This window comes from Henckelia pumila, chromosome 4, assembly GCF_033568475.1.
Source record: "Henckelia pumila isolate YLH828 chromosome 4, ASM3356847v2, whole genome shotgun sequence".
NCBI lineage: Eukaryota > Viridiplantae > Streptophyta > Magnoliopsida > Lamiales > Gesneriaceae > Henckelia > Henckelia pumila.
This window is the reverse complement of record NC_133123.1, coordinates 82,633,131-82,769,086: the sequence shown is the minus strand read 5'-3', so window position 1 is coordinate 82,769,086 and position 135,956 is coordinate 82,633,131. Positions and strand designations below refer to the sequence as shown.

Genomic DNA, 135,956 nt, shown 5'->3' with positions numbered 1-135,956 from the left:
TGGGCTGAAAGCTTATTCTTGTTAAAATGGCTACAAAGCTATGTTGAATCAAAAATTTCGAAAGGATAACAAAGAAAATATATTATTGAAACAGATGAGAACGACTTTCAAGACTTTAGCACTTACAAATGTATAATCTCTTTTTTTGGTTGGTCGGAATATAACTCTACGAAATCATTCCGGACAGCAAGAAAACTCCAAACCCGTCGACATCGGCGTGTTCAAACTTCCAAGCTTGGGAACATGTTAGGGAGCTGGGTAGAATTATAGAAGTTCAAAATGCGCCTCTAAAAAAAGAAAAATGTGCTCCAAATTTATAATGTTATACACGCTATACTTCAGCTTCTTCAAATGACAAGTTATCTGGTAATAAGAATTCTATCCCATAATGAATATATAAACATTATCTAACTACTAAGCAGTAAATGAGATCCATATATATAATAACATTTATTTGATGGAAGCAATCCATGTTATTTTATCATACAAATGTTCAATTTGCAGAGGTAAGAGGTTAATATTTGTTCTCTTGCACTATCAAGTTCCAAAGCATGAAAATTATTATTTTAAGCTACTTCGATTAAATGACAAAGGAAATAAGTTATATATTTTTATTTTTATTTTACGTTACTTTTGAAGGAAAAAAATCTGAAATAAATAACATAAAAAATGAAAAATGTATGACAATGCGGGTATGGTAGATATAAAGGAATCTAAAAAATATGACATTTGTATAAAGATCATTTTATTAAAGGACTCGCAAACATGAAAAATTAAAGAGAAAATAGTGAATTCTATGACATTATTATACTTACAAAGAAGTTTCTCTTGAGTTGTTGCGTGAAATCTCCCAAGTACACAGGGATCGTCTGACTTATACCATAGGGTGTATTTCCCCACTAATCTTTTAGCGAGCAAAGCACAGCAGCTGCACACATTCATTTTAAAATTACTAGGCACAAACATGGACTAGAAAGTGTTTATTGCAAACATTTTTATTTTGTCTCTTTATGGGTCTCTTTGCTATCAAACAGAAAAGAGAAATTCCTAACATAAAAAGTATATGTTTCTTGGAAAAATCCTGCATGGTTAATGTAGTTCTATTTTTGTTATCTATATGTACTCTTCGCTTGCACTTCTAGATTGCACAATTTTACAAAACAAACATTTCATTCCTAATAGGAGGATCAATTATGTCTCTTAACTCTTTTGCAAGCGACGAATTACATGGCCATGAAGCCATAGGTCCAAATTATTTAACAAAATGTTGTATTGTGTCTAGTTTCAGGTTCGTGAGTTGAATCGATACATTTTTATTGATAGAACATGGAAGATCATGAAGCAACCAGGAAGTCACACAACTACAAATAACACTTTTGGTCGTGTAAGTGTCCAAGCCCGAGACGTGTCTCTAACAATAAAGCTGCACACACACGAAGAACAAAAGAGAAACAGAAAATTAAGGAACCATTATTAACTTGCCTTCATGTAAAAGTTGAAAGCTTTACAATATATTTCTTCAAATGCTTATCGAATGGACAATGGTTGCAAATGAACATAACCTGTATCAGCAAAATAGTTTGTTCCCCAAAGCATTAAAATGACGAAAACTGGACAAAGATGGGAACAACGAGAAGAAAGAAAGTATTGTATACTAGGACGGAAACAACGACGAGCAAGATGCCAACTGATGAAAATATTTCTGAAATTTTCTTTACATATCTTTTCTAAACCTGCAGGGATCACAATTCACCCCCAAAATCCACTAAATCTCTCACCCCGATGCCCGGTCTTCCACATTATTAAATTCAGACCCGATTGCGAACATTATTTGTTTACATAATCTTGAATTTGGCCAAAGCCCCATCTTTTTCTTTCTTTCAAAATCCCAGGTTTTAGGGGTCATACAAATATCAATTTCATTGAGAAATAAATTTTTTTTTTTCTAATTTTACCTTTCTTGCACTCAATTAAATCCCTATCTCAAGATAACTTATATTGGGAAAACTGAAGTATAGAGTATACTTAAAAAACAAGAATGAAAAAAAATATCAATACCAGCAAAACTGGGTAATATTAATTCAATCCTCCAGTTTCCACAATTTTCCAGTCAGCGGCTCTAGAAACTAGAATCCAAATTCCCATATTATATAAATAAATAAACAAAAAAACACCCATGAATCGAATATTATCAGTTTGCGTAACTAATCCTATAAAAAAATTTCACAAAACTCGAAATCTGGAGCTCCACCACAATTAAAGGTAATTAAAAGAAAGATTTGTCAGATCTTTTGTGAAACTCTTTGGTAGAAACAAGAGTATCGTAGTTCAAGTCCTTGATGAATCCACTGACCCCATTATCAAAGTAAACTCGATTCTAGTATACTGTGCAAAAAACTCATTTCAAGCACTAACAAGATTTGATCTTGAATATTGGACAAAACATGGTGGAAATGGAGTGCCAAATATGGGCAAGCAAATGGATCAACATAAAAACGAGGTTCGAGACAAAAAAAACGGGTAAAAAGCAGGGGCATTGAAAAAAGAACTGAAGCATTACCACGTAAAAGATTGCAATTTTGCGACAATATTCCATGCTGATTTCCAGCCGGAACCGCTAATCGACTAGAATCCAAGCTGAAACACCACTAATCGATCGGAAATAGCTCATAAACGAGAAGTGCAATCACTTGCTGCAGATCCAGTCGCGTACAGTCGGGCTCCTATATCTTCAAGGCTTAGATCGAAGCTACAGGTTATGGGCTTTGTGAAGGAGGGCCGTCTGACTCATTCCCGGTGGCGTACGGTGTCGGCCGTTGTGACTTGGAGAGGGGAGAAGGAAAGTGACGGATTGGGGTTAGGGATTGAGATTTGTCTTTCTTCACTGTTTTTTACATGTATGCATATGTATATATTTAATAGTTTGTCGGTTTTAGAAAATAGTGTCTATCAATTTTTTTAAAAAAAGACGCTCATAGACAACGGTTTTCAAACCGTTGTCTATGAGCGCGTTTTTTCCAACGACAACGGTTTTATAAAACTGTTGTCTATCACCTAAAAAACTGTTGTATTTTTTTTACAAAAAACGCTCATAGACATCGGTTTTTAAACAACCGACGTCTTTGACCAAAAACAACAACGGTTTTTAAGGAACCGTTGTTTTTTTAAAAATAAAAATTCTCATTGACAACGATTTTAGTAAAAACCGTTGTTAAATATCAAAACACAACGGTTTTTGAAACGTCCTCAGCTTCTAAATTTCTAAAATGCGGAAAATTTAAATTTTTTTTTTCTTTTAAAATAAATACTAAGTAAAATATATATACATATATGTACAACAATAAAAGAGATTTAAAATTTTATAAATAATTATGCAACATAAAAAAATAATTACTAAAACGTCTGAATCATGCAATACTTAAAATAATTCAAAACAATTTAATCAACAGTGCATGCACTAAAAAGTTGCATAAAAATAATACTTAAAACTCAACACTGAAATAAAATCTTCAAAATAAAATAGTGTTTAAAATATTCTTGCATAGAACACTAGCACGATGCAGACTACGGTCACGGGGCCACTGCAGCTTCGCTCATACGTCCTCACCACCGGTAGGGGTAACCTCCTCCTCTACGTACTCACCTGCACCATATCAGTGTAGTGAGCCTAGAGGCCCAACATGCATACTAACAAGGGTTTAAAATAATTTAACACACTTTCATACATAATACTTAACATATAAATGCATGAGCATGCTTCAAAAATAATAACATAAATGCTGCTTAAAGAAATCACTGAATCATACATAACATACATAATATCATACATACTTGAGTTGTTGAGCACTTATTTTCTTAACATCGAATGGTCCTATCCGTAAGTGTGACCCATACTTATAGTGCGACTGATCAGTCTAAGAAACCATCGTACGAGGCTGGTGGCGAACCACCCATACATAAATGGCAGAAACTGCCCATACATAAATGGCCACACTACTTCAATTTTCCACCTAAAATATTTTATTTGCTCAACCATAGAACTTCAATCATAGCATAAAAATTGATTTCATGAATGCATGTACTTAAATAAATTGTGTGTCCTTCATTTATATTTAATTTATTTTCTAATATCATATAAATATTCAAATAACTTTTCATGCATAAAATAATTAAATATAAACTCAGGGCACATGCAATTTCTCATGGTTTGATTCAACTGCTGGCCCTAGACATACAAGCCCATTAACTTAAAACTTGGCCCATTAGTGTACTTAAGCCCATTAACAACTTTTCTAGGCCCAATAAATCAACCAAAGCCCATTAAGACTAACTTAGGCCCAATAACACTATCCCTGGCCCAATGGGCCCAAAAGCCCAATAACAGGCCCAATAACTTTCATGGGCTCCCAAGCCCATAAAAATTTCTGGCCAACTTAAAAATTTAAATAAAAATTAATAAAAGCCCAAAAATAATTAAATTAACCCAAAATAATTTAATGGAGCTCAAATAAATTAAATGGTACTAATTAAATTTTTGGGAATTTAATTAGCCCATTTAACTCCTAATTAACTTAAAAACTTAAAAAATAAAAATACCCGAGCCCAATTAAAATAACCCGGACCCGGACCCAACTAACTTAACCCATATTATTTTAGACCCGACCCGGACCACATGACCCGACCCGGATCCACCAACAACCCAAAAACCCGAAACCCTATTCTTCCCTCTTCCCCCTTGCCGCGGCCGCACGAGCAGCAGGCCTTCACGGCCTGCTGCAGCCCAGCTCCGACCACCGTGGCCGGAGCCCCGCCGGCAGGACCTCCCCAGGGTCCTGCCGGTTCGAACCATGCCCTGGCCCGAACCCCATGCTGCCTCCTTCCCCAACACCGAACCCTCTTCCAAGACAACCCTAACCTGCGTGCCCATGGCTTCCCTTCTGAAACTCGATCGGCCGTGACTCCTAGCCCCAACCCAGCCAAAGCCGACCCATCTAGACACTCTAGGGACCCCTTAGGACCTAGCCAGCAGCCCCCTTCAAGCCATGGATAGTAAAAACGTGAGCATGAACATCACAAAGCCAAAACCGAGTGCATAAGAGAAAGAATTTGAAAATTTGCTGTCAAAAATGATAGATCTCGATGCTACACACCCACACACATACATACACTGATATAGGATTGAAAAGAGAAGAAAATCATGCCTTAACACCGATTTGATAGAGCTAAAACGTGCACGACGGGCTTCGGGACGACGGGACGACGACGGGATGACTTCGAGCTAGAAAAACCCACGGCTAAGGCTCTTGGATGGTGATGGCCGATGGTGAAGAGGCTGAGAAGTGAGGGTGGCGGCTGTGTGTGATTTACGTGAGGAAGAGTGTAGAATAGGTTTAGGAATTGATATAATATGATATATATTTAATTAGGGAATAAAAAGGGAATTTAAAATAAGTAAAATATAACTTAAAAACTCTTAAAAACATAATAAAACTGATGGTAAAATTTAAATCTCGAAATTAGTAAAAATAGGAATTTTAAAGGTATTAAAAAGTCCATATTTTGGCTTAAATAGGGTAAAAACGGACTCCTAAAATAATTAAAATTAAATACTGATAATTTTGGGGAATAATATCTCAAAATAATATTTTTGGGCTCTAAAAATACTCATAAAATAATTTGGGTGGAAAGTTGTCATCTCGTCCGTCCACGGTCCCGTCTACGCGATCAAAACAATTAATTAAAATACTAAAAATCATAAAAATCACTAATTATGGGTTAAATGCTTAAAAATAAATTAAATCATGCACAAATAATTCACATAATTATTTAACCCATAAATCTAAAATTTAAATAATTAAATATCCTAATTATGCATGCGGATTTACGTATTTAAAAAAATACCGGGTGTTACAATTCTCCCCCCCTTAAATTGAATTTCGTCCTCGAAATTAAAGTACTTACCCGAACAACTCCGGGTAGCGAGTCCTCATGTCTGCCTCGGTCTCCCAAGTAGCTTCCTCCTTCGAGTGATTCAGCCACTGGACTCTGACCATCGGTATGACCCGCGTCCTAAGCCTCTGCTCCTCCCTTGCCAAGATCCGTACTGGTCTCTCCTCATACACTAGATCTGGTGGCAACTGTAAGGGCTCGAAATCCAACACATGCGACGGGTTGGAGACATATCTCCGAAGCATGGATACATGGAAAACGTTGTGCACTGCCGCTAGCCCTGGAGGTAGAGCTAAACGGTAGACCAACGTGCCAACTCTCTCCAAGATCTCGAATGACCCTATATACCTCGGATTAAGCTTGCCTCTCCGGCCAAAACGCACTACTCCCTTCATAGGTGACACCTTCAGGAATACGTGATCACCTACAGCGAACTCCAAATCTCGTCGTCTGGCATCTGCATAACTCTTCTGCCGACTCTGAGCAGTCCTCATCCGATCCCGAATCTGAGTCACAATGTCAGCTGTCTGCTGCACAATCTCAGGACCCAGCAAAATCCGCTCACCAACCTCATCCCAATGCACAGGAGATCTACATCTCCTCCCATACAATGCTGCATAAGGAGCCATACCTATAGACGCCTGAAAACTGTTGTTATAGGTAAACTCCACTAGTGGCAATCTAGTCTCCCATGAGCCCTGAAAGTCAATGACGCAAACTCTCAATAGATCCTCAAGAGTCTGTATCACTCTCTCTGACTGACCATCTGTCTGGGGATGAAAGGCTGTACTGAAAAGTAGTCGAGTCCCCAAAGCTGCGTGTAAACTCCTCCAAAAAGCAGATGTGAATCTCGGATCTCTGTCTGACACAATAGACACTGGTATGCCATGTAGTCTAACAATCTCTCTGATGTAAAGCTCTGCATACTGTGTCAAAGTATAAGTAGTCCTCACCAGCAAGAAATGAGCTGACTTGGTGAGTCTATTCACAATCACCCAAATCGCTGTGCAACCTCTGGCACTCCTCGGTAAGCCAACCACAAAGTCCATCGTAATATTCTCCCATTTCCATTCCGGAATAGGAAGAGGTCTAAGAAGTCCTGCTGGACGCTGATGCTCTGCCTTGACTCTCTGACAAGTCAAGCACTCTGACACCACTCTCCCGATGTCTCTCTTCATTCCGGGCCACCAATACAAAAGCTGCAAATCTCTGTACATCTTCGTACTTCCGGGGTGAATGGAGTACGGAGATGCATGAGCCTCTGCTAAAATCTCAGCTCTCAACTGATCGACGTTCGGTACCCACATCCTACCACGGTACTGAACGATGCCATCCGCAACTGTATACAAGAGATTACCTCTAGCATCATCTCTCTGTCTCCATCGCTGCAACTCTTCATCTGTAGACTGTCCATCCCTAATCCGATCTCGCAAAACTGGCTGCACCGTCAACACTGACAAGCTCGGTGCCTAACCCCTCGGATAACACTCCAAGTCGAATCTCTGAATCTCGCTCTGTAGTGGTAACTGTACGGTCAAACACGATACCACTGACGACTTCCGACTCAAAGCATCGGCCACTACATTAGCTTTACCCGGATGGTAGCTAATGTCACAGTCATAGTCTTTCACCAACTCCAACCATCGGCGCTGTCTCATGTTCAACTCCTTCTGTGTGAAGAAGTACTTGAGACTCTTGTGGTCTGTGAAAATCTTGCACTTCTCGCCAAACAGATAGTGCCTCCAGATTTTCAACGCAAAAACCACTGCAGCAAGCTCCAAATCATGCGTCGGATAGTTCTGCTCATGAATCTTCAACTGTCTCGACGCATACGCGATAACTCTGCCACTCTGCATAAGTACTGCGCCTAAACCCAGCTTAGACGCGTCGGTGTACACCACTAACTCCTCATGTGGCACTGTCATAGCTAACACAGGTGCTGAAGTAAGTGCATCCTTCAGTTGAACAAAGCTCCTCTGACAATCTGGACTCCAAATATACTTCGCGTTCTTCTTGGTTAAGGAAGTCAAGGGTACTGCAATAGAGGAAAAACCCTTGATGAACTTCCTATAGTATCCTGCTAAACCCAAGAAGCTGCGAATCTCCGAAGCATTCTTTGGAATCCCCCAATCCCTCACTGCCTGCACCTTGGACTGATCCACTGCAATCCCATCCCTAGAAATAATGTGGCCTAGAAACGCCACCTGCTCCAACCAAAACTCACACTTACTGAACTTTGCAAACAGTCGATGCTCCCTCAAAGTCTGCAAGGCTGTATGAAAATGTTGTATATGCTCCTCAATGCTCCTCGAGTAGATCAATATGTCATCAATGAATACAATGACAAACTGATCTAGATACGGCTGGAAGACACGATGCATGAGATCCATAAAAACTGCTGGAGCATTGGTCAACCCAAAGGGCATAACCAAGAACTCATAGTGCCCATATCGTGTCCTAAAGGCAGTCTTAGACACGTCTGAATCTCTGACTCTCAGCTGATGGTAACCAGATCGCAGATCGATCTTGGAGAATACCGAAGCTCCCTGCAACTGATCGAATAAATCCTCTATCCTCGGTAGTGGATACTTATTCTTCACTGTGACTCTGTTGAGCTCTCGGTAGTCGATGCACAATCTCATGCTGCCGTCCTTCTTCTTCACAAACAACACTGAAGCTCCCCATGGAGAAAAGCTAGGACGAACAAAGCCCTTCTCCAACAACTCCTGAATCTGCTCCTTCAACTCTCTCATCTCTGTACGAGCAAGTCGATACGGTGCCTTAGAGATAGGCACAGTATCCGGCAACAACTCAATACTGAACTCCACTTCTCTCACTGGTGGAACTCCTGCAACATCGTCAGGAAAAACATCTGGATAGTCACGTACCACCTCTATATCTGATAAAGATCTGCTAGAAACGTCTGAGGTAGTGACCACACTAGCAAGAAAGCCCTAACATCCATGGCGCAATAATTTCCTCGCACGAACAAGTGATATCATCTGAGGAATACTGCTAGACTGAGATGCAAAGAAAGTAAACATCTCACCTCCTGCTGGCTTCACTGACACTGTCCTACGTCGGAAATCAATCGAAGCTCCATTAACTGATAGCCAGTCCATACCCAAAATCAAGTCAAACCCAGTCAATGGAAGAACCACTAGATCTGCTCGAATGGAGTGTCCCTGCAACTCCAATTCCAGATCCCTGATGACACTAGTGGTAGTGATAGTCTGTCCGGATGGCATGGTAACATCGTAACCACAGTCGACAACCTCCGGTGTAATGCCTATCCGTCTGATAAAATCTCGGGAGATAAACGAATGCGTGGCTCCTGAATCTAGCAACGCAAACGTGGAGTTGCCTCCAACTAGAATTCTCCCGGTGATCAAGGAGGTATCTGGGTCAGCCTCCTCTGCCTGCATCACATATACTCGCCCACTGACGTTCTGCCTCTGCGGGCAGTTGGCAATCTGATGCCCCGGCTCTTTGCAACGATAGCAGACTCCTGCTCCCATAAGACACTGCCCGGAATGCATCTTCTGACACTTCGGACATACTGGATATCTCCCTGGAGTAGGGGCCCCGCCCCTAGTCTGCTGCTGTGGCTTCCCCTGAGGCCTCTGCTGATTCGGGCCCTTAGATGGCCCTGTAAACTGCTTCTTCGCAGGAGGCTGCGAAGATGGTCGCTGATACCCCGTCTGCTGAAACTGCCTCTTACCCTGATGCTCTCTCTGGATCTCTCTCCGACCCTCCTCGGAACGCAAGGCCCTACTGACTGCAGACTCATAAGTAAGTACGTCTGCCATGCGAACATTATGCTTGATATCCGCCTTCAAACCTTCCACAAACTGCCTCAACTTCTCTGGTGGACTATCAGAAATCATAGGCACAAAGCGACAGCCCCTCTCGAACTGTCTCACATACTCGACCACTGTCTTGTCCCCCTGATGGAGACTCATAAACTCCCGGATCATGCGACTGCGCACATCCTCAGTGAAGTACTTGGCGTAGAAGATACGCCTGAACTCGGTCCACGTCAGTGTAGGTAGATGGACTCCTCTAACTGCACCCTCCCACCAAAGGGCTGCATCTCCTCTCATCATGTACGTCGCACAGCTCACCCTGTCGGTGTCTGTGATCCCCATATAATCAAAGATGGACTCAAGAGAGCGAATCCATCCCTCAGCCACCAAAGGATCGGTGGTACCAACAAACTCCTTAGGCCCCTTCTTCTGGAACCTCTCAGCAACGTCCTCCTCATGGGACAGTCTGGGACGTGCAGCCTGCTGCTCCAACAGAGCAGTAATACCCGCCATCATATTAGCATTGGCCTGCTCCAATGCTGATAAAGGATTCTGCGGAGGTGGCGGTGGAGGCGGAGGTGGAGGTGGAGGTCCCCCACGTCGGTTCACTGGTCTGGGAGGCATTCTGCACCACCACATATTACTTTACGTAAATCGCCATGCATAACTAAGTGGTTTAAAAGTAATGCTAACTTAAATTCAAAGAATTAAATCATGCTATAAACACTTAAAACTTACAGACCGGTAGCGTGGATTTCTGAGCTAGCATAGCAGTAATGACCCCTCCAAGGACCGTGCTTTGATACCAACTGAAACGTCCTCAGCTTCTAAATTTCTAAAATGCGGAAAATTTAAAATTTTTTTTTCTTTTAAAATAAATACTAAGTAAAATATATATACATATATGCCCATACATATATGTACAACAATAAAAGAGATTTAAAATTTTATAAATAATTATGCAACATAAAAAAATAATTACTAAAACGTCTGAATCATGCAATACTTAAAATAATTCAAAACAATTTAATCAACAGTGCATGCACTAAAAAGTTGCATAAAAATAATACTTAAAACTCAACACTGGAATAAAATCTTCAAAATAAAATAGTGTTTAAAATATTCTTGCATAGAACACTAGCACGATGCAGACTACGGTCACGGGGCCACTGCAGCTTCGCTCATACGTCCTCACCACCGGTAGGGGTAACCTCCTCCTCTACGTACTCACCTGCACCATATCAGTGTAGTGAGCCTAGAGGCCCAACATGCATACTAACAAGAGTTTAAAATAATTTAACACACTTTCATACATAATACTTAACATATAAATGCATGAGCATGCTTCAAAAATAATAACATAAATGCTGCTTAAAGAAATCACTGAATCATACATAACATACATAATATCATACATACTTGAGTTGTTGAACACTTATTTTCTTAACATCGAATGGTCCTATCCGTAAGTGTGACCCATACTTATAGTGCGACTGATCAGTCTAAGAAACCATCGTACGAGGCTGGTGGCGAACCACCCATACATAAATGGCAGAAACTGCCCATACATAAATGGCCACACTACTTCAATTTTCCACCTAAAATATTTTATTTGCTCAACCATAGAACTTCAATCATAGCATAAAAATTGATTTCATGAATGCATATACTTAAATAAATTGTGTGTCCTTCATTTATATTTAATTTATTTTCTAATATCATATAAATATTCAAATAACTTTTCATGCATAAAATAATTAAATATAAACTCAGGACACATGCAATTTCTCATGGTTTGATTCAACTGCTGGCCCTAGACATACAAGCCCATTAACTTAAGACTTGGCCCATTAGTGTACTTAAGCCCATTAACAACTTTTCTAGGCCCAATAAATCAACCAAAGCCCATTAAGACTAACTTAGGCCCAATAACACTGTCCCTGGCCCAATGGGCCCAAAAGCCCAATAACAGGCCCAATAACTTTCATGGGCTCCCAAGCCCATAAAAATTTCTGGCCAACTTAAAAATTTAAATAAAAATTAATAAAAGCCCAAAAATAATTAAATTAACCCAAAATAATTTAATGGAGCCCAAATAAATTAAATGGTATTAATTAATTTTTTGGGAATTTAATTAGCCCATTTAACTCCTAATTAACTTAAAAACTTAAAAAATAAAAATACCCGAGCCCAATTAAAATAACCCGGACTCGGACCCAACTAACTTAACCCATATTATTTTAGACCCGACCCGGACCACATGACCCGACCCGGATCCACCAACAACCCAAAAACCCGAAACCCTATTCTTCCCTCTTCCCCCTTGCCGCGGCCGCACGAGCAGCAGGCCTTCACGGCCTGCTGCAGCCCAGCTCCGACCACCGTGGCCGGAGCCCCACCGGCAAGACCTCCCCAGGGTCCTGCCGGTTCGAACCATGCCCTGGCCTGAACCCCATGCTGCCTCCTTCCCCAACACCGAACCCTCTTCCAAGACAACCCTAACCTGCGCGCCCATGGCTTCCCTTCTGAAACTCGATCGGCCGTGACTCCTAGCCCCAACCCAGCCAAAGCCGACCCATCTAGACACTCTAGGGACCCCGTAGACCTAGCCAGCAACCCCCTTCAAGCCATGGATAGTAAAAACGTGAGCATGAACATCACAAAGCCAAAACCGAGTGCATAAGAGAAAGAATTTGAAAACTTGCTGTCAAAAATGATAGATCTCGATGCTACACACCCACACACATACATACACTGATATAGGATTGAAAAGAGAAGAAAATCATGCCTTAACACCGATTTGATAGAGCTAAAACGTGCACGACGGGCTTCGGGACGACGGGGCGACGACGGGATGACTTCGAGCTAGAAAAACCCACGGCTAAGGCTCTTGGATGGTGATGGCCGATGGTGAAGAGGCTGAGAAGTGAGGGTGGCGGCTGTGTGTGATTTACGTGAGGAAGAGTGTAGAATAGGTTTAGGAATTGATATAATATGATATATATTTAATTAGGGAATAAAAAGAGAATTTAAAATAAGTAAAATATAACTTAAAAACTCTTAAAAACATAATAAACTGATGGTAAAATTTAAATCTCGAAATTAGTAAAAATAGGAATTTTAAAGGTATTAAAAAGTCCATATTTTGGCTTAAATAGGGTAAAAACGGACTCCTAAAATAATTAAAATTAAATACTGATAATTTTGGGGAATAATATCTCAAAATAATATTTTTGGGCTCTAAAAATACTCATAAAATAATTTGGGTGGAAAGTTGTCATCTCGTCCGTCCACGGTCCCGTCTACGCGATCAAAACAATTAATTAAAAATACTAAAAATCATAAAAATCACTAATTATGGGTTAAATGCTTAAAAATAAATTAAATCATGCACAAATAATTCACATAATTATTTAACCCATAAATCTAAAATTTAAATAATTAAATATCCTAATTATGCATGCGGATTTACGTATTTAAAAAAATACCGGGTGTTACAGTTTTTTTATAAAACCGTCGTCTTTTGTGTGATGTTAATGAGATTTTTTGTTGTAGTGTATATATATATATATATATATATATATATATATATATATATATAGAAGCCACCTTCCGTGATGGTCTAGATTTCACCTCTACACTCACTTTAACCTGAAATTTAATTTGAGCTGTTTTTTCCTTTCATTTTTCAAAATAATTTCTGTTTATATATGTATATATATGATCAGTTAGTTAGTTAATAACCTGCTTGTCTAATTCATATAGTTTCTGAATTTGCACAATCACATCTCTCTTTCGATATTCATCTTTTTTTTCCTTCGAAGCTCGGTGATTTTTCGGGTTGATCCTGATACCAGCTTGTTGGGATCATCGTCTTTACCCTTGTATCCCACTTCATGAGAAATTACGATGAATTAAAAATATATATATATGATAGAGTAGTGTCTGAAAATGAATATGAATATATATATATACTGACACAATAATCTTGCAGCTGGATGGAGAGGAGGAGATTGAGAAGGAGGATTAATGTGGTGAACAAGTGCGAGTAGAACGAGTTCATCTCCAGGGTTGAGGGACAGAGCAATTTGAGGGGTGCTTACTTCTGCCCCTCACCTGTTTGTGCAATTTCTTCAGTGGCTCAATGCTTGCACGTCCGCTAATTTGTAACAGGTATTTGGCCATCTCTGATTATTTTGTATCGTATATTTGTGCTTGGGAACGCGGTCATTGTCGTGGGAGCCCTTTCTATCTTGTGAGTTCCATTCATGTAACATCTTTAATTGCTTAGTATTTAGCCTCATTTTACTTTGTTTTCAGATGTTAACATACGTGTATCCTTTCTTGGTTCCTCGTCCAGCACAAATATTGACGGTTGGGAAACCATGGTTTTCATAAGAGTTAATGCTGCTATAAGGTAAAATATACCTATAAACATTTCACTCAGATTTATATATATAAATATATATTAACTTTCAATTTGTCAAAGCTTTCTTGGAAAGGATATGCACATGCAATTTGCTGAAATAAATACGACAAATATTGCTTCTTCATTCAGTAATGTGAATTCGACGTTTATTCGATCAAATTAGTCCAAATTTTAGTTAAGTTCATATTTTTTAATTGTTATTATAGGTTTCTATGCTCAATTATTTTGAAATAAAGTGATAGTTATGCTCTCAATATATATACTATTATTATCTTAAAAGTTGGTTCATTTCATTTTTCTGCTTAAATTAATCTAATCATATTAGGACTTTCGTGCCAATTTAATATTTTAGTTTTTTATCCATATTATGACTTGAGTGTAATTAGGGTTCAAATTTTAAGGACGTGATAGAAGAATTCAATATCGGTGTCCAAGTTGATGGCAAAAGGCATCACTTATAAGTGATGAGAAGCCATATAATATTCTTGCAATCTGTTTTTGCTTCTGTGTTCTTCATATGTAATTAATAGTGGAAAACCATTTCGATCGCCTTGCTGTATATCTTATCTATTTCAGCGTACAGGTTTCGAATGAACTCGGCATGGGACATCCAAGAGCAGCGAAATATTCGGTGCTATCAAAAAATGAGTGGTACTATCTTTAAGACAATGTCTAAAAATGAGTGTGATATCCAAGAGCAGCAAAAACCACATGGGTTGTTCATGTGGAATTCTAGAATTTAACTTGGCCGCCATTCGATTATGATGTGAAAAAATGGTGTCAATCATAGTTATGCTTCGTACTTATTGATGTTTCTACAAATGAAGAGGATGTGATCACAATCTACAGTCAAAAGAACAAATAGAGGCAAAGCTTTCTCCACAAGTACGAAGCTGCTATCAAGCGAGAAAGAGCATTGGCTTATTCACACTCATCAGGTACTCACTTTTATCTCCATCCACCAGTGATGTGTAACTTCAGGAATTTAAACTTTCTTTGACAAGGATTTTGATATATGCCCTATTCGATTTTATACTTTATTTTTAGACATTGTCTTAAAGATAGTACCACTCATTTTTTTACAAATGAATAGGTCACGAATTAAGAGAAAAGATGAAGAGCTAACAAATAATTTTTTTAACCAGGGTCATTTATAACTAATCTCGTTGCTACACCCTTTTCAAGGTGAAGAAAACACTATAAATAATGCATTTGAAACATGAAATGGAAGTACACTCTTATGTAAATGTTTTATCGCATCAGAAATTTTACAATTCTGTTTACTCGTCGACATGTGAACTGAGCAGCAAATGTGGAAGAAGTTGGCAATATCTTCAAATTTAATTTTCATGCACCATACTAATCCTCAATGGGGTTGGAGCTGATTACATGGAGGTAAGAATAAATTTTTTAAATGATTATCATGATGAGTGCGAGAGGATAAAAATGAGAGAAATTTCTTTAATTTTCATTTCCATGTGAGATAATCTATTCAAGGAAAAATACTTCTTCAGCACTTATTAGTCATGTGGAATGTCATGCATAAATTAGATTAATTTATCTTGAAAAGTGGAAGATTCTAAAAATTCCAATCTGGTTAGACCCACTACTAAAATGAGGAAATTTGCTAAGAATCGTTATTATTTTTGGCATATGGCTTTTCTTCAGTTGGGAGCAAAGGATATAGCATGGTTACCTTGAATTACTTGAGTTTGTTACTTCAAATTTTCATTTTCTACGGGTAATCTTATGTGTTTCTGTCTTTTATTTTAATTTGTGAATACATATCTGAAAATTTTCATGTTAAAATGAGTGGAGGATGTATTTATTTGAAAAGCTATTTTGATTTGGGGTTATGATTTCCTTACCAAATACCAAGTCTTCGTTTGTTTTTTATTTATAAAAACTATATTTTTTTTAAAAGCTATTTGTGTATGTAGGTGCAAATGGATGGGACGTAGCTGTCCCCTACAAACAATTTAAATAGAGGGAATCATAGACATCAACAAAATTGAGCTTCCACAATATTCATGGTGCTATTGCAGGCTGTATTTTGGTTAGTGGTGCCCAGATTAATCAGAGAGGCTAGGAGAAAATAAAGCTTATAATGACAGTTCTCTTGCTGATCTTCTTCACTGCTTTGGTGGTAAATAACTTATCAAAGCTATCACTTGTTCCTCTTTTGTTGCAGGAAAAAGTTAATGATTGGATTTTGAGAAGGCAAGAAGATGGGTTCAGAGTCACGATTGGTGATATATTCTCATATCTACAGGTTTTTTCTCTTGCATTGGTGAATTTGCCAATAATCTACGGTGTCTTTTTCCAATCATCTTCTTCATTCCCGCAAATAAACCCAAAGATTGCTCTCTCGTTTTTTTTTTCCAGGAAATGAATTTCATATTTGCATTTTAACATAATCATTGCAATTATAATAACCTGCATGCCGTTATAAAGTAATAAATTTATGTTGTGACAGAACCGAGCTCATTCTTATGTAACAAGACTTTCACAGACAAAAATATCTTTTTTCTTAAACAAAGCCGAATATATACTCCCAACACCTTTCTGAGAAATACAGTTTCAGAAATATTTGTCTTCTAGAAACATAGCCCCTATTTTATGGAGGGAATTCTCTACTTGATAAGGATGGAATTGTGACTAAGCTGGTAAAAATAGGTAAGTTTCGATCATTGTGCTGTTACAAGTGGATGGGATTTAAATCAGTTTAGTCCTCTTTGAGGACGTGTTCGATTTTAGCTTTATAAAATTCATGATTTCTGTTTCTGCTTCTCATCTTGTATGGTCAGAATCATCAGTCCGCAAAGGTACACAATGGTTCCTGCATATGTAATTTTCTAAGTTGATTTTTATATTCCTGCATGTGGCATCCCTAAGAAGTTGCTTTTATTTTCAATGATTTTTCAGGTTTTAGCAAGTTATTCTCATGAAATGTTGACCTTTTTATTAGATACTGTACTTCTTTCCAATCATGCATGAATTATTCTTGTCAACTTGTCTGTTCAATTTATTGTGAAATACAAACTACACTTACAGAGACCTTTTATTGGTATGCAACTATGTTTTAAATGGGAATTGGGCATAAATTCAAGAGATATTTTAGGGTCGTACTGATTCTTGACTTTGAGAGATTTATGTAAATTTTTTTTGTATGAATTTACTTGGAACTGTTTGAGATTGTGATCACAATTTAGTGTGATGGAACAGAGCTCAAAAGAAGGTAGCAGATATAGCTTCATGGGAGAACACCAAGAAGGCATATTTTGATGCCCAATTAAGAAAACTTGAGGTAAAAACATTCAACTTCGATTTACTTGTTTGTGTATATCTTCAAATTTGCGCGTGTTTTAATGTAAATATTTTGGCTATAAAACTATTCATGATCATCACTTTTGGTTTACATGAAATCCTAAACAAAGTTTGAAAGTTATAAATATAAAATGTTGAGCCAGGCTTGTAGATTGTAATCTACAGGAAAAACTAAAGAAAAATGAATATTATGCAGAAAGTGTGAAAAACATGTGGCATTAATACACAAGCAGGCAAAAGAGAAGATAGACATGGTTGAAGCTACACTTAAAGATGAGATATTCAAGGCAACAAAGGCGGCTAATACATGCATACCGTGCAACCAAGAAGATTCCTAAGAAATCTTTTCGATGCTTTTAAGGTGTAGTGTCTTGTGTTTAGCAAAACATGAACTGAGAAATTTCAGGATTCCCTTGTAAAGTTTGTTGCCTTGATATGATGTTTTGTAATACTGGAAAATTGTATATTAAATTTTATTTTAAAAATTTTAAATTTTGATTGATTTATAATATTGAAAATTTGTATATTAATTTTTTTTATTTTTATTTAAGAAACGACAACGGATTTTAACTGTTGCAAAACTGTTGTCGTAAGCCTCAAAAGACAACGGATTTTAACTGTTGCAAAACTGTTGTCGTACACCTACATAAGACATCGATTTTAAATGTGGTTGAATAATGTCAACATACGACAACAGATATAAAGTGTTGTAAATCTGTTGTCGTATGCCAACATAGACAACGGTTTATAACTGTCGTAAAAGGCAACTTAAGACAACGGTTATAAACCGTTGTCATATGTTGGAATCCACAACGGATATAAACCGTTGTTGTATGTTATACTTTCGACAACACCTAAAAGTACAACGGTTTTTTGACCCCTACGACAACGGATATAATCCGTTGTCGTATCCATTTTTTCTTGTAGTGCTCGATAATTTTTACAACTATGATATTACTCTTATTTGAATATAAATCAAATTAATAAACAAAATATTATACAACACGCAACGCTTGCACTGATACACTAATTATAATAAATCTCGTGGTTTTGATATAGTTCTTGTTTTTGTTGTATTGCTCTGAAATTTGATTTTTTTTTTGTTAAAGTATATTTGATATTGCGATAATGTAATCATTTTATATATTTTTAAAATATTATTAATGACTTCAGAAAAGGAAATTGTTGATGATATTGAGTTGATGAATATTGAGAAGGTAATATTTTCACGAAGATGAAAGGTTAACATATGGAAGACAATAAAGATGGACACTTATCGTGTGTGTGTTGGTGCGAATATAATATATGATGAAAGGGCATTGCTGAAAACAAGTTTCATTAATATGTATCGGGATAATTATATAATACTTCTCTATAGTTTTCTTACTTTATCAAAAATATACTAACACTTTATTCTTTCCCAATTACGTTCCTCTTTTAAAAAAATGTGTCCCTAATATGTCCTCTAAACTAAAAATTTCCTATACTACTCTTATATTAAAAATTTGTTTTAATATTTTCCTATGGCTCAAAATTTGGTATCAGAGCCTAGGTAATTTTATTCAGAGTTTATATTATTCATTAAATCATACTTTTCTTTTTTGAGAAAGAGATTTTCAACAAACCATGGATTCAATGGAAAGTTTGAACCAGAAAGATTTCATTTATATGAAATCTCATAAACAAGTGAATCTATTTAAAATAGATTTTTTACAACAAAACTTAAAAAGACTTGGGTCTTTTATATGCTCTGAAGAGAATAAGAAATATAATTTTGAATTCTCAATTTCTAGAAATTACACCAGATTCCTCTAAACTCTTCGGAGATCTTAGAGAAATTCAAAAAACGGTACAATATTACAACAATCAGCTATATGAAATACCTTGACAAATTGAAGAAATTCTTAAGAAACAAGAAGAAATTCTTGGAACTCTAAAGAATCTTCAAACAAAAATCATAAATCTAAAACACACATCTGGTTCTAGAAAAGGTAATACAGGAGGAAGGTAACCACTCTCGTTTGGTACCGAACCTTTGTTATATCAGAAAGGTAAAACCAAAATGATACAAAAACCTTTAAGTGATGATGAAATGATGATTAATTTTATAAAAGCAGTATCAAAGAAAAACACTATCTGATGACTACTTTAGAAATATTAAATCTCGAGGATCTACAAGATCTTGCAGATTCGTTTGAGAATCTTAAAGTAGTAGATCTGAAAATGAATTCCCCTGAGGGTGAACAATCCATAGAGAATCCTCCAAGATATGTGGTTAAAACAGAATAACCACATAGTGAGTTCTATGTTGGAGAAAATTCACATCCAGCAGGAACCAGGTCGAGTAAGATACCACTAAATCAAACTCCTTATGGAAAAACTGTTTTTAGATCCGATACATCCTTATGGGGTTATGTTAAACCTTGATGTTTTGGACTTTAAAAATAGAGAAGATCTCATAGAAGATTGTACGTCAACTATGAGAATAGCAGCATAAACTTTAGATCTCAATAAAGAAGGATTTATCAAACTTCTGGAAATAAGCCTAATGGGATCTGTTAAGATATCTTGTGAAATGACTATGCCAGAGACTAAAGAATTAGTCTTAGCAGGAGAATCTCTAAGCAAAATCGAAGGAAGAATGACCACCCTATTTAAGGCATAATTTATAGGAGTGTATTATTTTAATAATCAAGAAACAGAGAAGAAAAAAAGATATACTCAAGCTCCGTATGTATAGTCTCAAATTGCACGATATCTGTTTAGTTGATGAATACATTATGTTATTCACTAAATACCGATGAAATTCGGGAGTCGAGGAAAATATAGCTATTCAACTATTTTTTGTAAAGATGCCAAGTCCCTGGAGAGAAATGCTGATAAAAGAATACGTTCCAGGTAATCCATAAACATTGGCAAAGCGAGCCTCTTTTCTTAAAGAAAACTTGGCAGAATGGTGCCATATGGAAGCATTACAAAAGAACTACAAAAAGATAAGGGGTATTAATAATCACACTCCTCTATGTTGTATAGAAAATGATCTCCCTACGGTTATTGGGAATAAATCACAGGGATTTAAGAGGAAAAGATTCAGAAATAATCCCTACAATAAAAGAATGAGAAGTTCTTGGAAACCAAGAACATTTTGGTCCAAACAAAAGGCCAGATCTTATAGATAGGGAAAAATAAGTGGATCTACAAGAACATCCCCAGCAACAAACTCATCGCAAAGCAGGGAAAGAACACCATCCAGAAGAACTCATACAATAGCAAGGGAAAGTTTCAAGGATTGCAACTGCTGGACATGTGGAGCAAGATGACATATATCTACAAATTGTCCAAAAAATGAAAAAAGTGGAGTTCAACTCTTTGAAGCAACACCGGATATGGATGATGCAGTCTTCTTTCAAGATCTAGTCCAAGTATATCAGTTTGAGGATATCCCCTCAGATGAAAGCATATACGAAGAAGAGACACTGTTTAGCCAAGAAGGATCTGATGATGAATCAGAATCAGAATCAGACTAAAGAAGAAGTGTTTCGACAAAAAACACATGAGAGTTTGGCTGGATTTTTTGGTCAAACCACGATATCTCATAAAATGGTCCAAAGGATTATGATAGAAAATCCAACATTACAGAAGTACCAAAGATTTTCGGCAGGTCAAGTAGAAAGAGTCTTAGGAAACCTAGGGCTTAGACAAAGAAAACATCATTTGATTTACAAAGTATCCAGAAGGAAAATAAAAATCCATATGGAGTTGAAAAGTAATCAAATAGAGATGCAGTTAATTCCTTTTGAAGAAATAAGAGAGGAATTGCAAAAGCTAAAAAATGAGGTAGCAAAGACGATGTCTTAGATTCATATTTGAGCAATCCAAATAATGATCAAGGCAACTTTTAAAGAAAGAATAGATTCACCCATAGATATCGTAGTATGCGATAAAAGAATGAGGAATATTCAAGATGCTGTTCTGGTACTATCTCAGGAAATCTATGTGCAGGAAAAATGTAGGAGTTATTTATCCGAGAATAGCCTACAATTTAGTTGACAGAGACTTTAGTCGAGCCTTGACGTTGCATCAAAACTTCAAGAAAAAAAGATTAATGAAGGAAGGTAATAGACCATATTTTATTACATATCAAATTTCATATGCTCTTTCTAATACTCACCATTCTGAGTTATTTATTAGAAATGAGTTTATTGAAATCTCAGAGATTTTTGGAAAGGTTGCTCAAGCAATATACCCGAAAAGAATCGAGTTTCCTTTAATTCAGTAAACAAACATTCAAATTCAAGATAAGCCGGTTCTATACAGAGATCTTAAAATAGAACCCCGAAGGTTATCTTTCCAAGGTGACCGAATGAGAAGTCGAAGATGGAAAAAATCTCATATTCAAGAAATTCCACCAGAAAAAAATGAGTTTTCTATAATAGAAAAACTTAGAATTCCAGAAGGATGGAAAGAAGTCAAAAAAGTATTCTAAATTACAAGTCACAGGAACCAATTTCCTTGTAACTCAATTTACTATTTAAAACAGCAGGTAAAAGGAACTTACCAAGGATTAATAAAGGTTGGTGAATTGGAAGTTCAAATTTCGGGAATCCCGGGAAAAGAAACAGATCAACTAATTCTTGTATTAGAATTCCTGAAAGATCATAAACCATGGAAACGCCTTGAAAAAGTAATAGAGTTCATGGAAAAAGAAAAAAACTTGGAGAATTCAATAAGAATCCTACGAGATGAAAAAACAAGAGAATTGGATAATTGACAATCCCTTAATCAGATTCGAAAACTCTGTTCACAAACAGAGGAAGAAGCAACTTTTGAAATTGGTAAGTCATGAACATGATTTACTAGTACGCATTGAAGAAGTAGAAAAGAGTAACAATATTCTACCTACTGATACCTTAGAAACATTAAGGCTAAATAGTCTTAATTGAATTACCGAATTTCAAAGCAGTTTACTAAAAATAGCAGGACCATTTAGTAATCCCTTCAAGTAAAATGACAACAATCCCTTTCTCCATATACATTCCAATTGGGATGTTGTACGAACAATATAAGACTGAATACTTTGCAGCTTATATTGATTCAGGAGAAGAAATTTGTACAACAAAGAAAGGGGTTTTCCCTGAAGGACGTGGAGAAGAGTTACCAAAAATTGCTGGACGAGATTTCTCTCGAAGAATTTTAATTCTTTGCAAAGGAATCAAACAAGAAAAGATCCTTATAGGAGGAGCAGGTCAGACACCATGGTATAAGATAAAAACACCGCTAATATATTTCCATGATACAGGAGCCGATATCCTGTTGGGAAACAAATTATTACAAATTTTTAAGAAGTATACACAAGATAATGAGTTAAGATGACTTATGTTCACTACAATTTATTATCATAAAATTATAGTCCCAAAACTCAAGATTGTTTTTTATCGACAAATGCCGATAATATTCCGCAGCCAGCGTGGTGATAAATGACAACTTTTTCACCCAAAGATGAAAGATTCAAGAAGGTTTAGAGAAACCATATTGAAGATAACAACAGAACAAGAACTCCAAACAGAGGTTATGGAGCTTCTCAAGGTAACTCTAACTCACAAAGATATAGAGTTAGAAAATAAGGTATCCCTTGAAGACGTAAAAAACAGGCTCAAAAAAAGTTATAATGAGCATACTTTGGCATGGTGTGATAGAAATCAACTCAAAGTCAGTCTTACCCTGAAAGAAGGCAAAGAGTATGAATTCTTTAGATAAGCCTATTCCGCTGAACATAACAGATCAAAGGGATATGATGATGATTATCAAGGAACATTTGGACCTTGGTTTAATCAGAGAAGGAATTTAGCCATATAGCAGCCCAGGTTTTCTGGTCATAAATCATGGTGAAATAAAAAGAGAAAAACTCAGGTTAGTTATTAACTACCAAAGAATTAATAAAATCCTGGAGTTTGATGGGTACTTCATACCCAGTAGAGAACATCTAATTAGTTGTGTACGAAATGCTAGAGTATTCTCAAAATTTGATTGTAAGTCTCGATTTTACTAGGTTTGAATGAAAGAAGGCAGTAAGAAATTCACAGCCTTTTCTACACCACAAGGACATTATATCTGAGAATTTTGCCCATGGGATTGGCTTATGCACCCCAAATATTTCAAAAAAAGATGTATAATCTTTTTAAAGATTATTTAAACTTCATGTTTTTTTATATCGATGATATTCTTATAGCATCAAAAAACATAGATGAACATATTAAACATTTAGAGATTTTCTCTAAAATTTGTAAACATGAAGGACTGGTTTTATCTGAAAATAAACTAGTCATAGCAACAAGGAAAATTTCTTCAACCCGATATTATGAAAAAGTTAAATAATTTTCCAGATAAACTCAAGATGTAAAACAACTCCAAAGTTTTCTAAGAGTCGTTAATTTTGCAGGGATGTTCATAAACAACCTAGAAATGTACAGAAAGGTATTCAGTCCTTTGTTAAAAAAGGATGCAAGGTTTATATGGACCTATGAACATACTAAAGGGGTGAACCAATTAAAGGAGATATGTAAAAATCTCCCAAAAATGGCTATACCCGTAGATTAAGATGATCTGGTGTTATTTACGGATGCCAGCGACGAATGGTGGGCAACAGTCCTTTTTAAAATCACTCCGGATGGGGAAATACCATGCATATACTGTAGCGGTCTTTTTTCAGAATCTGAGGCTATCAGATGACATATCCACGAGAAGGAATTTTATGCAGTTAAAAGGGCTTTCAAAAAATGGAAATTATTTTTACTTGCTAAAAAATTCACTTTGAAGGTTGATAACACCCAGGTAAAAGCTTTCCTAAGAAATAAGATTGAATCTAAACCTGAGAAAGCTAGGTTATTAAGATGGAAAGCATTATGTCAAAATTATATTTTTGATATTGTTATTATTAAATCTCATGAAAATATTCTTGCAGATTTCTTAACAAGAGATGGAATGCAGTGACGTGGATTCTATCATGAAAATGCATAGGTATATTAGGGAACACCTTGGGTTGCTTCAAACCGAGTTCAACCAGCTTGTCATAAGTGCCGATATGGCGGGCAGGTTACAACAAGATGATCGGATCAAAGTATCCAATTGAATCACATGATGTTTGTAAGCTCAAACTCAATTATGGGTTGCTATTCAAGGGCCAATTATGCGTGCCATAGAGAAACCACTAGGTTTTCAGAAACAAGAAATGCTAAAACAATTGGTTTTACAAGAACAAGAAATACAGCCACCGGTTATAAAACAAGATTTTGAGGATTCTAATACTCAAGAAACAAGTGTTAATCTATCATCAGCTTTTGATGATCTAGATAAATCAACAATTGATGAGGATAACTCATAAAGTCAACCTTCCGCCTCTGGGGTAAAAGAGGAAGAGATCAATCTTAGGTCCAACATATACAAGGGCAAATCTAAGATTGATACTAATCCAGCTGTCATTTCTCCATTTCAGGTTTATCAACAAAGGTGAGAGAAATTAAGTACAAGAAGTGAAATCAACCCGACCACTTGCAGGGTTGATGTTGCAGGAATATATCCAAGGGTTTGGCTAAAAAACAATGTCAACCATAAGGATGTAAAGCAATGGTATGATTTTGGGGCTTTAGCCTCAGTTTATACAACTTCACCAAACTTCCAGGAGATATCACAGCTACCAAACTGGATTCAGGAAACAGTCCAAGAAACATGGGCAAATAATGATCATTTGTCCAGAGGAGATGTACTCGAGTTATACTTCTTTAGTGCAGCTCCAGAACCAATAGGGAAAAGATCACACGAGTCTTTTCATTTAATCAAGCTAAGGAGACCTAATATGAATAATCAACAATTTATCAAGGATCCTATATCTGAAAAAATACCGTTGGTGTCCACTTTCGGAGAAAATGAAATCTCAACTAGAAGGACATGGGGTATTTGGGTCTGTCTCACAGAGATGGACAAGGTCAATTTTTCGTTCAAATTTTATCAGATTTCTGTGAATGATCGTTCCTGTTAAACACAATGACAGAAAAAAAATACGGCTTTTGCGGAAGAACTCTTTGAAAATAAGAACTTTTTGTTGAACAACAAGCTGCCGGGGAGTAAAGAAACTCGCCAAAAAATTTGTAACATGACTCATATTGGAAGATGGTCAGATAATATCTGCCCAGAATGTCCAAACCAAAAAGAGCCAGAATTCGAAAGAACCTTCAGACCCCGAACGGATCGAAAATATTTTTTTGAGACAAGCAAAGGTGGACAGGGACCACCAAAAACGCATTTTCCCATGGGTCCACTGCAAAAGAAAAAGATTCCCCGACATTAATAAAGAAGACATGTGAGGAGAATAAATCCAAAAGGAAAATTCAAGCATGTGACGACTCCACTAGTAAAAGATTTCATCAATAATGACATAAAAATACTAGACAGCTGTAAGATTCCCTGAAGTTTCTCAGTGAAATGAGTGGAACTACATCTATAAATACAGGCTTTCGAGGAAGCTGAAGACATCGATCATTCCCTTCAATTTTCTTACAAATAAAAATATTGTAATATTTCTCTTTCTACGTTTGTATTAAGTTTCTATAATTTCATGTATTTCTAGAACAAGGCTATGATAAGTAGCTAAACAAGTTATCTCCTCCTCTTCAAAGGAGGTTGATTTATGTAATAATATGTTGTCTGAATAAATTACCTAAGCTCTTCCCTATCATGTTGTTTTCATTCAAAAATTAAGATTTTACTATACGCCTTAAGGTAGGAAACAAAATAAGGCCGTGCTAACTGCTGTTGAAGGAGTCTGCGTCAGGAACCATCGATTACGATCGCGTGGTTCGGTAGTGAGGAGCAATCTGTAAAACCCGGTGGACATAACTCGACAACAGTTTGGTCAAAGAGTTAATTTGCTTTAATTTACTTATGGAAGCATGATGGGATTAAGCTTTTAAATATTAAAATGGGAAATAAAGGGCAGAATATGTATTATTTAGTTTCAAGGACATATTCGAGACACCTTTTAATTAATAAGAGATATATTCAGGACTTGAAAAAAAAAGATATAATTGGGACGCTGACAAAACTTTAAGGATATATTTAAGAATTATCCCATATGTATCATATTGTTATAGTTTGTGGTAGTTACAAATACAATCATACACATTAGTTGTAAAATTTTTAAGTTTTGGTGATAAAAAATAATAAATCATTGTTATAGATCTTGATATCTTTTTATGTAAAACAGGTTATCGATTGCTTTCCTTGAAGACCACTCGCCTGATTTTTTAGAGTCACTCACCTGGTTGCACGTAACAGTCAACACTCACCTAGTCTTAAGATGTAAATATCGATTGGACACCATAAAAAGATCTATTGTCTGGTTCAGACAGGCCTCGCCCGTTCATTTTTCAAGTATATCTTTTACAACGGATTCAAGGAATGTCTTCTGATTCAAGAAACAATCGTTCAAAGATGAATTTTGTTTTTCAGTAAAAGTATATGGTCAAGACATGCACATCCAACACGAAGTCAAGAAAATCAGTTTGATTTCACTAAATGTTCACTGATGAGCTTATGATAAGATACTTGCTGCGACCGTTGCCTTCTTGATTTAGAAACAACCAAATCTCGCATTTATTAAAGCGTACTATATTTCAAGAAAGGACAATGTTAAAGATACCTTTGCATAAATGATCTTTAGATGAACATTGAGTCTCTCTATGCAAAGGATATTTGAATCTCTCACTGTGCTATTAAAAACCCTATCTGATGAATCTTAATGATATTTAGATTGCTTAAAGGGACAGGAACCACCGAAGATTTATCTTTGCAACTTGAATTTGTCACTATGCTATCAATCTTACTTGAGCACTCACGAACGCCTTATATACTTTGCTCATATCAACCCTCACTTATCTATAAAGTTATCAGATCATCAAGGATCTTTCTAGGGTTCTCAAGATCCTCGGCCGTTTTAGACAGAAAGCAGCTTGTATATGTAGATTCAAACTAAGTTGTGTTTGTTATAGTTTGATATGAACTGTAGTCTTATCTTGTGGTGTATCAGGAGTTCCAAGTTAAGCAGTTGATAAGTCTTAATTTTGGAGTGAGTGTGTTACAATATGTTGTAATAACCAAAGTCTCATAGTGAATTTCTTCTTGTGTGGAAGAATGAGAGACATAGAAGGATTCAGCCTTCGAACTTTCATATATCTTGTGTTCCTTTCTCTCATTCATTATTATTTAACTTGTTGATTCATTAGTTATTTGACTATAAGAACTTCATTGAAGGTCCTTGAACAATTTTTGCACTTTTAAGTTGTTCAATTGATTTCAAAAGTTGAGAACTTTGGTCAAGTTGGTTAACACATACTCGACGAGTCGTGCATTTAAAAGAAATTTTTAAAGAGTGTGTATTCACCTCCTTCTACACACATCTGATCCCAAAAATTTGTATCAGAAAATGGTTTTCTTGACTGCTGATATCTACACTATAATAATGACTTCATTCAAAAAGATTCATATGTTTTCTAAAGATGAATATGATGATTGAAAAATACTAATGCAGACACATCTCTCTGCACAAGATGATGACATGTAGTATGTCATCACAGATGGCCCCGTGAAAATCCTCAAAGCTAACACTGCAGTATCCATAACTAGTGGTGAGCCTCAGATGGTGTAAACACATATATCAGAATGGACCAATGAGGAGAGAAAGAAGGCAAATCTTGATAACGTTTCCAAGGATTCTTTACAAGACGCTGGACAAGAACATTTTCACAAAAATCAAGACTTTCACCACTGCAAAAAGAAATCTGGTAAAATCTCACACAAATTTATGAAGGAAATGACCAAACCAAGGAGAACAAGATCAATGTAACTATCTAGAAATTTGACAATGCAAAGAGGAAGCCAAGAGAAACAATGGCTGAGTTTGACAAACTATTTAACAGTATCATTTGTGAACTTATTACTTTAGGTAAATCATACTCTGACCATGAAATTTCTTTGAAAGTTATGCGTGCCTTTCCTAGAGAAGGAGATGTCAAGACAGTAGCCATGCAAGGGTATAAGGATCTGAACAAGCTTCAACTTCACGACCACTTCACTAATCTCAAAAACTATGAGTTTAAACTTGGAATAAGGACAGAAGATGAGCCCTCAACTTCTCACCCAACCAAAGCACTGACCACGATAATTGCATGTTTATCGGTCGAAGAGGCCTAGCAAGAATGTAATGTCTGAAAAATCCATAAATCCACTCACGAGTATTAAAAGGATATTAAATGAATTTCAAATGATTTTATTTTATTAATTTATGAATTTTTAATTAATTGATTTTATGTGATATATTAATGATTTAAAAATTATGTTTAAAAGATTTCGTGCTATGTATTTTATGAGATTTTATGTTTCATAATTGAGTTTTTAGGTGTTAAAATATATGTTTAAATGTTGTGTTACATGATTTAAGTTATGCAAATTTTTGGATGTTTAATGGTTGCAAGTTCGTTTTAATGTGTTTAAGGTATAGGTTTAATCCCGATGACGAAGGAATCGAGACTAGCCTACAAACGAGGTTTAAGAATTTTAAAGAGGTCAATGGCCATTATGCAGCTTTTGATTTAAAAGTGATGTATGTTATTTAATTTTTAAGTTAAAAGTGTTTTTAGTGAAAATTATTTAAGGTTGAGGCAATGTTGAACTGGGCACGTCCGACGACGGTGGCTGAGATCCGTAGTTTCCTGGATCTAACTGGATATTACTGTAGGTTCATTGAGAATTTCTCCCAGTTGGCCACGCCTTTGACACAACTTACCCTGAAGATTAATGTTCCTTACGAATGGTCCTCGGATCGTGAGGAATCTTTTTGCAAAATTCGTAAACGTCTTACTACTGCACCTGTTCTAGATCTAACATCTGGATTGGGAGGTTATGTTATCTAAACTAATGTCTCTAGAAAGGGGTTAGGGTGTGTCTTGACACAACACATGCATTTGATCGCCTATGCCTCTCGACAGTTAAAGACGTATGAGATGAATGTTCTTGTACATGATCTCGAGTTGCTCGTAATTATATATGCACTCAAGATTTGCACTGATCACAAGAGTTTTAAGTATATGTTGACTCAGACGTAGTTGAACATACAATAGCGATGCTGGAAGGATCTGTTGAAATACTACAATTGCGAGATCAAGTACCATCCAGGTTCCTCAAATCTTACTGTCGATGCCCCGATTCGACATGTAAGAATCTCTGCTCTTCAGACTAGTGATATCTCTAACATGATTTAGGAATGTTGCTATTTAGAATTCACATTCCAACACAATTAAGGAGTTGATGGAATTCGTGTGTATTCTGTTCTATCTATGCCAGTCATGTATTCTCAGATCAGAGTTGCTCAGATGTCTGATGCTAAGATGCAGCGATTGGCTCATCTAGCTAATGGTGAGAATACATCTTGATTCCATTACCAATGGAATGGATTAGTGTGCTTGTCCAATCGAGGGGTTGTGCCTGATGACACGGAATTGAGGAATGAGATTCTAGCTCAAGTTCACAGAAATCGACTGAAAGTTCATCCTAGAAGCATGAAGATGTATAAGTACTTGCGATCTAGATTCTGGTGGAAAAGGATGATGCGGAGTGTGTATCAATATGTTTCTAGATGTCTTGTTTGTTAGCAAGTCAAGACCGAGCATAAACGACCAGGTGGGTTATTACAGAGCTTAGAGGTTCCTGAATGGAAGTGAGACATGTGACTATGGATTTTTTCACTCATTTTCCTATGACCTCTCGGCAATGTGATGCTATATGGGTCGTTGTGGATCGTCTGACAAAGTCTGCACACTTTATTCTTTACAACAAGAATTACTCTTTTGATCGCATGTCACGGTTATACATCCAAGACATTGTGCGCTTCTATGGAGTCCCATTTAGTATAGTCAGTGAGAGGGATCCATGGTTTACCTCAGGATTTTGGGGTAGTTTTTAGCAAGACTTAGGCACCATTCTGAGCATGAGTACAACATATCATCTTAAGACTAATAGACAGTCAGAACGAAACATACGTACATTGAATGATATGCTAAAAGAATCTGTAATGGAATTTGGCTTGTCTTTGCAAGATCACTTACCTTTCGTCGAGTTTGCATATAATAATAGTTATCACCGCAGCATTGGCATGGAACCTTCGAGGCACTATATGGGCGACGATGTCGTTCTCCACTATTTTGGGATGAGGTTGGAGAGCGACAGGTCAAAGGGCCAGAGCTGGTGCAATAGGTTGCAGATAAGGAGGACTTGATCAAGCGTAGGATCAAAGCTGCCCAGGATCGACAAGAGAGTTATGCCAATACTCAACGCAGGCCATTGCAGTTTGAGCCTAGATAACATATTTTTATACTAGTATCACCTTTTCGAAAGGTGATGAGATTTGGAAAGAAAGGTAAGTTGTCGCCCAAGTACATTGGACCATTCCAGATCATGGAAAGGATAGGAAATATAGCCAATCATTTGGCGTTACTGCCATATCTCTCTAGTGTTCATGACGTATTCCACATGTCACTGCATCGACAATATATAGATGACAAGACACATGTGATACATCCGACTGATGTTCAACTAGACTTTCATACATGGAACGACCACTCTGGATCCTTGACAAGAAAGACAAAGTACTCTGGAACAAGCGCCTACCATTGGTCATGGTCCCATGGCTGCCAGGGGTACGAAGAGGCAACTTGAGAACTTGAAAGTCGTATGCGGATAGAATATCCTGAGTTGTTTGATGCATATCCTATAGATATGTATGGATATAATGTAAATATGTATGATATCATTTGATTAATAAAGAATTATTTTAAGATCTCTTGATTTGTTACACAGACTTAAATTTCGAGGACGAAATTTCTTAAGTTGGGGAGAATATAGTAACCCGTACCTTGTATTAAGTTCATTAAATATTAAACATGATTAAGAATTAATAATTAAACAAATTAATAAATTAAATGGAATTAAAATATGAATTATGGACTTTGGAACCACCGGAAATTTCGGAAGATCCGAACCATAGTTGGGAAGCACCAAACAGGACCCTTGTTAAGTTCAGAAAAAAGGCATTTTAGAAGATACAAACTGAGTTCAGAAGGTCCGAACGTGTGATTGTGATCATTAAATGAGGCCCTCGGATGACCTATCTATAGGTAGAGTTCGAAAGCTCCAAACCTAGTTCAAAAGCTCCAAACTGCGCATGCTTGCCACGTTCCAAACTGCTCTGATACAAAACTCCGATATCTACTTCGGAACTACCTAAACATGTTCAATTGTTCAAAAAATTATTGATGGATTCCCAATTGGATTTAGGAAGATGGAAATCGGATTCAGAACAATCGAAAATGGTTCCGATGGCTTCAAGTTATTGGACAGATCGGAAGCTCCGAAGAGCAGTTTGGAATCTTTGAAGAGCAGTTTGGAAGCAGCGATGTACTTTGGAGGCAGAGGGTGAGCTCATAAGCTCCTAACTCATGATCGGAAGGTCTGATCTCCTTTGGATAATAAATTATGGGTTTTCTGATTGGTGAATTTACTCGAGAGAGTTCGGAATCTCCGAACCCCAATTCGGAAGGTCCGAACACCCAGTGTGTTGTCCAATCAGGGACACACGTTCTGTGAGGACCTCGGTTTTAAACATCTAATCGAGAACAAATAATTCAAAAAGAATCAAAATCCAAGGAATAAAAAAAAAATTAAAAGAGAAGTGTCTCGCTCGAGCCGCAACAAGTTGCGCTCGAGTGAGCATAACTCTGCCCGACAAACATAAAGATGCTCGCTCGAGCGGCAACATCTTGCGCTCGAGCGAGACAAAGTCTATCTCAAAAATAACATATCACTCGCTCGAGCGGCAAGAAGTTGCGCTCGAGCGAGACCAAGTCTGTCTCAAAAACAAGAAATTAACCTCTGAACCCATTTACAACATCAAATCCAATCCACAAGAGTTTAGCTTCAAAAGTTGATACAACATCATACAATCTCGAGAACTACTCAAAATACAAGATTCTAGGATATCCAAATTGAACATAATTTCTTAGCAAGTACAAGTCTAAGCATGCTTCGATAAGTTATACAACTTATAAATATAAACGAGTTCGACACGCTATTCGACTCTAAACCGACGCCTCACGTCTATCATTCCTTCCCGAGCTAATCATGACGTGTCTGACCAGCTTCTGCCTCACTTGTTACCAAGCACACATACAAAGCAAAGCAACAGTCGGATAACTCCGGTGAGAATAAATACCAGTAAAAGCAGCATAACATGCAATAACAAATAATATATCAAAATCATGATATACATCAATAATATTTGACAATAATTAAAGATGAAATGCATGTCTTTAAAAATCGGAATTATCAAATCGGATAATCAATGGAATCGTGTTTCTTCTGTTGGGATCCCGAGGACAAGATCTCGTAACAAACCCACATGCGCTCCCAATCGGGGTGGTGTCACGTATCTCAATCTCCTAGAATTTGGTGCAACTATAAAGAGTATTCAGACGCTAAGAGTAACTCGACATCCCAGGCCACTCAAATATAGTTCCCAAAACATCTAATTCAAAACTAGGCGACTCAGCCCTCTCAAATCAAGAATATAGGTCCAATAAGAATGCAATTATGAAACAAAAAATGCATTCAACTGAAATCATGTACTTCAAGACATATAAAAATCATATAAGAGCATATAATCAATCAATTCTTCAAATTCTCATTCAGATCAAATAATCATGCAAGTATGTGATTTCAGGAAACTCGAGATTCAAATATATTCGAGTATTCATCCCTTTTCAATTCGATGTCAGCTTATACCTTTTTCTCGATCAAAGGTGCTCCAAAATCTGGTGATCAATATCAATAGACTTATATCAAAATCTATCCAATCAAAATCAAATAGTTCAAAGTAAAACTCATTACCGATCTTGATCAACTCTATATCGATTCGACTTTTGAATAATCTAAGCTCACCATCCCTAAAACAAATCTGAAAGGAGATGCATATGAACTCAAGATCAATCATTTAAACTCAATTCAATATCAAGACTCTCTCAATCTTTCAAAACTCACAATTCTCAAATCGACGGCATAACGGCTAATATACGTCCCACCGAAAATCAACAAACAACATCAAAACTATCAAATACAACTCATATCCTCTTCATAACATCAAAATCTCATCAAGAACACATCAAAATCATAAATCTCAGAATTTGACAAATTCGAATAAACTTTCAAAATTCATAACAAATTCATACGCTGATCTTTTTCCGATCCGATTAAATATACTATCCCGGCTATTCCAATCACATGGATTTGCTATTCAAATTTGTTATTTGTTGAATACACTGAAGGCCAACGTGGTTATGGATGAGCCACTAGCATCTGCCAAAGTGATGAATGGAGCATTCATCAGTGGATTCATCAAAAGTAATATTGATGATCCAACTCAACACCCAAAGAAGAGTCAAGTAGCAAAGTCTCAAACTCTAGTTGCACAACCGAAGGTTGGAACAAAGCTAAAGGGAATAGTCAAAAGAAAACTGATCATGATTGAATCCGATCAAGAATAAAATTCAGATCAAACACCATTAATCACTGCATTTTTCAAACAATGAACAACATAAAAGACTGCCGCAACTGTTGATGTCTTTGCAAAAGCTGCCGTAGTTGAATCACTAAAGCCAACTGGTGCTGAACCAGACCGCAAGAGGATTTCATCTAAAAGGCTCTAGTTGATCAAGCACATCAATGAGCCCCTTAGACCAGAACCTGCCCCTGACAGAATTTTTTATTTTTCAATTAATAAGAATTGTTGAAGAAAATGTTGTTACCATGGATTCTGGATTACCTGAACTTAAAGACAAAGGCAAAGAACCGATGGAAGCCAGTCCAAAGAGAAAAACACCAGTTCAAACTGCCATCGATCTAACTGTCTCATTGTAGACAAGGCTGTAGCAAAGAGAATGGATCTATTTGATGAGTGGGTGAAGTAAATGACTATCACTCATTTCTCTACATTCATTGAAGAAAAGTCACTCAGAAGAGTAGCCAATTTAGAAGATATAATGCTCGAGTGGGTGGAGACCCAGAGGGTATCCAAGACTCTTGTCCGACGCAGTTTCATTCTTCAACAACTTAGGGAGAGTCTACTTCGCTAAATGATTCAGAGAAAAAGAGACATTTTTGTGCCTACTGCACCAACAGCTCAAGATGATTCTGCTATCATATCTCAACTGAAATAGGATGCTCATCATATTTCAGCAGCTATCCAATTGATGAGAGACGAGTTCAAACTGCCATAATTAAAAATAGGTGAACATCTTGACTCTGTCTATGATGAAGGAGAAATTATGCTCAAAGAGAATGAAGAAGTTGTTTCTGATTCTGAGTGACACTGAATCTGATGAAGAGACACAAATGAACACTGCTGATGAGCCTAATACTTCCGTCAAGTCAACATCTCCATCCAAGGCTCCTCCAACTCCTCCATCCGTCACCATAATGTTTTACCTGAACCAATATTTTATTAACCCGCAGAAGGAAGTACATCAACTGTCGATGTCTCCTCAAAGGTTGTTGTTCCTATTTTGATCATTCCTACTGCAATCATCAAAGCTGAGATTCCTTTACCTGAAGTGCCTCTAACTTCTGTGGATGAGGTGGTCAAATAATTTAACTAATTAGAGATTCCTAATAGTCTGATTGACCACGTGGAAACTCACATGGGATCGGAAACCCTTATCCCTGAACCTAGAAGACTCTTGGCAGAAGGCTCTCCATCTATTTCAACCAAACAGACGGTCACCTCAACACTTATCCAGTGGCCAATTCTAGAAATGGAAAGGGATCCATCCCTAGTTCTCGAAAACAAAGAACCATCTCCAACTGCTCATTCTTCTCCAGAAGCTCATCAACAACAAAACCAATTAGAAGGACCTTCATCCTCTCTTCCTACAGGGCAGGAACAAGAAGTTGCGTGTGAACTTTCGTTTCCAGTATTTTCGAAGGAAGATGCCTTAGATTGTTTCACCATATAAGCTCTTTCTACCTCTTCTATGTTTTTGTACGACAGGTGGACAACACCTTATGTCCGTTAACTTAAAAACATGCTTCTACCCATGTGTCATAAATACCTGGTTCACGTCCAACAAAGAACATATGTTTTCCCTATATTGTACGAAAAAACACAAAACATTTTAATATTGTATTAATAAAAATTAATTACAGACAATTACAACTTAAAATAAAACAACTCACCATTGTGAGATATTGAGAAACTACGTTTTTAAATTTCTTTCAAAATATTCAATGAACCTTCATAAGAATCAAGATAATAATATATTCATAGTTTTAATTTAAAAAGCAAGATGATAGTATATCCATTTATCCAACGAATCCCAAGAAAATATGTCCTAGTTTTACTTCTCCATGTTGTACATTAATGAATTTTTAGCTCTTCAAACAATTTTTTAGCACACTTCAATGGTGGATCTTGGCCAGAAGCAGAAAAAATGTAGATATCCAACATGTCTGCTAAGAAAAAAAAAAAATCTTATTTTCACTGTAATGGAGAGGACAACAGAATGGGTTGATGTCCTCTTTTACTTTAATTGACTTGTCACGTACCCCTTATGAAACCACACTAATGTATTCGTGAGAAACATGTGTCGCATGTAGGGATGCAAACGAACCGAGCCAGTTCGAGAGCTCTACGTGCCCGCTCGTTAAACATTTGATTCGTATTCGAACTTATCGAACTCGAGTCGAATTCGAACATGTTCGAACTTTTTTTCGAGCCGAGCTCGAGCCAAAATTATTCTGTTCGATAGTTCGCAAGCCTTAATATTTAATTAATAATATAATTATTTAAAATATATATATACATTTCGAACCTTTTCGAACATTTCGAGCTTTTCGAACCATAATATCCAAGCAATAGTTCACGAATAGGTTCGAATGTTTCAAGCCGAACTCGAACTTCATTTCGAGCCGAGCTCGAGCCAAAATATTTGAAATTATTGAGCTTCGAATCGAGCTCGAACTTGAATATACTCTTATCGAGCCGAATTCGAGCATTAAAATTTTACCATTATTCGGCTCGATTCAATTCGTTTGCACCCCTACTCGAATGCATATGGACAAAATAATTGAGATGAAACCACCACAAAATTTCATTTAAAATTCAAAAACCCAAAATTTCGAAATAATCCTTAATTGTCCAAAACTCAGTTAGCATTTAAACACCCAAATTTTTGAAATAAGCCCTATTCTCAAAAACTCAGGAAAACTTTAAATGTGTGTCAATACCTTGGGAAAAAGCACGAAGGAGACCGATGGCCGTGGATGACGTATTGCGTCGATGCTCGGCGAAGATTTGGAGGAGGAGTAATGGTGTACAAGAATTTCGTGAGCGATATCCTTGTATGCAAGATTTTCGTGAGCGACTACTAAAACCTCCTAATGGGTTTTAGTGATTCAATTTTTTAAAATCACTAATAGTACCCACTGGTGGATTTTATTGATCGCTCACGAAATTTCTGCACACTAGATGCGTGATATTAAAACTATATATATACATATACACTCTAGTGTATGGAATTGTATGATCAAAACAATATATATATAAGCACAAATTTCAAATGTCTAAATATGATAATTGCATCAAAACCATCTATAAAAAATAAAAAAAACGAAATACATATTATATAAAATTATTAATATTTTTTACTTCGTGTTTTCAATAAATAATGAAATACTTTCCTATCAAATGTGATAAATATGTCTGAATTTTTATAACATAGGAGTGAAATTAATGTGTTTGATTTTTCAACAATAAAATATTTGTTAATTAGTCTATTAATATTTTTTATAAACTCTTTATGACGTTTAGACTTTTAACAATAGTAGTTGGTACAATTAGGCCTTAAATCCTTATGGTGTCACAGATTTTGATAAATTTTAAACATCAACGAAAAATTCATGTCTGGTGATAAATGAAATTCATGTGTCATTAATTAGATTTTTCATGGACACTAGGATTGATAATGATTGCTAACAAATGAAGTACACTCACGAAATTATCATATCACATATAAAAATAATATATATACATAAAATTTTTTAAAATTTGAATTAATTAAAAAAATCTTATAAAAATAATTCTTAAAGAAGTTAATTTTGAAATAATCCCTAAATATTTTTACACCACCAAAAATATAGATAGAAAAAAGAACTAATTTACACGGAGACGGCATTAGCAGCATATGCACGTCTCTTACGTTTTAAATGATAACGGCCATTTTCTATAATTCAAAGCTAAGCAAAAAGCGAATAGTATACGTCAAGTAACAACAATTGTCATTTTATATAATCCATTTCGGACAAGGATAAGTACATTCAAATTGTTAAAAATTCAGTCACTATCTCTTAATTACTTAGGGATTAGGTGGCCAGCAAAATGGGTTAGATCTGTTGGGTTGGCCCGCTCCGCTATACAAAATTGGTGGGTTGGGTTGGGTTGGCAGTTTCCCAACCTGACTAAAAGGTGGGCAGACCCATACCGTCCCGCCTAATGGTGGGTTGTGGTGGCACGCACCGCTTCTAAAAACAACTACATATATTTCTCACGTTGCGCAAAAAAAACTACAAAATAAATATTTGGTGGTCCTTAGTTCAGATCAATAAACACTTTTGTTCATTGAATTTCGATCCACAATGGAAAGGTAATTTGATATTTATATAGTTGACTTTTTATTTTATTTTTTATATTTCTCAATATGATCATGTCCATCGATCGATGTTACGTCGCAGATACAAAGTTATCAAGGAAATCGGCAGCGGTTCGTATGAAACTGTTTTGAAGGCTGTTGTATGCAATTATCTGGTGAAATGGTACGTACGTACCTCCCAAAGTATCAAAATCGATTACGTTTCTTGTTCTTTCTTTGCATCTGATCATCTGATCACCATCAAACTAGGTACAGATTGCTATCAAGAAGCTGAAAACAAGATATCGTTCGTGGGAATCGCGAATGAACCTCCGAGAAGTCGAGGTTTGTTTAATTTGTTTGTTTTCATTGGATTTCAAGATTTTGTTCGAGGAGTCGACGATTCACTATTGGTTGAATTTCTTGATGCACAGACGCTGCGAGCAATGAACCATTCAAGTATAATAAAACTCAAACCAAGTTATTATGGAAAACGGTGACTTGTACTTTGTTTTTGAATACATGGTACATACTTGCATTATAATTCCCTATTATCGCTTGGTTTAATTTCTTGATGATCTTGTACTTAATTTGTTTCCCGCTGGAAATATTTCAGGAATGCGATCTATTCCAAGTAATGAAGAACCGCTGAAACGTACCATTTTCCAAAGCAGAAGTGAGGGCGTGGTGCTTCCAAATATTTGAAGGTCTTGCACACATGCATAATCGTCACTACAACAAAAACGATGAAAGACTACGGTGAAAAAACGTAATTAACTGGGGATGTAAAACCGATGTTAAAAGCCATGTAGTTAAAAATGCGTTCATAGACAACAGTGAAAAACCGTAGTCTTTTGTCGTAAAAAACAACGGTTTTAAACCGTAGTTTTTTGTCATTAAAGACAACGGTTTTAAATCGTTGTATTTTATAGTATAAAACAACGGTTTTTATTCGTTGTTTATTAAATCAAATCCATAAAAACCAATCATAGCAAGAACATGTAGGTCTACAAATATTTATTACACTATGAAAAAAACTTGCATAATCTGTTAAATCATATATTCATAACTTGGACAGTCATCGGTTTAGATTACAAACAATGAGATGTTCAGAACAAATCATCCACACCACAAAACAGTGGATGAAACTTCAAAAGTGTAGAGGAAAATTTACATTTTATATGCCTTGATGTAGATACTTCCTCCAGAGCCACCTCCACCTCTGTGGTCCACATCTCCTCCATCATCCAAAACACTGCCATTGATCTCCAAGAAAGTAGCCACAACAATGGCCACCCTCCCACCTCCACCGCCCCATAGTCAACTTCCCTGCTGGTGGTCCCACCTCTACTCACATAACTTAGTGGTTTCACAAAGCTTGACCAAGAATAAGCATCACCACCCCAAACGTCTTCCGCCAGCTTGCTCTTATCCCTCATACAGGCCGCACCTCTATCTCCATGCCCTCCTCCCGCTCCATCCGTTCCCTGTGGAGTCAGCTAAAGAAACAACAGCCACTACAGCAGCTTCAGCCTAGGCTGGCTTGGAGCAAACAAAAGCCAACATGCAAGAGAAGGTTCTCTAACACAATATTATTATTAGCATGTGTTGGGATGTAATTTATCTCATTTTCTGTTGTTCAACCGGAAAGAAGTAGGAGGCTCGCGGCTGATCAATCATCATGATCTGCATACAAGCCTGATGTTAGAATAGAAAACAAAAATTCAAGAAAAGAAACTAACTAGTCTCATCAAAGGACAAATTAAACCGTAAATGAAGCAGAGAAAAAAAATCCAGTTAACAGTGAGATTCTATGGCAGATGCTTGGGAGAAAGAAGAGAAGACAAGCTTGACCAGATAAACCTCAACTATATATTCTTCAATGGGATTTCCAAATGGCGAAGCTCAACCCGATTAATGCTTAGAATCAAGAAATAAATGCTATTATATTGGTGCCAAATCAAACTGACCAATCTTATAATCTGGTGTCATCGAGAGCTGTTATCGTTAAGAGCAGTTTCACCTACTTGTCTTTGAGCTACAAGAAAGCAAGAGCAAAAAATCAGCTTTCTTCTCAGCAATGTGTAGTGCTTAACTATATTGGTGCCAAAGGTTTCAAATGTTTACCATCACAAACACCTATTAAATGTCTCAAGTGTTGATCATCATTTGTTGTCTCTTCCACTAATTTCTCGACCAGGGTTCCTCTTTGCAAACAAGTAATAAATATTGATGAAGGTAAAATGCATATAACACTAAGTATAACAGTTTATTTGATACAACTTAAGAGTTTGTCACCTCTGGATCATCCAAGAGTTTAAGAATGCGGCCAGATTCCGAATTCAGCAGATCTCTAACATTCTCATTATAGATTTCTTGGCCCGATATTTTTACTTTGAAGTTTCGCTCTGGATTCTGTTCAGTAACCAAATTTCAAGAGGTTAGAATAATAACAGTAACCACAAAAATAAGGTGTTACAGGTTTGTCAATGAGAATCTACTTCCAGGATAACATTTTGTATCTTTTTTAAAATAGAAATGGATGTGAAATATGAAAACACACAGAAAATCTTCCGCTTATCAATCAAGACTCGATATGAAGAGCTAAAGAAGAAATTGGAGCAATGGTCAAATTTGAGAAAGCATTTAGATGTCATTTATCTAATGTTGTGATAAATGAACCTTTCAGTTAACTTTATTCTGATGGACATAAACTCTGTTAAGAAAGCATAAACACTCACAGATTTTATATGTTTATGCATCATGACTCAAAAGGCTTGTCACTCGCTCACTTCTAACTCTAGTATATGTGATGGTAGGAAAAATATTAAGAACATGCGCAACAGGAGAAGAAAATTTTAATGACGCTTACATTCACTATATGCATGTATATATCTTTAACAGCTTTCTCCTTAATTCCTTTCATTGTATAAGTTTTCCCACGGCTTGTTTGCCCATATGAAAATATAGTTTCTGCACAAAAGCAAGTGAAAAATCTGAGTATTTTAAGAAGGAAACGAGATGATACATGTATTAGTTCATAGTAACTGAATTGACTAACCATTAATACCCATGAGAGCAGATAAAGCAACAGTTTTAACGCCATCCTCATACACTGATTCGGTTGAACAGTCAGGTCCAAATACTTTATCTGAAACGAATGTAAAATTTTCCGATTGACTTCCTAATCCAAAGTATTGCCATACTTTATCTGAAACAAAGAGCTCAGAGGACCGCACCAGTGCAAAAAGTGTAGCAAGAATAGAGCTACACGTGGTCTTCCCAACACCAAATTAATCAAACATTAAGGCTCTTAATCTTAATAATAGATTAAGAGATTGTAAAAAAATTTAAACTAGAAAGCTTTAAACTGCATTCATAATCGAAGCAAAGTCGAGCTGGGACATAAATTTAGAAAACTCGCCGGAGAAGGGCTGGTCACGAAATGGAAATGACTGGAAGAGAGTAAATGTGAGACCTTGGTTCTAAACAACTAATCTCGGATAAAACAACAATTAAGCATACAAGATCCAAGACTAAAATTAATAGAGAAATTTTTTTTTACAAAAAAAAATTCCGCATCGAGCGCGCCCTCCTGCATCAAACACTGCCGGAAGAAAATAGAAGTGCCGCGCTTGATCGCATGAACTCGTGCGATCGAGCGTGCCACTCCTGCGCTCTCTACTGCCTCAACAATTTTAAGGACCGCGCTCGATCCGCTGAACTCATGCAATCGAGCGCGCCTCTGCCCAAAAAATTTCCAAAAAAGTGAACAAGTTCCAAACTCCACTACCACAATCCAAATACAATCTCAAGGCTTGAAATCCAAGTCCATCAACATGCAACATCAATATTCAAAATCGACTAATCGATATAACAAGATTCAACAACGGTTAAAGTCTAGAATTGCTCTCAAACATAAACTATATTGGCATGCTTTTCCATTCTAAGCCGAAGTCCCACTTCTATGCCTCAACCTTGATGTAGTAGCCCGTACCCTAATTGAGTAATTAAAGGAATTAATCATAATTACTTGGGTAGAGTTCGGAAGCTCCGAAGGTGAGATCGGAAGCTCCGATCAGGATCGGAAGCTCCGAACAGGATCGGAAGCTCCGATCATTATTACGTCAGGCATGACGTGTGGTGAGATCAGAAGCTCCGATCAGGATCGGAAGCTCCGATCACCCCTATCCAGAGTCAACAAGTGATATTTTGACACGTGGCAGATCAGGATCTTCGGAAGCTCCGATGGCAGGATCGGACGTTCCGATCGAGGTTCGGACGTTCCGATCAAGGATCGGAAGTTTCGATCGTTGTCTATAAATAGAAGGCCGAGGCTTCACTTTCATTTGCCAATTCCGAGTTCTCCTTTCCATTCTAGTCCTCTTGGAGCTGTTCTAGTCTTCTTAGCCTTGGTCCGGAGGTCGGCGAGGCATTCGGTAGTCGTAGCGGAGTTGTGCCCAAGTTCTGGAGGCATCGACATCAAAGGGCTAACGACGGACGAAGGTATAGCTTTTGCTTCCTATAAATATTTAGGAGTATGCAATAGCTTAGTTAAGGCTTTTAGAGCACTTTAATGATAGTAGTATCTTTTGGCAGTGTAGAGCAGACTATAGGCGTGGACCTAGAGTTGGTAGAGCTTGCTCTGTTTTGAGGTACGAAAGTACTGTTCGAGATATCCTGACTGAGTATGCATGTATTATGTGACTGCATGATTTATATGCCATGATATTATGCTGCATTCATTTGCATCTTGCTGTATCTCTTTCGAGATGTCTGTTAGTAGGGTTGTACCCTATCCTATTAGTGGATGGACTTCCATCGATTTGGGTCCGGCGTATCCACGGTTATCTCGGTATGGGAGCCACCTCCTGAAGCGACGGCACAGCGTGCTACATACCAGGGCCCGGTCTGTCTCTGTTATCTGATCCTTGACCTTGAGTCTATAGGGAGTTCACTTTGCATGCATGTATACTCATACTCTTGCACTGAGCGTTTTATGCTCACGTCTCGTACTCTGTATTTTCTGGACACCCTATTCCATGGGGCAGGTTTGCGATTGGACGAGGAGGGTGGATCCAGGAGGGGCTAGTCAGTGGTTGGCCAGCTGGAGCTTCGTTTAGGTTTTATTACTGTTGTTTGGGTTTATACAGCTATTCAATTTGGTTGTATATTATTGGATACATTACAGATTCCTTTACTTGGGATTGTATAATGTTTATGGTTTCCGCAGTTTTATTCTGATATCTGTTTAATTAAGTTAATTGCATGCATAAGTTCTGTTTAGTAGGGGATCCGGGTAAGGGTCACTACATTTATGGTATCAGAGCATGCAAAAGAATTCTTGGGATTTAGTCTCATCTTGAGGTATTTTTGTAGATGTCAAATCATGACGACCAGAGTTCTCATGGCAGTGTTGGTGGGCGTTGGGGTGATGCCGACCGGGAGCCTCATCGAGAACGGCGTCATCGTCATCATGACGACGAGCGTTTCACTGTGCATCGATTCTTAGCTATGGGTCCTAAGCCCTTAGTTGGAGGTGAGTCTCCGGAGGATGCGGAGAACTGGTTAGACCGCATGGAGACGACTTTTTAGACTTTCCAAAGCACCGAGGAGCAGAAGGTGGAGACCCTTGGCTATCTTCTGGATGGGCGTGCGCGCAGGTGGTGGAGGTTTACTTCTGCACCTTTTGTTGTGGCGAGAGGAGTGGCCACCTGGGCCGAGTTCCGCACAGCTTTCCAAAAGCGGTATTTTCCTCCTGCACTCCGTCAGTCGAAGGCAGGCGAGCTACTGAGTCTGCGACAGGGAGCCATGTCTATCGATGAGTATCAGCAGAGGTTCTTTGATCTGATATCCTATTGCCCCGAGATTGCTGATAGCTCAGAGATGAAGTATAATCTGTTCCTTCAAGGTCTTAACCCTGAGATCCATGACCGTGTGACGGTTGGCAACGACATGTCCTACGAGGGTTTGGTGAGCCGTTGTCACCAGGCGGAGGACAGCATACGGCGGAACAGGTCTTTCCCTCAGTCGAGGCCTGCTAGTTCTTTGGGTCCCCATGCCCAAACTTTCAAGAAGTCTGGATCTTCTTCTTCCTCTGGTTATAGAGGTGTTGTTCGTTTTGGTAAGAAGGACAAGTTTGATCACTGTGGGAAGAACCATCCATCCGACAAGTGCCGTAGAGCTTCTGGAGCTTGTTTCCGTTGTGGAGAGACTGGTCATATCCGGAGGGATTGTCCACTGTCTGGGGGAGGCGGTTTTGGATCTGGTTCAGGATCGGGTTCTCAGGCCACCGTACAGCAGAGGTCGCAGGGACAGTCTGCTGGGAGTTCTCATTTGAGGCCACGAGCTTCTGGCCAGGTGTTTGCCCTGAGACATGATCAGGCTGTGGAGGAGAATGAGAAAGTCATCGCAGGTACATTTCTGCTCTATGGTATACCTGCTCTTGTACTTATTGACACTGGTGCATCTCATTCCTTCATTTCTGCACGTTTTGTTAAGAGGCATAAGTTACCATGCATTGCACTAGACGTAGTGATGTCTGTTTCTACTCCGATGGGCCAATCTGCTTTGGCTAAGCGTCTAGTGATGGGTTGCCCTTTAGAGTTCGAAGGGAACATGCTGTTAGCGAATCTCATGGTCCTGGCGATGGACGACTTTGATTGAATTCTGGGAATAGATATGTTGACTACCTATCGAGCTTCAGTGGACTGCTATCAGAGATTAGTACGCTTTCATCCGAAGGGGAGTGAGAGCTGGTTTTTCTATGGTAAGGGAGCGCGACCCCCGATGCCTTTGGTATCAGCTTTGAGAGCCTGTCGAGCTCTAGAGTCTGGCGGGGAAGGCTACCTTATCTATGCAGTTGATTTGTCCGCTGAAAGTATTGGGATAGAGAGTATTCCTGTTGTGGATGAATTTCCAGATGTATTTCCTGATGAGATTCCGGGTTTTCCTCTTGCTAGGGAAGTCGAGTTTGGCATAGAGTTGATGCCGGGTACTTCGCCTATTTCTCGAGCACCGTATCGTCTGGCTCCGTCAGAGATGCGTGAGTTGAAGAATCAGCTACAAGATCTTTTAGACAAGGGGTACATTCGTCCTAGTGTATCTCCTTGGGAAGCTCCTGTTCTCTTCGTGAAGAAGAAGGATGGGTCGATTCGGCTGTGCATTGACTATCGGCAGCTGAATCGAGTCACTGTGAAGAACAAGTATCCGTTGCCTCGTATTGATGACTTGTTTGATCAGCTGCAGGGCACGTCAGTTTACTCCAAGATTGACTTGAGATCTGGGTATCATCAGTTGAGAGTCCGTGATCAGGATGTAGCCAAGACTGCATTCCGTACTCGCTATGGGCATTACGAGTTCCTAGTGATGCCATTTGGTTTGACTAATGCGCCGACTATATTCATGGATTTGATGAACCGCGTCTTCAGGGAGTATTTGGACAAGTTTGTCGTGGTCTTCATTGACGACATCTTGGTGTATTCGCGTAATACGGAAGAGCATGTTTCTCACTTGCGGTTGGTACTACAGACTCTTCGAGATGAGCAGTTGTACGCTAAGCTGAGCAAGTGTGAGTTCTGGATGGATAGAGTGGTCTTTCTTGGCCATATCATATCCAGGGAGGGGATTTCTGTTGATCCAAGCAAGATTGAAGCGGTACTTAATTGGTCGCGTCCGATGACAGTTGCTGAGATCCGTAGTTTTCTGGGTCTAGCAGGGTATTATCGTCGCTTCATTTTGAACTTCTCTCAGTTAGCTCGACCGTTGACGCAGCTTACCCGCAAGGGTGTGGATTTCGAGTGGTCCTCCGAGTGCGAGGAGAATTTCCGTGAGCTTCGACGGCGGTTGACTTCTGCGCCGGTGTTGGCATTACCGTCAGGATCTGGAGGTTATGTAGTTTACACGGATGCTTCTCCTCAGGGGTTAGGTTGTGTCCTGACTCAGAATGGGCATGTGATCGCATACGCTTCTAGACAGCTAAAGCTTCACGAGGACAACTACCCAGTCCATGATTTGGAGTTAGCAGCCATTGTGTTCGCTTTGAAGATCTGGCGTCATTATCTGTATGGCGAGAAATTTGAGATCTTCACCGACCATAAGAGTCTCAAGTATTTGTTCACTCAGGCGGAGTTGAACATGAGGCAGAGACGTTGGATGGACTTGCTTAAGGATTATGATTGCGAGATTAAGTACCATCCGGGAACTGCTAATCTCACCGCTGATGCTTTGAGTCGCAAGGTGCGATTATCCGCACTTCAGACTTGTTCGATGTCTAGTGCGATCAGTGACTGTTGTACTTCAGGTTATACCTTCAAGCATAAGAAAGGTATGCAGAGTATCCAGATGTTTGCGATATTATCTGAGCCAGCCTTGTATTCGCGGATCCGAGATGCTCAGATGTCTGATTCGAAGACCCAGCGTTTAGCTCGTCTAGCTAACGAGGGTAGCTCGTCTGGATTTCATTATCAGTCAGATGGTTTTCTGTGTTTGTCTGGTAGGCTTGTGATTCCGCAGGATGAAGAGTTGCGAGAGGAGATTTTGTCTCAGGCGCATCGCACTAAGTTGAGTATTCATCCTGGGAGCAACAAGATGTACAAGGATCTCCGTACTCGTTTCTAGTGGAAGGGAATGAAACACAGTGTTTATCAGTTTGTTTCGAGATGTTTGGTGTGTCAACAGGTCAAGGCAGAGCACCGACGACCTGGAGGATTGCTTCACAGTCTGCCTATTCCTGAATGGAAATGGGAGTTTATCACAATGGACTTTGTGACCCATTTGCCGGTATCCCCGAGGAACTGTGATGCTATCTGGGTTGTGGTGGACCGACTCACCAAGTCAGCGCATTTCATTGCCTATAGCCGAGAGTACTCTGTGGATCGCATGGCACGGATGTACATTCAGGAGATCGTCCGACTTCATGGAGTGCCTGTGAGCATTGTTAGCGATCGGGACCCCAGGTTTACTTCTAGATTTTGGGGGAGTGTTCAGCGTGCGATGGGTACTACTCTCAGTTTGAGTACAGCCTTTCACCCGGAGACTGATGGTCAGTCAGAACGCACTATCCGTACGTTAGAGGATATGCTTAGAGCGTGCGTCATGGATTTTGGTTCAGCCTGGCAGGATCATTTGTCGTTGATCGAGTTCGCTTACAACAACAGCTATCACACTAGTATTGGAATGGCACCTTTTGAGGCGTTGTATGGGCGACGTTGTCGTACTCCACTCTTCTGGGAAGAAGTGGGGGAGAGACAGGCTGAGGGACCAGAGTTTATCCAGCAGGCGATAGACATTGTTGATCAAATCAAGAAACGGATTAAGACTGCACAGGATCGTCAGGCCAGCTATGCTAATATCAAGCGTAGGCCCTTGCAGTTCGAGGTCGGGGAGAAAGTGTTTCTGAGAGTGTCACCTTTCCGCAAGATTCTCATATTTGGCCTTAAGGGCAAGTTGTCTCCCAGATTTATCGGTCCGTTTGAGATCTTAGAGAGCATTGGCGATTTGGCTTTTCGACTAGCTTTGCTACCGCACCTATCCAGTATTCACGACGTGTTCCACGTATCTCTGTTGAGAAGGTATGTGGCGGATGAATCTCATATTCTGCAGCGATCTGAGATTCAGGTAGACAAGGATTTGACTTATGTTGAGAAACCTCTTCGTATCCTGGATTATAAGGATAAGGTTTTACGAAACAAAGTCATTCCTTTGGTTTTAGTTCAGTGGCAGCACCGAGGCACTGAGGAAGCTACTTGGGAGCTTGAGGACAGGATGCGTAAAGACCATCCTGAGTTGTTTTGATTTCATTCTTTAGGTTGTATTCAGTTGCAAACCCTGTAAACGTTTGATTTGAATAAAGAATGTTTCTGATTCTTGTATTTTGCATTCGGTACTTAAGATCTGATTTCGAGGACGAAATATCTTAAGTGGGGGAGAATGTAGTAGCCCGTACCCTAATTGAGTAATTAAAGGAATTAATCATAATTACTTGGGTAGAGTTCGGAAGCTCCGAAGGTGAGATCGGAAGCTCCGATCAGGATCGGAAGCTCCGAACAGGATCGGAAGCTCCGATCATTATTACGTCAGGCATGACGTGTGGTGAGATCGGAAGCTCCGATCAGGATCGGAAGCTCCGATCACCCCTATCCGGAGTCAACAAGTGATATTTTGACACGTGGCAGATCAGGATCTTCGGAAGCTCCGATGGCAGGATCGGACGTTCCGATCGAGGTTCGGACGTTCCGATCAAGGATCGGAAGTTTCGATCGTTGTCTATAAATAGAAGGCCGAGGCTTCACTTTCATTTGCCAATTCCGAGTTCTCCTTTCCATTCTAGTCCTCTTGGAGCTGTTCTAGTCTTCTTAGCCTTGGTCCGGAGGTCGGCGAGGCATTCCGTAGTCGTAGCGGAGTTGTGCCCAAGTTCTGGAGGCATCGACATCAAAGGGCTAACGACGGACGAAGGTATAGCTTTTGCTTCCTATAAATATTTAGGAGTATGCAATAGCTTAGTTAAGGCTTTTAGAGCACTTTAATGATAGTAGTATCTTTTGGCAGTGTAGAGCAGACTATAGGCGTGGACCTAGAGTTGGTAGAGCTTGCTCTGTTTTGAGGTACAAAAGTACTGTTCGAGATATCCTGACTGAGTATGCATGTATTATGTGACTGCATGATTTATATGCCATGATATTATGCTGCATTCATTTGCATCTTGCTGTATCTCTTTCGAGATGTCTGTTAGTAGGGTTGTACCCTATCCTGTTAGTGGATGGACTTCCATCGATTTGGGTCCGGCGTATCCACGGTTATCTCGGTATGGTAGCCACCTCCTGAAGCGACGGCACAGCGTGCTACATACCAGGGCCCGGTCTGTCTCTGTTATCTGATCCTTGACCTTGAGTCTATAGGGAGTTCACTTTGCATGCATGTATACTCATACTCTCGCACTGAGCGTTTTATGCTCACGTCTCGTACTCTGTATTTTCTGGACACCCTATTCCATGGGGCAGGTTTGCGATTGGACGAGGAGGGTGGATCCAGGAGGGGCTAGTCAGTGGTTGGCCAGCTGGAGCTTCGTTTAGGTTTTATTACTGTTGTTTGGGTTTATACAGCTATTCGATTTGGTTGTATATTATTGGATACATTACAGATTCCTTTACTTGGGATTGTATAATGTTTATGGTTTCCGCAGTTTTATTCTGATATCTGTTTAATTAAGTTAATTGCATGCATAAGTTCTGTTTAGTAGGGGATCCGGGTAAGGGTCACTACACTTGATCTATCCCTATCGACTCTGACTCGGTCCTTTCCCACCTGTTGCCATGCAGACATACAAAGACAAGACAACAGGCGGATAACTCCGGTGAGAATACAATTTCCCAGTAAATGAGACAACATTTAATCCATGTAATATAACAAATCCTGATGTATATATATAGCAGCAAGACAAATAGTCCATGCAATCTAAATCAATTCGAATACTCAAATCATAACAACATGATTCAAGATGCAATGCATGTCTTTAAAATCGGGTTCTCAAATCTGATAATTCCAGGAAACGATTCTCTGTTCCAGTTGGGATCCCGAGGAAAAAATATCACACAACACACCGACTCTCACGATCGAGGTGGAAGGTGCATATTTCGATCCTCTAGACTCTGGGGCATTCAATAGAGAGTTGATCGACAAATGGTAGTAAATCGCCCACCAATGCCACTCGACTATAATCCTCAGAATGTCTAAATCTCTTGGGCCTCCATGCCCTCCAAAACAACAAAATAGGCTTAATATGAATGCAAGTGCAATTCAAACAACAAACAACATAAACTTCAAGTAGCATGCAAGTATGTGATTTTCCCTAGGACCCTCGAACCAATCCGGATTCGAGTTAATCGTCCTATTTCATTCCAAAGTCATCCTTTACCTTCCTCGATTCGAAGTAGCTTCCAATCTCAATCAAGCTACAATATCAAGAATTCCAACCAAATCCAATCGAATATCATTCTAACAAAACTATCTTCGAATAAAAACCATACTATACCGTCTTCAATTCTCCAAAAATCTAAACTCCAAAATCTTATGAGCTTATCGGCCTTCAATCTATCTGTAAAGAAGTAGTCAAAGCTCAAGATTAACATACAACTCAATTGAAGACTCGACTCAAAAAATTCAAACCGATTGACAATCCAAAACTCAAACCGGCGGCATAACGGCTGTATTCTGATCAAATCGGAAACACAGACAGCAATATATCGAACTAAACAACTCCAAACAACCATAATTCGTCAATTTCCATCCAATTCCATCAAATCCCAAAATACCATTTTCGAAATATACTTCCAAAAATCATAACAAATTCAAACGACGCTCTTTTTCAATCCCGTCTGAGAATAAACGATCTATCTTAGCTCAAGAACAACATATCCGAATTTCTTTCGATTCTAAGAACATCCAAAAATTGAAGTATACTGGATCGAAGAAAAACTTACGGCATAACGGAGCTCTCGTAGCCGTGATCGCGAATATGTCTTCCGAATGAAATTCTATCAGACGAATCGATCTCGAGGTGAAATTTGAAAAGCTTGGGAGGCGTTTTCTCATATTCAATGGAGGGGAAACATTATGGAGAAGGAGAAGAATGAGGAGACCAAGTCAAATCCCTTATAAATATCTAATAAAACTAATATTTACATTTTAGCCCCTGAAAATTCCAAAAATTGGAAAATAGTCCCTGATAAAAATCAAAACGGACCTCGACTTCTAAAATCTTTGATTATCTCAAATAACTCAATTAAGATAATTTCGGGACATTATAATTCTCTCCCTCTAAGAATAGATTTCGTCCTCGAAATCAAATACGGTTCAAGCTCATAGGCTAAGGAATAAAACCCAAACTGCAAGAGAATTCATCTCTCCAAAACCAAGTCCCGAAAACGTTGTCTCAACTTGGACTCTGTCTCCCAAATCTATTCTTCAAGTCCGTAACAACTCCACTGCACTAACACAAACTAAATCGGTTTATCTAAAAAATGCTTCTAATTCAGGTCGAAACTCTGAATCAGTCGTCTCAAGCAATTTGTCATCTCAACAAATCCGGTCTCATCAGCTAAAGAGCAAAAGAAATTCTGATCTGGTAATCCAAAAACAAGGATCTGGTGATAATCCGTATCAAAAGACGGAAAACACTTCGTGAAAAGCAGAAAGAGACGGAATAAAACAAGTCTGTAGGCAAGATCTCCCATCATCTCCGGACTCTAATGATATTCACTCAATCTCAGGGACGATTTCTCTCTTTCATTTCGTCTCTGACATTCCTCTAAAAGTCGACATCTTCAGGAAACACCGGTCTCACTGATCAAGATACGAAAGTTTGCATCAAAAAATCCGAATACTTCGATTGTCTACTCCAAGTCTTCCTCATTCCCAACAAAAATCTTCATCTGTCAATCCAAACCTCGAAAACACATCTGGTTCTAGTTCGGGAAAACCAGGAAATCATCTCGATTCGATCGAGATTTCCATTGTTGCTCAAAAAACTCATTGAAAGAATGCCATCAGAGATTCATCTGATAGCTGTTGTTAAACAAACACTTCATAGGAGTTAGCGACACTCGTCTGCTAGTGCAAAAGTCTTGCACCGCACTCCTAATCTTCTCTTCCCTGGATTAGGGAGTCTCATATTTTCCTCTAATTCGAACCATGGACCTTCAGGATTGGTACCATGTTTTACCAAATCTGGTAGTAATGAGCTTAAGAGATGGCATGGACTGCTCATACAAAAACTTTTTCTAAATAGATAGGCATACCCTCTAAATCCATATCATCTGTTCTGGCTGTTCGTCGTTTTGAGGATAATCACTGTACTCAGATGTACTAGAATAACAAAAGTCTCTTCGAAGACTATAACAAAAGAAAGGCTATAACAAACATCTCTATCTAAAATGACCAAATTCGACATTCAAACAATCTGACAAAAGTTCTGATAGAAAATCTAACATCTGATCATGTATGAGAATCATTCTGTAGGGGATACAATAGCAGATTCATCAATCGGTCAATAAAACTCGGATGGCAATTAAAACTCATACTGACCATAGTAGTCTCGTGACGAATCCATCAAACATGATCTCCATCCCATTCTGAACCAGAATAAACTGAACGACAGACCGTCGGGTCGTTCTCTTTTTGCTATCAACTGCAGACAGTTCGGAATATCGGAAAAACATACCTCGAACATCGTTCTTCATCTGCTTCTATCCCATCTGACTCTTCAATCATCGTATACCTTTCGATCATCTGAAAGAATACTGAATAGACTGCAAGGTGCCAATCTCAAGATTCTTTGTCTCGATCAGAAACTTCTTGCACAGCAAAACAGTTGCTCACCAATCAAGGCATTATCTCTGACCTGAAATTCAGATTGGTATTCCATTCTGATTCTTCCTCCTTGAATTTTGTAAAGAATCAAACCAGATTCTGTACATTCTTGATTTCTCAACACTCTGAATTGGCTCGAAAGAAAGATTCTGATAGGCCTCCTATCTGCTTTGAATTCTAATTGGAAGTGCCGCAATCATCAATCAAGGAGAAAACCGATAGTATGTAAAATAAAAACACATCTTTCGGCTCAGAGCAACAGCTGCTGAATTCGATATCTCCAGAAAGAAAGGATTTCCAATCAGAAATTCCTCAGTACTTCTAATCATCTTATCTTTCTCATACTCAGTCTGTACAGCAAAATTAGTACTACAGCTTCCAAGATCAGGGAAGATTACGGAAATCTCCTCATAAGAAAAGCGATAACAGATATTCTAATCAATAAGATCGCGACGAGCTCAAAGTCCAGATTCAGACATTGAGTCTCGAGCGTCTTCAGCTGTCTCGATGCTCAAGCTAATAAGTGATTCTTCCAAACAAGAATATGCCTCAAATCTCAATAAGAAGAAGTGCAAAGCACCATAAGGTAGTCAATATAGAATAATAAAGAATTCTGAAGCACTGGTCAATCTCTTATTCAAATCCATAAGAACTGGTCTCATAAGATTAAGTCCAGACATAAGAATATATTCTGCTGAGTAATCGGCTTTACGAACGATAAGAATTCCTCACAAAATCTGTGATAGAACTCAAACATCTTCAAATCCCAGGTAAATACGTTGATCCAGATCAATTAATATTTGTTCCGGTCTTGAGGTGAACAACAGAAAATTCCACCTCCAGATAACATGGTTGAGAAGAACAACTCAAACCAATGAAAATTCCGACGTCGATAGAATAGCATATCACAGCTCGGCATGCAAATCAGCGATCATAAAAAATTCCCAGACAATGCTCAGTGAGGTGTCGACCTCCACCATTGCTGCAAAACATTTCGGAAGATTCAAAAATTTGTCCTGAACCTAACTGTATCGATCCGCTGGAACAAGAAGAACTGCTCCCAGACTTCTTGAATCGTTTTCCTCTTGGTTGCAAATGATCCTTATGGATATTTCCTCTATATCCAATCGATTTTTAGAACGGGATCGAATTCATCGGTCGTCGGTGTATTCTCGAGAATCAAACAATTGATCAACTTCCTCTAACCATCTTTCACACAAGAATGACATTTCCACTATTCTTTAGAGTCAACAGTTAAAACGACTGAAATCTCATCAATAATTCTTCAATCAGTGTCGAATAGATATCCATTTGATCAGTCGTAGTATCACTCTATCCTGTCTGGATTCTATGCAGTTTGATTCCTATTCAATATACATCAAGAACATATATCTCAAACTCAAGCGAGTTAGGACACAATTACCTCGATATTCCAACATTCGGTGTCTAAAACCTCTTTCTCGAATAATTCAACCATCTCGAGAAAATTCAAATTCGATCCAGGAATCCAAGCAATTGAGATCTCAAGTAAATCATGCTTTACAAATTTAAATCACAAAATCATGTAATTAAAATAATTCTCAATCAATAAAGCATGCTCGCATGGTATTTAATAACTCAATTAAATAATTCAAACACATGCGAGAATTCAATTCATGCGGACTCGATCTATCCCGTTCACTCTAATTCAGTCCAAGATCTTATCGCTCTGATACCACTTAATGTGAAAACTAGGTTCTAAACAACTAATCTCGGATAAAACAAAAATTAAGCATACAAGATCCAAGACTAAAAGTAATAGAGAATTTTTTTTTTTAAAAAAAAATTCCGCGCTCGATCGCATGAAATCGTGCGATCGAGCGCGCCCTGCTGCATCAAACACTGCCGGAAGAAAATAGATTTGCCGCGCTCGATCGCATGAACTCGAGCGATCGAGCGCGCCAATCCTGTGCTCTCTACTGCCTCAACAATTTTAAGGGCCGCGCTCGATCTGCTGAACTCATGCGATCGAGCGCGCCTCTGCCCAGAAAATTTCCAGAAAAATGAACAAGTTACAAACTCCACTACCATAATCCAAATACAATCTCAAAGCTTGAAATCCAAGTCCATCAACATGAAACATCAATATTCAAAATCAACTAATCGATTTAACAAGATTCAACAACGGTTCAAGTCTAGAATTGCTCTCAAACATAAACTAGATTGGCATGCTTTTCCATTCTAAATCAAAGTCCCACTTCTATGATTCAACCTTGATCTATCCCTGTCGATTCTGACTTGGTCCTACCCCACCTATTTCCATGCACACATACAAAGACAAGACAACAGCCGGATGACTCCGGTGAAAATACAATTTCCCAGTAAAAGAGACAAAACATTTAATCCATGTAATATAAAAAATCCTGATGTATATATATAGCAGCAAGACAAATAGTCCATGAAATCTAAATCAATTCGAATACTCAAATCATAACAACATGATTCAAGATGCAATGCATGTCTTTAAAATCGGGTTCTCAAATCTGATAATTCCAGGAAACGATTCTCTGTTCCAGTTGGGATCCCGAGGAAAAAATATCACACAACACACCGACTCTCCCGATCAAGGTGGAAGGTGCATATTTCGATCCTCTAGACTCTAGGGCATTCAATAGAGAGTTGATCGACAAATGGTAGTAAATCGCCCACAAATTCCACTCGACTATAATTCCCAGAACGTCTAAATCTCTTGGGCCTCCATGCCCTCCAAAACAACAAAATAGACTCAATATGAATGAAAGTGCAATTCAAACAACAAACAACATAAACTTCAAGTAGCATGCAAGTATGTGATTTTCCCTAGGACACTCGAATCAATCCGGATTCGAGTTAATCGTCCTATTCCATTTCAAAGTCATCTTTTACCTTTCTCGATTCGAAGTATCTTCCAATCTCTATCAAGCTACAATATCAAGAATTCCAATCAAAATCCAATCGAATATCATTCTAACAAAACTATCTTCGAATAAAGAACCATACTATATCGTCTTCAATCCTCCAAAAATCTAAACTCCAAAATCTTCCGAGCTTATCGGCCTTCAATCTATCTGTAAAGAAGTAGTCATAGCTCGAGATTAACATACAACTCAATCGAAGACTCGGCTCAAGCAATTCAAACCGATTGACAATCCAAAAATCAAACCGGCGGCATAACGGCTGTATTCTTATCAAACCGGAAACACAGACAGCAATATATCGAACTAAAAAACTCCAAACAACCATAATTCATCAATTTCCATCCAATTCCATCAAATCCCTAAACACCATTTTTGAAATATACTTCCAAAAATCATAACAAATTCAAATGACGCTCTTTTTAAATCCCGTCTAAGAATAAATGATCTATCTTAGCTCAAGAACAACATAACGGAGCTCTCGTAGTCGTGATCGCGAATATGTCTTCAGAATGAAATTCTATCGGACGGATCGAGCTCGGAGTGAAATCTGAAAAGCTTGGGAGGCGTTTTCTCGTCTTCAATGGAGGGAAAACATTATGGAGAAGGAGAAGAATGAGGATACCAAGTCAAATACTTTATAAATATCTAATAAAACCAATATTTGCATTTTAGCCCCTGAAAATTCCAAAAATTTCAAAATAGTCCCTGATAAAAATCAAAACGGACCTCGACTTCTAAAATCTCTGATTATCTCAAATAACTCAATTAAGATAATTTGGGGGCGTTACAGTAAAGGTACCTCAAATTCTCTCCAAAGCTCAAAGTGAAGCAACTCAACTTGAAATCCAAGAAGAAAGATTATATATCGCAAATCGAATAACGCATTTTTTGCTCGCGACAGGGCTTCGATCATGAGGTTCTTGAACTCTCAAGTTCGATTCAAGCCATGGTTGAGGTCATCTATGGCTAGGCTACAAGAGTACAAGTCACCTATGTCGTTGCCCCAATTCAAGTGACGTACGGACGACGATTGCGGCAAATCAAGATGGGCTAGGGCTTGATGAGAAGAAGATTGGGGCGAAGCGAGCTGAAAAATCTTCGAAAGAGTGAAAGTAACGAAATGTGACTAATTCACGGATCTGCAGATTTGATACCTCATCCTTCACAAGCACCACTACGGTCGAACAGGGGTGACTCTCCATTCCTTGCTATATTGGCATCAAAATGAAGCTTAGGACTATCTTTAACCGAATCCTAGCTCCAAACACATATTTCAGACGCCGGTGGTGACGAATCGACGGCGAGAAATGGGAGGCTAGGGTTGGGTATCGGGAGAGTCGTGAGAAAAGTGTGCAAGAAGTAGGAAGATTGGATTTTTAAAAAAAAATTAATTTGTTAAAAAAATATATAGACTGCGGTTTTGAAAAAATGATGTCAATTAACACCGCGCTCAAAGACATCGGTACAAAAAATTTTTATTTTATTTATAAAAAAACGCTCATAAACTACGGTTTATTAAAACCGATCTTGTAGAACACAAACAACAACAATTTTTACATAACCGTAGTCTTAAATTTTTAAAAAATGCCCATTAACTACGGTTTATATAAAAACCGTAGTTAAATGTAAAAAAACTATGGTTTTATTCAAAACCGTATAGTGTAGTTTATTATCAAATTTCTTGTAGTGAATGGCTAGTTTCATCGTGACATCAAGCCAGGTTAGTGTTTTTAGTTTTGATCATAAAACAAAAAACTAAAATTCAGAAATAATATCAAATGATCGGCGGTGAAATTAATTATTTTGATATAATGTATAATAACAAAACAGTACATGCATGTTGTTGATTAATATTGTAAATAATGACTGGGACAGAAAATTTGTTGGCGTCAAATGATGGCATTAAAATTCTGATCTTGGAATGGCTCGGGAGGTTGATTCTCACCCTCTATTCACAGATTATGTCACCACACGATGGTGAGTTGTTTGTTATTCATCTGTCATATAGTCTTTAATTAATTTCAAATAAATTTAACTTCAATTTTAAATTTCCAATATATGCATGTGTTGCAAGTATCGAGCCCCTGAAGTTCTTCTTGGTTCTCCAATTTATGGTCCGCCAATTGGTGAGTATATATACATATGATGACACATTATTTTATTTTATTTTTTTGGTTTTGATTTGGAATGCATTCCTTGACACATATTAATATGTTTGCATGTATCTATTTGGTATACATGTGGGCTATGGGTGCTATAATGGCGGAACTATTTATTCTTCGCCGACTTTTTTCGGGCTCAAGGTAAATTTCATGTCCTCCCACCATGTTTCTTGAATTTCTCCGATGTGTTTGTTTGAACATATTTTCTTGTCTTAACACACATTTGGAATTTATTATTTTGCGCTAAATAGCCTTGTGAAGTTGAAATATTATCAGCACCTTCTCACAACCGTCACCTTCACGCATTCTGGAAGAATCTAAAGCATGGTGCATGGAAGAGGTTTGTATGAGTTCTAGAAGCCTCTACACTATTCATGATATAGGCTTATATAGAACTCTCTACAATACACTTGTACATATATGACTTGTATAGAAACATGTATAAGGAAGCATCTAGAATTGTGTAGGAGCTAGAACCTTCTGGAGAGTTAATCTCCACTGTCGGATCAAAACGATCTTGACCATTCATTAAAGGAAGCCACCTTTATAAAAGGGTGTATCCATCATTTGTAAATCACAAAGTTTGAAAGGAATACAAAAGCATTCGCCAAGCTCTCTAGTATTCTTACTTAAACACTTACACACACTTGCGCTACAAAGGTTGCTTTGCTAGTACTCGCGAGAGGCGTAGTTAAGGAGCAAAGGCCGCACGTGATCTTAGAATGGCTAAGTCCGTGACAACCTGCTGTTAAGTACTACATTTGCTTCGTGCATGGCTTATGTTCTCCTTTCGTTTTGGCCCTTTTAAAAACACTGATTTGTTGATGTGTCTTTTGTATTTTTTGCAATGGAGCAGATGAAATTCATAAAATAAGCTGAATAATTGGGAGTCCGACCAAGAGTGAATGGCCGGAGGGCCTTGAACTCACTAAAGCAATGAATTACAAGTTTCCACAAGTGAGTGTTTCATTTGCTCCTTAATTAACACCAATTTTTTGGACTATGAAGTTTTTCACTTATCCATAATCTTTTGCTTTTATTATATATATATATATATATATATATATATATATATATTTATTAGGTTGCTAGTGTCTAGGGGCGGAGCTAGAATTTTGATTGAGTATAGGCAGCAATATATTATAATTACGACGCAAAAAAAGCACATGTTAATCGACAACCAGAAAATAATGTGTCTTAATTTGAATCTAAAATTTGGGTCTAAAAATTTATAAAAAATAAAAATAATTAGTATTTTTTTTGGGTTTAGTGTGAACAACTAAGCACGTAAATAATATCATATAAATAAAAAATCAAAAATTTGAATCTGAAAATTATACATAATATATACACAAACCATATATAAAGTAAGATCATGTTAGTGGCATCCCAAAACATAAAATTATATTAACTTCAAAGATACTTCAATCTCAATAAATTTCACACAAAAAATTAATTTTGTGCACAAATTACATTAAATTTGCTATTATAAATTTCACACAAAAATTTAATTTTGTGCACTCATTCGACATTGATGTCAGACATTAGCGAGAATGCCATCGATCTTATTACGGTAAAAACTGAAACCTTTTTCATATATATATATATATATATATAAACTTTTATTTTGGGTCCTGTGTGGGAAGCCTTAGTTGGTGGTGAAAGTTAGATTTAGTTGGTTTACTATTTAAGACTTAGCAGTATTTTCCCAATGAAACTAGACAAGGTGGTAAAGGTTTTGGTTCCCAGGCCGAAGAAATTGAGAAACAAGAAGGATAAGGACAAAGAAGAGGAGTTGCTGGTGATTGAAGGGATTGAATTGGACACTGCTAAGTTTGTGAAGTTCGATGTGTTTGTTAACGACGAAGACGATAAGACGGGTGAACTGGACAAGGCAGAGTACGCAAGATGTTTCTTTCGGGTTCCGCACAAGAAATCGGTAACAACTAAGACTAAGATAAGGCTGGGCTGACTGAACTGTTGGAAGATTTGGATGCCGAAGATGATGACAAATTGTTGGTTTATTTGGTGCCGAAAGCTGGGGGAGGGGACATTACCATTGGTGGTATCAAGATCATCTATGCTTAATCACCTTCTTTGATTAATTAATCTATGATTGATCCAAAGATGTTTTCACGCCATCCTCATATTGGTAGCGCTAAGTAGCGTCACACCCAAATTACCCAACTCAATAGATAAACAAGAATATGTAGTAGTGTGAGTAGGGATCGTTCCCACGAGGAAAGAGAAATTTAATGTGTTCTAAATAAAACAAAAAAGGGGGTTTTTGAGTTTTGGGATTAACTACTCAAAATTAAAGCAATTAAAAAAAATAATATTATCACTATCATGCAAGATTGAGAATTAAACTGAAGTAATAAATAAGAAACAAGACTTGGTATCGGTTGACTACACCCTTGATATTCATTCATTCAATCATCAATTCCCTAAAAATAATTAATCCTATCAAATATTCATCATTGAAAATCAAATTCCTGTTTCACCTTAAGCTTAGTTAATTATACACCAACGTTCTAGATTAACCCTTACCAATAAATTAACCCGGATTCCAGCGATCTAGATTTAAATTCAAGGTAGCATTCATATGAGTGAAATTGATGAATCTAGACAACACATGCACCCGCGGATGTATTTAGCCTAGTCAAGAGTTGTTCCTACGAATTAATACATTCAACAGCAGAAAATATCAAACGTAGTTGCTTCGCAAATTAATTGATTCAAATAATTACGGATTTGAATTCTAATTAAGCGATAGTTTGCATAGCAAAATCCTAGGATGGCCAATCTGAAAATTTTGCATACAAACATGAAATAGAATAGATCAACTATTGATAATCAATAAGAATTAAACACTGAAAATCGAATCTCATGAATAAATTATATCAAGGTTTCGTCTCCCTCTGGTATAAAAGTTTAGCTACAACGATTCATCAAAAACTCAAGAAAAATTCCAAAGAAAGGAAGAAAACTTAAGAGAGAGTTCTAATACAAAACCTAGCCACCTTAGAGATATGCAAAAGTCTGATAATTATCTCCCAAAAATGGAATAAAAGCCTAATAAAAACTAGAGTCCAAAATAAAAGAATTTTCAAAATTACAATGTTTTCCCGAACAGACTAGCCCGCTCGATCGCGTGAGTATGCAGGATCGAGCGCATGAAAGATAGTGAATCTAATGTTTTGAAATTTCCTCGACCGCGCTCGATCCTATGAATTGGCCGGATCGAGCGCATGAAAAGTGAGGACCCTACTGCCTTAAATCTTCAGATGTCGCGCTCGATCATATGAGTACGTTCGATCGAGCGCATGAAGCAAAAAAAATCCGATTTCTTCTGAAAACTTGATAATTAAACCCGGGAGTAAATTATGTAACTCAATGCATGCATAAAACAAAACTAAGATAAAACATGAACAAAAACATATGAATGTATGCAAAACACTAACAAAATAACATTAAAATATTCAAACAAAACACGACTATCAAATACCCCCACACTTGATCTTTACTCGCCCTCGAGTAAGTCATGCAAAAATAGAATGAAACAGAACAAACAAGAATCAAGAAATACTACGGAGCACTGGCCTCAGCAATTTCAAAATTTTTTACATCCATCCAAACTCAACTAACTTTCCTTTGAAATTTTTTTTAAAACACAAACCAATTTCACCGCACAAACTTATAAACTCCGCAACTCAAATTCAAAACACTATCTTCCAAATTCAATTCACATATTCATAGATCATGAGGACTTTTCAAAGTCTCACAGTATCAAAATGAATAGATAATAAAATCAACACAATCACACTCGGGTAAATGCAAAGAATTCTAGTGTGTGCATGTTTCGATAAAAAATTCATGCTCATCAACAGTGTCAATCAACAGTCCATAGGCAAAATTCTTGCAACCCCTCTCCACTAGTATATTGGGCGACTGTGACTCGGTCAATAGGTCTTAATCAGCTTGTAATGTTAGGCTTGGCTTATGGCTATAATTAAAGGAAAAGAATTCAAAGAGGGAGTAAATTATGCCCTTTTTTTTAAAGTCCACTCCTTTTTATTCGGAGTTCAACCTCTTTGCACTTCATTGATATTCAAAAAAATTTATTGCTTTTCACCAACTAATTTTTTTTCTTTTTTTTTTCATCACTTTCTTTCTCATTTTTTTCTATCCCCTTTCGCTACTACCCATTTCTTTTTTCTTTTTTCATCACACCATCCATATTCACAAAACAAAGTAGGAGCATAAAAAAATAATTTCGACATTCAACTTACTCCCTTAAAGGTAGAAAATAGTGTTTAGGCTATAGGTAGTAGTTGTAGGACCTTGAAACAATGCCGAATGGGGGTTTACCACACGTTTACACGCATGCCACTCGTTTTTCAATTAGGCTAAATCAAGGTACTAGGGATAAATAATTCTGTGGGTGGCTTGAAAAGCTCCAACGATATTCAAAAAAATTGCATACATCATTCCTAAGTCACAGTTTACCCGTATTGCACCTCGAGAGATGTCCGAACTTGTTCTAGACATGTCTCAATTCACCGTCAATTCATACAAATTTCAATCAGTGCAGAAAAGAGAAATCATCAACAGTAAATGATGATCTTGCACAAAATTCAGAATTACACACCTCATGTGCTCATGTATACGTGAAAGCTCAACAGAGCATCTAAGGATAATCCACAAAAAAATTTAGGCTCAAACATGTAAACAATGCCTTAATCCTATCTATGTTTGTAAGTTTCAAAGTTCAGATTTAAGCATAATTCACAGAGTATATAAGAGTTTAACCGTCTATTTGGTTCCATCAGTTCAAAATTTTTGGTTAGATAGACATGTGATTCAGTTACTGAAACATCTACTACTAATAAATGCGGAAAAACTTTATTTTTTTTTAAAAAAAATATACTATACATATATGCCCATACATATATGTATAAACATTAAAAATAATACTAACAAATAAATTCTTTTAATGATAACTTAAATAAATAAAAATCTTGAAACACGCAATATTAATAAAAATCCGTAACCCAAAAATTCAAACTCATGCATGCGAAAATAAACATAAATAAAACTTTGAAATATGTTTTAAAAACCCTAATAAAGTATCTCAATATAATAATAACTCTTCCATGCGACGGTCACGGGGCCACTGCCATGCTTGCTCATACATCCTCGCCATCGGTAGGAGCTACAAATGAATTATCGTACTCACCTGCACCATATAAGCATAGTGAGCCTAGAGTCTCAACATGTCTAAACCTTTGTAGCAATGGTTAAAATAATGCATCACATAATCATACTAATACATATAATCATCATGAATATGCATGCATGCTCGTAAAATAATGCACCATGAATTCTTGCTAGCCATAATTATGATCATCATACATACATCATAACTAATCATACATAGCATAAATTGAGCATGTCATAATCATAAAAACTGTGTAGGTCATATCCATGAGTGTGGCTCGTAATCATGAGCGACTGATCAGTCTAAGAACCATCGTACGTGGCGGTGGATAAATCCACCTCTATGCTGGTAGTAAACTACCTCTGTGCCAGTGATAAAACCACTTCTATGCCGGTGGTAGAACTACCTCTGTGCCGGAGGTAAACCACCTCTGTGCTGCCACATCACTTCAATTTTCATAAAAATATTTTTCATGTTCAATTCTTAATCATAAACACATCATAAAATATTTCATGTATGCATGCACTTAAAATATGTCCGTAATATATATTTAATAATTTTCATAATAAATATACTTATACTTAAAATAAACTTCATGCATAAAAATAATTAAATATATATTTCGGACATAGTTATTTTTCATGGGTTGGTCCAGACTGCTGGTCACTCACTCTAAGCCCATTAATTACTTAGTCTGGCCCAATGACCCAAAAACCTAAAGACTGGCCCAATAATTTCCATGGGCCTCAAGGCCCATAAAAATTAATAGACTCACTTAAATAATTACTAAAGCCCAATAACTTAATTCACATGTGGCCCAATTAATTAATTGAACTAGCCTTGGCCCATTTACAGCCCAACTTAATAATTAACTAAAAAATAAAAAATACTCGAGCCCAACTAATATAACCCAGACCCAAACCCGACTAGCATGACCCGTGACCCAACGGACCCGACCCGTACCCAAAACACCAAGCCCGGTCCGCCTAAAGCCTAGACACAACCTTAGCCTTTCTTTCCTTAATCCTAACTCACGGCATCCCTGAGCGACTTTGGAAAAACTGACTGTGCCGCCTACTCTGGCAACCTTTGGCAGTGAAAACACTTCCCATACTTAGACAACATCCAGACGGTTTTAACCCAACAAATTTTACCTCAAACGGAGCTCTGTAGAAGGAGAACAAACCAAAACAATCTACCCATAGTTTCTGCTCATGCACAGAGCACGACTAGAAACTTCAGGCCATTCGGCCGCCCATCTCCGGCAACCACCGGCCGGAGAACCACCTGTAATATCTTCCCCAAGGTCTTGGGGTTCTAACCCCACTAGAATTAACCTAAAAAACGCCCTGTGGACCGAGAACAAGCCAATCTCCCAACGCTGCGCAATCTGCGCGATCTGCTGCACCCAACTTCTTTGGCTTCGGTTCCGGCCCTTCTTGGCACAAACCCCCTGCCTCACTCAATCCTACAGAACCTAGGACACGATCCTAACCACAGCCAACTGCCTGGACCCGAGCCACATGAGAAAAACTTGATCAAACCTTGAAGAAAACAAGAAAACTCATGCACGTGAAGGAGTCTATGAGATTTTTCAGAAGAAGTTCAGTAAATATCATGTCAAATCCATACAGTCTGATGAAAAACGTGAGTAGTAGCTTATATGGTGGTAAAGTAAAGGAATTAAACATGCCTTGTTAATTATAACGAAGATTTATTCGTATACGGGGCTCCGGGACGACGAACGGGCCAAAAACTTGAATAATCCTTGAAGAACTCGGCTAAGGAGGCCGCTATCTGCTGAAAAACGTGAGGGAGGAGGTGGAGGAGATGGGGTTGGCGGCTGATGGGGTTTGAGCATAGGGTAGGGAGAGATTTTGGGTGTAATGTTGGGTAGATTAGGATAATAACTAATATAATTTATTTACAAAGATAATATACCATAAACTTAAAATTTTAAACTCTTAAAATACCTACCAATCTGATAAATAGACCAAAATCCCAAAATAAATAAATAGCCTATTTTTAAAAATTAATAAAAGTCATTAAAATGACTTATTTTGGATAAAAATCAACCCTTAAATAAATATATAATTAAATACTAAAATTTTCTTGACAAAATACCATAAAATATTATTTTTTTAAGGCTCATAAAATCTCATAAAATATTTTTGGCTCAAAAGTTGATATCTCATACATCCTCGCCACCGGTAGGAGCTACAAATGAATTATCGTACTCACCTGCAACATGAATTCTTGCTAGCCATATTATGATCATCATACATACATCATAACTAATCATACATAGCATAAATTGAGCATGTCATAATCATAAAAACTGTGTAGGTCATATCCATGAGTGTGGCTCGTAATCATAAGCGACTGATCAGTCTAAGAGCCATCGTACGTGGCGGTGATTAATCATCTCTATGCTGGTAGTAAACTACCTCTGTGCCAGTGGTAAAACCACTTCTATGCCGGTAGTAGAACTACCTCTGTGCGGGTGGTAAACCACCTCTGTGCTGCCACATCACTTCAATTTCCATAAAAATATTTTTCATGCTCAATTCTTAATCATAAACACATCATAAAATATTTCATGTATGCATGCACTTAAAATATGTCCGTAATATATATTTAATTAATTTTAATAATAAATATACTTAAACTTAAAATAAACTTCATGCATAAAAAAAGAATTAAATATATATTCCGGACTTAGTTAATTTTTACGGGTTGGTCAGACTACTGGCCCCTTAGACTTAAACCCAGAAATTCTAAGACTGGCCCAATAATTCAAATTAAGCCCATTAACTTACATTTAAGCCCAAATAATTTATTCAAGCCCAATATGACATACCTGGCCCAATAACAAAACTCAAGCCCATTAATTACTTAGTCTGGCCCAATGACCCAAAAACCTAAAACTGGCCCAATAATTTCCATGGGCCCCAAGGCCCATAAAAATTAATAGACTCACTTAAATAATTACTAAAGCCCAATAACTTAATTCACATGTGGCTCAATTAATTAATTGAACTAGCCTTGGCCCATTTACAGCCCAACTTAATAATTAACTAAAAAAATAAAAAATACTCGAGCTCAACTAATATAACCCAGACCCAGACCCGACTAACATGACCCGTGACCCAACGGACCCGACCCGTACCCAAAACACCAAGCCCGGCCCGCCTAAAGCCTAGACACAACCTTAGCCTTTCTTTCCTTAATCCTAACTCACGGCAGCCCTGAGCGACTTTGGAAAAACTGACTGTGCTGCCTACTCCGGTGACCTTTGGCCGTGAAACCACTACCCATACTTAGCCAACATCCAGACGGTTCTAACCCAACAAATTTTACCTCAAACGGAGCTCTGTAGAAGAAAAACGAACCAAAACAATCTACCCAACATTACACCCAAAATCTCTCCCTACCCTACGCTCAAACCCCATCAGCCGCCAACCCCATCTCCTCCACCTCCTCCCTCACGTTTTTCAGCAGATATCAGCCTCCTTAGCCGAGTTCTTCAAGGATTATTCAATTTATTGGCCCGTTCGTCATCCCGGAGCCCCGTATACGCATAAATCTTCGTTATAATTAACAAGGCATGTTTAATTCCTTTCCTTTACCACCATATAAGCTAATACTCACGTTTTTCATTAGACTATATGGATTTGACATGATATTTACTGAACTTCTTCTGAAAAATCTCATAGACTCCTTCACGTGCATGAGTTTTCTTGTTTTCTTCAAGGTTTGATCACGTTTTTCTCATGTGGCTCGGGTCCAGGCTGTTGGCTGTGGTTAGGATCGTGTCCTAGGTTCTGTAGGATCGAGTGAGGCAGGGGGTTTGTGCCAAGAAGGGCCGGAACCAAAGCCAAAGAAGTTGGGTGCAAGAACTCCAAAGTTAAGCATGCTTGACTTGGGGCAATTATAGGATGGGTTACCCCCTGGAAAGTTTTCCAGGGTGCGTGTGAGTGAGGACATAAGTACGCTGAAAAGACCCTTCTTGATACAGTGGGGCATTACAGTTACTGAACAAAAAAATAATAATTCTTCATCATTGGCCAGGCTACCCATTTCTTTCTCAACTCAATACTAATGCAACACAATGATATGATACTAACATGAACTAAATGCAACAACGCGATAAAAACAGATGAAATGCATGAATGCACACGAAATGCATGAAACACCCCCCCACACTTAAACTAAGCATTGTCCTCAATGCTCGAGAACGAAACTAACAAAAAAAACAACCAACAAACCAAAGAACAAAATGTAAATAGAATGCAATGCAAAGAAAAGTAAACAAGACTCCCCATGGTTTAGCGGTTGGCGTCGTTCTCTTCTTCATGCTCGGGAGGAAGGACAGGATTGGCGAGTGGAAACTCGTAAGGTGGGGGGAATGGTACAGCCGGTGGAAGCGTGATGGGGTCTATCCCTAGCCTCTCGGAGATGCCGTGACAAATGTAGTCCAAGGCCTGAAGATTCGAAGCTGTAGCTGCATTGAATGCATTTTGGTGCTGGGCGTAGTTGGCCAACTCCATAACACGCTCAACATGGACTTCACTCGTGTGGGAGATGGGCATCAGACGACGGGCGACGAAGGTGTACCAAGTGGCCTGACCCATATGTAGGTATTTCTCCTTAAAGCATTTGAAAGTAACAGGGTCCAGCCAGGCAGCCCCGACAAAGCACAATTGCTGAAGAACCTCATGTAAATCCGGGGCAAGGGCGATGCTTTGGTATAGTCTATCATCGACATCCGGCGTCTCCAGCAGACTATTCAAATCTTTGGGTGCATAAGAAACCAAAGTGCCTCTAACGAAGGCCTTGCTATCCACTCGTTCCGTAGCGTTAGCATAAAATTCCCTAACAATAGGGACAATGGCCGGAGGAGGCTGCTTGCAGAATGTGCCCCACCCACGGTTCAATAATTGGACAGCCACATCGCTTTCGTTAACATCAAAATCAAAACCCCTCTCAGTAATAGGGGAGCGATGTTGTTTAGCATGATCATACCTATCCCGAGCCGTTTGGTTGACGAATCGGCCGGCGAGGTTTAGTGAAGTGTTTGAAGCTTTTATGCCCTGGCGAGAAGATTCGCCTATCTCTCTATTGCGTTTCAGAGCCATGATGTCGCAAGAATTACAAGAAAAATTGACAGGGGCAATTCTTCAAACACGTGGTGTGCACCAAAAATTGCGGCGTTCCTAGCAAAATATGGCGGTGGAGATGTGTAGATGAGAGATGAGATGATGATTCCAAGCCATGGAATGATGCCTACAAGAGATGAAGAACAATTGGTGACGATTAGAGAGAACTCAAAATTTGGGGATTTAGGGTTCTAGGAAGACCGAGAGAGTGAGTGAGGGAAAAGGAGGGGAAAAGAAAAGAAAACAAGGGAATAAATCGTGCAAAAGGGGGCGCACTCGATCCTATGAGTTCGCAGGATCGAGTGCGCAACTTAAAAGTTTGGGGCAGAAAGTTGAGGATTTCCGCGCGCTCGATCGCATGAGTATGCAGGATCGAGCGCGAACAAAATAATTTCCAGGGCAGTGAGTTGGGGAAAAAACGCGCGCTCGATCCTATGAGTTCGCAGGATCGAGCGCGGCATTCCTTCAGTGATACTTTTTGTAATTTTTCAAAATTTTCTGAAAACCAAGTAAAAACAAAGCAAACAAACAAATGACTAAGATGAAATAAACACAAAAGGAATAGAAACACTGGGTTGCCTCCCAGTAAGCGCCTTTGTTTAAGGTTGTTGGCTCGACTGAATATTGCGATTTACTCGACATTTGGCGGAGCATATAGAGTGATATCATGCTCGTCCCTTCCTACATTTTCTTGGACTCCTTCATAGTAGTGTTTAAGCCAGTGACCATTGACCTTGAATATTTTGGATGTGTCCAAGCTTTGAATTTCGACTGCACCATGGGAAAAGACATTAGTTGCAACAAACGGACCATTCCAACGTGAACGCAACTTACCTGGAAATAACCGAAGTCGTGAGTGATAGAGTAAAACTTTTTGACCGACTTTGAATTCCCGTCTAGAAATCATTTTGTCGTGGAATGCCTTTGTCTTGTCTTTATAGATCTTTGAACTGGCGTAAGCATCATTGCGGATCTCTTCTAATTCTTGCAACTGTAGCTTCCGGTGCTCGCCGCTCTCATCCATCTGCATGTTAAAGTTTTTGATAGCCCAATAGGCTCTATGCTCCAATTCTACTGGCAGATGACATGGTTTTCTAAAAATTAGCCGATATGGGGACATTCCAATCGGCGTCTTGAATGCAGTTCTATAAGCCCACAGGGCGTCATCCAAACGCAAGCTCCAGTCCTTTCTTGTAGGATTTACGGTCTTTTCTAGGATGGACTTGATCTCTCTATTCGAAACTTCAGCTTGACCATTGGAATGTGGGTGGTATGCGGTGGAGATCCTGTGCATCACATGGTACTTTTTCAGCAAACATGCCACAGTTCGATTGTAGAAATGCGTTCCTCTATCACTGATGATGGCCCGTGGAATCCCAAACCTAGAGAAAAGATTGTGCTTGATAAACTCTGCAACAACTTTAGAATCATCAGTACGGGTGGCCTTTGCTTCCACCCATTTCGAGACATAGTCGACAGCAAGTAATATATATATATAGATATATATATATACATATGAACTTGGAAAAGGTCCCATGAAGTCGATGTCCCACACATCAAATATTTCACAAACTAAAATAGGTTGTTGAGGCATCTCCTTACGCTGGGAGATATTACCTGTCTTCTGGCATTGAGTGCATGACTTACAAAAAACGTAAGCGTCTCGAAATAAGGATGGCCAGAAAAATCTGCAATCCAACACCTTTCTCGATGTCCTTTTTGATCCAAAATGGCCACCACACGCATGAGAATGACAAAACGTGAGAATAGGAATTACCTCGCTCGCAGGTACACATCGACGTATAACTTGATAAGCGCAGTGTTTCCACAAGTATAGATCATCCCACATATAATACTTGGCATCGCTTCTCACCTTGTCCTTTTGTGCCTTGGAGAATTCAGAGGAAAACCCTTTAGTAACTAAATAATTGACAATATTTGCGTACCAGGGTAATTCTGTGTTTTTTGAAAACAGCTGCTCATCAGGAAATTCTTCACGCAAGCTCAGCTCCTCATCGATATAAACTAGGCGGCTCAAGTGGTCAGCGACTCGATTTTCTGTCCCTTTTTGTCCTTGATCTCCACGTCAAATTCGCTCAGGAGTAGTATCCATCTTATTAGCCTTGGTTTCGCCTCCTTCTTCGCCATCAGAAAACGAAGAGCTGCATGATCAGAATAAACAATGACTTTAGCACCAAGTAAAGAAGAGCAAAATTTTTCTAATGCAAAAACTATAGCCAAGAGCTCCTTTTAAGTGGTGGAGTAGTTCCATTGGGCATCGTTTAGGTTAAGCGAAACGTAGTAGATAGCATGCAATGCTTTCCCAACTTTTTGGCCCAAAACCACGCCCACAACATAGTCTCTGGCATCACACATGATCTCAAATGGTTTTCTCCAGTCCGGTGGTTGGATTATTGGTGCAGATGTCAATGAATCTTTGAGTTTGTCAAAGGACATTTTGCATGGTTCATCAAACTCAAACGGGACATCTTTTTGCAACAATTTGCACATGGGGGATGCGATCTTGGCGAAGTCCTGAATGTATCTCCTGTAGAAACTTGCATGGCCAAGAAAAGAGCGCACTTTCCGCACACATGTGGGATAAGGGAGAGATTGAATAATATCAATTTTATCTTTGTCTACCTGTATTCCCTTAGATGAAACGACATGACCCAACACAACACCTTGCCCAACCATAAAATGACACTTTTCAGAATTTAGGACTAGGTTGGTTTCGACACACCTCTTAAGGACAAGAGCAAGGTTAGACAGACAGTTTTCGAATGCATCACCATAGACAGTGAAATAATCCATAAAAACTTCTAAGATATGCTCAATGAAATCAGAAAAGATACTAACCATACACCGTTGGAAAGTGGCCGGTGCATTGCAAAGTCCAAAGGGCATCCGTCGATATGCAAATGTGCCAAACGGGCAAGTGAATGTCGTCTTCTCCTGATCTTCCGGCGCAATAGCAATCTCAAAATAACCAGAATACCCATCAAGAAAACAATAATAAGGATGGCTTGCTAAACGTTCAATCATTTGATCAATAAAGGGTAAAGGGAAGTGGTCCTTTCGGGTTCCAGCATTTAACTTCATATAATTTATACAAACCCTCCACCCATTTTGAATTCAGGTGGGAACCAATTCATCATCATTGTTCTTCACCACAGTTATCCCAGTTTTCTTGGGCACCACTTGGACTGGACTGACCCACTGACTGTCAAAAATCGGGTAGATGAATCCAACTTCAAGGAGTTTCAGAATTTCAGCCTTCACCACCTCCATCATCGGTGGGTTCAACTTTCTTTGCGGCTGACGTGAGGGATTCACTCCTTCCTCCATCAAAATTATGTGCATGCTTGTAGAAGGGCTAATTCCCTTGATGTCTGCTATGGTGCACCCAATAGCAGTCTTGTGCTCTTGCAGTACTTTGAATAATTGTTCCTCTTGGTCGGCTTCCAAACTATTGAATATGATGACTGGTAATGTTTCTCCTTATCCAAGAAAAACATACTTAAGATGTTTGGGAAGCGTCTTTAGTTCAACCACTGGCGCCTGAAAAACAGATGGAAGGAGCCGAGTATTAGAGATTGGTAATGATATATAAGAGACATTACCTGACTGAGGTAGCTTAGGAGAACTGTTCAGAATTTTCTCCATCTCTTTCACTTCTTCGCTGAATCCAATTCCATCATCCTGCTAAATGGGTGCAACAATAGCCACCTCAAGCTCATCGTTTCCTGCATGCTCATAATAATCTTGTGCCAAGTAATCCACAATATCAACAGAAAATACACAATCATCACCGTCAGGAAATTTCATGGCATCATAAATATTGAATTTCACAACTTCTCCATCAAATTCCATAGTGAGTGTGCCACTGTGAACATCAATTTTAGTCATGGAAGTTTTCAAGAATGGTCTGCCTAACAAAATAGGACTATTGTGATCACCGTTTTCCATGTCAAGCAAATAAAAATCTGCAGGAAATACCAAGTCATTTACTTGCACTAACACATCTTCTACTATTCCCCTAGGGTATGCATTAGACCTATCAGCTAACTGAATACAATTTCAGTTTTATTCAATGGACCAAGTTTCAAGGATGCATAGATAGAATATGGCATAACATTGATTGATGCTCCTAGATCTAACATGGTCTTCTCAAGTCTAACATTCCCTATAGTGCATGAGATAGAAAACATACCTGGATCCTTGCATTTTGCGGGTAATTTTATTTGGATCACAGCAGATACATTCTCACCAAGCTCCACTTTTTGACAACCCTTTAGTGTCTGTTTCCTCTTTGCTGTGCACAATTCCTTCAAAAAATTCGTGTATCGAGGTACCTGCTTAATAGCATCTAGCAACGGAATATTTACCTCACATCTACGAAAAGTCTCATAAAGTTCCATTATCCCTTCATCTTTTCTAGACTCCTTAAGTGTTAAGGGAAAAGGGGCAACAAACTTATATTCAGAAAGTGGAGGAAACTTACCTCTTGGCGCTTCTTCTTTGGATGCTTCTCCATCAATCGCCTTCGGTTCTTCTTGTGGCTTTTCCTTAGGTGAAGCCTCAACTTCTTTCTCCTTAATCTTTAACTCCTTTCCATTCCTTAGAGTAATAGCACTTGCGTTCTCTCTTGGATTTGGAATTGTTTGAGATGGTAAAGCATTGGAATGCTGTGCTTCCAACTTATTGATTGTAGTGGCGAGCTGTCCTATCTGGGTATTCAAGTTTTGGATACTTGCTCTTGTTTCCTATTGGAAAGTTACAGTATTAGTAGCAAGATCCTTAACAATATTTTCAAGAAACTCACCTGGATTTGGAATTTGAGGACGCTGCTGTTGTTGAGGATACGGTGACCTATAAGCTTGATTGTGTGGTGGTGCTTGAGGGCCAAGTTGATTTATCTAAGGGTTCCCATATCTCAGATTTGGATGATCCTTCCAACCAAAATTGTATGTGTTGGAATATGGATCATACTTCCGCTGTGGTGGTCCAGGAAATCCGCCAGTGGCATTTACATGTTCAACCGATTCCTTTTGTAGTGTAGGACACATATCAGTGGAATGTCCCATTGCAGCGTAGATATCACATGCCTTTGTAGTCTGTCCATTCCCTACAGCCATCTGACGCACAAGAGACGTAAATTCAATTAATTGTTGCTCAAGGAAAGAGACATTTACCTCACTGTTCTTCTTTGGTGCATGGTCATTCCTGATGGTGCCAAATTGTTGTGAATTGACAGCCATGTTCTCTATCAGATTCCTCACTTGTACCGGAGTTTTGTCCACAAAATCTCCTCCACTGGCTACGTCTAGCATACTCCTGTCATGAGGTAACAAACCTTCATAGCAAAATTGAATCAATTGAGTTTCACTTATCTGGTGCTGCGGACAACTAGCAGAAAGCTTCTTGAACCGCTCCCAGTATTCATGCAATGATTCCCCTGAGTATTGCTTGTATCCATAGATTTCCTTCCGGATGTTCGCAGCTCTAGAGTCTGGGAAATATTTTTCAGAAAGATTCTTTTCATCTCCGTCCAAGTTGTGATAGAACCAGATGTTGTGAAAATTACTCGCAAGCGTACGAGTATCAAGTTTTAATATGGTGATAAAATCAAGTATCGATCCCACAGAGAGTAAAATAAAAATATTCAGTGCTTGTAATTAAAATAGTCCAAACTTTATCTAGAAAATCAATATTTGAGAATTTTGCAGAATAAAATAATTAAATGAGTTTTTGATAGCACGCACACAACTTTCAGATAAATATCAATCAGAGAAAAATGGTCTAGAGGTTTAGATTTCACCTGGTTTCAACAACAGTAAAAAATAATTAATTAATCTTCATGAATTTCAATCAATTAATAGCCAAGAACACTTAAGTGTATTATTCCCTCTCCCGAGTGTCGAATAAAATATATCAACTACAATTCAATTCCAATATCCCTATTAAAAATCTACTTGCAGTGATCAATTCAAAACAATGTTCTTTTTAGAAGCTCTGTTAAAATTATGCACTCTCCTGAGCAATATAAATAATTAACAGTGTATTTTCTATTGGTCCTATTCAAAATCTCCTCTCCCGAGTTCCAGATTTCAAATAAATATAACAATTCAACTATTGATCAGGTAATTGAAAAGACAATCAATTCTAGAAAAAACAATTAATCTAGAAGAAACTCAATCCAATAAAATAAAAAATTCATGAAAGCGTCTACACCAGGTTCCATCCGACCTCTAGACTCTAAAAAATTATTTCATAATAAAATTCTAAATAAAACAAAACATGTTCAAAAAGCCAAACATATTCAGAATAAAATAAATAAAATATAAATAAAACAAATCCGTCGTCGACGCCGTGTTCGGTCTATCGAACTCCGTCTTTGTTCTTCAATTAAAGCTCCAGATATTCTTCAGAATAATCCCACAATCACAATCAAGCTTTTCTCTGATCTGTACGTGTGGTATGTGTGTGTGGCGGCCTCCTCCTATTGTCTGATGAAAGAATCCTTTTTATAGTGTGCACAAAAGCCCATCAAAAAGCCAAAGAAAATAGAAAGTTTCTTTCCCGATTAAAACACTAACAGCGACAGAAGGGCGCTCCAAAGCTCTAGGCGGGCGCGCATAACTCTCTGGGATTTAGCTTCCATGCCTCTCACAATGTAGCGCGTTAGCTCTTCTTCCTTCTTCAATAGCGCTTAAAGTAAGCGCTAATTTATTCAAGCCCAATAACAAAAGCTCATTTCTCTTCTTGTCTGTTCGTTCTTTTCTTTTTCTGTTCTCTTCATTTCTTCTTTCTTCTTTCTTCTTTTCTTTTATTCTTTTAAATCCTTTCTCCATTTTTCTTAAATCTCAATTTTCTTCTCTTTTCCAAATAAATTCAATAATCTCCTACAACCACAAAAACAACAAAATACCCACACATAAATCTGCTCGAAACAAAAATTTAACCATTAAAATCATATATAAATTAAGTGTATAAAATACACTTATCAAATACCCTCAAACTTAGACTTTTGCTAGTCCTGAGCAAAACTATTAAAAACCAAATTCCAAACTCAAATCACCAAAACTAACAACCAAAAATCAACAATGATAGTTAATAAATAATATGGAGCAATGGCCTCAACAATAATCTCAAAAATTCAAATCCAATCATATCCAACCAACACTTGGAAGTTTCAGCCAATAACAAAATAACCGAATAAACTCACAATCTCCGCAACTCACGTTTCAAAACACCCTTATCCAAATTCAATTCACACATTCATAGATCATGAGAACTTTTCAAGGTAGCATAAGATCAAATAAAGGATATCTATCAAAAACACTCACAAATAAGTAAATTCAAAGAATAATAGTGTGTGCGTGTTTCGATCAAATTCATAATCATTAAAACATCAATCAACAGTCTATAGGCTAAATTCTTGCAACTCTTCTCCACTAGTATATTGGGCAACTGAGACGCGGTCAATAGGACTTAATCAGCTTATAATGTAAGGTCTGGCTCATGGCTACAAATGAAGGAATAAGAATTCAAAAATAAGGAGTAAATAATATTTAAGCTCAATCTAACTTCAACTCCTTTCATTCACAATTTCACACTTTCTTTCTTCACCCCATAGATTTTTCAACTTTCATCTTTTCTCTTTTTATACAAACAATTTTTTTCACAACTTTTTTTTTCAACCACATTTTTTTTTCGCTTTTCACAACTACCTTCTTCATTTCAATTCATCCACCACACCATTCTATTTTCACAAATAAAACTAGGAGCATAAAACATTTTAGCATTCAAATTACTCCCTTAAAGGTAGGAAATTAATGTATAGGCTATTCAGGTAGTCAATGTAGGACCTTGAAATAATGACGAATGGGGGTTTAATCACACGTTTACATGCATGTCATTCGATTTTCAATAAGCTCAAACAAGGTACTAGGGATAAAATATATAAATAGGTAGCTTGAAAGGCTGAAACGAATTCAGAAAAATTGCCTAAATCATTCCTAATCACAGTTTTGCCCGTATTTCGCCTCGAAGAGTGTTTGAACTAGTTCTAGACAAGTCTCAATCCACAATTAAATCATACAAATTCAATGAGTGCAGAAAATAATAATCATCAGCAGTAAATGATGATTTTCCAACAATTTCAGATTTTTTCGATACACCTCAAAGAACTCATATACGTATAGGCTCAAATGGGCAACTAAGGATAAATTTCATCAATAAAATTCAGGCCCAAAAATTTTCCAAAAATGCTTCAATCATATCTATGTTTGTATGTTTCAAAATTCAGATTCAAGCATTAATCACAGAGTATATAGGAAATTGTTCATTCACTTGGTTCCATTTTTTCAAAAATATTTGTTAGGTAGACAGTCATGGATTTCATTTATAGCACAAAAAATTTTTCATCAGCCATGCATCCAATTATTTCTCAACTTCTTTTCAACTCAACTCTCAACTAACACAACAAATAAATTCAACAAAATTTTTTTTATCTATGATGCACACAGTAAAACTCAACTAAAATATCAACCAACCAACTAATTCAAACACTGATTCACCCTCCCCCCCCCCCCCCAAACTTAGTGTAATCATTGTCCCTAATGATTAAAAACAAGAAAACGAACAAGGGACTCATACCTTCGACACCGAGCATCAGGACTCGGCGTCATCATCATCATCTCCATGGAAAGAAGGTGCAGCATCAGCAGTATCATCAAGAGACCACTGCGGAGGAGGTGGATAAGGCACAACAGTGGGAGGATAATTCTGGGCGAGAGCAGCAGTGAAGTCATGCATGTATGTCATATGTGCTTGCATCATCTTCCACTGCTTCTTCATTTGAGCAAGCACGACCGTAGAATCATCACGAGTAGAATACTCAGTGGCCGGATGCATCGGTAGTGACATAGGTCCTTCCAAATGGGAAGGTGCTGACTCAAAGTGTGGTAGTGGCTCAGAGGGCTGCGGTGGTTCAGCTGCCTGTTCAGAGGTACTGGCCGCTTTCTTCTTCTTGTCCCATCTCAGTGCACCAGTAATTCTTATAGGACCTCGAATTGGAAGAATCTGCTCCGTATCATCCCACACAACACCAGCTAACCGGAAAAGTTGAGTAATCAAGGACGAGTGGGGTAAACTAATAGTCGAAGAACCCCTAACTGCAGCAATAATAGAGTCATGAATCACCCTCCCAGCATCAACAGATTTTCCAGTCACAATGCAGTACACAAAACCAGCTCTAACCTTAGTCACATCGGATGTAAGCCCAGAGGGCAACATTCTGGCAGCCACAAACTCATGCCAATTATTTGCTTCTCGTCGAAGAAAAATGGATGGAAATGTAACAGCTTCATCCTTCGCATTCCTCTTCCATTCCGCCCCATCCTGACACAAAGTCTGAAGTACAAGATTATTTGGAAATGGCTCATTCTTGAATACCTGATACTCATCCTCTTCACTGTCCAAATCCGGCATTCCATAGAGACTATTAATTGTACTCTTATCAAAAGCCACCAATTTTCCTCGAACTCGAACTTTCAGATTCACGTCTTTGACCATCAAATTTGCATAAAACTCATGAATCAACGATATAACAGCATTTGGTGGACTCCTCAAAAATGTCTCCCAACCTCTTCTCTCAACTTCAATTAACGTCGGAGCATCACACTCTCTCAAGCTGACTCCCTTTTCTTTTTGCATACCTCTCTCCATCACATCAAAGCAGTACTCCTCTGCTGTGGCATTCCAAAATCTGTGTCGATCATACGGGGCAGCAGAGGACAAAGAAAGCGCTCCTTTCCCTTTGGTTTTTGGGGGCATTGTAACTCAATAATTAAACTCAAATCAAATGCCTCAAACACTGCACTAAACTCCAAACAATTCCAGCAACATTCAACCACAACTTTTGACCCCAGCAATTCAACAAACACTTTGTATGCACGAAGTCAATGATATTGAAAATCACTCGCATCAAACTTTCTTCACACCACAATTCAAAAAACCCAACATCATCAACACACAAAATTTAACACTGCTCAAATGTAATAGAGAAAATTTCAGCTTTTGTACCGTTCAACAAGAAAACTTCCCAAACCCTCCAAGATTTCCCTGTTTCTGTGCGAGCGTGGATGGAGCAAGAGCAAATTCTGAGAATCCCAATTTATGATGGCCTTGTAATGAAGATCAAAATCCCAGAGAGGTGATATTTTGTTGAGTGGAAGATTTACCAAGGCAAGATCGTGCGAGAGTGTGAGTATGAAATTTAGATATGGAATGGAAACGAGCAGACTGGCTTTTTAATATCGGAATCAGAATTAATCTGCGGCCCCTTAAGTTGCGCGATAGCGCTTAGTGAAGCACTGTTCACGTGCGCGATAGCGCCTGATGTTGTGTGCTTATATTGCGCGATAGCGCTATGGGAAACGCTCTTGTGATGCGCGATAGCGCATGGTTGCGCGCTGTTGAGAGAGCTTCAGTGCGTAGCGTTTGCGCGGACACGCAAGAGTTAACGAGCGAGCGCGCATAAAGTTCTGCCCAGAATTTTAAAATCCTGAAAAAAATTTCAACACATTTAAAATATCATGCCTCCAAAATTTACCAATAATAATTCAAAAAAAAAACATAAATTAACTAATGAACAAGAATAAAAGTTAAAGCATAAATTAAAAAATATATATATAAAAATAAAATAAAACAAAAATTTTGGGTTGCCTCCCAATAAGCGCTTGGTTTATAGTCGTCAGCCCAACTTTTACCGGTGTTAAGTCTTCCCTTTCTCTTTCACTCCCCAAATAAATTCCACGAACCGCCTTTTAAATTTTGCTTTCTTTTTCGTGGCTTTCGTAGTTGAATTTGGCGTGTTCTTCTTTGACGATTCAACCGCAAAATCAGCTCTTGGACAGCTCTCCAACTTCATAACCGGTTCAATTAAGCATAATTCTTCGATGGGTGGATTAGGTGTCTTCATGAATATGTTAAAAAATACTCTTTCGCCTTCCACACCCATCGACAATTCACCCTTCTTGACATGTATTTTGGCATCAGCAGTAGCCAAAAACAAGTGTCCAAAGATCAGTGGAGCACCATGATCTTCTTCAATGTCCAAGAGAAATATAAATTTTTCCACCTTGACTAGAACATCTTCAACCATTCCAAGTGGATATGTGATGCTTCTATCCGCCAATTGCAATGAAATCATAGTCGATTTCATGTCTCCCAACTCCAAGGCCCTGTAAATAGATAATGACATTAAATTAATACTGGCCCCTAAATCACAAAGTGCATTATTAAAATAAGAACCACCAATAGAACAAGGAATAGTAAAACTCCCTGGATCCTTGAGTTTTTTTGGCATTTTCTTTTGAAGCACCGTGATGCACTCTTCAGTCAGATTGACAACTTCATTCTCTAGCAGCCTCCTCTTCTTGGACATCACCTCCTTGTTGAACTTCGCATAGTTCGGCATTTTCTCCAAAGCTTCAGCAAAGGGGATGTTAATGTGAATTTTCTTGAAAATCTCCAAAAATTTGGAGAACTGCTCATCCAATGCTTTCTTCTTGAACCTCTGCGGGTAGGGGAGTGGCGTCTTGTACATCGGTTTTGGCTCAGGTTTAGACTCCTTCTCTTTGACCTTCTTCTTAAACTTCTTCTCTTCTACAGCAGGTTCTTGGACTCCAACTTCTTTCCCACTACTCAATTCTATGGCCTTACACTGTTCTATGGGATTTACCTCGGTATTGCTTGGGAATTTACCGCGATTATTATCTTTCAGTGCGTTTGCCAACTGCCCAATGCTAGTCTCCATGGATTGAAGTACAACACCCATGTTGGCCATGTGCGTCTCCAAGCTGTCAAGGCGAGACTCTTTCTCGCCATCCTCTTACATGATTCCTGTACTAAAAACGTCCTCCAAATATGGCTTACCCTCACCCTTAATTGTGTTGTATCCCGGAGGAGGATTCAACACATTGTTATTGTTAGCATAAGAAAAATTTTCATGATTACGCATACTAGGGTGATAAGTATTGGGAACCGGATTACCTCTGTAAGCTCCATAACCTCGGTAGCCATTAGGATTAATATAATTAACTTCCTCTGGGGTATGTGATGCTTCAACTCCAATTGAATCTGAAACATTAATCTTATTCAAAGAAGCTACCAGTGTAGTCAGTGCAGATAGTTGAGCGGTGATGGATATGAGAGGATCCACTGCATACACTCCAGCTGGCTTCTTGACTCCCGTACGATCAGATGGCCATTGAAAATTGTTGATCGTCATCTGTTCCAACATATCATAGGCCTGTACATGATCCTTTGCAAAAATAGTACCTCCAGCCGCAGAATCGACATTCATCCTCGTAGGCGCATTCAGTCTGTTGTAAAACCACTCGATCTGTTCCCAATCTGCAAAATTGTGGTTAGGACAACGTCTAAGTAATTCTTTGTACCTTTCCCAAGCCTCGTATAGTTGTTCAGTGTCCATCTGCCGGAAGGTGCTGATCTCTATCTTCAACTAGGTGGACTTGGAAAGTGGAAAATATTTAGCAAGAAATTTTTATGCCATCCACTCCCAAGTAATGATGCTTCCTAGCGGTAGTGATTGCAACCAACTCCTGGACTGATCCCTGAGAGAAAACGGAAACAAGCGTAAGCGTATAATATCCCCAGACACACCATTAATTTTTACCGTATCGGTTATCTCCAAGAAAGTGCGTAGGTGTAGGTGAGGATCAGCAGTGGCGCTCCCATTAAATTGGTTCTGTTGAACCATGTTGATCAAGGCCGGCTTCAATTCAAAATTATTTGCGTTAATGGTCCCTCGAGAGATGCCAGAATAGTGAGCCTGGATCTTCGGCCTAAAGTGATCTCTGATTGGCACCAATGGAGCTTGTTGTGCTTCTTCTTCAGCCATTCTTTCAATTTCTTCTCTTCTAGATCTTCTTAAAGCACGTGCAGTGCGCTCGATCTCCGGATCAAACAGTAAAGAATTCGCACTTTGAGATCGTCGCATAGACTGCAATTAAAAAAAATAAGAAGAAATCAATTAGTAAACTTAAAATAAAAATAAAAAACTCTAAATTAAAATCTAAACTAATTGGTAACAAGACTAAACAAAATCAAAAATTACTCCCCGGCAACGGCGCCAAAAACTACTTGTGAAAATTACTCGCAAGCGTACGAGTGTCAAGTTTTAATATAGTGATAAAATCAAGTATCGATCCCACAGAGAGTAAAATGAAAATATTCAGTGCTTGAAATTAAAATAGTCCAAACTTTATCTAGAAAATCAATATTTGAGAATTTTGCAGAATAAAATAATTAAATGAGTTTTTGATAGCACGTACACAACTTTAAGATAAATATCAATCAGAGAAAAATGGTCTAGAGGTTTAGATTTCACCTGGTTTCAACAACAGTCAATCCTAATTAATTAATCTTCATGAATTTCAATCAACTAATAGCCTAGAACACTTAAGTGTATTATTCCCTCTCCCGAGTGCCGAATAAAATATATCAACTACAATTCAATTCCAATATCCCTATTAAGAATCTACTTGCAGTGATCAATTCAAAACAATGTTCTTTTTAGGAACTCTGTTAAAATTATGCGCTCTCCCGAGCAATATAAATAATTAATAGTGTATTTTCTATTGGTCATATTCAAAATCGCCTCTCCCGAGTGCCAGATTTCAAATAAATATAACAATTCAATTATTGATCAGGTAATTGAAAAGACAATCAATTCTAAAAAAAACAATTAATCTAGAAGAAACTCAATCCAATAAAATTAAAAATTCATAAAAGCGTCTACATCAGGTTCCATCCGACCTCTAGACTCTAAAAAATTAGTTCATAGTAAAATTCTGAATAAAACAAAACATGTTCAAGAATCCAAACATATTCAAAATAAAATAAATAAAAGATAAAGGAAACAAATCTGTCGTCGATGCCATGTCCGGTCTATCGAACTCCGTCTTTGTTCTTCAATTAAAGCTCCAGATATTCTTCAGAATAATCCCACAATCACGATCAAGATTTTCTCTGATTTGTACGTGTGGTATGTGTGTGTGGCGGCCTCTTCCTATTGTTTGATAAAAGAATCCTTTTTATAGCGTGCACAAAATCCCATCAAAAAGCCCAAGAAAATAGAAAGTTTCTTTCCCGATTAAAACACTAACAGCGATAGGCGGGCGCTCCAAAGCTCTAGGCGGGCGCGCATAACTCTCTGGGATTTATCTTCCATGCCTCTCACAATGTAGCGCGTTAGCTCTTCTTCCTTTTCAATAGCGCTTAAAGTAAGCGCTAACTTTCATCAAGCCCAATAACAAAAGCCCATTTCTCTTCTTGTCTGTTCGTTCTTTTCTTTTCCTATTCTCTTCATTTCTTCTTTCTTCTTTTCTTTTATTATTTTAAATCCTTTCTCCATTTTTCTTAAATCTCATTTTTCTTCTCTTTTTCAAATAAATTCATTAACCTCCTACAACCACAAAAACAACAAAACACTCATTCATAAATCTGCTCGAAACAAACATTTAACCATTAAAATCATATATAAATTAAGTGTATAAAATACACTTATCACTAGAGGGCAAGTAATATAGCCAATCCTTAGCAGCACTCTTCAACGAGAAAGGAAAAGCTCTTAGCTGAATCTGCTCCTCTGTCACTCCATGGGGTTTCATACTCGTGCAAACCACGTGGAATTCCATTAAGTGTTTATTCGGGTACTCACCTGCAAGACCATGAAAAGAGGGTAATAAGTGAATCAATCTAGATTTAAGTTTGAAAGTGGCATTATTTTTTAATGTAGGAAAAGAAATGCATAAGGGTTGTTGAGTGGGATCAGGAGTGCCCAATTTTCTAAGACTCAGATTAGCATTAGTCTCCATTTCTTCTTCTGGAAATGCAGTTCGAGCAGCTTCCCCTTGTTGTTGCCTACAAATTTTTCTCCTTCGCCTGTTCAAAGTCCTTTCGATTTTTGGGTCGTATAGAAAGTCTTATTAAGCGAAATCACCTGAAAGCATGAACGAGAGAACTAGAAACAAAGAAAAGAGAAGAGAGTGAGATTAAACAAAACAAAACAAAAAGAAAAAAGAACACAATAAATTAAACACTATTTCCCGGCAACAACGCCAAAATTTGGTAGCGCTAAGTCGCGTCACGCCCAAATTACCCAACTCAATAGATAAACAAGAATATGTAGTAGTGTGAGTAGGGATCGTTCCCACGAGGAAAGGGAAATTTAATGTATTCTAAATAAAACAAAAAGGGGGTTTTTGAGTTTTGGGATTAACTACTGAAAATTAAAGCAATTAAAAAAAATAATATTATCACTATCATGCAAGATTGAGAATTAAACTGGAGTAATCAATAAGAGACAAGCTTTTGTATCGGTAGACTACACCCTTGATATTCATTCATTCAATCATCAATTCCCTAAAAATAATTAATCCTATCAAATATTCATCATTGAAAATCAAATTCCTGTTTCACCATAAGCTTAGTTAATTAGACACCATCGTTCTAGATTAACCCTTAGCAATAAATTAACACGGATTCCAGCGATCTAGATTTAAATTCAAGGTAGCATTCATATGAGTGAAACTGATGACTCTAGACAACACATGCACCAGCAGATGTATTTAGCCTAGTCAAGAGTTGTTCTTACGAATAAATACATTCAACAACAGAAAATATCAAACGTAGTTGCTTCGCAAATTAGTTGATTCAAACAATTACGGATTTTAATTCTAATTAAGCGGTAGTTTGCATAGCAAAATCCTAGGATGGCCAATCTGAAAATTTCTCTTACAAACATGAAATAAAACAGATCAACTATTGATACTCAATAAGAATTAAACACTGAAAATCGAATTTCATGAATAAATTATATCAAGGTTTCGTCTCCCTCTACCAAGTATAAAAGTTTAGCTACAAAGATTCATCAAAAACTCAAGAAAAATTCAAAACAAAGGAAGAAAACTTAAGAGAGAGTTCTAATACAAAACCTAGTCGCCTTAGAGATATGCAAAAGTCTGATAATTATCTCCCAAAAATGGAATACAAGCCTAATAAAAAATAGAGTCCAAAATAAAAGAGTTTCCAAAATTACAAAGTTTTTCCCGAACAGACTAGCGCGCTCGATCGGGTGATTATGCAGTATCGAGCGCATGAAAAATAGTGAATCTAATGTTTTGAAATTTCCTCGACCGCGCTCGATCCTATGAATTGGCCTGATCGAGCGCATGAAAAGTGAGGAGCCTACTGCCTTAAATCTTCAGATGTCGCGCTCTATCCTATGAGTACGTCCGATCAAGCGCATGAAGCAAAAAAAAATCTGATTTCTTCTGAAAACTTGATAATTACTACACATTAAACCCGGGAGTAAATTATGTAACTCAATGCATGCATAAAACAAAACTAAAATAAAACATGAACAAAAACATATGAATGTATGCAAAACACTAACAAAATAACATTAAAATATGCAAACAAAACACGACTATCACATATACTGATTCGGTTGAACAGTCAGGTCCAAATACTTTATCTGAAACAAATGCAAAATTTTCCGATTGACTTCCTAATCCAAAGTATTGCCATACTTTATCTGAAAGAGCTCAGAGGACCGCACCAGTGCAAAAAGTGTAGCAAGAATAGAGCTACACGTGGTCTTCCCAACACCAAATTAATCAAACATTAAGGCTCTTAATCTTAATAATAGATTAAGATATTGTAACAAAATTTAAACTATAAAGATTTAAACTGCATTCATAATTGAAGCAAAGTCAAGCTGGGACATAAATTTAGAAAACTCGTCGGAGAAGGGCTGGTCACGAAATGGAAATGACTGGAAGAGAGTAAAGGTACCTCGAATTCTCTCCAAAGCTATAAATAAAGCAAATCAACCTGAAATCCAAGAAGAAAGATCAGAAATCGCAAATCGAATAACGCATTTTTTGCTCGCGACAGGGCTTTGATCATAAGGTTCTTGACCTCTCAAGATCGATTCAAGCCATGGTTGAGGTCTGAAAGGAAAATATGTCTTGGAGATAAGACATAAATTTTATTCACTTTTTTTCCTTTTAATTGATATTTTTTATATGTTTTACCTTTCTTGTATTCGATATTATCTTTAAATAATCTTTTATTTAAGTAATATTGATATATGATTTGATCATGTTTAATTTTAATTGAAGATTTGTTTCCATCATTACAGGACTCTATCTAAAAAAAAATAAATCATTCAAATTATTTTAAGCATGAAGAGCAGATTAGATATATAGAAAAAAAAACGTACGAAAAGCTAAAACGTGTAGAACGAGAAGAAAGAGTGTACGTGAGAAGAGAACAAGTGAAGAACAAATAATTAAGATTGAAGTTTGTTGCTGCTTCCAAGTTGTGATCATAGGAACACGACTTTGTGACTAGTTTTCCTTGAAGATCTGTCACACGTCTTCCTGCAGCAGTGTTCTCTTCCTTTTTACTACACCTCTGGTTTTCCTACTAGTTTCATAGTATTTAGGGTGTAGTTGTAATATCTCGATTGTTTGAGATATATTTTTTTTTAGTTTACACTCTATAGTTTTCATTTTCAATCTAGTATTGAATTTAGAGTGTTGTTAGGATTTTTCTAAGTGTTGAGAATCTAACTTTGATAGGTTTACTAATATTGGTTTTTGTAATTGAATATTCTTTGTCCTAGTAATAATTTTTGCCATGAGGCATCGCACAAGTTTTTGTACTTGTGAACAATAATTTTGGTGTTATTATTTCCGCTGCGTAATTATGCTTAATTGATAATAATTTTTCGTAATTTCTGATATATTTGAATATAATTATTTAATTTGTTTTGAATGATGTTGTACCTTGATGTTGCTGACAACGTAGAAAAACATTAGAGTATCTGCCTTTATATGTTTTTGTTAATAACCTGCGAAGATAATTCTTTCAAGTGGCGTCAGAGACAACTCTTGATACACTAAGAGATGATTATGTTTGTTTTATCTTACATGTACATTATGGAAGTACAAGACTTTCACAAGGATCTTGTGCAAATATCGCAAGAAGTTAATGAAATAGATCTATGTGAAGAATCTACATTTCTGATTGCAAAGAAATTTGGCAGCTATTTGAAAAAAATCAGAGATTATATTGAAAGCGAGCAAAAATCCAAATCTTTGGTTGTTCCTACACCTTTGAAGACTCAAAAAACTTCTCTCCGTCAAGGAAAGAATAATTTGAGATTGAAAAAAGGAGTGACTGAATTTTTAAGTGATGATGATATTGATGAAGATCATGAGTCTACTAAGAAAGAAAATCAGACATCACATACTGCCCTTATAAATAAAAAATCATTGCTTCAAGTCAATCCTAATGTTGTTGCCTCTGGAATGGCAACATCATCCACAACAACAGCCACAACACTGCAAAGAAACAGTCCTCTGGTAAAAGGTTCTGGGTACCTAAGGTAAAACTCAAATGTTTTGTCATTTATACCTCATTGAAAACTGACTCTACAGGTTCTTGGTATTTTGATGGTGGCAGTTCTCGTCACATGACTAGATCAAAGGAGTTTCTCACTGATTATGTGGATCAAAGTAGTGGATGCGTGACCTATGGTGGAGGTGCAAAAGAAAATATTGTTGGAAAAGGAACTTTGAATGTGAATGGATTTCCAGAGCTTCACAATGTGCTTCATGTTGAAGGATTGAATTCAAATTTAATTAACATTAGCCAACTTTGTGATGATAACCAATTTGTGAAATTTGATAAAAATTCATGTGAGGTGTTTGATGAAGCTAATGTTTTTGTTATGACAGGTACTAGGTCAGCCAATAATTTCTACAAAATTGGTGAGGAACACGACTGTAGAAGCTCAAAGGTAAGCAAATTGGATTAATGGCAACATAAGTTAGGATATGCAAACTTCAAATCCTTGAAGAATCTGGGTAAGTTTGAAGTTGTACGAGAAATGGAAAGCCATGGTGATATCAAATGAAATAGAGCAGAAGTTGACTTCCAAAACTTGATGAATGAACAACTGGACACTTCCTATGTTATCCTCGATGTTGCCAACATCAACAGCACAACATAAGATTTCCAGTTGACTCAATCTGAAGAAAGTCAGTCTGATGAAAAGATACATACTGATTTGGAAGAAAATTCTCAGATTCAGAAAGTTCTTCTCACATCTCAGGTAATTGGTAACTTACTGAAAAATGTGAGAACACAAAACAAAGAAAAAGTGGACTATCAAAAGATGATCGGGTTAGTGTGCAATGCTTCTGTGTTTTTCCAGGTAATGTATTCCAATTTTGTGTCTTTCATTGAAGCCAAGAATATGAGTGAAGTCTTAAAAGATGAGTTTTTGGTGAATGATATGCATGAAAAACTTGAGCAATTCTTTAGAAATGGTGTATGTTATCTTGTATCACCTTCTGCTCATGGAAATGTGATTGGTACTAAATGGAATTTCAAAATCAAAACGGATGAGTTGACGAATATTGTTGGAAATAATACTCGTTTAGTTGCTCAAGGGTACACTCAAGTTGAAGGGATAGAGTTTGATGAAACTTTTGCTCTTGTTGCTCGTATTGAATCTGTTCAATTATTGATTTTTATTGCTTGTTATATGGGTCTTAAACTGTATCAAATGAATGTGAAAAATGTTTTTCTTAATGGTATTTTGCATGAACATGTTTATGTCAAAAAACCTAAGGGTTTTGAAGACCCTAAACATTTGGATCATGTCCACAAATTGAAGAAAGCTCTATATGGACTCAAGCAAGTTCTTTGTACATGGTATGGTAGATTGACAGAATATTTGTTGAGAATTGACTTCAAAAGAGGTGAAAAGGATAAAACTCTCTTTATTCAAAAGCTCAAAGGTGATATCTCGATTTGTCAAATCTATGTGGATGATTTACTGTTTTGTGCTTCATCTCAAAATTATGTTGATCACTTTGTTGCATGAATGGAATCTAATTTTGAAATGAGCATGGTAGGAGAGATGAGTTATTTTTTGGACTTCAACTCAATCAAATGGCTGATGGTATTTTGTTGTGTCAAAGTAAATATTCTAAGTATCTTGTGAAAAAATTCTGTGTTGATAATCTGAAGCATACGAAAACACCTATTGGATCAAGTGAAAAATTGTTCAAGGATGTTGTTGCAGACGGTGTTGACAACACCATGTACCTCAACATCATAGACAATTTTTTATATTTGACTGTTAGACACAATGATATCATATTTAGCTTTTGTTTATGTGCTAAGTATCAATCTGATCCTAAATTCTCACATTTCAAAGCGGTAAAAATTATTTTGAAATATGTTGCGAGAATGGTGGATGGCTATGGGCTTAAGATTGAAACTCCAATTGTATATTGTGATAATTTTAGTGTGATTAATATCTTGAAAAACCCTATACAACACTCCCGCACTAAACACATCGATATAAGACATCACTTTACGCGTGATTTGGTTGAAAAAGATTTGATTCATATGGAATTCATTGGTACTGACAATCAACTAGCTGACATATTCACGAAAGCATTGAATTTTAAGAGATTTCCCAGCCTTAGAAAGTTTCTTGGCATGCGTTCACTTTGATCACTAAATGATGTTGTTACGTGATGTTGCTAACATCATGAGACAACACCAAACATGCATGTGCATTTTTAGGATTTTAGGCATCTTGCATTTCATTCATGCATTTTGTTCAGTGTCTTGTTTGCTATGTTCTGGTCATTAACTGGTTTATCAGTAGTTTTTCTATTTAAAATATTTTGTAACACACGAAGCCAAGTTGATTGCTCACTTAAGTCACCAAGTAGTTGATGAATGTTTGTGTATTCCATGATCTTGTTCCATGTGAAACGTGACTTAGAAAAATTTTATATGTGAGCTGATAAGAGAAGTGTTGACACAATTTTCTAACACACCAAATTTCGGAAGAAAATGGAAAAAGCTACCTGAGAGAGTCCTATGAAGATCGTTCTCTCAGTGTGCATGCCACCACTTCTAAATCAATAAACAAAAAATCTGGCTAATTAAGTGTGAAAAAATTTCTGATTTTGTTTTGAAAAACTATAGTGTTCCCAGGAGATGTTTCCAACATCAGACGCAAACATCACACTTGTAAACATATCTCATGCATTGTTACTGCATTCTTGATATTCTACACTCTGTTTTAGACATCCTTAGGTCATGGATTTGCATTATTTCGTGAATAAATAAACTGGTGAAATTATTTCGTATTTTTTGGATGAAATATGGTGAAAATCAAATTAACCATAAATTTATCCTTTGGGATTTGAATTTCAGTGGTGTTACTTGCGGTGTGGAGTTTTTATTTTTGGGATATATCAGATATTGATTTAATTAGATTATTGCCTTGTATATTGAGTTTTCAAGTTTCCAAAAATTTCAAAACTCATTAATCTCTTTGACCATTACAGTGTGATGATTGAGAGAATTGCAATTTTACTGGCTAATGGATCTTTTACTGTGTCTTTGTCTCTTCAAATTGAAACATTAGAGCTTAAGATTGACACTTAGTCTGATCATTTGCACCGTTGTTCTCATAGTCTCTCTCCTTGTTTTATTTTTATGTGAATTCTTTAATTCTTTCATAATCTCACTCATAATTGTAGGAAACAAGTTTGATCCAGATTTTTATTGTGGCGATGATTTTGGAGATGAGGATTTGAGATCGTTGCTCGTCCAAAACCCTCAGTTGGTGAAAAAAAGTGGAGAACTCTCGAGTACTATTGTGCCTGAATTTGATGATGAGCTCCATGCTGAATTGACTCTGGAATTTGGTTATATCAGGCCCTCCAAGTCCACAGCTCATCCAATTCCTCCTTTGATTCATCCTTTGCTACTAGTGGGTCAGAATCTTATTCTGAGAACACTAAGACATCTGATGTTTCTGTAGACGATGTTGCCAACACCGATGGCGACAACATCTACGCAACAGATGGGTATGATTTTTGAACTCTTTTACTGGCAAGCTCTACTATGCTGAATCTGCTTCTCTCTGGGAAATTTATGAAACTCGCGAGCTTTGGCCCAAAAATAATGTGAAAAAAAAATCTTTTGAGAAGTACAACATGGACTCTTTTTAGTGGATCATGGTTTGTACTCCACTGTTTTCTCCGTGACTCCTTACATTGTGCCTCTAGTACTTGAATTTATTGAAACTTCATCTTTGATAATTGTGAGAAAGAATCCGCAAATTTTGGGAGTCTATGTTCGAGGTTGTCTTCATCTGAACAATCTGCTGCATCAGATGTTGTTTCAGATGATGTTTCCAACCCTGATAGTGACAACATTGAAGAGGATGATGAGTATGATCTTCAAATATTTTTTTCTAATAAGATTTATTCTGCTGATGGTGCTTCACTTTGGACACTGTATGAAATTCGTGTCCTGATAGATGAAAGAAATGAAAATATTCTATCTTTTGAAAATAACATCATGATGTCATTTCTGGTTGATCGAGCAATATTCTCTATTGTTTCTGATTTCTTACTGTGTACATCCTATGTGCTTGAATTCTATTGCAATCTCATTTCTACAGTTGGAGATGAACACTCGAGTAAGTTTGGAAAAGTCTTTGTGCGAGGGAGACTGCATGCATTCAACCCTTATGTCATTAATGTTTTTTTTATGTCTCTCTTGAAAATGTTTAAGAAATGTAGGATCATGATATGGATGCCATCAATGTGGTGCTTACTGGTGAGTTGGTGAAGAAATTCCCTCTCCGGCCACATAAACTCTTGGCTGCGTGTATGACGTCATTATATTATGTGCTTCACAAAATAGCTATCAAGAATTGGACTCCTTTGACTAATATTTCTGTGGTGACGATAGTGCAAGCTCTTGCTTTGTTTGCCATTGGCACACGTGCCAATATCAACTTTGGCAAACTGTTTTTTTGCACTGTTCTGACTTTTGCGTATGGTTCACTAAAGTCCATTGCCTTGTCATTTCTTGGAAGATGAACCACTTTCTATTGAGGGGGAGACTATAGAGATTTATCCTACTTTTCTCAAGGGTAATTTAAATATTGATCAATCTTGGAAGGATAGACCCATGCGTACTGATTTTATTCTTGATGTTGCCAACATCAAGGCACCAACATCAGAATTTGTGCAACTTTCACTTATCTACCTGGAGTTCCAAATCATGTTTTTTGAGTATAACAGATCTTAAATTCTCAATCTCTCATTTCTCAATACATTTATTAGGTCGCTGACTACAAGCTTCTCCTTGAAATTTCCATTCATGGACAAAAAGGGGGAGATGATGTTGATGAAGTTGGGGTTGCTATGTTGAGGTTGCAAACAAGAAGCTAGACGGACCATTTGGCACAACTCAGAATAATGAAGAAGAATATTAGGCTTGCTCTGATTAATTAAAAACTTGTTAATGTTTTCTCTCTGCTTATTAATGTTTCATTGTTGATGTTATTCCTTTCATGTTGTCCACATCAGGTGACAACACCATGAACAGATATGATCAAATTTAGGGGGAGCCTAAGTTGTCTAACTCAGGGGGAGCAAGTGATAATCATTATGCTTTGTTTTGTTCAGAAAAGCAAAAAGGGGGAGATTGAAAGGAAAATATGTCTTGGAGATAAGACATAAATTTTATTCAATTGTTTTACTTTTAATTGATATTTTTTTACATGTTTTGTCTTTCTTGTATTCGATATTATCTTTAACTAAAAGATAATAATATTTTATTTAAGTAATATTGATATATGATTTGATCATGTTTACTTTTTAATTGAAGATTTGTTTCCATCTTTACAGGACTATATCTAAAGGAAATAAATCATTCTACTTATTTTAAGCGTGAAGAGAAGATTAGAGATATAGAAAAAAAAAACGTACGAAAAGTTAAAACATGTAGAACGAGAAGAAAAAGTGTACGTGAGAAGAGAACAAGTGAAGAACAAATAATTAAGATTGAAGTTTGTTGCTACTTTCAAGTTGTGATCATAGGAACACGACTTTGTGACCAGTTTTCCTTGAAGATCTGTCACACGTCTTCCTGCAGTAGTGTTCTCTTCCTTTTTACTACACCTTTGGTTTTCCTATACTAGTTTCATAGTATTTAGGGTGTAGTTGTAATATCTCTATTGGTTGAGATATTTGTTTGTTTAGTTTACACTCTATAGTTTTCATTTTCAATTTAGTATTGAATTTAGAGTGTTGTTAGGATTTCTCAAATATTGAGAATATAACTTTGATAGGTTTACTAGGATTGGTTTTTGTAATTGAATATTACTTTATCCTAGTAATAATTTTTTTCATGAGCCATCACACAAGTCTTTGTACTTGTGCACAATAATTTTGATGTTATTATTTCCGCTGTGTAATTATGCTTAATTGATAATAATTTTTCGTAATTTTTGATATATTTGAATATAATTATTTAATTTGTTTTGAATGATGTTGTACCTTGATGTTGCTGACAACGTAGAACAACATTAGAGTATCTGCCTTTATATGTTTTTGTTAATAATCTGCGAAGATAATTCTTTCAAGGTCATCTATGGCTAGGCTACAAGTCACGTATGTCGTTGCCCCATTTCAGGTGACGTACGGACGACGATGACGACAAATCATGAGGGCTAGGGCTTGACGAGAAGAAGATTGGGGCGAAGCGAGCAGAAAAATCTTCAAAAGAGTGAAAGTAACGAAATGTGACTAATTCGCGGATCTACAGATTTGATACCTCATCCTTTTCAAGCACCACTATGGTCGAACAGGGGTGACTCGCCATTCCTTGCTATATCTTTAACCGAATCTTAGCTCCAAACAGATATTTTCGACGTCGGTGGTGACGAATCGACGACGAGAAATGTGAGGCTAGGGTTGGGTATCGGGAGAGTCGTGAGAAAAGTGTGCAAGAAGTAGGAAGATTGGTTTTTAAAAAAAATAATTTGTTAAAAATATATATAGACCGCGGTTTTGAAAAATTGATGACTATTAACACCGCGCTCAAAGACATCGGTACAAAAAAACTGTATTTTATTTATAAAAAAAACGCTCATAAACTACGGTTTATTAAAACCGATGTTGTAGAACACAAACAACAACAGTTTTTACATAACCGTAGTCTTAAATTAAAAAAAAAACGCCCATTAACTACGATTTCTATAAAAACCGTAGTTAAATATAAAAAAACTACGGTTTTATTCAAAACCGTATAGTGTAGTTTATTATCAAATTTTTTGTAGTGTGTGGCTACTTTCATCGTGACCTCAAGCCAAGTTAGTGTTTTTAGGTTCGATCATAAAACAAAAAACTAAAATTCAGAAATAGTATCAAATGATCGTCGGTGAAATTAATTATTCTGATATAATGTATCATAACAAAACAGTACATGCATGTTGTTGATTAATATTGTAAATAATGATTGGGACATAAAATTTGTTGGCGTCAAATGATGGCATTAAAATTCTGATCTTGGAATGGCTCGGGAGGTTGATTCTCACCCTCTATTCACGGATTATGTCACCACACGATGGTGAGTTGTTTGTTATTCATCTGTCATATAGTCTTTAATTAATTTCAAATAAATTTTAACTTCAATTTTAAATTTCCAATATATGCATGTGTTGCAGGTATCGAGCCCCAGAAGTTCTGCTTGGTTCTCCAATTTATGGTCCGCCAATTGGTGAGTATATATACATACGATGACACGTTATTTTATTTTATTTTTCTGTTTTTGATTTGGAATGGATTCCTTGACACATATTAATATGTTTGCATGTATCTATTTGGTAGACATGTGGTCTATGGGTGCTAAAATGGCGGAACTGTTTATTCTTCGCCGATTTTTTCCCGGCTCAAGGTAAATTTCATGTCCTCCCACCATGTTTCTTGAATTTCTCCGATGTATTATTTGAACATATTTTCTTGTCTGAACACACATTTGGCATTTATTATTTTGCGCTAAATAGCCTTGTGAAGTTGAAATATTATCAGAACCTTGTCACAACCGGCACCTTCACGCGCATTCTGGAAGACTCTAAAGCATGGTGCATGGTAGAGGTTTGTATGAGTTCTAGAAGCCTCTACACTATTCATGATATATGCTTATATAGAACTCTCTAGAATACACTTGTACGTATATGACTTGTATAGAAACATGTAGAAGGAAGCATCTAGAATTGTGTAGGAGCTAGAACCTTCTGGAGAGTTAATCTCCAATGTCGGATCAAAACAATCTTGACCATTCATTGTAGAAGCCACCTTTATAAAAGGGTGGATACATCATTTGTAACTCACGAATTTTGAAAGGAATACAAAAGAATTCTCCCAGCTCTCTAGTATTCTTACTTAAACACATGCGCTACAAAGGTTTCTTTGCTAGTACTCGCGAGAGGCGTAGTCAAGGAGCAAAGGCCGCACGTGATCTTAGAATGACTATGTCCGTGACAACCTGCTGTGAAGTACTACATTTGCTTCGTGCATGGCTTATGTTCTCCTTTCATTTTGGCCCTTTTAAAAACACTGATTTGTTGATGTGTCTTTTGTATTTTTTGCAGTGGAGCAGATGAAATTCATAAAATAAGTTGCGTAATTGGGAGTCCGACCAAGAGTGAATGGTCGGAGGGCCTTGAACTCGGTAAAGCAATGAATTACAAGTTTCCACAAGTGAGTGTTTCATTTGCTCCTTAATTAACACCATTTTTTTGGACTATGAAGTTTTTCACTTATCCATAATCTTTTGCTTTTATATATATATATATATATATATATATATATATATATATATATATATATTAGGTTGCTAGTGTCTAGGGGAGGAGCTAGGATTTTGATTGAGTGTAGGCAGCAATATATTATAATTACGACGCAAAAAAAGGAACATATTAATCGATAACCAGAAAATAATGTGTCTTAATTTGAATCTAAAATTTGGGTCTAAAAATTTATAAAAATAAAAATAATTAGTATTTTTTTTTTGGGTTTAGTGTGAACAAATAAGCATGTAAATAATATCATATAAATAAAAAATAAAAAATTTGAATCTAAAAATTATACATAATATATACACAAACTATATATTAAGTAAGATCATGTTAGTGGCATACCAAAACATCAAATTATATTAACTTCTAAGATACTTCAATCTCAATAAATTTCACACAAAAAATTAATTTTGTGCACAAATTACATTAAATTTGCCATTATAAATTTCACACAAAAATTTAATTTTGTGCACAAATTGCATTAAATTTGCTATTATATATATATATATATATATATATATATATAGTTTCTTTCAAGTGCCCACCTATCATGCCCACTACAATGCCCACCAATGATGTGACACTATTCTATTGGACCACATCTTTATCACATCCAATATAATAGTATCACATCATTGGTGGGCATGGTAGTGGGCATGATAGGTGGGCACTTGAAAGAAACTCTATATATATATATATATATATATATATATATATAACAACTTTTATTTTGGGCCCAGTGTGGGCAGCCTTAGTTGGTGGTGAAAGTTAGATTTAGTTGGTTTACTATTTAAGACTTAGCAGTATTTTCCCTATGAAACTAGGCAAGGTGGTGAAGGTTTTGGTTCCCAGGCCGAAGAAATCGAGAAGCAAGAAGGATAAGGACAAAGAAGAGGAGTTGCTAGTGATTGAAGGGATTGAAGTGGATGCTGCTAAGTTTGTGAAGTTCGATGTGTTTGTTAACGACGAAGACGATAAGACGGGTGAACTAGACAAGGCGGAGTACGCAAGATGTTTCTCTCAGGTTCCGCACAAGAACTCGGTAACAACTAAGACTAAGATAAGGCTGGGGCTGACTAAACTCTTGGAAGATTTGGATGCCGAAGATGATCACAAAGTGTTGGTTTATTTGGTTCCGAAAGCTGGGGGAGAGGACATTACCATTGGTGGTATCAAGATCATCTATGCTTAATCACCTTTTTTGATTAATCTATGATTGATCCAAAGATGTTTTCCACTCTCAATAATCACAAATTTATTTATATATTTGTTTGTATGAGTGAGTATATATGCATGGCTAATCTTGTAAGCAAATTCAGTAACAGATCCATCATGATTTGGTTCAGTTGGATCGAATGTAAGTCTTGTGAACTTTATGATTGAGGAATAGAGTTTCAATAAGAGAAATTTGGGAAAAGATCATGCTCAAGTATATTAGAAAATTAGAAATTTAAGTCGTGTTTGTTTTTTCTTTTTTTTCTTTATTTTTTTGTAATTTTATATTTATTTTAGTTTTAGTCTTTTTAGTCGTTTATGAGCGGTGTTGATGTTACATTACACACATTCGTGTTACACTAGAAAAATGACTCAAATTGATATTGAAAAACAAAATAGCGGACTAAAATTCGATGATTTTTTTATACAAATATTGATTTTACTTTTTTGAATTAAAATTTAGTTGTTGACCTACAAAAGTAGGGGTGTTCATTCGGACTGAATCGAACCGAAGTTCACTGAAAATCGAATAGAATTTCACGATTCGATTCGGTAAAAAATTCATAATATTTTTCACTAAACATATATTTAATCTATTTTACCTATAAAAATGAATAAAAAGATAAAGTTTTTCATTGTGAATTTTTTATCCTCTCCTCAAACTATTTGTTAAGATTAATTGTATGACATTAAAATTTGAAGAAAATTGGTGCCAAAAATTTTGAAGAAATTTTTTTATATATCATTTTAGTTTTTTTTAAATAATCACATTTTTTTTTCATGTAGCTAATATAAGATAATATAATATAATCATAACATAAGAATTCAATTCAATTGGTTGAGATTAGTACGATTTTAAGTGATAAAAAAATAAATAAATCCTTGCACAAAAAATTTGATGGATCGATATATATAATATATCAATTGACAAAATTATAGAGTATTATTTTTAAATAAAGATATTTTTTGTCTTTTAAAATATATTTTAGACAAAAAATATATTTAAAGGAGAGTGAGCTAAATAAAATATAACATGGGGGTTCATTTGCTCAAATCCATTATACAGGGGGTTATTAGCTCTTCCATAATTTCACGGGGGTATTTGGTGTTATTTTTTCGTACAGATAGGGACTTTCATGCTAAAAAATTATAACATAGGGGCTTAAATATTCAAACTCATTACAAAGAGATATATTAGCTCATGCATACTTTCACAAGGGTGGTTGGAGCAATTTTCTCGAACTAGGGAATGTTTTTGTATTTCTACATATAATATAACATATATATATTTTTATTTCTATATTTATTACTTAAAATAATAAAAAAAATATAACCATGCATAAAATAGTACAAATCCCTCGAAAGTAAACGTAGTACGTGTCATGATGATCTCTTTTATTTAGAGGGTGTTTGGCTAAGCTTATTAAAAAGAGCTTATAAGCTCCTAGTGCTTAAAAGTTGTTTTACGAGCTTATAAGCTGTTAGAACTTATTTTCAAAATAAGCTGTTAAAGTGTTTGGGTAAACTTATTTTAAACAACTTAAAGATTTTGATATGTTTGGTATTATAAGATCTTTTTATTGTCAAAATTACCAAAAAGGGTATAATTCTATGAAAATAAAATTTTTAGTTATACACATACGAAAATAGTTTTAGAATAAACATATGTTAAAAAATAAAATTGTTTTAATATTTTACTTTAGAAAAATTTATATGATTTGTAATTTTTTTAAAAATAATATTTAATATTTAATGAGTGGGGGATATGATAGAGATTTATGAAAATATTCAAGGATATTTTAGAGAGATAGAATATTAAAATAAGATCTTTTTGAAAAAAGTACCTCTCCCCTTACTTTTTTAAAAACAGCTTATAGGCTGTCAAACAGCTTATTTTGATAGATTATAAGCTGTTTTTAAAAATTTTTGTCAAACAAAATTTGAGAGCTTAAAATCTCTAAAACAGCTTATAAGTTGTCTGCAAGAGATTTAAGCTCTCCCAAACACCCTCTTAATTAGAAAAATACACGTAGTACCACGCACGTGAGAATATAATTCTATTGTTGACACATTATAAAATGCGTGCAAAAAATCTTTGTTAAAATATTTATATTTGTTGTAAATCTAAATGAATTTATAATTGTTAAAATATATATTAATAATCAATCTTATAATTTAGTATATATTTTACATTGAAAAAAATATAATATAAAATTGATATCACAATAATGTTATTAAAATAAAATTTAAGAGAAAAATAAAATGTAATTCATAATGTCGATCACTTATTCTACTATTATTAATTAATTTATGAAAAATAAACATATAATATGATAATAAATTCTAAACATTAAATTAAATTATTGTGTCAAATATTTTTCTTTTATTTTGGACTTTTATCTCTTTCACGATTTTTTATTTTGCCATTCGTTTTCTCTTATTTGTGAAAAAGTAATATTGTCATCATCTTCAATGGCAATTCTTGTGATATTTTCATCAATCATTTGTATTTTCACATCTTTATTATTTGATTATTTGTTGGACGACCACTTTTTTTTACGCTGAAAATATTTCTTTGTGATAGTAGCAATAATTTCATTATCATCCAATATTCATGTTTTTATCGTCTTTTATTACTTGTAAGTAAATCTCATTAATGAACGATACCTTTGTTGGACGTCCTCTTTTTATCTATCGTTATCTCTTATAAAATATTAATTCGTTAATAGTAAGATCATCTTCATTAAGTAATTGTTATAGTTTCTAACCTTTACGAAGAGAACAAAAAAAGGTTAAAATTAGTAAAACTATATGTATTCAATCATATATTGTTAAATTTAATAATAAAAGGCTTTGAAAAATATTATTTGGCTTTCTTTCATTTATAAAGAAATATAGATAAAATAAATACTCACGAAGTATTTAAAAGAATTATCTATCTTCTATATTCGAGAATGCATGTACAATCTTTGTGAAATGTAATTAACTATAGACTTATAGATTTATAATTATAATAACTCTTTTCTTGACTTTTATTCAAACATTCTTTCGAAAGTACTTGAACATCAAATATACACTTGACCCTATTGCAATCTCTTACACATATCTATATGAAGTTGATATGTACCCTACACGCTTCATGTTAATAAAAATCTAATTAATTTTTTAATAGGTTTCATTTCAGACGGTCTAACGAATATTTTCGATGGGTCGACCCAATCCATATTTAGAAGAATTTTGGTATTTTAATATTCTAGGGCAACTGGAAAATATGATTTATAATATACCCCATTTAATTAAGATTTTTATGAAAAAATATGTTCACTTAATACAAGCAAATAAAAACCAAATTGTTTGTTGTTTCAATCTTCTAGGAAATTGGATAAATATTTAATTAATTTTTTTGTGAAAAAATATGTTCACTTTATCTCAAATAAATAAAATCTAAGTATTTGGTGTTTCAATCTTCTTGTAAACTAGATCCTTATTTAGCATATGCATAGTTTGTCAATTTTGACATTATCATAATAATTGATTTTTACAAAAACATCTTTACTAACATTCTCAAGTGTGTACAAACGAAGAAAAAATTTGGATAATATATTTAATATATTGAGGTATGTTAGGTTGGTTGGGCTTTTCTATTTAAGTTAATGAAAATTGGACAAGTAACTAATGGACCTGTCAAGTGGATGGTTAGAGTGGAATAACAAATGTCCCACATTGAAAAATTAACTTGGAATGAGTGAGCATATATTGAGTTACACTTTATGAAGGTGTAAGATTGATTAGTCAAGAGACTCTCTCGCGCAATCAAGGGCCCGATTTGTACTATATCCGATATTAGGTTAGTCCAAAAACCTCACGCTGGTCAAGTGTTTACCTACTCCATCAACTTAGGCACCCACTTAGAACAAAAATCCTCCATTATAGAAGATAGTTGGAGATATACTCTAAGCTTATTAAATTTGAAGTTTGATTGAGATATTTTGTCACGCTTCACACCTTTTATAATCTTTATATTTAGGAAAATATATGTATAAATCAATCCTAATAATTATTATTTATTCAACTCTATACCTTCGTCCATCGTTATCCCTCAAATTTCGAGATCCCTCAACTTGATATAGCTTCGCTACGAGCTCGGTAGTATCTTGCTAGCGTGTGACCCTTCATATCTGAATGGCTTGAGAACTCCTTGAATTTTTTCCAAAATATGATTTTTGGACGCCTATTTATAATCCAGGATTCGAAAGATCTGAACTCAGCATGTTTGTCATGTGTCTCAATGTTTTGACACATTTCTGGACACCTGGGTTTGGAAGATCCGAACTTGACATCTTAATATCTGAACTAATAGTTTTCAATGTTGAATCGATGCGCCATGACCATATGTGGGTCTCTGGGTTCAGATGGTTCAAACCTAGGTCAGAGGGTTCAATCCATCCGAACTGGCTCGATGGGTCCTACCTGCTTCGGGCCTTCCGAAACTTTTTGAGCTTTTCGATGCTGATTTTTGACATGTTATGCTTGATTAATGACCTCTTAAACATGTTTTAATATTTATTTATATAAAATAGAACTTGGTTCACTACATTCTCCTCCTTTTTAAAATATTTCTTCATCAAATTCAGGCCTATAGAGCAACTGAATCTAAATATAATTATTTTATTACATCTAAACTAGTTTTTATAACTTGAGATATGAATGGAGTACAAATGCATCCAAACTAAAATACAACTTAGAATAACTCTGGATGCTCTGAACGCATGCGGCTCTTTATCTCCCAAGTAGCTTTATTTGTGCATCTGTGCTGCCACTGAACTATGAAAATTGGAATAGTATGATTCCGCAGCATTTTATCTTTCCTGTCTAAGATCCCTAAAAGTCGTTCCACATGTGAAAGATCGGAATCCTGTGAAATTTGGAGGGAAGCAGGATGTAAGACCCATCTACTATATATCATCTCAATAAGGATATGTGGAATACATCATGGATACTGGAAAAACATGACGACTAAACTATCATGTAAGCCAGATCTCCGTTGATTTCTAGATTCTCATGCAGTCCAATAAATCTCGGATATACCTTTCTTTGAGTACAAACCTCAGAATCCTGTGAAACGGAAATACCTTCATAAATACTTTTTCCCTTGACTGGAGCTATAGGGCTCTACTCTTTGTATTCGCATAACTGGCCTACGTATCCTAGGTAGTCTTGGTTTGTTTCTTGATCTAATCTACTTCATTAATCACTTGTTGCACCAAATCCGGTCCTTCTACATGTCGTTCCTATAATTTCACTTCGAATAGTGGAGTACAACATCGTCATATATACAATGCTTCAAATGATGTCATCCCAACACAATGGTGAAAGCTATTGTTTTATGTAAATTCAATCAAGGGTATATGATACTGCAAAGTTGGCCCAATATACATGGAACAAGCTCTCAATATCTTCAACTATATTGATCGTCCTCTTACTTGGCTGCCGCAGAGTGATGACATGGACGATGACCACTGATATTTTCGTAGGTATGCGTATTTCCATTTTTCTTATCGATTTACTGTACATTGTGGACAATGCACATATCTAAGTTTGAGGGATTAGTTTATTTGATTTGTTTAGGATGATTTTGTCGATTTTCTACTGTGTTTGAGAGTGGATTTGGTTGTTTTACCTGCTGTATTTGGTTTGTTTGAGAAGATGTTGTTGGTTTACTGGTTTTCTGTTGTGTTTGAGAGTTTCATAGAAGTTGTCACCAGTTCCTGCATTTGTCATTTTTTATATTTCTAGAGTTCGTATTGTGTCTCGTGTCAATTTTATTGTTCGTATTTGCGATTAATTTTTGAAAAAAAAAACCAAAAACAAAAACAAAAAGATTGTTTTATTTTATTTTATTTTGTGTGAGTCAAAGTCATGAGTAATAACATAATTGTCCTATGATGAGAAAAAGAGAGAAATGATGGACTGTAATGTTTTATCTAAAAATATTAGTCGGTGTCAGCTACATCTTATCTTGATTTTTCAAAAAAATATGCACGTAATGTCATGACCGTCAATAATCCTGATACTTAGAGAAAAATTATGTGCACTTTGTGATGTGGATTAAAGACATGCATTATTAATTCTTGTGATTTTTTTACTTGAAATTGAGGTAGATTTTTATGAACACAGAAGTGATTTAGGCAATTTTTAATAATTTGAGTTTTTTAGCCACCCTATAATAATGGGAAGTACAAAACAAAATGAGTAGATAAAAAGTGCAAAGAAAAAAAATGCAAAGACAAATGTAATGGCGGAGAAACTAAGGTGAGGGGAGGTCTTGAATTGAAATTCTAATCCAAGGTTAAAAAGAAGGAGAATGTATGGTGTAGAAGGAAGCTGGATGAAAAATCTGGCAGCATAACTAATTTAATTTTTGCTACTCGTACTTCTCAATCTGATAAGAAAGCTTGATCAAATCCCTTTGCCTTAATCCTGATATTTTTTTATTGATTCTGATATACTTTTGGATACATGTTCTTCTGTCTACTTTATGTTGAACCAATAACTGAAAAAGTCCTTTTGATTTGTGCAAATAAAGTGAACTTGGTTGATTGAATTTTGAAACTTGAGGGAGGGATGACTGAATTTTTGAAGCTCATTGGTTGCATAATTATATCTGGGTGTTAGGTTGGGTAGACAAGATTGGCAAATCACACACACACACACGAGAACTCTTGAGAATGATGTAGTAAACAAATGAACTGCATGATGAAAAATAAATCTTTGAGACTGACTGCATTAATTGATATCATGACTTGCGTGTTTTAGGTTTTAGTTAATTTTCTGATGTCGTTTCTTTCTCTCTTATTGTTTCTCTATTTTAGCTCGGGACTAACAAAAGTTAAGTTTGGGGGATTTGATAAGTGAAATTTTTGTATTTATATTTTATATGATTTAAATTGGATTTTGTTATGTATCGAACAATATTATACATATTTTCTTATTGTTTGTGTTGTTTGCAGGAACTTGAGTGATGACTATTTTATTTGAATTAAAAGAGTCAGAAATGTGCAAAAAGAGGGGAAGAAAAGCGAGCGAAATAGAAAATAAAATTGGACAGACCGGTGCCCCATCGCCCGTAGCTTTTTGTGCCAAGCCTCCCCAGCGTCGTTTTTCTAGCGCTCCAGCTCTACACGTCTTTCATTGAAAAAATAGAATAATAAACTTCAGCACCCCAATGCCAAAGAAGCAGCGCACTAGTGCTGCGCTGTCTCAAAAAAATGGAAAATTTTCGAGTCGATTTAAGAGGGGATTTCTTGGCTTATTTGGAGGATTATCGAGTTTTAGAAAGGGTTTTGGACTGCTGAGATACTTGGGAGCACCCAAGAGCAAAATAATTTGGTACGAAGGCGGAATACAGCGGCATCCGACGATGGAGAAGCTCATTCTAACTTCGTTCTTGATTCTAATTTGATACTATATTTTTATTTTGATGAATTTTTGGAAGAACATGTTTAGTTTATTGCTTAAATTCATCATGAACTAATCATTTAGTCTTAGAGGGTAGACGACCCATGATTTTGATGTTTTGATTTATATATTTTAATTCTTCGCACAGTTTATTTATGTTTTCCTGATTTCAATGCTTTCAATTTACTGGTCATAGATTGAATGATTTATTATTTGGAATCTATCACTCGAGAGAGGGGGTTTTGAATATGATATAGGAAAATGCATCTTTGGTGTTTATATTGTTCGAGAGGCATATAACTCCATAGAAGTCGTTAGAAGAATTACTACGCTATTTATCGGATTTAATAGTTGAACTTAGATAGAAATATTGAGTTTACTGTTAGATACAAATTTCTTCTTAACTCTTGAGAAATGGAGTAGAAAATAATACGGATTCTTGACTAATAAAATAGAAGAATTTATAATTAATAAATCATTAGAAATAAATTGTGGTGGATAGTCAAGTGATGTCGAACCTCTAGAATTTGTCTCTCATTGAGTTTTCGTCTTGCGAACTCATCGTTAATTAATTTTATTTATTGAAATTTTTAGCTACGTAAACTCAAACCATCATCGTAGCTTTACATAGGATTAAGATTTTATTAGTTGCAAATATTTAATATAATATCATTTTATTCATTCTCTATGGGATCGAATTGGACTCATTTTCTGTGTTAAAACTTGACACTATACGCTTGCTAGCGAAAAATACCTCAACAATCTGTAGTGACCCTGCATTTAATTACCTATTAACTGGCAACTATGGCATGCATTAATCTTAATTAATATCAAAAGCAATTAACAGAGTAAAACTTGCGGATAACCCATAATTTATATAACAAACTTAGTACAATAGTACAAAGCTTATTCTCAGTAGTGATACAAACATATCGAATAACTTAAAGTAAACATTATACAACTATATCGAATCATGTTGTATAAAATATCCCCTGAAGGCTCCTGCTCCCTAGTTCTGCCTCGAACTACTAGCTCCATCCATACTGCGACCTGTCCCGTGGAATGGGGTGTCCACGATAATAACTATGACGTGAGTGACTAACGGAAAGTACATAAACATGAGTAAACATATGTATATGATTCATGCACTCGTGATGACGGGTAATAACTCATCTAAAAGTCATGCTAATAACCGGCGCCAATGAGTCATGTGACCTCTCGGATCAAATCTCTGGGTACAACCACACTTGCCTAGAACCCCCCACTATAACGGTACATCCGGTTCTAGAATATCTCCTAGAACCCCCCCCCCCCCCCCATAGCGGTACATCCGGCTCCAGACTAAATACAGGTATAAAAAAGGAATAGACTCAACGTGTATGCGCAAATGACATATGAATATGGAAAGCAGTAAACCATACATCATGCCACATATGAATGCCAAATAAATGCAACATATAAACCTGTATACTCGCTGAAAATCTCAGTTAATGTGTACGTACATCTAAGCTATTTCGAGTCTAGTAAGACCTAGGTTCCAAGCCTATAATCAAAAGTTCATTGTATCACTACACAAGTTCTATAAGCCTTAACTATGCTAATAGATACTCCCAAAACTTAATAAGATTCCCGGATCATACCTTCGTCCGTAGTAAGACCTTTGGAGTCGCTCGTTCTGGAGGACTATAACAACACATTTGTTATTCCAGAACCTCACTATTAATCGATAAGGCCCTCAAGTGTATACCTCACACTGTATATAACTGAAGAAAGAAACTCGGGAATTTGATATGAAATTCTGAATCGAATGACCCCTATTTATAGGCCAAGATCTGGCCAAGGTTCGGAGCCTCCGTTCCGAGTTTGAAGCATGCTTGACATGTGGAGATCGGAGCATCCGAACTTGGGATTGGACCGTCCGATCTGGTGACTACTCAACACTTGTCAAAATCCATGACTGAGTCATCTTGCATGGCTGGCTGGGGTAGGATCGGACCGTCCGTTCTAGGATCAGAGAGTCTGATCCTGCCTTCCTTCCGAAGTAATCAGGATCATTTTGAAGCTTCCGATCTTGCTGGGTTCGGATCGTCCGAGTAGGGTTCGGATCGTCCGATCAGGCCCAAACTTTGAAAGTCCAATTCTTGATTATGAAGCCTGATTAATCCCTTGAATTGGTTAAATATTAAACCTTAATCAAGCTTATCATATTATTATCTTAAAATGGACTCTGGGTTACTAAATTATCCCCACCTTTAGATATTTCGTTCGCGAAATAAACTCTAAAGACAAATCAAAATAACAATATGAAACATGCAACCATGTTTTATTACATCAACAGTAATTACATTGATACATGGTAATCAATAATACAAAGCAAACAACTCAGGATATTCTACTCGCATACGGATTTCCGTCTCCCAAGTTGCTTTCTCAACGCCTCGGCGCTGCCACTGTACCATTACAAGTGGTATAGTATTATTCCGAAGCACTTTCTCCTTTCTGTCTAGAATTTGGAGTGGTCATTTGACATATGATAGATCTGGGTCTAGCTGAACGTCAGTGGGCTGGATAATGTGTGACTCATCAGTTATGTACTATCTAAGTAACGACACATGAAAAATATCATGTATACTTGAAAGATATGGCGGTAACGCCAAATGATAAGAAACATCTCCGATCTTCTCAAGTATCTGGAAAGGCCCAATGTAACGAGGTGATAACTTGCCTTTCAAACCAAACCTCATAACCTTTTTGAAAGGTGATACTCGAAGAAATACATACTCACCAGGATTGAACTGAAGTGCCTGCGGTGAATATTCACATAACTGGCTTGTCTGTCCTGAGCAGCTTTGATCCTTCGCTTGATCAAATATACCTTGTCCACAATTTGTTGTACCAATTCTGGACCCTCTACCTGTCTTTCTCCTACCTCATCCCAGAATAACGGAGTACGACATCGTCGTCCATACAATGCCTCGAAGGGTTCCATATAAATACTGCGGTGATAACTGTTATTGTAAGCAAATTCAATCAAAGGTAACTGATCCTGCCATAACAAACCGAAATCCATCGTAGAAGCACGCAACATATCCTCAATCATCTGAATCGTCCGTTCCGACTGGCCATCAATCTCCGGATGATATGCATTTCTTAAAGTCAGTGTGGTTCTCAATGCTTGCTGAAAACTACCCCAGAAACGTGAGGTAAACCGTGGATCACTATCACTGACTATGCTCACTGGAATCCCATATAATCGCACTATCTCTTGGATGTATAAGCGTGTCATGCGATCGTAAAAATAATCCCTGTTGTAAGGAATGAAGTGTTCTGGTTTCGTCAAACGATCAAAAACGACCCAGATAGCATTACACTGACGTGCAGTCATAGGAAAGTGGGTGAAAAAATTCATAGTCACATGCTCCCACTTCCATTCCGGAATCTCAAGATTCTGCAGCAAATCACCTGGTGTTCGGTGTTCAGCCTTGACCTGTTGACAAACAAGACATCTAGAAACAAACTGATATACACTCCACTTCATCTCCTTCCTCCAGAATATGGTTCGCAAGTCCTTATACATTTTCATGCTTCCAGGATGAACTGATAATCGACTCCTGTGAGCTTGAGATAGAATATCATTCCTGAGCTCCACATCATTAGGTACAACCACTTGATTCGATAAGCATAATAAACCATCTGCCTGATAATGGAATCCAGATGTATTAAATCCACTGGCTATATGTGCCAAACGCTGAGTCTTAACATCAGATATATGAGCTTCTCTGATTCGAGAGTACAATGCAGCTCAGATAGAACAATATACAATCGAATTCCATTTCTTCCTTTCTTATGCTTGAGTGTGAAACTCACTGAACAGCATTCCTAAATCATATGAGACAAATCACTATTCTAAAGTGCAGAAAGTCTTACTTGCCAACTCAAGGCATCAGCATTAAGATTGGCAGAACCTAAATGATACTTAATTTCGCAGTCATAATCTTTCATTAAATCCATCCAGCGTCTCTGTCGCATATTCAACTCCGCAAGAGTGAATAAATATTTCAGACTCTTGTGATCTGTGAATATCTCAAACTTCTCGCCATATAGATAATGTCTCCAAATCTTGAGCGCAAATACAATGGCGGCCAACTCGAGATCATGCACTAGATAATTTGTCTCATGCGTCTTCAGCTGCCTAGAAGCATAGGCAATAACATGTCCATGTTGTGTCAGGACACATCATATCCCCTGACCAGAGGCATCAGTGTAGACAATATAACCTCCTGATCCAGAAGATAAAGCTAGCACAGGTGCAGTAGTAAAACGTCTACCCAACTCGTGAAATGATTCCTCACAATCCGAGGACCATGTGATGGCAACATCTTTCCGTGTAATCTGTGTCAAAGGCCTGGCCAACTATGCAAAATTTGTTGGAAAACGGTGTTCAGATCAATCAGAATTGATACCCGGTGCAGCGAAAGTTTTAAAATTTTATATGGAACGATTTCATATCATGGGTATCAAAACTTTACGATTAAATTGTGCATGTAAAAATTAAATAACAATTAAATTTTTACCTTAAATCTCGAAACGAGATTATGGACACCAACAGATAACTCTGCTCTTGTTGTATATCCCAGGAACTGATGGACGAACAATTCTTCAATCAGGTCCACGAACAGAAGTTTAATCCCTCTGATAGATTGCACTAGAAAATCTATCAGAAGTTTCTGCGAAGAGAATTAACGAATTTGATCCGTTAAACCAGACTGCAAATTCAAAATTCACAGGCTGGAATTTTAGAACAGAGAGAGGAGGGGGCGGCGGCCACTAGAGAAAAACAGCTAGATTTTTCGAAAATTGTGACCTCTGTTGTGTAATTTCTGTACTGCAATAACTTATTTATAATGTGGGCTGCTAACAGTTTAGGGCCCATTAGTCATAAGTTCAAGCCTGACAAGCAAAGCCCGCATGTTCAGAAATTAATATAAAATTCATCGTGACTCAGATTGATAAACCAATTTCACCAATGTGCATAGAAACCATTTCTGCATCTTTTAAAGTCAAGATAAATTTTCTGAATCCGAATTCAGTGATTTCCAAAAATGCCCATCCCTATGTCATTTTAGGAAATCTTACTCTTCTACTCTAATATAAGAAGTCCTAATTCTTTGTTCATTAAATTTAACTCTTTAAATTTAACTATCTCAACGGGGATTAGAAATCCATTACTTGTGTGACCCTCAATGGTTCAGGGATACAGCTAGCCGTGGGCTCACAACTCCTTGTGACTCGGAACAACAATTTCCGACTTGCCCATCGAATCATGGTAAGAGCGCCTAGCAACATCGCCCCATGATTCCTAGGTATCACTGATAGTGCCTGCAAGAACCAATAGATTTTGGTTAGCGTACAGTACGGTCCCTTCATCCATATATCCCGATCGAATCAACAACCATTGGTAAATCGAGAGTCGTTCGAGATTCGATAACTATGCAATGCATCTTGAAGATCAAATAGTGACATCGCATGTGTTACTAGGATAACCATTAACCTAAAACACATCATGTACTCTGGCCAGAGATTCGTCACACTAATATCAGCTCAGATTGCATAGGATATCCACACTTGCAAGTATGTGGTGAATCCTTGACAACAAAGCATCGACTCCTATATGTGTCGTAACTGTACCCAATCCTGACACCTGATGACCCCAATAGAGTCGGTAAACGAGTCAAAGTACAGTACTAGCATATAGAGTCTCAATGATGTTTCAAGTAGTAAGGACTAATGGTATACAACCAAAACCGTGGACTTTATCCACTCGATAAGTGATAACCACTTGGAAAGTCCGGATAGGGTAGTTCGATCATTCATCGTATGAATATCCATTTGCATGCTTTGAACATCTCTATGTTCCATACCAATGAAACGTGGTACTCGGCATCGCAAATGCTAGTCTCAATCTCGAGCGATCCTTATCCTTATTAACGGACGGCTCAATCGACTAGGAACTGTTTAGAATATACAGTGACTATAAGATGTGTTTCATGATAGCCATCCCCATGTGCCATCACATCTTACATACACTATAGTATATTCAAGGTCTTCATCTAAACATCTTATAGTATGTCACAACATAATAATATGATAAAAGATAAAGTAAACGCCATTATAAAAGTGTAAATTATATTAAACAAAAGATTGTTTATACATAGAGTCATCAAAGCCCTTAGCCACAAGTTGGCTCACCGGGCACCCATTCTTTCAATCTCCCACTTGCCCTAAAGCCAACTAGTCATACTACGCAGTCCCATTGCTTCGCGATGTTTGTCAAATAATGGTCCTGGCAAGGGCTTAGTAAGTGGATCAGCGATATTGTCTGCAGAGGCCACTCTCTCGACAGTGATGTCTCCTCTTTCCACGATCTCCCGGATGATGTGGTATTTCCTCAGTACGTGTTTGGATCTTTGATGAAACCTTGGTTCCTTTGCCTGAGCAACGGCACCCGTGTTGTCACAGTACACCGGGACTGGACCAACAAATTTAGGAATGACGCCCAACTCTTGGACGAAATTCCTCATCCAAACGGCATCTTTAGCAGCAGCTGATGCCGCAATGTATTTTGCCTCAGTGGTGGAATCCGCTGTGGTGTCCTGCTTGGAACTCTTCCAAGAGATAGCACCGCCATTGAGCATGAACACAAATCCAGAGGTTGACTTCGAGTCATCCACGTCACTTTGGAAGCTAGATTCGGTATAGCCTTCCAATTTCAGTTCTCTTCCTCCATATACCATGAACATATTCTTAGTCCTTCGTAAGTACTTAAGAATGTCCTTCACGGCTTTCCAATGCATTTGACCGGGATTAGCTTGATATCTGCTCGTGACACTCAGAGCAAATGCTACATCCGGTCTGGTAGATATCATCCCATACATGATACTACCTATGGCTGACGCATATGGTACATGTGTCATTTTCTCTATCTCTTCATCAGTCTTGGAACACATGGACTTGGATAGAGAAACTCCATGACACATAGGTAGATGTCCTCTCTTGGACCCATCCATTGAAAACCTTTTCAATATGGTTTCGATGTAAGTTGATTGAGTGAGTCCTATCATTCTTTTAGATCTATCTCTATAGATCTGTATCCCTAGAATATAGGATGCCTCACCCAAATCCTTCATCGAGAATCTACCTGATAACCATATCTTTGTTGACTGCAACATCCCTACATCATTCCCAATGAGTAAGATGTCAACAACATAAAGTACTAAGAATGTCACAGCATCCTTAACTACTTTCTTGTACACGCACGGTTCTTCCGGGTTCTTGATGAAACCAAAATCCTTTATTGTTTCATCAAATTTCTGGTTCCAGCTTCTTGATGCTTGTTTGAGACCATAAATTGATCTCTGAAGCTTGCATATCTTATGCTCGCTTCCCATGGATGTGTATCCCTCAGGCTGCGTCATATAGATCTCTTCCTTAATGTTTCCATTAAGAAATGCAGTCTTCATATCCATTTTCCATATCTCATAGTCATACCAAGCAGCTATGGCAATAAGGATTCTTATGGACTTGAACATTGCAACTGGTGAAAAGATTTCATCATAGTCAACTCCTTGTCTTTGAGTATAACCTTTCGCCACCAATCGTGCCTTGTAGGTCAATACCTTACCATCAGGCCCAAGCTTTCTCTTGTAGATCCATTTACACCCTATTGGAACAATTCCATCGGGAGGATCTACTAAAGACCAAACTTGGTTTGTATGCATCGAATCTATTTCCGACTGCATAGCTTCAAGCCATAAATTTGAATCCGCATCAGAAATTGCTTCCTTGAAGTTTCTTGGATCACATCCAACATCGGGTTCATCTTGATCCCCTTCAAGAAGAAGACCATATCGAATAGGAGGTCTAGAAGTCCTCTCGGATCTTCTAGGTATAGGCATGTCCATCAATGGTTCCTGAGGTGTAGGATCATTATTTTGTATCTTGGGTTCTTCTCGAATTTCTTCGAGTTCCATCATCTCGCCTTTCTTATCCAATAAGAACTCCTTCTCCAAGAAGGTGGCATTCCTTGAAACAAACACTTTTGTTTCAATAGGAAGATAGAAATAATATCCGATTGAATTCTTCGGATACCCTACAAAATAACATAAGGTGGATCGACTATCCAACTTATCTCCCACTGTCTGCTTCACGTAAGCAGGACATCCCCAAATCCTCAAGTACGAATACTTAGGAGCTTTTCCATTCCATAACTCGTATGGTGTTTTGTTCACTTCTTTAGTGTGGACGTTGTTCAACAACAACACCGCCGTTTCAAGCACGTAGCCCCAAAACGAAGGTGGAAGATCAGTGAAGCTCATCATGGATCGAACCATGTCCAACAAAGTTCGATTACGACGCTCCGATACACCTTTCAGCTGAGGTGTCATAGGAGGAGTCCACTGAGAGAGAATCCCATTCTCTTTCAGATAGTCCAAAAACTCGGTACTTAAGTATTCTCCACCTCGATCCGATCGAAGTGCTTTAATACTTTTACCTAGCTTGTTTTCTACTTCAGCCTTGAATTCTTTGAACTTTTCAAATGATTCAAACTTATATTTCATCAAATATAAGTACCCATACCTAGAATAATCATCAGTAAAGGTAATGAAGTAGGTGTGACCAAAATTTGTACCAATACTAAATGGTCCGCAAACATCCGTATGGATCAAATCCAATAGATTTTGACTACGCTCAGGTTTTTCTTTGAAAGGAGATTTAGTCATTTTTCCTTTTAGGCAGGACTCACAAGTAGGTAGAGAGTGAATATATCAAACATGCCCTCTCCCACTAGCTTGTTCATCCTCCTTGAGGAAATATGACCTAGCCTAGCATGTCAAAGGTTTGCCGGGTTTTGACTATCGATTTTCCTTTTGTTCATTGTTACCGGTTTATTAACATAATTTATTGGAACGTCTTTTAATTTTAAGTTATATAGATCGTTTTCAAGTTGTCCATTTCCAATCAAACATTCATTCTTGTAAATATTGCAAATCCCATTCACAAAATTGCAAGAAAAAAAAAACCATCTGTATCAAGCATAGAAACAGAAATAATGTTTTTAATTAAATCTTGGCACAAATAAAAACATCTCTCTCAAAATATAGCTTAAAATCGTTTTGCAAAATTCAAACAAATGTTTCCCATAGCATTTGGATTCAACTTGGGAACCATTCCCAAGCCTTAACTGGGTCTCACCCATCCTAAGCTTACGACTTGTCATCATCTGCAACTCATTGCAAATGTGAGATCTATATCTGGTATCCAATACCCAAGAAGTAGTATTAAGTGAAACATTTATAAAATATATCCTCTGTAGTTCGTAACTACTTGATATATATATTCTTTGCGGTTACGTTTCCAATGACCGGGTTTCTTGCAGTTATGGCAAACTTGTTTAGACTTGTCCAATTTTGCATGTAACAATTGGCCTTGAGATCATGGTCCTACCATTTCTCTAGTTCGGCCAACCTTTCCTGAAGTTACATCAGCCGGGGCTGTTTTCGAAGAAGCTCTTTCTAACACTTAGAAAATCTTTTCCGAACTTAGGACAATCTTAACTTATTGAACCATTCATTATAGTTTGCGTCAGAAATTTTGTTTTGTTCGAGAATTGAAACATGTGGATTACGAATATTCATCATAATGATATACTGAGAAGGAAACAGACAATTATCGATGATTGTTTAATTAATTTACTAAGACATAAAATAGGCAAAATTTATTTTATGAATCTCACTCCCACTATTTTAACGATTTCACTACCCTCTAGTGAAAACGGGAAACTGTTTTCCTTAGTGGGAACATGGAGTCTAATTGACAAACTATGGTCCCGAATAATATCAGCCAACCATAATTTTCAAAAGGTAGAGCCCAATTGCTTCCAAAACAACCTCCACGTTTTTTTACCTCATGTCCAATAAGGGCCCAATAATATGACGCCGTTTATTGTGACACGTCAAGATGACCCATCAATATTAAGTTGTGATGGACGGTCGCCATGTGGATCCCCAATAATATGAGCAAATCCCATGGGAGTTCCACCCAACTTACAACATGTGTCGATCCAATGTACAGCTTTCCGACGAACGGGCCCCTCCAATAATATGAGCCGGACCGTATCCGCGGGTAGCATCTCATACATTGATCGTTGATGGAAGGTAGGAACATTTAAACAATATTTAAATTTCTTTTATTTATCTTGATATCAATTTTAAATCATATTTAAAATGAGGGATTTTAATTTTGAAAATTTGTCTCATCATTTAAAATTTGTATGCTTGCGGGATTCATACAATTTAGTCTAAACATGCATACAACGATAATATCATATATTATATTTTAGGATGATCGATTCCATTACTAATCGACCCGTGGTTGCCAATCACGGGTCTAAGTCCAATCCTAGGTGATATGCAAGTATGCAATGCAATCCTATTACATTGTGCTTCCAATTTACATTTCTTCAGTCTTTATTGTCTGCTGGGCCCACCTCCGTCTTCAAATCTTCATCTCCCACTAAGTATAATGTATTTACAATAAATAACTATGACAAGTAGGGGATACATTTTAAGGGGTGGGAACGGGCCATAAACCAGGCCCACTTTTATTACATATGACAATTCATATTGGGCCATAAACCAGGCCCATTAATAAATCCAACAACAATAAAAACAAATGCAAATTTCCTAACATACACCTACAAAATTGGTCATGGCAATCGATCATCCTTATCCAATAATATTTAATTCAAAATTAATTTATTGGATAACATGCAATGGCAATTAAATTAAAAAGGATAAAATCATATTCCATATATAAAATCTTATTTTACATACAAAATCATATTTTATCTTTTTATCAAATAAAATCATATTTTACATATAAAATCCAATTTTATACATAAAATCATATTTTACTCAATATTTCCATAAGATCATATCTTATCATCAATTGTACCAAAAATAATTAATTTCATAAAATCTGATTTAACGGATAAAATCTATAAATTTTCAAAAAATTCAAATTTATCCAAAAATCAATTTTAAAATTTTCGGACTCGAACAATTCGATCCGAAGCCTCGTGGACCAATCAAAAACAATTTTCGATCGGACCAAAAATAGAATTTTAACATATTAAAATTTTAATTAAAAATAAAAAAATAAATCGTCCTGGGTCCAAAAATCAATTTTAAAATTTTCGGACTCGAACAATTCGATCCGACGCCTCGTGGACCAATCAAAAACAATTTTCGATCGGACCAAAAATAGAATTTTAACATATTAAAATTTTAATTAAAAATAAAAAAAATAAATTTTCCCGGGCCGCCCGGGACGATCCCGGGCAGCCCACGCCTCAAAAGGGGCTCGGTCCGGGCAGCCCGTCGCTGCCCCTTGGGTAATTCTCGAACAGTATATCATCAATAAACCAGCATATCAGAAGGTGTAATTCTCGAACACAAGCTGTACAATTCATATCAAATACAAACTATAACCGTTCTTCGATCCGACTTCGAATATGAGATACATAAAAGCTCAAGAACATATATTCATAAAAACTTCTGAATTCCTTAAAACTATAAATTTCCGAACATAATTAAACATAAAAAAACTTACATCAAATCGAAGCTCTTCGTGCAAGGATCACTGAACTAGGCTCGGATCGAAAATCGGATGGCCGGATCAAAAGATATTGAAATTGGAAGATAAAATCTCAAGGAGAAGATGAAGATATCGGTCTTGGAGATGACACATCTGATATGAAACATACAAATACACGTTCATACCTTGAAAATTCCATGTGTCCTCCACTACAATCAAGAAATTGCAATTTGGCCCTTCCAAACGGCATTATTTGCAATTTAGTCATCGGCCCTCTTTTTAATTCAATTTCAATTCTAAATAATTTAAAAATATTAGAATTTAAATCTAAACTCTAAAAATTTTCAAATTAAATGTTCTCGGATTTTAAATTAAATAATCTTGGATTAAATCAAATAATCCCGGGTCTTACACTGGATTACTACACAATCACTCTATAAAATGCTTCAACTCCTCCTCTGGTCTCTCAAAAATCAAGGGAAAAAAGTACCGCCCACTCACAAACTTCTAGACATAATCTTCTATGCTCATGCTTCCATTACGAAGCTCCAAAAACTCCCTCGCCATCCTGTTTCTGGTGCTCACAGTAAAATACTTCTCATAGAACACATCTTTGAACCCATTCCAAGTCATAGTGGTCAAACTCACTACAGACGGGGCTCCTTGACACCAAATGCGAGCATGATACCAAAACATAAAAACAGCACACCGTACTCTGTATGCATCAGTTAACTACATGAATTCAAAAATATTCTCCAGAAATCTGATCCACTCCTCATTCACAATAGGGTCAACAGTACCCCTAAACTCGCTCGGTCCCAAGTCCTTAAACTACTTGAAAATGGGGTTCGTGACCACTATAGCCTGGTTATTTCTACCGTTGGACACCTGAGCCTGCATTAGCTGTTGAATTTGCTCCCCCTGGGCACGACTCTTCTCTTGCAGTAATGTGGCTAGTCCCACCAAAAACTGGTTGTACTAGTTATTTTGATTGTTCTAATCATTGGCCTCATTGTTACTCTGTCCCCTACGTATAGCCATAGTCCTAATGTCCAACATCGTCCACAACACTCAGTCATGACTTTTACATAACCAAACATAACATTTCACATTCATAAATCATAACTCTAGCATACTATCTAGCAACTTTATCATTTAAAACTTTAAAACTTACAGACATGAATAAGAAGTATCCGAGTCATTGGCGAGAATGCATGCACGTGCTGTCTTACACAACCAACCTCTCTGATACCAAACTCTAATATCCCAAAACTCAAGGACGATGTTGCGTATTTTGTGCCCGCAAGTGCATGGTGTCAAGTTTTAACAGAGTGTGAGTAGAGTAGCGTTCCCACGATGAGTAATATTGAAAATTATTAAGTACTTGTAATTAAAATAGTCTAAACTTTATCTAGAAAATTAAATAAAGAGTTTTGGTTTTCAACTTAAATAAATTCAAAAAAATTTAGTAAATCCAAGCAATGATTTCATATATTAATTCAATGAGAGAAAATGGTCTAGAGGTTTTGATTTCACCTGGTTTCGACAACAACTACTTCTAATTAAATCATTTTCATGAATTCTATTCAATCAATAGCCAAGAACACTTAATTTTATTATTTTCCTCTTTCGAGCAACAAATAATTTGTATCAACTAAGATTCAATTCCAATATTCCTATTAAAAATCTAGTCTTAGTGATATGTGTAAACGATGTTCTTCATAAAGCTTCGTTAATTTTATATAATCTACCGAGCTATATAAATAATTAACAGTGTAATTTCTAATGTCATATTCAAAATCTCCTCTCCCAAGCGTCGATTTCAAATAAATATGGCAATTCAGTTAGTGATCAAGTAATTGAAAAGACAACCAAATCTAGAAAAAAACAATTAATCTAGGAGAATTGAATCCAATAAAAATAAAAATTTGTAGAAGTTTCTACACCAGGCTACGTCAACCTCTAGTCTAAGAAATTTAGTTCATAATCAAAAATAAATAAAATCAATTCATGTTCAAACTAGACATCAATTCAATAATAAGTTCGAAATAAGAAAACAAATCTGAATATGCGACGCCGTGTCCGGTTGATCGATCTTCGTCTTTGTTCAAAGTTGAAGATCTTCAATTGATGCAGATTTCTCCTCCAAAATATCACGTTCAAGCTCATTATTTTTCTCTGATATGTTGTGTGGCTGCTTACCCTAAATTATGTCTCAAGATCTCCTTTTATATACGCCTCAAAATTGTCCAAGAAAAGCCCAGAAAAATCCCAAAGTTTATTTTCTCGATCAAACTCTAACTTCAGAAATTCCCGGTAACGCGAGCGTTCAATAAGTCAAGCGTGGGCGCGCATGGCTCTCTGTCTTGTTCTTCCACAGCTTCCCACCTGCAGCGCTATTGCACATGAATCAAGTGCAATTGCTCTCTAATATAGTGCTATTTCTCTCCCGAACAGCGCTATTGTGCTTCTCTTCTACATTCCAGCCCATATAGCGATGCTGCTCTTCTTCTTTGCACAGCTGCGCTACAGCTCATGGTCCAGCACGCGACATTTTTCACAAAATCATATAGCACAATCTAACCATCGGATCGAGCTGTAATTTTGACAGCAGCTTTAAAACATCTTAAATCTATTATGAATGGTCGAGATCGGATTTGGATGTTTCAAACATTCCCAGTAAGTTTTTGAAGTTGCTTCTCCATATTTCAGCTTTCCGCTTCTTCTTGTTACTTTTCCTCCAATCCTTGCATCTCACAAAAACAACAACAAATACGCATAATATTCACTCGATACATCACAAAAGTCAAGTCAGATCATATATAAATTAAGTGCATAAATTGCACTTATAAAATCCCCCCAAACTTAGACTTTTTCTAGTCCCGAGCAAAACAATAATATGTAATATAGTTGGCCTCCGAATTTGATATTTCAAGATTCAATCCATATGTCCGCTAATTTTCTCAAGAGTTCTCGTGTGTGTGTGATTTTTCAATCTTGTCTATCCTCCTCGCTTTCGATACACTAGTGCAACAAGTTTGTTTCATAGAATCATCAACTCCGCTCTCTAGTTTCAAAACACTCTCTACCAAGTTTAACTTATACTCACTAAGATCAAAAAGACTTTTCAAGGTATACCACAACTTTTTCAAGACAATGCCGGATTTTGCACCCAGTTTTATTTTAGCCCCATAAATTATCCGCAAATTTAGCTATAACTAAAATAGGATTCGGATTTCAATCCCCTCGTCTATAGCCCGAATGGAGCATCAACCACATTTTGTCCAAAAACTTAGCCATGAATTGGTGATTAGGATTTCAATCACTTATCAGGTCCGGATGGAGTTTTTGTTAAAAAAAAATTCTCTGTTGCTTTTGAAAATTTTTAGCTACTCAATGAATTCAATAAAATTTCCTAAATCATTTCTACGATCGTATTAGTCTACCTCGATTTTGAATATAAATCACCAAAGTTAAGAATCGAATCATCCAATCCACTCACAATGTCACAAAGATTCTCTAATCACTAAGGTGTGAACAATCAAGCCATATTGCAATATGGTTGAGAACTCAAGATTTAATATAGCTAACACAAGCTTTTTAGCACAAAAACTATTTTCATCATAAGCCAATCCAATTACTTATCATGCATTTAACTCCAACTAACTCATCAAAAAAATTAAAAATTTTAAACACCCCCCCCCCCCCCCAAACTTAAAATGTGCATTGTCTTCAATGTACAAAAGTAAAATAAAACCACGGTCACGTACCTTCTGTACCAACCGTCAGTACTCGGCACCATCTTAATCACTCAATGCTCTTCTTATGGGGTGTCGATAAAACTCTCACCGCTTCACCTTTTTCACCTACACAACTCAAAATTATTATTGATGTCTAGTCTCAACATGAACAAAAAAATTGAATAAACACGAAAACAACTTAAAGAAAGTAAAAATAAAGCAAATAAAAATACTAGCTTGGGTTGCCTCCCAAGAAGCGCTTAGTTTATAGTCCATAGCCCGACTATACTCTCATTCTAGCCCAGTTCCACTTTGTTGGAGGTCTTTTCCTTCTCTTTCACCCTCCAAACATATTAAACAACCCTCTTGATCTTTGATTTCCTTTTCTTCTTCTTCTTTTTCTTGGCCACCAGCGGATCCTTCTCTCTTATCAAATCTACAACACTAAAATTTCTGCACAACAGCTTCTCATCCTTTCTCCCTGGTCGATCATGAACACTTTCTCCATGGATGTATTTCCTGCCTCCTTGAACACATATATCACCTTCTCACCATCAAATCCCATCGTCAAATCACCTTTCTTTACATCTATCTTGGCGTCAGTAGTAGCCAAGAATGGTCTCCCCAAAATCAATGGAATATTTACATCTTCCTCCATATCTAGCACAAAAAAATCCACAGGAAATATAAATTTATCTATTTTACCAGAACATCCTCGATGATTTCACGTGGATATGTGATAGATCTGTCAGCTAGATGCAATGCAATCGTTGTGGGCTTCTCCTCGCCAAGTCCTAAACTCCTGAAAACAAATAAATATATCAAATTAATGCTAGCTCCTAAATCACAAAGTGTCTTATTAAAATTAGAATAACCAATAGTTCAAGGAATCGTAAAACACCCTGAATCCTTTAATTTCTGTGGTAGCTTCTTTTGCAGGATAGCACTGCACTCTTAAATCAAGGTCACAGTCTCGAACTCATCCAACTTCTGCTTCTTAGACATCACCTCTTTCAAAAATTTAACACAATTCGGCATTTGCAGCAAAGCATCGGCGAACGGAATATTGATGTGAAGTTTCTTGAAAATCTCTAAAAATTTTGTAAGCTGCTCATCCAATGTTTTTTTCTTGAACCTCTGTGGATATGGAAGTTTAGGCTTAAACATTGGATTTTCTTTTGCTACACTCTTCTTTTTCTCAACAATGTTCTCATCAACTTCAGCATTTTCAACACCCTTTGGCTTTTCCTCACTCTCAACTTTTCTTACGTCAGTCCCTATTTCTTTTCCACTTCGCAACTCTATGGCCTTATAGTGCTCTATGAGATTCAACTCAGTATTGCTTGGGAACTGACCTCGATTATTATCTTTCAGTGCATTTGTCAGCTGCCCAATTTGAGTTTCCATAGATTTCATCATGGCACCCATATTGACCACATGCGTCTCCAAAATATCAAGACGAGGCTCAGTTCTCCCCATCCTCTTACCAGATTCTTGCACAAAAGTACTAACCACGTCTTCCAAAGAAGGCATCCCTTCTCCCTTATTTGCGTCAGAAAAATTTTCATGGTTACGCAATTTAGGATGATAAGAATTTGGGAAAGGGGTACCTCGATAACCTCCATAACCTCTTTGGTTGATGTACTGAGCTTGTTCAGGAGGATAAGATTCCTCTAAGGCTACTGACACACTTTCTGAATCTGCGACATTCACGTTGTTCAATACAGCCACTTGCGTAGTCAAAGCAGATAACTGAGCAGATATAGAGGTGAGAGGATCCACTGCATATACAGCTTTCTGACTCCCATACGTTCAGACGGCCATTGAAAACTATTGATAGTCATCTGTTCCAGCATATCATAGGCCTGAATTGGATCTTTAGAAAAAATAGTTCCTCCAGCCGCAGAGTCCACTGACATCCTTGTAGGTGTGTTCAACCCATTGTAGAATAACTCTATTTGCTCCCAATCTGAAAAATTATGGTTAGTCAAACGTCTCAATAAATCTTTGTACCTTTCCCACGCTTCATATAATTGCTCAGAATCCATCTGCCGAAAAGTGTTGATCTCGATCTTCAACTGGGTAGACTTAGCAGGTGGAAAATACTTTGCAAGAAATTTGACTGTCATGTCCTCCCATGTAGTTATGCTTCCCAATGGCAATGATTGTAGCCAACTCCTCGCCTGGTCTCTGAGAGAAAACAAAAACAAACGTAAGCGAATAATATCTTCAGAAACGCCATTCATTTTTACCGTGTCAGTAATTTTTAAGAAAGTTCTAAGATGTAAGAGGGGATCAGAAGTAGTGCTCCCATTAAATTGGTTCTGTTGAACCATATTGATCAATGCCGGCTTCAGCTCAAAATTATTAGCATTTATGGTTCCTCGAGCAATTCCAGGGTAGTGAGCCTGGACAGTAGGCCGGAAGTGATCTTTGATAGGCACCAATTGAGCTTCTTGTGCATTTTGTTCAGCCATCCTATAGAATTTTTCTCACCTCATTCTTCTCAAAGCTCTTGCAGTGCGTTCGATCTCTGGATCAAACAGTAAAAAATTAGAACTTTGAGATCTTCGCATATGCTGCACGTAAGAAGAATTAAAAATCAATTAGTAACTAAAATAAAAATAAAGAAAAAAATCTAAATTAAAATCTAGACTAATTGGTAACAAAACTAAAATAAAATCAACAATTTACTCCCCAGCAACGGTGCCAAAAACTTGTTGCATATTTTTGTGCCCGAAAGTGCACGATGTCAAGTTTTAATAGAGTGTGAGTAGAGTATCGTTCCCACGAGGAGTAATATTAAAAATTATTAAGTACTTGTAATTAAAATAGCCTAAAATTTATCTAGAAAATTAAATAAAGAGTTTTGGTTTTCAAATTAAATAAATTCAAAAAAATTTAGTAAAGCCAAGCATCAATTTCATATATTAATTCAATGAGAGAAAATGGTCTATAGGTTTTTATTTCACCTGGTTTCGACAACTAATACTTCTAATTAAATCATTTTCATGAATTCTATTCAATTAATAACCAAGAACACTTAATTTTTATTATTTCCCTCTCCCGAGCAACAAATAATTTGTATCAACTAAGATTCAATTTCAATATCCCTATTAAAAATCTAGTCATAGTGATATGTGTAAACGATGTTCTTCATAAATCTCCATTAATGCTATATACTCTCCCGAGCTATATAAACAATTAATAGTGTAATTTCTAATGGTCTATTCAAAATCCCCTCTCTCGAGCGTCGATTTCAAATAAATATGACAATTCAATTAGTGATCAAGTAATTGAAAAGACAACCAAATCTAGAAAAAAACAATTAATCTAGGAGAATTCAATCCCATAAAAATAAAAATTCGTAGAAGTGTCTACACCAGGCTACGTCAACCTCTAGACTAAGAAATTTAGTTCATAATAAAAAATAAATAACACCAATTCATGTTCAAAAATTTATACATCAATTCAATAATAAGTTCGAAAGAAGAAAACAAATCTGAATATGCGACGCCGTGTCCGGTCGTTCGATCTTTGTCTTTGTTCCATGTTGAAGCTCTTCAATTGATGCAGATTTCTACTAAAAAATATCACGTTCAAGATCTCTATTTTTCTCTGATATGTTGTGCGGCTGCTTACCCTAAATTATGTCTCAAAATCTCCTTTTATATGCGCCTCAAAATCGTCCAAGAAAAGCCCAGAAAAATCTCAAAGTTTCCTTTCTCGGTCAAACTCTAACTTCAGAAGTTCGGGGCAGCGTGTGCGCGCATGGCTCTCTGTGTTATTCTTCCACAGCTTCCCACTTGCAGCGCTATTGCGCATGAATCAAGCGCAATTTCTCAAGGCCATATAGCGTTGCTTCTCTTCTTCTTTGCACAGCTGCGCTACAGCTCATGGTCCAGCGCGCGACATTTTTCAAAAAATCATATCTCACAATCTAACCGTCGAATCGAGCTGTAATTTTGACAGCATCTTTACAAATTCTAAACTTCATTACGAACGGTGGAGATCAGATTTGGATGTCTCAAACATTCCCAGTAAGTTTCTGAAGTTGCTGCTCCATATTTCATCTTTTCGCTTCTTCTTATTACTTTTCCTCCAATCCTTGCATCTCACAAAAACAACAACAAATACGCATAATATCCACTCGATACATCACAAAAGCCAAGTCAAATCATATATAAATTAAGTGCATAAATTTCACTTATCATACGCTACTAAACATACTACTCAATAAAAATGGACGTTTGCGGAAATAAAAATTTTCATTTAAAATGAAATACTGTGCACCAAACAACTGTAAGATCCTTCAGCAAGATTTTTTCAACCAAATAAATAAAAACGAAACATAATTTTCCTTTGAATAAACTTTAAAGGATGCACACAACATAAAAGTTCTTCTGACAGCGCGCTCGTGCATCTACTTCTCGCAAGACCTTCTACACCGCCCATGTCCCTCAACAAACTCGTCGATGAAGACATTAATATGTTCATCACCTGTACCATTCAAAAATAGTGAGTCTAAAGACTCAACAAGCAAAAAGCACATATTCATACATAGTAAAAATAATACATTGGCGTGACTGACTCATAAAATAACATCATGCATATAAATCGTTGTCATAAAAATGCATCATTTCATGTGATGAAATACATGTCATTGTGGTAAATATCTCTTATGAGAACATGGGGTTCCCGTAATCACAGTCGGTGTACAACAAGCATATAGATGTACCATTCTTACTAGCATTGGCTAATATGTGCACCATCTATGTACCGTCCAAACTGGCATTGGTCAATATGCGCACCTTCATTATTTAGAAAGGCCCCTCCAAAGCTCATCTCGGAGTACCAGTCACGTACTTCTATCACAAGAGCGCATATAACATCAAAATATGTTATCATGCATCATGAAACATTATCATAACCTTGAAACTTTTCGTGCTAAAATCATGCATGCCAAAGTGATATAAAGTTAAGCACGCCTCTACCATTTCCTAAGATTTCATGTTTTTCACAGTAAACATAGCTTTCGTGAAGAAATATAACATATAGATGCATTTTGTAGCTAAACCGATCTACGTGAGTCGTTCTTTCTGTTCTCGACATCAAAACAAGAAACTTTTTGAATAGAAACTCTTAGAAGTACTTAAAACACCTTAAAAGATCATAAACATGAATTTAGAACATCAAAACGCGACCCCAAAAGTTTCTAGCAGAACGTTTCCTGTTGGGGCGCACGTTTCTGTGTGCCCAAGTAGAGCTGTCAAAGTGGGTTGGGTCCGCTGGATTGTCCTGTCCCGCCCGCTATATGGGCGGGTTGGGTTGAAAAATTTCCAACCCACCTAAATAGTGGGCCGGTCTGCCCCGCCCCGCCAAGTGGTGGGTTATGGTGAGTTGCGGGATAACCCGCCCCAACTCGCCAAATATAACTAAAAATTGGCGGATTGGCCCGCCCCACACCGCCAAATAGACAGATTGGGTTGATAATTTTCCAACCTGCCTAAATGGTGGGCCGATTTGACCCGCCCCACCAATCGGCGAATTTTGGTAGGTTGCGGGTGGCCCGTCCGCCAGCCCTTTTTGACAGTTCTATGCCCCAGAGCTCCCCTGTGTGCTCCAACGCGCAGAATTGGTGCTGGAGCGGGCAGGTCGTTGCCTGGGCGACCAGGAAACGCCGCGCGGGGTTTGCCTTGCGATTTTCCGATTCTTTTTTCTTCCGTTTTGATCCTTTAATGCATCTGCACACTCACACGTTGAAAGGAATGATTACACCCAAGAAGTATCTTCAAAACACGCAAAAGATCCCAACAAAACGATCCAACTTTCAAAAGTTTGATTCAAAACTTGCATACAACACACACACACACACACACACCAAAATTCTGTGATTCAAACCCTTTATGACTCAAAATCCAGAAAAATCTTTACACACAACATCAAGAATGATCTACATTTCACAGTTTTACCTCATACGTGCACATCAACATGCAGTTTTTTTTATATCAAAATACATAATATTCTTGAATGATGGTTTCAAAACGTTTAAAAACTTTTCTAATCGTCGAAGTTTGAATTTAACCTGTACTTTGAGAGCGATCTAGCCTCGAACCACGAAGAACGGAAGTCTTGCCCTAGCTTTTTGGTGCAGTTTTTTTGAACGAGAGAAAAGGGAGAGGGAAGTAGGCTGCGTCCAAGAGAAAGGAGAGAAATAAAAAGAAAGAAAGTTTTGACGTTTACTCACTTTGTACCTAATGAGCTTGGAAATCGGTCCATTAGTCACAAACACCACTTTTAAAGTTTTTTCCTCTCAATTTTTAAAATTGTATTTAAGCATGCTTTCGAAAATAAACTTGCACCAACATTAATTGCATAAACATAATATATTTTCTTAAACCTCGTTCGTATGCTAGTCTCGACTCCCTTAGTCCAGAATAAATTCCAACCTGAAAAAACTAACTTGAAAAAAAAATAAATTAAATATCAGGCAATAACATCACATAATTAAAGTGCATGAAATCACAAAAAAAAAATCATTTAAAATCTTCGTGAATGAGCTAATGGACTTTTGGACCTTACATATCTGGTCATTTGTAGTGTTATTTTTGTAAATTATCTCAAATATTTTCTAATTACTGTACTCGTAATGTTAGTACCTGCAAATCATCGTTTGTTGTTTTTCTTCGAGTTTGTTTTGTATAGATTCTCATGTTCATCGTATTAGTGGCAAATGATTAGTTTTTGTCATTAATTTGATCGAGTTTATCCTATGTTTTTTGTTTTCATAGTTGGTGCATCTTCATTTTTTGTGCGAGTATATCCTATGTTTTCTGTTTTTATAGTTGGTGCATCTTATTTTTTGTGCGTAACCGACGAAACTGAAACCGACGATAGACCCGAGACTCAAATCATTTGCCTAGAAGTTGGATCTTTTATTTTTTTTAGCACGGATCGTGCTTGACACGCCCGCAAATACATACATTCCGATTTTGTGAGCACTGAGCAGACAGCTTCTCATGATTTTCATAAATTCACAATACTTTAATATAGAGAAAATTATTATTATAAAAATTATAGTATGATATAACAAAAATATGAAAGATATGAATAACAAGGGAAAAAACTCTCTCTCTTCAGATGGAAATTTTAAACAGTAATCCTTGTGAATTTGTTTTTCAAAAAAGTTATGGCCACCGTGAAGTAATTTTTTATTTTGCAATTTATATGTGTTGGAGTGTAAACGAATCGAACCGGTTCGATAAATATTTGATCCGTATTCAAACTTATCGAAATCGAGCCCAATCCTAGCATGTTCAAACTTTTTTCGAGCCGACCTCAAGCCAAAATTATTTTGTTTGATAGTTCACGAATAGTTCGCGAGCCTTAATATTTTATTAATATAATATAATGATATAATAAATGTATATACATTTCGAACATTTTCAGACATTTCGAGTTTTTCGAACCATAATATTCGAGCAATAGTTCGAATAATTCACAAATAAGTTCTAATATTTGGAGCCAAACTCGAACTCAAACTTTATTTCGAGTCAAGTTCAAGCCAAAATATTTGAAATTTTCGAGCTTCGAATCGAGCTTGAACTCGAATACACTTAATTCGAGTCGAATTCGAGTCTTAAATTTTTATCATTATTCGGCTCGATTCAATTCATTTACACCCTACCTGTGCAAAGTTATAAATCTAAAAACCTATATTTCAATCTTACCAAAATTTGAGGGTCATCTCACTCGTAATCTTAAAAATTATTACACCATATTATTATATCAAAATAACTTTAAAAATTGTCCTTACTAGAACTATGTTTTTTTAAAATTTAAAAAAAGATAGGTTTCCGTTTAGACGTACTCATTAATTTATATAAAAAAAAAACGATAGGTTTTCGTTTAGACGTACTCATTAATTTATATCTATAAAACGAATAAAAAAAAGATAGGTTTCCATTTAGACGTACTCATTAATTTATATAAAAAAAAAAGATAGGTTTCCGTTTAGACGTACTCATTAATTTATATCTATAAAACGAATCAATCAAAACCATACTAGTAATGAAAAATAAAACTTTTGAAATAAAAAATAATTTTTTTTCACGGTTCAAATGTCACAATTGTTTCACAAAATTGATCTGTATGACGTTCCAACAAAAATTATGTATTAAACAATTGTAAAAAATCAAATAAAAACCTATAGTATTATTCAAAAATAAAAAATAAAAACCGATATTAAAATTATTTCTCCAAAAATATTATACATAAACTACTAAGTAATATGCACATGCAAGGAATGCAAACTGAACTCAATCATAAGTGATAAGCCAGAGATTCCAAATCAAAAGCAGAAATTCATTCGAAGCAAACCCAATTTCCATACACACCTGTCTAGATGACTACAAACTACAAACTACAAACTACAAACTACAGTTTTGTCGAGAGTAAATCACATTTACAATAGAAAACGGGAGTTAGGAATAAGTTCTACCGGTCACCATCAGTTCTTTTTACGACGGTCTTTCCTCTTGGAAACTGACCGATTTAAATGTCGGCACGATAGAAGTGCAGCAATTTCAGTGTCGCCACGTTTTCCTGACGATAAGGAAGCGGATTTGTTAGCCTGGTATTGCTTTTACCCTTATATAACATAGAATGTGGCTGGTCAGAAAGGAAAAAAAAAAAAAAAGGCAATCTCTTTCGAATTACCTGATATATTACATCAGAGTCAGCTGGGAAGTGAAAACCTATTGAGCAGTTTTGAAGCACCTCAGGATCTTTCATCCAGGCTTTATGTGCATCACATAGTTTGATTTTGTACCTGAATATCTGAAATGAAAAGAAAAATGCACCTAATCATTTCCTACGAGAAGGTTAGAATCTTCCTGGAGCATGTGTTTTTCAAACCCTAACGTTACAGAAGACAGGAATTGGTCAAGAATTTCCAACACAAGAAAAATTTTAAAAACTGAAGAATGGTTCTAATGGTTGACATGAAAGCATCCTTATAGATGCCCGAATAAGAATCATGGAATAATGCAAACCTCAAAGAGTGAAACAGTTGGTTTCTCCAGCTCGTCTTTGTCAATTTCTATACCAGTGCCCTGACATTCGGGACAGAATGCAGAGTAGATTTGCTTTCTTGTCTCTTGAGTCTCACAGTTCTCCCTTTTTCCAACTTCCATGCTGCCTTTCACCTTTCTCCTAGACCTCCGTTTCACTTTAGGGGCAACAGACTTCTTTGAAAAAATTTCAACCTCACATAACAGTATCCAATGAAGGAGACATGAAATATGAAATAAATGAAATGCCTGCATTACAATGAGAAATACAAGGTTAGACAAATGAAGATAATCTCAGAAGAATAACAGCGAAGCATCTACAAAATCTGCAATATGGTCAATGAATGGCGAAAATGGTAGCCTATGAAGTCGAACGAACCCCAGTCAAATTTCTACTGCTGCAAACAAATTTTCCAGTTTTCCTGTTCAAGAGAGCAGCCACATCTTTATCTGGTAGCATCCTTTGCTGACAGAGATCACACGACCTCTCGGCAGCAATGACCTTCTGTTCTCTCATTTGCTTCCTCATGATTTTGCTCGAGAGCACTCGTGAATGTACCTGCTGATCATCATTCCCAGACAATATCATTTTCATATTGCTATGATTTGAGGATAGAGACTCCTCCCCAGATGAGTCAGATTGGTTACTCATATCCACCGAATCAGAAAATGACTTCCTCTTTTTGCCTCTAGAGCCGGAAGTAAACTCTGCTTCGGAATGAGGACTAGGTGGTAGCAATTTTCTGAAGTCATCGAGTAGCCCCTTTCGACCTAAATTATAGTTATATGCAAAAGTAACAACAGAAAAGTCGTGATCTGGAACTGTGCTGATATCCTCATACGACAACTCCTTGTTCCCCAACCATTCGCACCATATTCTACGAATTTCATCCGAAAACCCATCCTTCTTGCTAAACCTGGCACCAATGTGTCCAACACCCATGTGTCTCACAATCAAATTAGATACCTCGTCTCTTTGTAACACGGATGGAACAACAAGTTCATGACTGTATCCCTCACCAACCAGATTCTGATCACAGGGAATTTCATCGCATTCCACATGATCCCCCGTCTCTTCAGCAAGATGAGAACTAGCATTTGGACCCAAGGTTTCACCATAACTAACAATAGCAGTATCAGCAACCACATGACAGATGTCTAACAATTTCATTCGTTGGGAACCTGAAGCAGGTAGACTATTATTTTGGTCCGGTGAATCATCACAAAAGAAAAACACCCCGTCACTGAACGGCCAAGGATTAGGCTTTAACAGCGTCAGTTTTGCGGCGGCTAGCCTTTGAGCGTGTAGATTACCATTCAAGTGATTAAACAAGCAAGAATCACCATAACAAGGTGCAAGACACAAAGTACAGAAAAATATCAGCCTCTTCCCATCTTCTCGGAGCTCAACATATGGGTGCCCTTGCGCTCTCACATTTCTAAGAGTTGTCCTCACCAACTGCTCTTTCAAATTAATAGTACTACTCCTCGGAAACCCTAAATCCCTCCTTCCTGCCATTCGAAACCTCCAAGAGAATTCCAACAATCAAATGAAAACGTAAATTCAGAGGGCACAGAGTAACACTTGGAATTTCAAATTTCCAACACCACAATCCTAAAAACCATGAAACACTATTAATTTCAACTCAAACTTAAAGCCCAATAAAACCCATTATTCAAACATCATTTGCCAAGAGAAGCCACATATTCCCAACTGTGACATGAAATTCAGTACGAAAACAGCATATACCTCAAAGAAGTCAAGTTCAAATAGAAAAACAGCCAAAAATCTTCACGTTTGCAGCGTCAATCAGCAGTAAAACTGTATACAGAACACAAATGACTACCAAGTCGTAATCTGAGAGCACATTCAGTAAACCCTAAACTTACAACACCGCGGCGACGTGGGTATTATAAAAGTCTGAACAAACCGTCGAGCTATTCGATTCCCAGCAACCATTCCTCCACCAATCGCATCGCAGGAGAGCATAAGAAGCATCGAATACTCCATTCCAAGCATTTCCATCTCCCTCAACAGGCTCAGAAAAATGATATTTTTTTTAAAAAAAAAAAAGGCCAATCAACAGAAGAAAAGAAAACGAACTAGAGATGCATAGACGGTAGAATTGTGCGTATACATACACGCGCGTATATGTGTATAGGGGGTTATGTGGTTGGGAGCCGAACAGAATTGAAACGAATTGGTTTGGTTCAAGACGGAATCTGGTGATAAACTATCTGAAATCTGAAATTCAGATTACGGTTGTGTTTTCGTGTTCCGCGGTGTACCTAAGAAATTTGATCGATGAATCTGGACCGTTGGAATTGACGTTCGAGATTATGCTATTTGTTGCTAGGAGTAGGTGATTCTGCCTTTAGGGAGGGATATTCGTGGTTATTTTCACACAGTAACACGCCAGAAAAAAAAAAGCGTGATTAAATTGACATCACGCCTGCTGGAAAGGCGTGGCTCAATTTTTGTTAAAGTTTGACTAAAAAAATATTTTTTAAAAAAAAACTTCAAATCACGCCACTCAAAGTGGCGTGACTTTAATTTGTAAAAATTTGGTCAAATTATAAATATGTATATTTACAATGATAATACATTTTATTTAATAATAATAATAATACCAATAATAATAACTGTCAAAAAAAATAATACCAATAATAATAATATATTTGATAATGAATTTTGATGGATAATATAAATTTCGCTTATGTTAAATACATTTTATTTTTTAGTGTTATACTTTAACTAAAATTTTATTATATTGGAATAAGATATTATAAAAAAATTATTTTCTAATTAATAAATAAATAAATACAATATAATGGACGTGTTTTAATATTTTATTTATTATTTTTTGTGAAGTTTTTGTTGATATATTTTATTTGTGCATTATAAAATTTATTTTTATAATTATTATAATTTTTATTATTGTTATCTTATTTAATTTAATACAAGTATTATTCCATAAATTTTTAATTTGCATTATTATTTTTGTTTGTAATGAAATAGTATTTAAAAAAACATTATCAAATATATTATTATTGTTATTTTATCAAGTAGTATGTGAAAATTTCATTATTAATATATTATTAGAATTAAAATAATAATTATTAGTATTAGTAAATATATTTGTTATTACTCTTCTTATTATCTAACCATTATTATATATTTTTTATTTTTTTTAAAAAGTAGTTCATAAACAATTCATTATCAAATTTATTATTGTTGTTGACTTATTTTGTATAATTATTGTCAAAGTTATTATTACAATATTTAAATTATTAATAATATTATTATTATTCCTAATTTATTTAATGCAAATATATAATAAAATAATAAACTATAAAATGTTGTTAATGAATGCTCCACTGTATTTATTTATTTAATCATTAGACAACAATGTTGTTATAATATCTTATCCTAATATAATAAAATTTTAGTTAACGTATACCACTAAAAAATAAAGTGTATTTAACATCAGCGAAGTGTATATCATCTTTCAAAATTCATGATCAAATTTTTATTATTATTATTATTAAATAAAATTTATAATTTTTATTATATATATTTATTTATATTTATATTTTGACCATATTTTCATTATTATATTTGTTGTTTTTAATGTTGACATAATTTATTTGAGTACTATAAAATATATTATTATACTTAATTTGTTGTTGGTAGTATTAACCTTCTTTATTTATTACAAATATTATCAACTAATTTTTCGGTAATTATCTTTTGTTTTTTCATGAAATAATATATTTTTTAAAATCATTGTTAAATATATAATAATAATAATAATAATAATAATAATAATAATAATAATGATTTTATATAATATTATTATATAAAATGGATTGAATTAAATCACGTCCATTATACTGTATTTATTTATTTATTTATTTATTAGACAATAATTTTTTTATAATATCTTATTCTAATATACTAAAATTTTAGTTAAGATATAACATTAAAAAATAAAATATATTTAACATAAACGAAATGTATATCATTCTTCAAAATTCATTATCAAATATATTATTATTATTAAATAAAATGTATTATCATTGTTAATATATATTTATTTATATTTATTTTTTGACCAAATTTTTTACAAATTAAAGTCACGCCAGTTTGAGTAGCGTGATTTGAAGCCTTTTTTTAAAAAATTTTTTAGTCAAGTGGCATGATTTGACGTTTTTTAAACAAAAATTGAGTCACGCCTTTTTAGAGGACGTGATTTCAATTATATCACGCCTCTTCTTGTGGCGTGTTATGGTAGAAACAAAAACTCCTCGCAAATAATTTAAACGAGAAAACAAATATATGTTATACGGTAAATTGTGAAAAAACCCTGATATTCGGATACCAATGAATCTCGACTTCTCTCTCTTCCTCTAATGACATCATATTCATGAGTAACACTCCTGTGCAACGGTCTCATTCGTGAGACGGGTCAACCCTATCCATATTTATAATAATAAGTAATACTTTTGACATAAAATGTAATACTTTTTAATGGATAACCCATATAAGAGACCCGTCACACGAATATGACCCGTGCAACGGTTGCATACAAGTGTTTGCCCATATTCATATCCGGTTAGCTTCGATCTTATCCCATAACTATTATTCTTATGAGGTAGTTGGCAAACACTGGTTGGTTCAAATCATGTGGGTCCCACTTAATTATATGGGGCTCACATGATTTGAACAAATAAAATATATACACCTGTCTCATAAAATAATACTCATGGGATAGGTTGGAATTTTCCTTCATATCCCTACTTCTACTCCTACTATTATTAAAAAAAAAATTTAGACTACTATTATTTTTATTATTACTATTTTGTTTTATGAGTGATATTTTGGTGAGATGACTCGATTTCTATGTTCTCTATCCAAATGTACAAAGAAAAATAATATTTTTTAAATGAGACATAATCTTTTTATATAAGATTCCCTCCTCTTCTGATTTATCCTCACATGAATCCGGATGTCATCATTTTTATATAAAATTCAATCAATCAAATCACATAAACTATAATATATCAATCAAATCAAATACTATATTAACTATCATTTTTATTTATTTTATATTACATTATATTACTTATTCAAGTACTATTTATCCTATCCTCGTACCAAACGGTACCTTTATGTAAACCGTCTCATAGTTTAAACTTGTGAGACGGAACTCTTATTCGACTCGATACGAGGACAATTATTAATTTTTATGTCAAAAATATTAATTTTTTACTTCAAATATAAACTGGATCGACATATCTCACGGAAATAAAAATACGAGATCATCTCTCAAGATAACTACTACTTCATTTTAAAAGAAAATTATTAAATACTTTACTCTTTTATGGAGACGAAAGAGAACGTAATTATTTACGTATAATCATCAATAATTTGGTGTGATAGTATAAAAATAGAATAAAAATATTGATTCAACATGGTTAAAAGTGTTGAATGTGTTATTATAGTATTATATTTATGTTTAAAGGACACTAATAAAAGTACAATTCAATATATTTCTTCAACTCATATATTCTCGTTCTCTAGTATGTGCTGTCATAAATCAATAATTACGTGGATTAAAATATACACGAAAGAGATAATATTAATGACAATTTTAGATTTGATTCCTTTGATGGGATTTTATTATTTTAATAACCCACTTCATGAAATATGTAAGGTCCAAAATCCACAAAACTCAGAAGGATTTATTTAATTAGTATTGAATATTATATGTTTAAATGTTTAGATTATTATTTTTTATGCAAAAAGTTGGTTTTGATGTTTTCTACATATGAGTTTAATTTCATTAACCAAGGAAATCGAGAATACCATATGACCAAGATTTAAGTAATTTTATGTTAAAAGATATTATTTGTGTAGATTTTATTTTAAAGTTGTGCTTAGTATTCAATTGTGAAAGTTTAGAGAGAGCTGAGAGTATTTTAATTTAACGGGTCAACTTCCGGCCCATGATTTTATTGTCAACTTTGCATCAAAATTCCCTTCCCCCTTTCTCACTTTCACGCTACCACATTATATATCCCCTCTCCCTTCACCTTCTTGAAAATTCTGCACACTTTGAATATGAAGTTTCCTAATTTCGTTCGTCGTTTGAAGACTAGATCGTATCCCAAGGTCCGGATTTCTCTCTCGACGAAAAAAGGCATGTGTTCTCAATTTTTGAACCATTATCCAAGAAAAAATATTTATTTTGATATGATTATGTGTATAATAATGTATATGTCTCCTTTTGTGAGGATTTTGAATGATTTTGAAGGAACGATGTGTGTGATGTCATGTATTCAATGAAACATGAGTCATTCTCTACGATTCGTGAATATGATTGTGTGTGTAAAGGTTTCAAAGATGTTAAGTTTAGATTTTTTATGTAGGTTATGTTTTGATGCGTATTTGGGTTTTAAAAACCTTGAAGACAAATCATTTTATGTGTTTTATGTCATATTTAGAATTTGTTCTTCGTTAGAAATCAATTTTGAAGCATTTGAGTGCGTATAAGATGTTTTTGAAGCAAAAAATATGGTTTTTTCCCCTTCTCAAAGCTACATGCGTGGGCAGGTAGAACAATTCGGGCTAGGGTGCGCATTCCTAGCCAGTAAGGTTCTGCCCAAAAATTTTAAAATGTGATTTTTGAACTTCTTTCTCGTGTTTATTATCTATAATGCATGTGATGGTCCTTTTATGGTGTTGTGTTAGTTTGATGCATGAATTTTTCTTCGAGAACGTGGAGAACGACTCACGTGGACCGCTAACTATATGTAATACATTACGGTCTAAGTATCTCTACTCATGAAAGCTATTTTATGTACAAGCATGAGTTTTATGAAAATGTATGAGATGTGCTTTGTTTTATTCCAATGATTACATGATGATTTATAGAATGAAAGTTTTCCCAAGCATGAATGTTTATGAGAACGAAAGTTAATGATGATGATGTGTAGATGCATGAAAAAGTTATTTTGATGTCTTGTGTGTATTTGTGGTAGCGGTACGTGACTGGTACTACGAGATGTGCGCCGGAGGGGCCTTTCTAAAAAACGAAAGGGCATACTGGCTTCGGCTAGTTTGGGCGATATGCATATTGACTTCGGCTAGTATGAGTTGTACCAAATGTTATATTTATGTTGCACAACTATTTACATGATCATGAAACCAAATGTGCTCTGAATGGTGGTTACCATATTTGAATTATAATTCGTCACCTAAAAGAAAAGAATGCCATGTTTTTATGCCATAGTCACGCCCAATGCATATTATAAGATTTTATTATGTGTTCGTTATTACATGAGTATACTTGTTGTTTAGTGACCCGTTCCAAAATGACTAACTAATCAAATCTTAATCATCCAATAAATATCTTAAAGTAATAATCAGTAAAAATTAGCGAAAACTAAAGTGATACAACAAACTCCCCGGTGGAATACAACTGGTCCGAAATCAAGTGTAGCCAAATGTTATACAACCTCATCGAATAACAGTAATAAAAATCCTACTAATAGAAACCTGGTACGGTACTAATCCAACCATGCTGCAGCTCAACGACCGCTACCTTCTTATCCGTCCAACCTAAGCTCTGCCCCGTAGAATGGGGTATCTAGAACCAAAAGTAAAGGACTGAGCTAACAACACTCAGTACGAAAGTATGAGTATGCACATGCCATGAATGCTAATGAAAATGAAAAGGTACAAAAAACCTATCACGGTGGAAACTCTTGCTCAAACAATAGATGTCATGGTATGTAGCACACTGGGCAGTCGTATCAGGACGTACTCCATACCATAAGAATAAGTGGACAAATATAACCACATCCGAATCCACAGAATCC

General features: G+C 36.6%; 1 protein-coding gene and 1 pseudogene across 2 annotated transcripts; one reads left to right on the top strand and one right to left on the bottom strand.

Annotated features, from left to right (window-relative positions):
* The first annotated feature begins 38,298 nt into the window (after window positions 1-38,298).
* Window positions 38,299-96,382, top strand: LOC140861339 (cyclin-dependent kinase F-4-like; annotated as a pseudogene).
* Window positions 96,383-127,326: 30,944 nt separating this feature from the next.
* LOC140863713 (uncharacterized) lies at window positions 127,327-130,335 on the bottom strand. Of its 2 annotated transcripts, XM_073267328.1 has the most exons (6): window positions 129,963-130,335; window positions 129,823-129,894; window positions 128,452-129,598; window positions 128,055-128,321; window positions 127,720-127,839; window positions 127,327-127,605 (listed from the first exon to the last, which is right to left on the bottom strand). In XM_073267328.1, exons 3-6 carry the CDS (start codon window positions 129,589-129,591, stop codon window positions 127,555-127,557), a joined length of 1,578 nt encoding a protein of 525 aa, XP_073123429.1. In that variant the 5' UTR covers window positions 129,592-129,598; window positions 129,823-129,894; window positions 129,963-130,335; the 3' UTR covers window positions 127,327-127,554. The 2 variants fall into 2 exon arrangements, with proteins under 2 accessions (XP_073123429.1, XP_073123428.1); XM_073267327.1 differs by having other exon boundaries at window positions 129,823-130,335.
* Window positions 130,336-135,956: the final 5,621 nt, after the last annotated feature.

Bases quoted from the DNA above. Each gene is read 5' to 3' on its own strand.
- LOC140863713 (XM_073267327.1), bottom strand. From the start codon at position 129,591: ATGGCAGGAAGGAGGGATTTAGGGTTTCCGAGGAGTAGTACTATTAAT. The intron at 128,322-128,451 runs GTTCGTTCGACT...ATTGTAATGCAG, and splicing joins GCAGTAGAAATTTGACTGGG to GCATTTCATTTATTTCATAT. The intron at 127,606-127,719 runs GTAATTCGAAAG...CCTTATCGTCAG, and splicing joins ACTCTGATGTAATATATCAG to GAAAACGTGGCGACACTGAA.